At 48.6% G+C, this 121,896-nt stretch overlaps 7 protein-coding genes and 1 long non-coding RNA gene across 16 annotated transcripts; 5 read left to right on the forward strand and 3 right to left on the reverse strand.

Moving 5' to 3' along the window:
• Nucleotides 1-6,481: 6,481 nt before the first annotated feature.
• Nucleotides 6,482-21,688, reverse strand: MFSD11 (major facilitator superfamily domain containing 11). Its single transcript, XM_080356312.1, has 15 exons — nucleotides 21,627-21,688; nucleotides 20,547-20,701; nucleotides 20,155-20,325; nucleotides 18,671-18,726; nucleotides 17,546-17,653; nucleotides 17,053-17,132; nucleotides 16,858-16,954; nucleotides 14,742-14,800; nucleotides 12,614-12,755; nucleotides 12,459-12,499; nucleotides 11,670-11,735; nucleotides 9,744-9,869; nucleotides 9,144-9,318; nucleotides 7,949-8,084; nucleotides 6,482-7,021 (listed from the first exon to the last, which is right to left on the reverse strand). Exons 3-15 carry the CDS (start codon nucleotides 20,248-20,250, stop codon nucleotides 6,854-6,856), a joined length of 1,350 nt encoding a protein of 449 aa, XP_080212438.1. The 5' UTR covers nucleotides 20,251-20,325; nucleotides 20,547-20,701; nucleotides 21,627-21,688; the 3' UTR covers nucleotides 6,482-6,853.
• A 10-nt stretch (nucleotides 21,689-21,698) lies between these two features.
• Nucleotides 21,699-25,984, forward strand: SRSF2 (serine and arginine rich splicing factor 2). 4 transcript variants are annotated; one of them, XR_013923054.1, is made up of 4 exons: nucleotides 21,699-22,580; nucleotides 22,953-23,263; nucleotides 23,608-23,711; nucleotides 24,360-25,984. XR_013923054.1 is itself a non-coding variant. In XM_080356316.1 (3 exons), exons 1-2 carry the CDS (start codon nucleotides 22,219-22,221, stop codon nucleotides 23,254-23,256), a joined length of 666 nt encoding a protein of 221 aa, XP_080212442.1. In that variant the 5' UTR covers nucleotides 21,699-22,218; the 3' UTR covers nucleotides 23,257-23,263; nucleotides 24,360-25,984. The 4 variants fall into 4 exon arrangements, 1 of the variants encoding a protein (XP_080212442.1); XR_013923055.1 differs by lacking the exon at nucleotides 23,608-23,711 and having other exon boundaries at nucleotides 24,360-24,471; nucleotides 24,972-25,984; XR_013923053.1 differs by having other exon boundaries at nucleotides 22,953-23,711.
• A 224-nt stretch (nucleotides 25,985-26,208) lies between these two features.
• Nucleotides 26,209-28,241, reverse strand: METTL23 (methyltransferase 23, arginine). Of its 2 annotated transcripts, XM_080356315.1 has the most exons (5): nucleotides 27,754-28,241; nucleotides 27,565-27,669; nucleotides 27,236-27,473; nucleotides 26,805-26,889; nucleotides 26,209-26,549 (listed from the first exon to the last, which is right to left on the reverse strand). In XM_080356315.1, the coding sequence occupies exons 1-5, from the start codon at nucleotides 27,832-27,834 to the stop codon at nucleotides 26,381-26,383; spliced, it is 678 nt and encodes a 225-aa protein (XP_080212441.1). In that variant the 5' UTR covers nucleotides 27,835-28,241; the 3' UTR covers nucleotides 26,209-26,380. The 2 variants fall into 2 exon arrangements, with proteins under 2 accessions (XP_080212441.1, XP_080212440.1); XM_080356314.1 differs by having other exon boundaries at nucleotides 27,565-28,241.
• Nucleotides 28,242-28,286: 45 nt separating this feature from the next.
• JMJD6 (jumonji domain containing 6, arginine demethylase and lysine hydroxylase) lies at nucleotides 28,287-41,019 on the forward strand. Of its 2 annotated transcripts, none has more exons than XM_080356576.1 (7): nucleotides 28,287-28,681; nucleotides 29,480-29,868; nucleotides 32,810-33,096; nucleotides 34,417-34,552; nucleotides 34,663-34,801; nucleotides 35,458-35,585; nucleotides 37,195-41,019. In XM_080356576.1, the coding sequence occupies exons 1-7, from the start codon at nucleotides 28,514-28,516 to the stop codon at nucleotides 37,229-37,231; spliced, it is 1,284 nt and encodes a 427-aa protein (XP_080212702.1). In that variant the 5' UTR covers nucleotides 28,287-28,513; the 3' UTR covers nucleotides 37,232-41,019. The 2 variants fall into 2 exon arrangements, with proteins under 2 accessions (XP_080212702.1, XP_080212703.1); XM_080356577.1 differs by lacking the exon at nucleotides 37,195-41,019 and adding an exon at nucleotides 36,616-37,176.
• Nucleotides 41,020-43,673: 2,654 nt separating this feature from the next.
• Nucleotides 43,674-70,546, forward strand: MXRA7 (matrix remodeling associated 7; the record flags this gene model as incomplete). The annotated part of the gene is made up of 5 exons (XM_080356270.1): nucleotides 43,674-44,099; nucleotides 50,902-50,997; nucleotides 53,183-53,249; nucleotides 57,222-57,321; nucleotides 70,432-70,546. The coding sequence occupies 5 exons, from the start codon at nucleotides 43,674-43,676 to the stop codon at nucleotides 70,544-70,546; spliced, it is 804 nt and encodes a 267-aa protein (XP_080212396.1).
• Nucleotides 70,547-72,443: 1,897 nt separating this feature from the next.
• On the forward strand, nucleotides 72,444-97,433 carry ST6GALNAC1 (ST6 N-acetylgalactosaminide alpha-2,6-sialyltransferase 1). Of its 2 annotated transcripts, XM_080356400.1 has the most exons (12): nucleotides 72,444-72,529; nucleotides 78,584-78,684; nucleotides 83,164-83,308; nucleotides 84,542-84,577; nucleotides 88,271-88,907; nucleotides 92,449-92,617; nucleotides 92,816-92,987; nucleotides 93,369-93,507; nucleotides 93,886-93,989; nucleotides 94,570-94,659; nucleotides 95,895-95,994; nucleotides 96,388-97,433. In XM_080356400.1, exons 5-12 carry the CDS (start codon nucleotides 88,323-88,325, stop codon nucleotides 96,556-96,558), a joined length of 1,530 nt encoding a protein of 509 aa, XP_080212526.1. In that variant the 5' UTR covers nucleotides 72,444-72,529; nucleotides 78,584-78,684; nucleotides 83,164-83,308; nucleotides 84,542-84,577; nucleotides 88,271-88,322; the 3' UTR covers nucleotides 96,559-97,433. The 2 variants fall into 2 exon arrangements, with proteins under 2 accessions (XP_080212526.1, XP_080212527.1); XM_080356401.1 differs by lacking the exon at nucleotides 84,542-84,577.
• An 8,934-nt stretch (nucleotides 97,434-106,367) lies between these two features.
• Nucleotides 106,368-116,033, forward strand: ST6GALNAC2 (ST6 N-acetylgalactosaminide alpha-2,6-sialyltransferase 2). 3 transcript variants are annotated; one of them, XM_080356462.1, is made up of 10 exons: nucleotides 106,368-107,008; nucleotides 111,231-111,323; nucleotides 111,442-111,496; nucleotides 111,742-111,916; nucleotides 112,977-113,142; nucleotides 113,227-113,365; nucleotides 113,593-113,696; nucleotides 113,859-113,942; nucleotides 114,356-114,455; nucleotides 114,682-116,033. In XM_080356462.1, the coding sequence occupies exons 1-10, from the start codon at nucleotides 106,884-106,886 to the stop codon at nucleotides 114,847-114,849; spliced, it is 1,209 nt and encodes a 402-aa protein (XP_080212588.1). In that variant the 5' UTR covers nucleotides 106,368-106,883; the 3' UTR covers nucleotides 114,850-116,033. The 3 variants fall into 3 exon arrangements, with proteins under 3 accessions (XP_080212588.1, XP_080212589.1, XP_080212590.1); XM_080356463.1 differs by lacking the exon at nucleotides 113,859-113,942; XM_080356464.1 differs by lacking the exon at nucleotides 111,231-111,323.
• A 481-nt stretch (nucleotides 116,034-116,514) lies between these two features.
• Nucleotides 116,515-120,438, reverse strand: LOC308047846. Its single transcript, XR_013923069.1, has 6 exons — nucleotides 120,402-120,438; nucleotides 119,592-119,684; nucleotides 118,475-118,564; nucleotides 117,666-117,736; nucleotides 117,242-117,381; nucleotides 116,515-117,079 (listed from the first exon to the last, which is right to left on the reverse strand). It is a non-coding gene; the product is annotated as an uncharacterized lncRNA (long non-coding RNA).
• Between the last annotated feature and the right edge of the window lie 1,458 nt (nucleotides 120,439-121,896).

Raw genomic sequence — 121,896 nt, forward strand, 5'->3', positions numbered from 1 at the left:
CAAAATTTGCAGTTACGGCACAAGTGCCTGCTGTAGTGCCGAGTTCAGCGCTGTGTGCACTAGCGCTCCAGCAGAGAGCATCAGCCTGATGCCCACGCGGTGACAGCAGAGCAGGAATCCTAGCCTTGTGGGGAGGAAGAGCAGGAACCTTCATCGTGCTGCAAGGCTGCGTCACCCACACAGAAGAGAACATCACAGAATGGTTTGGGTTGAAGGGACCTTCAGGGCTCATCCAGTGCAACCCCTGCCATGAGCAGGGACATCTTCACCAGCTCAGGTTGCTCGTTCACGCTCCTGAGCACCAGCTCAGCTGCGCTTGGGTCCAACAGCCACCACCATGCTGAGAACCCACACGGTTAATCCCTCTGATCTCCGAGCAGAGTCTCACTGCCAGAGAGACAGCACTTGCACAGCTCACTCTCCTGCTAGTAAAACCTTGGAGACCAGTCGCTGCTAATTATACCGAAGAAATATGGCTTAGCAAGATTTCAGAATACTTGACAGCGGTCATTTATATCCTCGATATTTCATAGGAATATGTATAACAGGAAAAAAGTTAGTTCAAAAATTCAGTCTGCAAATTTTAGATGAGCATTCAGAGAAATGTCAGCAAGGAAAAAGGCTGAGCATTCACCGCTTCCTCCACCTGCATTTTCCTCCATCAGTCCTGCTGCTTGAGGGCACCCTGGCAGATTGTGATTCTGTCCCACTGTCGCCCCATGGGACATCCCACTCCCTGTGCCCTGGCAGAGGAGCAGAGCTCACAGCCCCCAGCATCCTCTGCTGTTGGTTGCTACATAGGAAATCACAGAATCATATAGTGCTGGACCCACAGGGATCACAGAGTCCAACTCCTGTCCCTGCATGTGACAACCCCAAAATTAACACCATGTGTCTGAGACACTTCACTGCTTTTGCACAATCATTCAGCTCTGCAGCTGTTAAACGAACGCTCTGTACCAGGGTTATACACCCACTAGCACAAAACAAATAATGATGTATGGTGGTGAGGCTCTTTTAAACAGGTTATTATCTGTGTAATTGGTTTTTTACAAGGATTAATAATCATAACAAAGTCTGCAGGTCAGGCATTCCCACAAGATGAGTGGCTCTGACAATAAGCAGTCACCACTGCATTTAGTAAGCATGCTTAATTGAAGCTAATTTCACTAAGTGACCTTAACAAACAACAATTTCCCTTTAATATGACAGAATGAATAATTTTTTTTCATTTAAGGCACAAACCTATTTTTTTCCCCCTTCATGGTCGAACTTTGAAGTGCAAACTCCTAAATGTCCTTTTATCCAAAGATTCAAAGGGCTGTGAGCAGCAAAAGCCAACCTGCGCCGTTCTTTTCTATTTGCTCACATAAAGGACTTCACAGCCAGCTGCTGAATACAAATCCTTCCTCTCAGAAACCAGAACACCACGGCCATCCAAAGATCACACCAGTGGAACCACAGGGGATTTTCATGAATCTGGAGGGAAAAAATGCAGCAGGCAAAATTTGCCTGTACTGGCCTCCTTGCGTGAGGCCCTCGTTACCTTCCCACAGCATCTTCATCTCAGCAATCAGATTTTCTCACCTACAATCCAGCCAAATGACAGCCACAAAAATCTGTTCCTTGATGCTCCCTTCGTGCCCTTTAATCACAGTATGAAGCCAGGACTAAATCACACCTTTTAGCTACACAGTCTGACCGGACAACAGCCCTCTACATCTGTATTTCATTTTAGATAAACAGGACCCAAATACACCACGAGCCTGGTAAATTCGGGGGAGTCTTTCAGATATATGACACTTGAGTTTGGAGAAACCCACCTGAAGTCATGGGAAAGGATAATGGAAGAGGAATCCACAATAAAAAACAAATCCAAACGTAACATTAGGCACATTCTCCTCTCAGCAACAGTGACAGTTTTGGTAAGACAGGTTCTCAAACACGACAGGGAAAGAAAAGGGACTGCAGCAGCCACCCCAATTTCCTGAAGACATTTCACTAATCTACACCATAACTAGAATTACATGGTTCAAAAGAGGCTGCTTAGCACTAAACCAAACATTTTCATTTCCCTACACAGGCCCTTAGAGACCCATCAGTCACAACTGCGCCTCCCTTTCCCAAAGCCCTTGGCACGACAGTTTAAAACGGTGACAAAGAGCAATTCTGACAACTTAGCAAGGATATTAACAAAAACATTGTCTGTGATTCACTTTTATTTGCATGGCTGTCACCATGGAAAGAAATATAATAAAGAGGCAGTACATTCACTTGAAATCAGTGTTTTCATTAGGATAATCATTGTGTGAGCCTGTTCTCAATTATTCCCAATTCAAACCCAGAGACACCTTTTATTAAGGTAAAAATGTTTCAATCATTTAAATTAGACTTCTGCACAGCATCAAAACATAAACAAGAGAGAAAGGATAGCTTGGAGGAGGACATGTCAACAGCTGAAATAACCAAGATAGCAGAGAAAGTATGAAACAAATAGAAATGGAGTCAATGCCAACAGCAGCAAAATGCGCAAACTCCATTAAATTAAGCACCCCCTTCACATGCCCGCTGAGAATTCTTCTCCGTTCCAGATTTGCTCTCTAATGCACTTCAAGGATCTTTTTTCTCCCCACTCTCACACTAGTGCTTCTCTGTGGTACTTACACAACTTCTGAAGTCAAACTTATCAAAGCATCATTTGGAATTTATCCACAAAATCTACAGAGTCTCAACCTGGCATCTGAACCAGTGTGGCCATAACAGAATCGCAAGGATTTTGTTAAGCAGCTAATTTCACAACTTCATCTTTAAATTCTCCCTTTTTAAAATATGTCTGTCAGCAGGGAACAAGGAAAATATTGTATTAACTACTGCTGCTATTCAATTAGCATGAGTGGGGCTACAAAACTTCCAAGGAAAATAGCGGTGTGGATAAAGTCTTTGAAAAAGCAATAGTCACGATTGTAAGGTCCCATCTTCACTAACATACCTGCACAATTCGAGCCAAAGTTGACTCTTGTGGCTACTGGCATGATGTTGAACATAGGAGTTCCTATTTATGGTGACAGCAAACAATAAATCACTGCCCTGGAAAACCATCTTGGAGGTTCTGTTCACATGCGCCTGCTCTTCACACAGAAACGAGCCGCCAGGCAACCCCTGTGGCGTTAATCACAGCACTGCCACAGGCTGCTTTCCAGGGAACCGCCTTCCCCGGCTGGAGAAAACTTCTGGAATTCAAACAAAGTCAAGTGGAGCTTTCCCAGTCTGGTTTACTGACATACAGTCCTGAACTGATGGTTTTCTACACTGGAATTACTTCTCCATGAAGTTGTACCAGCAAACTACACTAAGAAGTTGTTCCTTTTTTTTATATCCCTTACGAACTTAGCTGGATCTGCAGAAACGTATAGATTAGAATTATTTATAAAGAACATTCTATAAATGGTTCTCTTACTTCTCTCAACTTGCCAACGTAGATTGTGCCTAATGAAATGAACACTGCAGAAGTAAAAGCACGTCACTTAATTATGAACAAGGTCTACAGTTGTAGAAATTTTCTCTTTCCATACAATCATATCAAAATGAAAACTAAAAAACATATGCTGATATATGTTAAGGCTAATTTGTAGCAGCTTCTTTGGCACTCAAATGTCAAGAATATCAGTTTTCATTTCCTCTTTAGCACTTGTTTCAAAAACCTGGGGATGTGATAAGTCAAGATATTAAACTTTAGTAATCCCTCTAAAGGGAAAAACCAAAAAGCACCGCACAAGCTTCTTTTCAATAAACCCAAGCAACTTAATGTGTAACTTTGCTTATAAAGTCCCTAACATAAAACAAACCCACAATGCCACAAACATAGCAAAAGCCTTTTTTTTTTCAAATCCTGCTCAATTGAGAGCAAACTCTCAATTCAAATCAACAAGAAATTGTTCAAAGGCCAAGGAGATGAAATGAATGGGGCACAGTCTTGGGGCTGGTAAATGCTGATACAAACATTAATAGATGGAATAATAAATAGACATCAGCATTACTATTCTTTGTACTTCCGTACCAAAAATTTTGACCAAACTAACAATTGTCCATAGCTGGCTGGATTTTTCACCTCCTGACAAATCAAAGAAACATAAATAAGTGAAGAGCAACCATGTCACCACCAACTTGAGTAAATGAGAACCATCTCTTCAGATCCAACGTCAAAAGCAATATTAATATAGTTAATAGTTAAATAAAATTGGCTATCCATGATGCAGTTTTGAGAATTTCATTACTTCTTGTAAAACTTGTCACAGAGTAGTAATACTTCACTTTAATGACTCAATAAATAGCTCTGAACAGCCTTCTAACATTATCTGATAGAGTCAGACCAAACAGAACAGAAGGGAAAAAAGGCAGTGGGGGGGAAGTAAAGCATCAGATTCACAGGAGTACTGAAAATCCACCAGACCTAGTTCATTAATATCCCTGAAAGTTGGTCTCAAAGTGCTTTTTGAAACTACATAAACTTAGCAATTATCTTTAATTTCTAATAAAATCGTTCGTATAATTATTACGGGGCAGATGAACATCACAGAAGTTCATCATTAACAGGGAACAATTTAAAAAGCAACCTCGTGAGAACCGTAACCTAGCTACAATTAAACTGCATTGTTTTAAAAGCATTTATAAGTTACTCATCACCACGAGACCCAAGAATCATTTTTCTCCCCATATAATGTAAGACAAAATTGTTCCATTTGAATATTCAAGTCTTTCTTCTCTCGTTAATATGTATGGAAAAACGAGTCCCAGAAAGAGTTCAGAGAAAAAATGTCGGTAATTCCCTACCTAAAAAAAAAAAAAGTCCTTTATCTCTTTTGTTTCTTGGGAGAAAATACAAACATGTAGTAACAAGAGAATTCTAATCACTGCCAGCATCCTATCATCTATACCTTTTCTGGTGCTCAGTATATAAAAATAGCATGCTTCAAATTACAGGATAACAGGAGTGGATAAGAGAGAGGCATTAGAGTGCTGCTGGTCACATTAATCACAGATATTGATTGAATACTGAACACTTTTCCAGTTTGGCTGACAAATTGGAATGGCTTCAGTAACCCCTTGCTCCAACGTGTGTTCTGTCTCATTCTCATTTACATCACTCATTAAATCTCCCGGGAACACACCAAGCCTTGCTTTCCCAGCTGTCCTCGCAGAGTTCTTCACTTGGCAAGTGTTCAGGTGCCCTCCCATCCTCCCATTAGCACCTTCCTCATCTCACAGCAAAAAACCTGCAGAGTTTAAAAATCTCTTTCTATCTATCTGTAAAATAATCCCTCTCTGCTGTTGTGCTGTGCACAGAGAGGGCTGCACTTCACAGGAGTCGTGTCACCCACCCTGTGAGGGCAAAAGTGACAGCAAGCATCACAGGAGACACCATGCTCCCTCACCAAGTATAATCCTGCCTACACCTACAGAGTTGTGACACACAGGAGCTACTGACACATACTGAGTCGACTTTACTTCTCTTTAAAGAGAAGTCATTAACATTCTGACTGTGTATTAAAAAAAGGTTGGTGAACGGTGCTTTTCTAGAAACAGCTACATGGAGTATCTAAAAACACCTTCACAGTGTTCCATACCTGCTCTCAGCTGCATCTTGTTTGCCCGCTAGACAGAAGCATAACTGTGATACCACAAAGTCATGGAGACAGGTAGAAATCAAAGTGAGTTGTATTCGCTGCCTGTATTGTATCATCTCTAAGTTTTGGATTAAAACTTACTCTGATAGTATCCTTATTTGCACTTTCGGCAGAATAAGATTCCAGCACAATCTGCCCAAAATATACTGAATGAAACAATTTATGGCAAGTGTTTCAGCTATTTTTAGACTATGCAGTAGAATAAATACTGCAAGATCATTCCTACAGTTCACATTCTGAGCTTATTTGTACTTTAAAAAGTTATTTTAGAAAATGCATCACAAATAGTGATCAAAGTTCCATTGAACTCAAAAGAACTATTTGGAAGTCTGGGAGGGAAGCCACATCCTATGGTCCTTCATGTACAATTCCCCTGAGCAAGTTTCAGCAGTTTTCCCAGCACAGGTCAATTCTGAGATGCTGAATCAAGGTACCATTTTCCATTACTGACACTTCACAGATCACAGAATCACATCTTGAGATGGCTGAGGGGAACTTCCTCAAATTCTTGTAAAATGTTTTGTGTCACACTACAACCTGATGCACTTTCTTCAAAATAAAAATTATCTGGTAAAATTTAAGCACATGAAATAGAGCAATAAACAAATGGTGGGGAAACAACGAAGTGTGCAGTAGAGAATAAAGCAGCAACATTTCCCACCTAAATATTTCCTCATACCTAATTGTTGAAAACGTCAATGGCATGAATTGATTTCTCAGTTGTGCAGACACACTCTTCAGTATAATGTATCTTATAAAAACATCACCCATTCAATACAAGAATTCAAGTGTCTGCAGGACCAGAATATAGAAAACATAATTTAAGGGGAAAAAAACTCAACTGTAATTCTGTAGTGCATGGTAGAGTGAAATTGGGCAATCATATTCTGAAAGGTATGTCTCAGAACAGAACTGTTCAATACATATATCTCTGCATTTCCTTCCATTTCTAATACCAGATTTTTAAAGAACCACACTCAGTACATTAAAACATGAAAAAAAGCCTTTAAAATTTGGAATTTTTTTTCTCCCGTATTTCACATTCAGTTAGACTAACGGTGATTCAGTAGTAGCTTCCTCCATCTTAACCTCTGCAACACCTTCATCTTTCTACCTTCTCACATCACTTGCCAATAAATATGCCAGCGTTTTTTCTTATGGTATCGAGGTCAAATGCTGCTGTAGTCAGAGCCACGGGCAGCGAGGGCGGCTGCTGCTTCCCATTCCACCGTAAAGAAGGTGATTGTTCCAAAGAAGCCCACGACCACCATGATCAGGAGCTGCCACTGCAGAAGGAAGTAGTTGCTGTAGAAATATGCAACTGCAGCACAGATGGACTGAGAGAAAAAACACAACGTAAAGAGATTATCAGTGGAGATATCCAGGCTAGTGTTACCATAAAAAGGTTATCAAATTGACATACACAGAGCTTAACATGCAACTCTCAGTAGCACACTTCTGGAGAAGATAAAAAATCTTAAAGCTTCGTTATGCCTCAACATATGTCTTCATGCGATATACAACAGATTTAGTTTTTACTTGTTATTTAAATAGTGTTCACTGTAGAAAATGAACACCAAACACAAAAGCGTTCATAGCATCCCAAGTGCAGTTCTCTGGTATTTGAAAACAGTTTGTCTAGAAGCAACACAGTCAAGGCTTTAAATAAAACTACAGAAAACTGTTTCCAGTTTTACAGCACCACAAACTATTCCATACCAAAATAGCCAGAGGCTCTGACAAGCAGTGTTGCTTACTTGCAATCTATCCTTAAGGGTAAACTTTTAATTAGATCTCATATAAAGAATCATTACATTCCGTGTCTACCTCAAATTCTTATCTATCACTGAGAATGATCTAAAAATGGAGCAGTGCACAAGGAAAAAAACACACCTTCTGAAGCAAGCAGCTGTCACCTTTTAAAATAAGCTCAACCTGACCTCTGCTCCCTATTGCTATGACCATGCAGGAACAGTTTCAATGCTTTGCAACACCATTTTTCTACTGATAGCTCTGATCAACACAGGCCCTGACCTGGAAAGTTCAGTACCAAATAAGGTTAATGCCTGTGAGAGAAGCGATCTATCCAAAATGCAGCACTTGTATTCACATTGTATGAAGAATTTTCATTGAGTTTCCAACTAGCACAGGTACGTTTACTTTGGCATTCTAACAACTTAAGAACAGATAAACATCACTTAACTCTTGTTTTGTCTATGTACCCATGCAAAAATACCCAGTGACGTGGCACAACATCCACAAACCTGAACAAACTTAAAGATGGCAAAGGCAGGAGCGCTGTCTTCTGAATACAGGAATCCTAAAATGCTGAGGAGCTGGGTGTTGAAGCAGCTGTCCCCCAGGCCCAAGAGGAAGCTGCAGAATATGGCCACCTCTTTGCTGAAGGAGAAAATGAATCACATTTAAAAGTCAGTCGTTCAAACAGCTTACACATCTATTAACTATTTTTAGCAGGCTTATTTGGAAAGTGAGAATGGAAGAAAGTTCTCCAACTTTACATTTCAGTGGAAAAGAACTGGGAACACTTGGCTTGGCATGAAGAATAGTTTCATCAGATTTTCATTTCTTGAATATTTCTTAATATAGTTAACAAAGATGAGGAGAAAGCTGAGGTACTTTATACCTACTTTGCCTCAGTTTCTACCAGTAAGACAGGTGGCCCTCAGGACAACTGGCCTCTGGAGGTGGTTGGCAGAGATAGGAAGCCAAAGAGCCCCCTTGTATTCCAGGAGGAAATAGCTGGTGACTTCCTGAGCCATCTGGATCCTCACAAGTCTATGGGATCAAACAGGATCCATCCTAGGGTGATGAGGGAGCTAGAAGAAGAATGGCCTGCCCAGGGAGGTGGTGGACTCACCGTCCCCAGAGGTTTTTAAACTGAGATTGGACATGGCACTTAGTGCCATGATCTAGTAAATGGACTGGAATTGGACCAAGGGTTGGACTTGATGATCTCTGAGGTCTTTTCCAACCCAGCCGATTCTGTGATTCTGTGTAATGCCAAGACTTTTGTTACTGTTACCTGCAGTCAATTCTACACTGAATTAGAACTGCTAGAAGAACTCATTTTGGTGCTTGGAGCCACAAAACCCACAAAGCAGTGATTAAAAGCTGAGACACACATGGTGAGTTCATAAAAACTGCAGGAATATTGTAGACATACCAATTCATTTTGCAGAAAAATACTCCTGTTAAATAAAGAATAGTCACCACCACAGGCACAAATGCTTTTAATTGCAAGTTAGCAGCTGTGTCTGCACAAACTGACAACATATTATTTTCATACAAACTGGCAAAAACACACCTGAAAAGAAAGTTGTAATGAGGAGACAAGAAAGCTCAGTATATTTTTCCCCTAAAGCAGCTTCAAGAAATTTTCTATTAGATAAACAAACTGTCTGTATCCATCTTGAGTTACACAGGAAAAAGTTTACATACCTTGGAATCATATAGGCAACATCATCTGTTCCTTCCATAGGAGCAATAGGGGCATCATTTGGCAAGTTGAAAAATATCAGATAAAAGGCTATGAAGTGGACGATGATGCCCAGCATCACAACAGGGTTCCTGCCAAAGCGGTTACGCTTGCTCAATAAACCGAAGATTCCTCCACCTGCGTAATTGGAAAAGATTGGATAATTAAATCAGAACTGAAGAAGTAAGGACAGAAGCAACCTTAAAATACGTTACTATTTAAAAACAGAATAAAATGTGAAAACTCTCCAATAACATCATAGTCCAGTGTTTCTCTCATTCTAAGTGTTATGTATTTCTTTGCACTAACCCAAAAAGAATGCAAAAATCTTAGGATTCATAGTCAGTGTTTCACATCCTAATCCACATTCACTTTACATGGCGTAACATATAATTCACAGTGCAACAAGGAACCACATTAACAATTTCTAATATTTTATTTTTTGTTTACATAATCATTGCTGGAAGCTTGAAAGACACTATTCAGTTAAATACAAAAACTGTTTCGAGTAACTACAAAATCTTAATCCTTTTTTATCTACTAATTTGTAAATTTAGACTCACCTAAAATTTCTCCAACACCAATAAAAATACCAGAGAGACCAATAAGGCTTTTCTCTTCACTACCAAACCTATTCACAGCACCAATACATGTTCCATATACTCCAGAAAAGAACGTTAATTCCAAGCCTTTGAAAGAAATCAAACAAAATTGACAGGTGAACTATTATGAAAGTTATCAAAAAAGTCTTGAAGTCTAAAAGCTGTTTTTCCTCAAGGACCCTTTCAAATACATATTTAAATGACATGTGTATAACAAGCAATTTGGGAATTTTAAACTATGTAATAATGATATTCTCCTATGCCAGTTTACAAAAAATATATTAGAAAAAGCCCTGTATCACATGCACTTTGGTTCAATACTGTTTCTGTTGACACAATCTCTACACACAGTTTATATTTCTGCTTTTCAAGAACTTTGGAATTTCATGTGTAAGGACTTCAGTCCCCCCACCCAGGTTATGGCATTCTTAAAAAGAGACTCCCTGAAATCCCATATACAAAAAGAATTCAGATTCCTAAACTGTTACTTTTCTATACATAATGAACTAGAGCTAAGAACAACTGCTATTTGTTTAAAACTCTTCTTTCTTTCTACTGTCATTGCTGTCAAAAAGGTAACATGGCCGAGGCCAACTAGCATGACTATAAGTGTAAAAATACCAGTTACTTAATCCAAAACTAAGCAAAGTCTTACACCTAAACAAAGAAAAACAGTTCAAAAATAGAACTGTTTCTAATTCACCTACTTTGCCTTTTCTACTGTAAAAATATGGTATACCATACTCTAGTCTACATGTAGCAGCCTCCTTAACATGGAACATGAACTGCAAAGCCTCAAAAGGAGGTGAACTTTGAGCAGTCTTAATAATCAAACCATGAATTTTGGAAATAAAAGCTTTTGCTGGCCTTCCAATATTTTTTTATTTCCCTATATAAAGTAGCAATATTGACCCAGAGCCACCAGGTGGCAGCAGCTATTTTTTTTTTTCCAAGCTGGACTGATTTTTATTTCTGCTACCTCTTAAATTCAAATTTCAGATTAATCAGGCAAACCCGAGTTCCTCCTTTCCACAGAATCCCAGAATGTCAGGGCTTGGAAGGGACCTCGAAAGCTCATCCAGTGCAATCCCCCCATGGAGCAGGAACACCCAGATGAGGTTACACAGGAAGGTGTCCAGGCGGGTTGGAATGTCTGCAGAGAAGGAGACTCCACAACCTCCCTGGGCAGCCTAGTCCAGTGTTCTGCAACACTGGAGATGCTGTGAAGTAACACCTGTACTCTGATCAGCGGCTAGTACAAGATGACTTCATAGTTACTATTGCGACTTTATGGCTACTATTGCTATTTCTCTACCAGAAACTGACCGCAAACTTCAGCAGTCTTACAGCACTGTTTATGGTTTGGTCACATCTAAGTTCTTCTTCTCACCTACAAGAGCTAACAACAATTTTTCATAAGGGTGACTCAGAGCTGAGGTTCTGAAAACGCATCTGTTCTTCCTAAAACTTAAATTGATCGTGAACAGAAAAACACCTGAAGGCAAATAAGGAGCAAGAACCTCCCTCAAAAGAATCTGTTAAAGTATCCCAGTAACATTTTGAACATTATTTTCATTCAAATTCAATGCAATTGCATTAAACTATCTACAACCTATTGACAGTGTAATGCCAAATCACATAAAAACCAGCTATGTAAATTTTGCCAAACCTTCAATTTGTGTGACCCAGAGCTGAACCCAAGCTTTCCTACACCTGGCAGTATTTGCAGATTCAGGCACATCCCTCCTCCCATACAGAAGCACCCAGGACACAGGAACGTCACAAGCAAATAACTCATTCAAAGATAACTGAAATATTCAAGTAACATTTGCAGAAATACAGAATTGCAATCCTGCTGCACAATAATACACTCCTCTTGCTTCATACCTGTGTAGGCTGTTGTAACACTCAGCAGCATAATCTCTTTGGTGAAGCTCAGCTTTATGGATTTCTCTGTAAAGGCATAATAATGGGAATTAATATAACTGATAACACTGTTAACACAACCTACAATTTATTTTGCTCTTCATAAAAATAGCTTAAAATTGTGCAAACTGTGACTTTACTACAAAGTGCTAAACAAACCAACCCTGACTTGTTCTTTAAAAGAAATGCTGTGATCTGAAATCCTCTTTCATAAAAAATGCAAGAGGTGAAATATTAAAGGGAGGACACACAGTTTTCAATTAGGAGACAATTTTCTGCTCATTGTACTTTTGTACTCTCAGTTGATGGCAATTGTCTCCTAAGAGGATAAATAAATTCTCAGTGAAGATCCCCATGTTCTCAAAACAAGGTTAACAGTCACAGGCAGACCACACCAAACTTTAATAGAAACTGCAGATGGTGCAGTTCAAAATTGTTGGGTTTAACTGTTATCAGTTGGTGACAAAATAAAACAACATGCAACTTCTTTATCTTGCCACACGTCCCTGTGTGAACTGCCATCTCTGCTCTGAAAACACTTGCCAGCTGGCAGTTATTTTTCCAAGTGGCCCATCCCTGAAGGTCTGTACTGAAAACGGAATAACTGAAATGCGTTCTTAAAACCTTATCGGTTCACAAGTTCTTGTTCTAGGTCATTTGTACAAGACCACATTATCAGCAGAATTGTGGAATGCTGGAAAGGATACATCAGTATGTTTTGAAGCAACTCTCATGTGAAACAGTACGTACTGAAGGCAGCCACCGCTCTTGTCATTGTGTTTTGTGCAGACCTGGGTAAATAAATTACTTAGTCAAAATGGGGAAAGTGAACACGTGATATTCCCCTGAGGAGCAGGAGCACAAACAAGGATATGTGACAACACATGATAGCAATAACCACTTACAAGCTGTCCCCCAGGATTTCATTAGCAGAATCTTCCTCTCCTGGAGCTTTTGTGTCCTCTTGTTTCCTAATCAGAAAGAACAGAACTGTGCCCACAAGACTGATAACAGTCAGAGCAATGAAGACAGTTCTGCGATCACTCTCTGTGGAAAAACAAACAAGAACTATAACTAGACGTGCAAAATCAATTCAAACCAACTCAACTACCTTCAATAAACTAATACAGACATACTAGGTAACAAAATGCACACTCATTTTCTAACTTACCTTCTACATGGAGCAAAAGGTACCCAGTTGCTGGCAAATTCCTGTCTCAGTTTTATAATGCCAATAAAATATTGGCATATTAGAGTGTCACTCGCATTTTCTGCCATGCAAAGGCTATGACCAAGGAGGAGCCAATTAACAAAGGAAGTGCATAAATTATGAGCAGAAGAAAGTACATCTTTCAAGACTCACATAATTCAGAGCGGACAAAGCAAACTAGCTCAAAACCTTTCAGATTTCTAAAAAACGCTCTTTACCAGCATTAGAAACATTCGTGCTGTAACATCATAAACTGGTAGGCTTATAAACTTCAAAAGCCTTAAAATCACCAAAATCTCGCTGATGCAGCACCCAATGTGCAGCTGGAGGACAGTAATTGCTGCCCTACGCACCAGCTCGGCTGCACAAACCAATGTGTTGGACACAGGAAAGTCTATAATCCAGAGGTCATTCCCTTCTACAAATATTAAGCAGAATAAGCAAGCCAAGAAACAAATAATAGTTGTGAGTGAACTGAAGTGTATGATTCTGAAGATATTGCCTACGTTTGTGTTTACTTCCCCTTTAGCTTAAATGTAAACATAAAATTGCTCTACATCAATTAAAAATAACATGTTTTATTAGAGATCATAATGCAAATATGTGCTTCACCTTGAAATGCCTGTAAAAATTTCACTTAGGTAGTAAAAGGAAGAAGGAACTGATTTTTTTAGTACTGTCACATTTTCCAATACCAACATTTTTTAATGAAGAGGAGTCTCAAGACATTAAAAGACTGGGGGAAATATAAGAGCAGAACTTCATGGTTAAATGCTCTAATCTGTGGTTCAAAAGTACAATCAAGTTTAGAATACACAGAATTTCAAGCTCACCAGATCCAAAGTGTCTCCAATACTTTCAATAACACTTAAGCCTTTGCGTTAAAGATGAGGGAATGCTGAAGCTGACCTTTAAAAATTAACCTGTCCTGTGCTACCAGGCCCATGTCTGTGGGGAACCTGAAGAGACGGATCTAACAGAGACATGAAACAGACTATACGTCTCAACAGGGCAGCATTTCTGAAGTCTGATAACTATAATTTTAAAAAATTAACATCTTATTCCTGACTGACTACAGCAGATGTACCCTCATCTTTGAAATATTAAAAGAATTGGCTGTTCTAGTAGGGATTAAACTTTAACATAAGTGGGGTTTTTTTGTTGCTTTGTTTTTGTTGGGTTTTTTTGGTGTTTGTTTTGGTTTTACACACTTTTCCAGCAATGCTGCCAGTTTAAGCAGCAGCAGCAGCCACTCACTCTCAGCCCAGCTGCACATCTCAACCTCTGTCCTGCTGCTGCTTTGTGCCAGCACAACAATCATTGCGGCCATGAAGTGAAATGGGATGGTTTTCCTCTTCCTTCAGTTCATAGGTTAATCAGTCTTCAACCTGATTTAGAAGGACAGTCTACACCAGGAACTTACTTTGGAACAGGATAGCACGTATAATAAACATATAGCCATTCCAGAACAGCTTTCCCCCCAAATATTTGTATTTTGGCATAAGTCTGTCTGCACAGAGAAAATCCCAGAGCTGCCATTGGAGAAAACCTTATTCCAAATTAGTGTTCTGAAGAATTTCCTAGACAAAAGATGGTACTCAAAGAGCACTGCATGCAGGAAACGCACACATAATACAAGGGCCATGAGTACCATGGAACAATGAATTAAAAAAATACTCCAAAAGTAGAGGATATATAACAATAAATTAGAAAAAAGTCTGATTGTGTAAGTTTCTTGCCACTTTCAAGTTCATTATTTCATTTGTTTACTCATGCTACCATATTTTCAAGGATGGACTCCCATATAAACAAACAATACCCACCTGATATGTGAGTTTTTCCTTGCCAAGCAAAGTATATATAGAGGTTTCCAAAAAACAAGCTGCAGACAGAAAGGACAACAAAGATGAACAGCACTTTCTGTGGTAAGATTAAAGTTGTAACATCACGGTAACATTATCCTATGCAAAAAAATGTACTGTGCAATTGTGAAAGAAATAAAGACATCAGTCACTCCCCATGTGAACTGCTTACTCTGTATAAAACTTGAAACAGTAGAGGATCCTTCTCCATAATGCTGGCTATTCATTTTCAGTAAGCAAAACACAAGGTGGTAGCAAAAATGAGGAAATATGCATGGAAATTGCCCCCTCACTAATTTTAGAAGGGTATACGTTAGAAAGCTGACATATTGATGGAGATTTTGTTATACTTCCTTAGAAGTGTCATGCATCTTGCCTGAAGCATTGCCCCAGTAATGCTAAATTGGTTGTTAAAAGCTCAAGAGAAATTCTGTGAAATACAGTAATTCTGAATGAATGGTGATTCAAAACAGCCTGAGTCAAGTTCCCTCATATAAAGCCATGCGCTTTACTCACTGGAAAACACACAATTAACTGTGTTTGTGGAAATTACTACTCTGATAACATACTGATATGTTAATTCCTGAACCTTAAGAAACACAAGAAGTATGCCACGGGTTCAGGCTGATGTTCTATTAACCCAGTATTCCACCCCCACAACAGCATTAGCAATACCATATAGCACAGGCTCACCAGCCTCAGCACTTTCTGCAAACTTGTTATCTCCCAATATCCAGAGCCACCATGTTATGGGTGGTATAAGGTATCTCCTCTCAGGAACCATTTGTGGACCTGTTGCCAATGAACCTGTCTGATCCCATTTGTTGCTGACACCATCCAACTCTATACTCTCCTTGTGGCAGCAAGCACCAAACATTTAATCAGCTATTGTGTAAAGAAGCACTTAGTATCTGTTTCAAACCAATCCTCTTCTGGTTTCACCAAGTGACCCATACAGCAGCATGTGGAGAGCAACAGCTCACCAGCTGCCTTCACTGTCCTAGTAACCCATCAGTATAATCCTCAACGCTTTTTCTCCAAAGGAATGAATCCCAGCCTTTTCAGTCTCTGCAAGTCAGCAGCTCTACCTTCTCACACATTTTGTTTACATTACTCTCTCCCAAAAAGCACAAACCCTGTCTGCACAAAATACTCAATGGCAGCAACACCATCCACTACCTCATTCTCACTACCTTTCTTGTTGACTTGTTTGGTTTATGCAGCACTCAAAGCTTAACATCAGAAGATTATCAACAAGACCTCTTTTCTGACTGTATCTTCACTTCAACTTGTCAGCGAGCAGCAAGGTCCAGCTGCTCTCTCAGAGAAAGAGAGCTGAGAGTCAAGGGACAGAACACATGCAGCAGAGAAGGTGCCTCATCAACTAGAGCCCTGTCCCAGAGCACCCAACAAGGCAAGCAGGGCAGACCCAGAGACACTCAGCAGGGTCAACCAAGAGTCCAGACTATCATACAAGCTTGTGTTGATGAGGCAGATCTGAGGTCAGTCAGTCTACAGGCCAGTGTCAGGTGCTGTGATTGCCACACAAATCCCCAGGGACAAGGCAGAGTAAAGCCAAGGTGAGAAACCAGTCCAGATCAACAAGAGCCAGAACCAGGCATAACTGTGGCTGAGCTGTAGACCAGTGCTCCTCCAACACAGCTCCAGAGGAAATGAAGCCCCAGGCTGAGTTTAAATGAGGCTCCTGGGCCCATGGGCAGATGGGAAGGGTGCGGTAGAGGTGCCAGGTGAGGCTGTTCAGGACCATTAGGGCTCATTAGTGCACTCAAGTCCTTAAACACATTATGACAGCCCTCCCCGATCAACAAGATGTCTGTTACTTATGGAAAATGCTCCCCTAACAGAAATGTATCATTATAGCATGTTAAGAGCAGAACCTTGCTATATGTAACTTCAATTCATTCTTCTATAATGCACAATAGTAACAGAAATGTGGCTTCCAGCCTTTCAGCCCACTTCACTGACTGCAAGGTACCAGTGGAGGATTCTTTTTACAAAAAAATGTAAAAAGTAGAATGTGTATACAACCACAACAAGACTAACAAATAAAGCCTACCTGGACTGTAAGAGTGCCCAAAATACCCCACTGTTCCTTCCAATGGTGTTTTCATCAGAATTTACAGTCAAGCAATTTCCCTGTGCTGTCCAGAGAACTGAAATGTACAGAATATATTGCTCAGGAAATAAAAATATTTTAGAGGTACATTCAAACGTAGCAAAGAATAGTAAGCAGAGTAAGAACAGTGCTTACCAGCAGCTGCAATGCCAATAAAAACAGAAGCAGTGTAGAAAGTCCATGTAGTAGGTTGGATAAAAACTGCAATGTATAGGCTAGAATAGAACAGATCAGTTTATTGAACATAGACATAAAGTTGACAATGCACTTTAACAATCAGGTATCTCATTTAGCTGCTTCTAAATCAGCTATTCTGTCTCAAGTCACACTGAAAAATAGTTCATGTCACATGTGAGAAGAGATAATGTTTTTATTCCACTAAGTATGTAGAGTTTTTTTTAATATAGTCATTAATCTGAGTCAGCAAAGTCTGGAAATGCTGTGAAAAAAACACACTCTGTTTTGAGTAGGCTGAAGTACTCTGCAGTTCCACATCTACTGATGGAGGCGGTATGTCTGTAAGATGCCTTCCTCAGCAGTACAGTTTCATGTATGGCATGGTAGGCTTAGGAGGGAAAAAATGAAAGATTTCAAAGGAAGCGGGCAAAAATACTAAATTAATACTTACCTATAAAATATGCCACTAATGACCATGGAGAATTGAGGTCCTACTATCGCAACCACTGAAGGTGATATAAGGTTTGATGCGGAGAATACTCCATAAATAATGGACATGCTACATAAATAAACAACGAAGATAATTAAGTACTTAAAATATAGGATATGAGTGCAACTGATTTAAGAATGTTCAGTTGATTCCAAAGTATCAAGTACACACATAACTTAAGTAACTGCATAACTTTCACGGTCAAATATTTATTTCTTCTCTTACCTTCACCCACTGCACTCTATATGGGAATACAGGAGTGTGCAGTGTTTTCTGGATTGCTGAGGAGGGCCAAACTATTGCAGACAAGTGCGTCTCATAATTTATAACATACATTTGTCAAACTGTGCCTTAACAGCAGTAACTGAGTTTTCTGGCCAGTACTTATAGAGAATGTTCCAGAGCCTCATTCATCGATACCAGTAAGGTTTGCATTTTCTGCCAACTATAACACAGACATTTTATAGATATATTTTGTGCCAGTTGTATTTTTAGTTTAAAATTAAGACAGTAAAGCCTTCAAAGCAGCAACCAGGTTTTCCTATATGACAGACTAATTTAGCACACAGAGGTCCCTGATCACGCTTGGCGAGTTTGGCCGCACCTGCAGTGAACAAACAGAACAACTTTTCCTGGCTTTGAACCTCCCTGCTTGTCTTTCTGATGGCTCCTTTCACATTTATGTTGCAGCAGTTCCTAGAAGTTGATCTGTACCACCTATCCTACACAAATACACAGAGGTGTACAAAGGCAAACAACCAAGGCCTTAGTTAGCAGGGATTTTATATTTTAAAACTTCCACATTTTTCATATCCTAAAATAAAATGCTTAGAATGTGATAACCATATGATGTTTTTTCTCCCTACAAATATAACGTGCAAAACAGATATGTAGTTCAACTGGAAATAGTTCAGAGTAGAACAAGAGTGAATGTGAGAAGCCTGTTTTTAACTGCTTTAAGTTTATTATTAAATTGTGAAGTCAGCAGAACACTAGAGTCTCTTGAGACTCCACCTCTACCAGGTGGAATTATAACCAGCTTCACCCTGCAAGGATCAAAGTAATAAGAAGATCTGTATAAATTACCTTGTGTAGCCACTGCCATGAAAATCCGTGCTGTTTAAATTCGTGATAACAGTTTGCTGTGTGGAAAAAAATCATAGATTGTAATATGTTAGAATATATGTTGTAATCTGAGAACACTTGATGAGTTTGAAGTCAGTATCAAATGTTAGAATTAATCCTTAATAGATTCTACAAAGTACTTTAAAAAAAAGTGTTAATTACAATTCACAACACCTTTATAATGAAGGTGAAGGAGATATTTGGCAGGGAAACATCTATATTTGAAGCAGTAATCAGTACTTTAGGATTATATCATTATTTCATCAGACAGCTTAAAATATTTCACGAAACTTCTCTTTCACTAAGCACCTCTCTTAAGTAGATACGTATGGTTGGGGGGGTGAGGAAGGAGAAGTTTCAAAATACTCTTAATTTGACCTATCAGCTTCTGATAAGAGTTTCCGTTCTTTTCAGCTTCTCGTTATTTTCCTGTTCCTTTTTTTTCCCTTGAATCAGCATTAGTGATCATGAGACCATGTAATTACTGGATCGACAGGCAGATCTGATTGAAAGTAACTTGTAATAGCTCGTAATAACAAATTACATGACTGCATGATCACTAGGTGCAATCCAGTGAGGTGCTGTGAATTCGCTGCAGAACTTCTAAGATCACTGGGTGGTACTTCCAGACTCATGTGCAGTATCACGCTGCACTTTGGCTTTTACAAAACTATTCTAAATAGTTGTTTCTATAATGCAGTGAAGGGCACTTATCTGTCTGAACCCAGAAAGGATTCTTCTTGCATGGAAGAGAAGAGAAGCTGTAAGACCTGTGGGCTCAAGGGGTGTGTTGAAATCTAACTGTCCTTCAGGCATATAACTACCACTGAAAGCAACGCCAACAGCTCGGTAAATTAGAGGATCTGGGCTCAGATTGTCAGGAGCAGGATGCTAAGAATTTAAGTAGCTAGAGTGCAGTCTGCTTCTAATATTAAATTTGGATTGTATTACGCCCAATTTTGCTTCAGCATGCGAAGAGTTACAGGATGCTAAAGCAGTAAATTATTTATTGAGATGGAAGGTGACTTGGCAGTTCTAGCAATTGTGGAAGTCTGACTACTTGTCAGATGTTATCCTTACACTCCCCCTCAATGTATAGTTTGTTAGAACAGAAAAATATGTTAGATTAAGAAATACACTCTAAAAAAACTAGGGGCATGGTTAATAATAACAACTTAGGCAAATATTTTGAAAGGGGCGATACTTTCTAAGCAATCAGGAACAGTTATATATGTAGCTATGCTATCTTAAAGAAATAAACTGATTAATTATCCAGTTAATCAACTTAATCTGGTTAACACTAAACCAAGAGAAGGAGACAAAATATCAAGGTGTCTTGCACATTAAAAAGAATTCCAAGTAAAGCAACTCTTACATTAGAGAACACAGAAGAGCAGATTAATAACTGTGATAGAAATGTGCCATGCTTTGAAATTCACACCTACCGCAATATTTCCACATGTTTGAAAAGCAGTGAACATAAACATAAATGAGACTCCCAAAATAATTATGTTGAAAAGTTTTTTTGATTCAGGAGACATTTTGTGTTTTCTCGCCAAATCCTCAGTGTCAGTCCGGAAAAGCTCTATTTTCTTTTAAAAGTTTCCTCTTAACCTCTGTTAAAAACAAGCAAGCAAAAAGAATAAAATGAAAAAGAAAGCTTCAAAAATTATGATTACTGAGGGTTACTTATTAGCTGGTAGGAGACAGCCATAAACTAATAAAGAAATCTGGAAAATCTCTTAGAGAACATATAGCAAAATTAGTAACCTGAAGAGAAAAGTAACTTGAAAAAGGAAACATCTGGCACGAAAGGTAAATGCAAGAATCTCTCTACCTTTTCCCATGAAGTAACAGCTCAGACTGCAGTATGTTACTTCCCAACATCTCTTTCCCCCGAAAGCCGCAGTTTTCCAGATGCCCAGCTAGTTAATCAGCTCAGTTTCTGCCATTGTTCCAAATCAGAATTCTGGCCCAAAGCCTTTAAATCACCTGACGAGGGAAAGATGAGACATTCGTCCACAGGAGTCATTTCCACGCATGTTGGACAGGAAATAAGGAACATTTCACAGTCGAGATCAGCTGACCCAGCCTGAAACCCTTGTGCACTCTGGGAAATGCAGTTTTATGAAAGTACACTTTTCTGCTTCCCGAGATCACAGAATGGTCTGGGTTGGAAAGGACCTTTCAACATCATCTAGTGGGTGGAAATCTTCTAATCTTTAAAATAAAAAGATTTGTGCGAGTTTTTAAGAGCTATAAATCCTCTAATAATTACATATATTATTATATCTTGGTTATATGTTTATATATTTTTATGATATCACATAGCAACACTCTCGATCTACTAAATAAGACCCATCAAGATAAAGAACATCTTAGAAAGTCATGTAAGATAACCATTTAATTAACTGTATTCAAACACACACAAAGTCATTGCAAAGGGAGAATTATTCCCACCAATACACAGGCTCTGCCCAGCATTTCTGCCTTAATTCATTGTCTGAGTGACTCAGGAAAGAGTCTTCGTAATCTTCCACAGCTTTCTCTCAATGAACACCATGTGGTTTTAGCAATTACACGCTCTTAATATTTAACTTCACAGTACTAAAATAATAAATTTCAGATCAATTGATCTTTAACTTTCGAGGATCCCTGTTAAAACGTCAGCAAAATTTAAACAGAGGGTCCTAGGAAAAACAAACCCTCAGGACAAGCGCAGAGCCCTCAGCCACCTCCCCTCACAGCGCTCTCCCTCCGCCATTTTAAACCGCCGCTCCCCGCCCGCGCCACAAGCGCTTCCCGTCCTTAAAGCTTTTCCTTTTTTTTATTCAGACGGCATGAGTTTCCCGCCCCTTCTCACCCCCAACAAAGTCAGGCCTCGCGTTATTTCCGGTTTTTACTTTTTTTTTTTTACCGTTTTCAGCATACATTGTTCAAAATTTCCCCGCCTCCGCCCAGTCCTTCCGGGTCACGGCACATCCGCCTTAACGGTCGCGGGCAAGTTCTTAATCTATAGGGCGATTTTCCGTGCGACGCCCAACGCCGCCTCCGGTGAGGAATAAAAAAAGCCAAGAGCCAAAGCGGCGCTCGGCGAACCCGACACCGGGCGAGGGCCCCGCGCGTCGGGCGGCGCTTTCACTTCCGTGTCGCCGGCGGCCATTTTGTGGCGTTAAGTAGGCGCGCGCGGGCGGCGCCCCACTCATTTCCTCACGGCGGCGGGTGAGAGCGGCCGGCACCGGCGCTTCGGCTCCGCTCCAGCCTTCGGCCGCCTCTCCCCGGAGCCCAGAGGTGGGTGTCGGCTCTTCCCTCTGCGCTGAGGACTCCGCGGCTTTTCCCTATGCCCTGTAGCTCTCCGCCTTTTTGGACTTTGCTGGGCCGCCGCTCAGGGGCTCCCCCTCCGGTGTGAGGCGCTTCACCCGGCCGAGGGCCGCGCCGCTTCTTGTCCCGTTCCCGTTCTCTCGGGTTTCTTCTCAGCCGCCGCCGCCCCTCGTGGGCTCTCGCCCGCCATGAGCTACGGACGGCCCCCGCCGGACGTGGAGGGCATGACGTCCCTCAAGGTGGACAATCTGACCTACCGAACGTCCCCGGACACGCTCCGGAGGGTGTTCGAGAAATACGGCCGAGTGGGCGACGTCTACATCCCCCGGGACCGTTACACGAAGGAGAGTCGCGGCTTCGCTTTCGTGCGTTTCCACGACAAACGCGACGCCGAGGACGCGATGGACGCCATGGACGGGGCCGTGCTGGACGGCCGGGAACTGCGGGTGCAGATGGCCCGTTACGGCCGCCCCCCCGACTCCCACCACAGCCGGCGGGGGCCGCCCCCTCGCCGCTACGGGAGCAGCGGCTACGGCCGCCGCAGCCGCAGGTTGGTCCGGGACGGGCGCGGGGGGCGGCGGAGTTTGAGTTGTATCGCGGAGGGACGGGGCTGGGACACGTGGTTGTGTTTCTGGTTCCTTTTCCACGGGACTTGCGTGGTGGAGTTGGGAGGGAGAAGTAGGGGTGTAGTAGCGAAAGCACGTGGAGTTCCCCCGCAGCGGGAGGGGTTCGCCCTGTAGTAGTTTTAGCCCCCGGCCACTCACTCCGAACAATGGCGCCCTCTGAACGCTCATTTTCTTGCCCACGTGGGTCCCGTTCCGCCCTCCCTGTCCCGAAGTACTTGTTGAAGTTGGTTGCGCCGCCCATGTTCAACTTTTAAAGCGCTTTTTTTTTCTTTTTTTTTTTTCCTGCTGTGTTTTAGCCCTAGAAGACGCCGTCGCAGCCGATCTAGAAGCAGGAGCCGCTCTAGATCCCGCAGTCGGTCCCGCTACAGTCGGTCCAAATCCCGATCTCGCACACGGTCTAGGTCTCGCTCCACCTCCAAGTCCAGGTCTGCCAGGAGATCCAAGTCAAAGTCCTCGTCTGTCTCTAGATCCCGGTCCAGGTCAAGATCCCGGTCCCGATCTAGAAGCCCTCCCCCTGCCTCAAAGAGGGAATCCAACTCTAGATCCAGGTCTAAGAGCCCTCCCAAGTCTCCAGAAGAAGAAGGAGCTGTATCCTCCTAGGAACATGGTAATGTACCTCAGGACCAGCACATGTTGCATGTTACTTTATTAGAGCACTTAGGTGGGGTGTTGGGTAGCTATATTAGAGTATTAATAGCCTGAACTAAGTGAATCCTAATGGGGCACGTTGTTAGCTTTTTTTAATTTTCTTTAGCGGTGCTTTTTGGTTATTGGTTTAGGGAAATTAATACTGAAGGGATTTCTACAGAGAATTTTTTTTTTACAGGGAAAATGTTTTATTGCGAGATTTAATGGCTTGCTTTTAATAAAATATTGTATGAGACACAACCTATGATGAAAATGACTATTTCTTACTGTATTTATCCAACATCTGCATTTTCCCCTTTAAAGCTGCGGTCTCCTGTTTGCTAAAAGAATATTGGCCAGTATTGCAGATTTTAACTGATTTGGCTGATCCTCCAGGGACCAGTTTCTGTGGGCGTGTGTTGGAGCAGGTTTGTCTTTAAATGTTAAAGATACACTATCCTTTTAGAACGGAAGATCGGTTCAGTGGCCGTTATACTGACTGGAGGTAATAACTGTCCTAGAAAAGTGGCAAATTCCTTGCAACGAGAAAACCATGGAAACTAGTTTTTCCTCAAGTCGACATCTTGAAGAGGCATCTAAGGATACACCGGGTGGGGAAAGGATAGTGTGTCTTTAACTTTTCAAACTGTTTGGTCCTATTTTTAAAAGGAAAGGGCCTAAGCTAGCTCTGAAGTTAGATAATTGTAGGAAAATTAGTCATACTTTGTTTTGAATGCTAATTAGAGTTTAGTTAAGCCTTTGTGAAGAAGTATTAGCTTTATAACTTAAATAACTTTTAATAGTTTATCATTGAACAGGCTGAATTGAAGTTAATGGTGGTTTGATCTACAGCCTGATGCTTATTCTACTTTAACTAAATACTTAAACAGAACCTCATATTTGGCCTCTGAAGTAAAGCAACACATGGGGGGGAGGTGGAACACTATGGAAATTCCTAAAACTTAATTAAATTAGGCAAAGCCAGTTGAAGCACAACTAGAATTATACCTGAAGTCATCCACAACATAAAAATACAAGGTAGAAACTTGGCTGAACTTCTTTTTCTTCAAATCTAGATGCATCAGATAAATGAGAACCCACATAAAGGACGCCCTTGGGGGGAAATGATCGCTTGAGTCTTCAGTCCATTGGAGAGACCCCTGGCACGAGCAACCAGCTGTTGAAAAGGTTATTTTGTAACATTTTGTCTAACTTTTTACTTGTTTAAGTTGCACCTCAAGTGGCAGATTTTACATTTTATGTGCCATTTTGTTGCTGTTATTCAAATTTCTTGTAATTTAGTGAAGTGAACGACTACCGATTTCATTATTGGCTTGGATATTTGAGGTAAAACTTCATTTTTGTTTATATAGTTCTGACTCTTATTTGAAATTAAACTGATGGTAACTTGCTGCTTCCAGTTTCATACTGAGGAAACATGCAGCAATTATATGCTGAGTAGCTAACTCTCAAAAAGTATTCTTAATTTTGTCTATATTCCTTAAATAAAAATCTGCAAAAGTTCAATTTGCAACTTAACTGTAAGTGCTTATTTTTTACTTTGAATTCAAATAGTTACCTTCAAATTCAAATTGGTAGAACGTTTTTCAGGTGACAGTTGATATTTGAAAAGATTGTTTTATCAGACTCAATTCTAATCTCTTCTCTTATGTATTTTTGTGCACTAGGCGCAGTTGTGTAGCAGTTGAGTAATGCTGGTTAGCTGTTAAGGTGGCGTGTTGCAGTGCAGAGTGCTTGGCTGTTTCCTGTTTTCTCCTGATTGCTCCTGTGTAACGATGCCTTGTCGTGCAGAAACAAATGGCTGTCCAGTTAATTAAAATGCCTGACAACTGCACTTCCAGTCACCCGGGCCTTGCGTAAAAATAATGGAGCATACAGTGAGCACATCTAGCCGATGGTATACACACCTTATTTTTTCCAGAATGGTAAAACCGACCTGCATATATGAACTTACATATAAGAAATGTAATGTTAAGAAAACAAATGGTTCATTCCTTTGTAAGTACTGATTGGTGTATCTTTTGCTTAAGACATTCTGTACTATGCCCACTGTCTCTGTAGTTAATATTAAACATTTTTCTGTGTTAACTTTTCTCAACTTAATGTCTGAGTCAGCTTATTTTTAGCTTGAAAAAAATTCTGCAATTATACCGTCAATGTTTAACTTCTATATAGTAATTGAATGCATTCTACTGCTTAAAATTTATCAATTGGGGTTGCTTTTAAATTACTACGGGCAAATTTATCTAGTATTGTGACTAACCCAAATGTTGTATGGCAAGTATTGCACACCAGGCTATAACCACCGATCCAGACAGGTCCGTTAAACAATTGTTACGAAAATACACCCTGAGCGGTACTAATTGCATTTGCTGTGTGCTTGCCCTGACTCAACAGGCTGCTGCTCGGTGATAGTTAATCATAGTGATGATTTTTTTTCTTGATTTGGATACCAAATGACTTGTAATTTCAACTGTCATGTGTTAAGGGTTATTGTAATGCCTTGTTAACTTTATGCATGTATGTTAAATGGGAATGGAAACATCTGAATCTTTGCAGTCTGGCTTGATTGAGGATTAAAAGTACTTTTCTACAAAGTTGAGCAGTTTGTATGTTCCCAGACTGCGTGGCTAGCAGCAGTCTATGCAGATTCATTTAAAAATAAACAGGCTGGCTTTTGTGTCTGAATCTTTGGGAAATAACTTCCGTCATGGGAAACATCTCACAGGGATATTTTTTTATCTTGAAAGTGCAGTTAACTTTTCTTCATAGCTCAAGTTGTGAATTTAAGCTGGATCTTTTGGATTGGGGGTTGTTCAGCTATGTTAGTGGCTTACAGAACGGAACTGAGTGAACAATGACACGGTCTTTGGGGAGGAGCACAAATTTCTCAAAAGCCATAGCTAAACAATAGAACAGCTTTATTTTTACAATGCATGTTTTAACTGTTATGAGGATCTGCTTCCCCCAAAAAAATATGCATGAGGTTTGATGTGAACAGAGTTTTCTGCAGATCCATGCTACAGTGAACAGTTAAGTATCATCTTGTATTGGAACCAACAAGTGGAATAAACTTTTAAGTACCATCTGATTTTGCTAGTGAGATGATCATCATTTCAATTGTGTGTCTTCCTGGTAGAGAAGAGCTGCCCAAGTGTTCTTTGTCTGCACCGAAGGAGCGTAAGGGCACGTGGATGCTCTTCAGTTTCCATTTGCAAAGCAAAGCTTCAATAGACCAGTCAGCACTGAGGGGTGAGGAAATGTAATCCAATTAATACTTCTGCAGTCATTATAGGAGACTGTCACCAAGCTTAAATCTAAGAGTTTTCTAGTCAATGGTAAACTTGTAGCTCTTTGATTATTTTCTGGTTTGGCTGCTGCCTTTAGGATTTACTTGGCTAATACCAGCTTGATTTATAATCTGTGAGGAGCTTTAGTAAAGAGCTAATACAGGGAGATGAGAATTAAGATTTGAGTCTTAAACATGCAGAAAAATTTACCTTCGGACTTGATAAGTAGTCCAGAATTGAGCATGTGGATTCTTTTCCAGCAAGAAGTAAATTGTAGTTAAAACATCTTCAAAGTCTGTATAGTTTGGGAAGATTAAGCAGTTTTAGTTAGTCTCTGGATTCTAAAAAACAGGCCTCATTATACAAAATGGTAATTAAAATTTCACTACAAGACTAACTCTAGCTTTATAAGAGATCTGAGAAGCATGGCCTTAAGCAGTTAATTACTATTTTCTATTCACGCACCTTTCAGTGATACTTATGATATATTAATGCTAGAATTACCCCAAAAATAAGAAGTTTGATAGCATGGTGTCATAAAAGCTGTCAAGTGATCTCTTTTCAGTGTTCCCAGTATTCCTTGGACATAGAGTCCTTGGAGTTTGTCACAAACCAGAGATAACCTGAGAGCATTAACATACCTTTTGGGTCAAAAAAGACATCTGATCCTAAAATAATGTCGATGGGAGCAAGAGCAAGCAGCTCCGGGGACACCCGTCCCCAGGTGAGCCCCAGCACGGGGATGTGGGGCAGCCGGTTGGCCAGGCAGCTCTTCCGGCAGTTCCGCAGGCACTGGGGCAGCTCTTCGCTGTCTGACAGGGTCACCTCGGCCCCGCACTTGGCGGCCACCACACCGGGGAGGCTGACACCGGCACCGATCTGCAACCACACCGTGTCACCCAAGCAGAAACGCGGATGATGCCCCCGCGGCTGAGCAAAGGGGGGTGTTCGCGGGGCCGCTCAGCGGTACCTCCAGCACCCGCTTGCCGGGGAGGCTGCTCCGGTGCACCCAGAGGTACTGGGCCAGGACCACGGCGCAGGGCCACACGTACATGCCGTACTGCGAGTCCAGCACCTGAAACACACCGGACGCGGCGCTGGAAAGGCGGGTCCCGCTCGGCGTCCCGGTTTTAGCGGTGTCCCCCCCGCTGCGCGGTACCTCGGGGATGCGCAGCGCCAGCGCCGCCGGCCCCTCCGTGAAGCGGTACCGCCGCGCGCCGCCCCGCCGCGGCTCCCCCATGGCCAATCGCGGACGGCAACGTAGCGCAGCAGGCTGCGCGCGGACCAATCGGCGTCTTTTGCAGGGTGACGTCACGCGGAGCGCCGCCGCGGGTGCTGATGGCGGCGAGGCGATCGCGCAGCGGGAGGCCTGTCCCGGGGTCCCGTGTGTCGCGGTCAAACCGGGCGTAAAGCGGCGGCTCCCGTCCGCGCCACTGCCCCGGCGGGTCTGGACGAGGTCGTCCTCGAGGGTCGGTGCCGTGAGGGGCACTGTGCAGTCCGCTGACGCGCGGCCGGCTGGCTGCTGTCCCAGGAGCAGGCTGCGCCTGTCCTAGCAAGGGGAGAGGCGGCGGCGGGTTCCCGGGGCGACCCCACCGGCGAGCGGGTCAGCGCGATCAAGGGCGACCGGCGCGCACACTCCCTTCCTGTCGCCAGCAACACCCTCCCTCCCAAGATGGCCGCCCAGCCGCGCCGCTTCCCTGCCTCAGCCAATCAGCGCCGGAGGGCGGGCGAGGCATGGCGGAAGACGACGGCGCGGCGAGCCAATAGGAAGGGCCCGGGGGCGGGGCCGCAACGACAGCGGCGGCAAGGGGGTGAAATTTCTCGAAGGTGCGGCGGCCGTGCCGGCGCCAGTCGGGGCCGGGCTGGGGGCTGTGCCGGGCGGAGCGGGACCTGGGGCTCGCTGAGAGCAGCGGCAGCGGATGGTAACGGCCCCCAGCGCTGCCGCTAGCGCCGTCGCCATGAATCATAAGAGCAAGAAGCGGATCCGTGAGGCGAAGCGCAGCGCCCGGCCCGAGCTGAAGGACTCGCTGGACTGGACCCGCCACAACTACTGCGAGACCTTCCCCCTCAGCCCCGCCGCCTGCAAGGTGCACCCCGGCCCCAGGCTGGGGAATTGGGGGCGTGAGGGGAATAGGGAGGCCCTGAGGGCAACGGGGAGGACACGACTGAGGGGCTCATGAGGGGATTGCGGGGGGGGGGGGGGCAAACTGGGGGGGTTCTGAGGGGGACTGAGGAAGGGATGACTGAGGGGCTTCTGTGAGGACTGGGGGAATGATAACTGAGGGGGTCATGAGACGATTGGGGGGGACAACCGAGGGGGGTCTTGGGGGGGAAAGACTGATGGGGTCCGGGGGGATTTGGAGAGGCTTGAGGAGAAGGGGCGCTGGGGAAGTCTGAGGCCTCTCTTGAGGCTCCCTCGGAGCTGGTGGGGCTCCCCGAGGGTGCTGAGGGCTCTGAGGGAGGGGGTCGGGGCGAGTCAAGCAGCACCCACGTTTTTTCCTCCCTCCACGTGGCGGTCGGGGTGGGACGGCCACCCACGTAATTCCCAGGTGCCTTCCCCGGGGGCGGCGATGGGGGTGAAATGCAGCAGGGAACGTGCCAGCCCGAAAGGGCAGGGTGGCCTCTCGGCCCGGGGAGTTGCCTCGGTGGGGAGCAGAGCCAAACGGCTCCGGGCTGTGGGTGTTACTGATGGGCACGGGGAATGGGGCATGAGAAGAAGGACTACAGCCTCGGGGAGCTTAAAATAACGTGGGCAGCTTGATACCCTCGTGGTGTGTAGAGCAAAGTATGAGTGTGAAACTCCTCCACACCCACTTAGAAAGCACGGTTCTTGGACTTTAATCTATCCTAACAGCTGTTCTGTATTCCTTCTCTTGATTTCAAAGGATAATGTGGAGAGGGCAGATGCACTCCAGTTAACAGTGGAAGAATTTGTTGAGCGTTATGAAAAACCTTACAAGCCTGTAGTTCTGCTGAATGCCCAGGTGGGCTGGTCTGCACAAGAGAAGTGGACTCTGGAACGACTGAAACGCAAATATAGGAACCAGAAGTTCAAGTGTGGGGAGGACAATGACGGTTATTCTGTGAAGATGAAGATGAAATACTACATAGAGTATATGGAAACCACACGCGATGACAGCCCACTCTACATCTTTGACAGCAGTTATGGAGAGCATCCCAAGCGCAGGAAACTCCTGGAGGACTACAAAGTACCCAAATTCTTCACAGATGATCTGTTTCAGTATGCAGGGGAGAAACGAAGGCCACCTTACAGGTATAGTACAGTGACAGCAAGATAAAAGTAGGTATTTTCCATCTCGTTAGCTCATCCTAAGTAGGTATGATTGTCTTGTGTAAAACAAAGTGCTAGCTTTATGTCTGCTATTTTGAAATAAGCATACATCCCTAACCTGAGGGAGGGAAGGGCAAGGCGGATTTGTGTATCACGATTTCTGGTTCTGCCACCATGTTTCTACAAGTTTATATTTTGGTTCTTTTTTTTTTTTTTCTGTAAGTCAGTTTGCCTCAATTCTTAGATTTAAAAAAAAATACATGGTTACTGAAAGCTATGAGGATTAATTTCGTGCTACATGTGCTTTCTTGCTTTCCAATGTTATATGCTTCAGAACTAGCTCCTGGGTTTTGCACCAATGTCTTATGTATATAGTGGGATTTTGTTTAATTATGAGTCAGTCCTTTTAAGGTAAAGATCTTAAGCTAGATTAATACAAAGTGTGGAGACTATTTCTTAGCTCCTCTTCAGATGATTTTGAGAGAGAAAAATATTTCTTATATTTGTAATCTTTTCAACTCTTTTTTTTTTTCCATCTGATTGAAACAGGATTGAAATGACGCTTCATTCCTGAAATCAAATGCAACAACTTTGTATTTGGGCTGTTAGATACAAAGGGGATTTCTATCTACATTCATATAATGCTTCATAGCAGTATGAGCATAAACTGAATGCTCTCAAGTAATTAAAGTCTTTACAGCCACATTTTAATTGTCAGAGAATGCCTTGCCCTTTGAGTGACATGAGGTTGTGATTAGGGGTTTTTTTTATTGTTTGGGGTTTTTTTAATGAAATAGAAAAAGAATGGATAATGGTTCTGTTTTTCATGTGTCTCTAGTCCAGTTGTGCTTTTGTGAAGCACAAAACAAATTCTGTTTAAGCTCACTGAAGCAGGTGTTTCTACAGTGTTGTACCAGACTATTTTTGCAGTTTAGTTCTAAGAAGAACACACAATGCTGTGATTAAACACAAAAGCACACCAGGTGTAGTCTCTATCAGAAATTGAATGAACTTACAGAACTGAGAATCATTTATCCAAGTTATAGGTAAACTAGATAGGTTTGACTCACACTAGGTCGTGACTCACATTGGTATCTCTCTCCCCCATACCCTACCCACCTACAGATACATGCCAAGCTTGCTTGCGATCTTGGTATTCACAGTTCTTGTGGTTTGTTCTGTGTTATGGAAGTTTTCTATTCCCTAACATCTGGAAAATGTGGGTTTATTTGAGCCTGTTATTTTTTTTTTGAGAGAGAGAGAGATAAGTGATGCAAGAGAGCATGCTGATGCCTCCTGGAGTTAGGGGTTTAATATAGGTAGAGAAATGGGAGAAGAATATCCTGTGGTTTAAGAGCATAACTGAAAATCCATCAGGAAGTGGTACTTCCTTATCATATGATCAGAGTATGCACTTGTGCACTGTATAGATTGACTTTTGAATTGAGAGGTGATAGTGTATAGATCTTACTTTAAGAACTTGTACTGTTCAGAGCATCTTAATTGGAGTTGTTCCTTTCCAAAATAAGGGCAGTTATTTTTGGAAGCCGTTTACTGAAGCAGCTTTTTTAGCTTGGAGGGGGGTGGAGGTTTTTGTTTTTAAATTAAAGTTACAGGATATGAAGTTTTTAATGGTAAATTTGATGTCTTGTGGCAAGCTGGGTTATGTTCATTGTAAATTAAATACCTGGAGGAAGATGCTGGTAAATTATAGTGTTGCTAAATAAGGAGTTTAAAATCTTGTGCATGTGTAGATGCAGTTTATAGTCAGAAAAATGCTATTAAACAGTGTGTCTCCCTGTGTACTAGACAAATCTTCATGTATTTAATTTCTTCTGACTTCTTAGAAAAACTTTGGCTGTTATGCTTGCCGTTTAATTAGCTTTCCAAAGCTAATATGAATCTAAAGAGTGAATTGATGACAGGAGTGACAAACACCTGCTATGTTAAGTTTTATGGCTCCTTTGTGAAGTATCAAGAGCACAGCTTGATAACCATTCTTCAATTGGTGGTAGCAATTGATGCTTGGAACCCAGCTTAATTTAATCACTGACTTTTGATATTTTCTGAATACCCTCTTGCTGGGTATCACCTGCCTGTCAGCCATGCGATGGAGGGGTCTTGTTGGTGCTTTAGTTTCTACTCTCTCTGCTGCCCATTAAACAGTTATTGCCTTTTTTACCTCTTTACACCTGGTATTAAAGTCGCCTCACTCTACTTTATCTGGTACAGGTATTACTGTTCTGTTACAGGAGAAATGAACAGTTGAAGGTGCTGTTGCTGTTAAAAGTGTAGCAGATAAAATTCTCCATAGGGAGAAATAACCCTTGCAAATGGGGAATGAGAATATACACACCAAATCCTGAGCGGTCACTAGAGAATAAGCTCCAACTAGTTAAATGTTAGAATGAAAAGCCTGTTGTAAATGAACAGAAGGCATAGAGGGAGGCCAGGATTGCATAACTTTGCTTTTTTTCCGTACTTATGTTGCCTTTTATTTGTTCCTCATTGTTCTGCAGTTCTGGATCTGTTTGAACAGTGAATTTTAGAAAAACACAGGATTAAGAGAATACCCCTCTACAGTAAGAATCCTAATGTAGGCTCTTATGACTTAATCACATTGATCTTGAAATAAGTGTATATTTTCTTGAAGAGCTGTTTATACTCCATAGCTGTATTTTGTTTAAAGAAGCTATCTTGTCCCAGAGTCATTCCTGTCCCAATTCATGTTGGTTTTTAGGTTAAACCCATGTTGTATCTTTTGCTGTAGTGTGAGCCTATCAGTCTCGAGAAGATAAATTAGGGGACTGTATCTACCTTGATTTCTAATTGTACATGAAATTAACAGCTGTAATTTTCTCTCAAATATGAAGGTAGCTGTTTGCTTGTTCTATGACTAAAGAATTCTTTTCCTCCCATGCAGATGGTTTGTGATGGGCCCGCCTCGTTCTGGAACAGGAATTCACATTGATCCCTTGGGAACTAGCGCCTGGAATGCCTTAGTCCAGGGACATAAACGTTGGTGCCTCTTCCCTACCAGCACTCCCAGAGAACTGATCAAAGTCACACGAGAAGAGGGAGGGAACCAGCAGGATGAGGCCATCACTTGGTTCAATGTCATCTATCCGAGGACGCAGCTCCCCACCTGGCCCCCTGAATTCAAACCCCTGGAAATCTTACAGAAACCAGGCGAGACTGTCTTTGTGCCAGGTATGTATGGATCTCTTCAGAAAGGAAATCTGGGAGAGAAAAGCATGTTTTTAACATTTGTATGTAGTAGAGACAAAGAGAATATTTCTGTTTCTTACATGGCACATCTTGTACAAAATAAACTATTTTGAGCTGTTTCTAAAGGGATATATATTGCAAGGTGCTCTTTGAAGACTGTTCGGTTATTTTCTGAATATCTTGAAACATATATGGCCTGTAGCATAGGCTTACATGTGACACAGATGACAAAACAAATGGAACCTCAGTTGCAGCATCACAGGAATGTGATCTGAACTAAATTGTGGTAATAGAAAACCATCACGATATAAAAAAATAGAGGTGTTTTGAGTAGGTGAAAGTGTTTAAGTTTATATATACTGTAGCATGACTAAATATTGCAGCCTGGGTAGTCTGATTGCATATGAATTTTTCTTAGCTGCAAGAAAAGAACTACTTAAAGGTACTGACACTTTCCACCCACCTCTCTCTGGTTATGCTTCATCTTGCATTTGAAATCAAAAGCCGAAGAAAGATCAGGTAAAGGTGCCATTCTCTTTGAGTGGCTGCACAGTGTGGGCCCATTATCAGCAGGAGGTGAGGTGGCCTATGGATTAAGCAGGTGAATTCAGTGACAAATTCTAGCCTCTAAATTCTGCATCGTTTTTATGCAGCATGGCCTGTAGCTTCTCTCCACGTTGCTTCTCTCTAACATACAGCTGACCTCATGTTTGGAGAGTGCCTTGTGATTGCCTTGGCACTTATTAGTGACTCCTCAGTGTACCTTCTGTTAAGATTTTGTAGTTGTCGGGTTCCATTAAACTATTTCGTAGTCTTTTTATGAGGTTGTAAGTGGGTTGTAAGAACACCACTGCCTATTTTTATCCTGTGTGGGGAAACAATTTTGCATCTATTTTTAAATGAAAGGTTAGTCTGTAGTCATAAGAACCTTACTAAATCAGCGTGGAAAGTGCTCTCCAGCTTAACAGAGAGAGTCACTGTGCAGTCTGGGTTACAATGGTTCTTACTATTAAATAAACTGTCAGTAGCCAGCGTGTTGCTGTCAAGTCAAATCTTTGGTCCTGTTCATGAGCTGAATAATTTGGTGAGAGCATTGAGCAGCCTTCTGTAACAAGAATCTGTAAAGCACAGGAGCAAGTACTGAAGTAAGACTGAGGAAAGATGACATGGTGGCAAATTTGCCTGGATTTGGGAGATAATGTCCAGTTTCCACCTGTGCTATGGGAAAAAAATGTATGCAGCTATTCTTGAACTTGCTTTCTGCTATGTAACCAGAAATGATCATCGATGTTGTATTTATAGGTGGCTGGTGGCACGTAGTTCTCAATCTCGACACAACTATTGCCATCACGCAAAACTTTGCCAGCTGTACCAACTTCCCGGTGGTGTGGCACAAGACGGTAAGAGGGAGACCCAAATTGTCCCGGAAGTGGTACAGGTAAGAGATTTATTTAGTAGCTTTCTTTTCATATTCTCTATTTAAAACAAAAACATTTACACACAGTGTTACGGTTCAGAGGCTAACCTCGACATTTCAACTACATTTAGGATCCTAAAGCAGGAACATCCTGACTTGGCAGCCTTGGCTGATTCAGTTGACCTACAGGAATCTACTGGTATCGCTTCTGATAGTTCTAGCGATTCTTCCAGTTCCTCAAGCTCCAGCTCCTCAGACTCTGATTCAGAGGTAATGCTTTTTATTATAGTAGGTGATCCATATCCTGCAGTTATATTGTTTTTTCCATACCTGATCATATATGCTCATCCTAATATTAATGTCTTATGGAAGAAATTAATAGAAAGCAACTCAACAAATCCATATGGTGGAGGAGCCTGCGGCCTTAGTATATTCTATCCGCTGAAGCTTCTCTTTGTGTTGCTAAATTAATTTGGTTTGTTTGGTCTATGTTTAGATATAAATCTGTCACTCATTTAGTGAAGTCATGCTTGTGTAAAATGGCTGCAAAATGAATTTTTTAAAAAAGAGGAAGGGGAAAAGGATCCAAACCCAAGAATATCAGTTATGACAGGGCACTTTTCTAGGTGCTTAGGTGCTTCAGAAGGCACCAAGTCTGCTCTTGGAAAATTAGGTCCTTCTAGGAGCCAAAATGAACACATCCATTGTCTTGGCCCAGGACAGCTTAGTAATGAAATCTAAGAACATACTTGTTCCTAGATTTTAAATTTTTAACATTTATTTCATGTGTCTAATCTAAAACAACAAATTTTTGACTATTGATTAATCAGGGTTGCTAAGGCCAGGGTTGCTGTTATGATGAATTCCACATCACAAGCAGTTTACTGGGTTTCTCTGAATTCTGGTTTCATCTCTTCATACTTCAGTGTGACTCTGGCTCTGAGACAGAGGGGATGATGCACCGGAGGAAAAAGAGGAGAACGTGCAGCATGATGGGTAACGGTGACACAACTTCCCAGGACGACTGTGTGAGCAAAGAGCGCAGCTCCTCCAGGTGACCCGATGGCAACTGCTGGTTTTTAAACAAGCAAAAGACAATACAAGGCAGAGCTGACAGAGTTGAGATAGGGTGATTTGTCAGGACAGAGGGGTGGAGAGCAAGGAGTACCCCGCACAATGTAAAGCAGTTGGCCAGTAGCGATATCTTCCTTCCATAAATTATTTTAATTGCTGCAAACTGAAAACTAAGATTCTTGATATTTTTAATAGGTTTTTTACTTTATTTAATAAACAGTTTTCTTACTTTTCTTAGTTGTCTCTTTTAACAGAGAAAGTATTTTATTGTTTTAATGGGAGAGGTGGGATATTTTAACTCTTCAGAGAGCACAAATGATTAGTAAACAGTTAGAGATGAGGAAGGATCAGGCAAGGCTCAGGTTTCAATGCTTTATTGTCCAAATGGAAAACCTTCATGTAGTCGTATGGTTTCTCTTACTGTTGCCTGGATTGCTTCAACCCGGCCTGTTGTTTTGTCTGTTGAAGGCAAAATTCACCCCAAATGTCTGTTTACCTATTTAAAATTAAAAAAAGACCAAATTTCTAGTCAGTCTCGAGGGAGGGAACATTAATATTGCAGAACCAAGAACAGATATTTCTTAGGGTAAAATTGCTGAGGAAGGAAGCTTTCTGGACTTGCCAGGTTAAAAACAATGAAACACTGGAAATCTAGGTGTATGCTGCAGGCAGGAACTTAAACTCTTTGCTAAATGAAGCATTTTTCTCATATAGCAGAAGCTTCGCAAAGTTCGTAAGCAAACTCCTTGCAGTTTGGTTCACTGCAGCTGCTGCAGTAGCTGCCTGCCTGCGTCAGGGTGCTGTCTGGTTCCCCAGCTGTTGGATGCTTCAGGTTTGGCACAGGTGCAAACGAGTTGCCTGCTAAAGACTGTTTACAACAGTCGTTTACCCAGGGAAGTCCAGATTCCCAGTATCATGCCTGAATTCCTGCTGTAGGGTACTGCCTAAAGACCTGTTTGCACCTGTGTCACTGCTTGTCTTGCTGTGATTAACTGCTCTCCTCTTTTCAGGAGTTGCTCATACATTTGAATTACAACTACAGAGCATCATTCAACAGCTGGGAAGGACTGTACCAACTGCTTATTTTGCCCTGGAGGTTTTAACAATTTGTTTGTTATGACATTGTCAGATGCTATTTCAGCAGGCAGTTGTGACTTCAAGCAGAGAATGAGCAGCAGGACATAATAAACCTTAATGCAGACACTATTTAAAAAAAAAAAGTATAAAAATGCAGAGCACATGTGCAGATCTGTTCTGAAAATCTTGTGCAATTTGAAGTTGAAACTTTGAAATTAATACCTTGAATATTAAAAAATTAACATGTTGCCTAGAACATTTGCTTTCCGGGTTTCACTGTTTTTCCTATTGTATGTTGATGGTGTCACTCTGAGGATGGGTGGGCTTTCTGTTCCAGCTGTGGGATGGATTAGTTGAGAAGGAGCAGTTCCAAACACACAATCTTATCCAGCTTGTACAATTCTGTCAGGAGAACAAGCATACAATTAACCTGCATGCTGCTATCTTTTGGCCTGATATGGGGGGAGATGCTCTGGTTGTTGACAGGCAGTTGTATTTTTTTTTTTTGACAGGATTAGGGAATCTTGTGGTGGCCGCAGCTACCCCTGAGCGAAAACAACACCCACCGAGGGGCAGCTGCCAATTGAAGCTTCGTTAGCAGCCAGCCAGCTCTGTTCTACCCCCTTCTGCTTCTGTTTTTCACACCCCTTACGTTTTTGTCGCTCTTCCTCGATCCAGACATCCGTCTCCATTATGTGCTGTCGAAGGTTGGCTCCTTACTAACTTCTAGGGGAATGCCCCGACTCAACATTATTGTGCAATGCTTTGTCCCCTCTGCGCCCCACGTGAGTGCACTAATGACCCAGCTTTGGGTAAGGACATGCCAAGTATTTAATGGTTCACGTAACTGGCAAGGAAGACGACGGTCAGTTTTTATTAAAGAACTCTTTTTAAAACCAGCAGGTAAATGTAAAAGCCTGCCTTGCTTTGACACTGTCATATGTTTACATGTTGTCCTGTACACTTGAGGAAAGGAACATCAGCCCTTTTGGCCTGTCTGAACGTCCAGTGGATCTTGCACCGCAATTTCAGGAAGGGAGGGTGGTATGAATGCTCCAAACACTGAAGCAACATGAGTGAAGGTGACCACCAACCTGAAGCGTCTTTTGTGGTCTTAATCCACACATATACGTCTAAAGTGCAACACCTGAACCAGCAGCAGTCCATTTACTTTTGCTCTGTACCTGTTATGATGACTGGTAACAAAGATGCACTAGTACCTTGCAATAGGAAGCTTGATGGAGCAGGAGAATCCTGGAGTTTCTTGCACAGCAAAAACTGGGGGGTGGGGGGAAGTCAGCATTTGCCAGTAATTATAATCCTTTAGGTGCAGGCATGATAATTAGCATTAGGCAACAACTGACAGAGTCTGACTTTTATGTTATAACAACAGTTGCTGGGCTTTAAATATCAAGCAGTTTTAGGGCCATGGGCTCGTTCAGGCCGGTGCAGTTCACATACCTAAACAGCTTTCCTTTGAGGTTATGGGTTCAGATATTTCAGGAACTTACGGTGCCAATTTTAGAGAAATGGGAAGGGGACATACTGTTGTTTTATGCTTTTTAAAAATGCATTGTGTTGCTTAAGTCTGTGTAAGTGCGTTCGTATTATGCCAGGTGGAGCTCTCATCCCCAAGGGATCTGTTGGAGCTGCTGGGTTTTTTAGCAGGGGCTTGTGCTGGTGGTGTCAGCAAAGAGGTCTGGCTGGCTGATGGTGGCCCGCAAGGAAATTACCCTTCTCGATCTGAATAGCACAGCCAGGAGCTCACTGGGCTCAGCTGCTTCCTTGGGTGCTCTCCTGGGACCCAGGACATGGGTGTTCCATCTCACTTCAGCTGTTCTTCTTTGGGAGAGGAAACATAAAAGCAGTATCTGTGTAAAATAGATGCAATAATGCCCAGGCACTGATGACAGAATTAAAAAGCAGATTGGCAGCCTTAACTGTGACTTTCTTATACGTGTTATATTTGGTGGAACCCCGAATGTTGCTTGTCTGAATTTTCTGATCATTTTTTTATAAGACTGTCTCTTCCAGTTTAAAGACTCTCTCCCTTCTTGGAGACTGGGCCATATCCTGTTGCACAAGGGAATCATAAATATGTTTGTCAGGATCTCTGTTTCTGAATCTTCTGTGCCAGTCATTTTTTTATAGGAGCAGTGTGGCGGTGAAAAAATGGAGAGAGGGAAGGTTTATTGGTACACTCCTTAGTTGTCCAGACTCTTGAATTTCCTGTGATAGCCAGGCGTAAGCAACAACTCTGTAACTGCTGCAGATTCTTCCGCAGCATTACTTCATTTTAAAAAAAGCTTCTCCAACTCGTGTTGTTTCTGGCCAAGGTTGCCTTTTTTTCCTGCCTGGTCAAACAGCCTGGGAGCCTGCACAACCTGCATTTCTTCTCAGAGCAGGCTGCAGCTCCTGCTTTTTGGAAGAATGTGAGGGTCTGGAGAGGTGAAGGCTTGAAGTCTGAGGTCTGTCACCATGAGAGGAGTCCTTAGAGAACAGTCTGCTGCCCTCTTTGGGTGGCTGGACAGTTTGTATGTCACTAAGATAGCTGATGCTGTAGCTTCCAATGGCATTTGACATGCACGGTTCAGTTTTGCAGTCTTAAAAATCTGAAAAGCCTGATCGCTGTCCCAGGAAAGCTGCATCTCTACCAGCAGAAGCACAGTGAGAAGAGCCAGAACGCAGGGTATTCTGTGCCTCTGAACTCTTCCATGGTGTAAAAACCATTTCAGGTTGAAGCCTGTGCTTATTTGATGGCCCTCACAGAACGATGGTGTGTTTGAAATGGGCTGCAGGCATCGCGATACCAGCAACGCTCTCCTGACTTCTCCACAAGGCACTTTCAGATACGAAACAAAGGTGGGTCTGTTTAGGCTGCCTGGGAATCGGGACTCCTGGGATCTCTCGTTCTTCCGCTTGCAGGCTCTTGCCTCAGCCAAACTGGTGAGCTGCTGTTTGTTTTAATAGATGAGGAAAATACCTACCTCACAGGGGTGTTGTGAGGCTGAAGCGTAATTACTGTGTAAGATGCTTTGAAGTCATCTTCCCACAAAAAAGTGTTCCAGACATCCTAAACAACCTGAGACTTCCTAACCTGGTGTTAGCTTTTTGTAGCAGAAAATGTTGGGGATGATGTTCAGCACTCTTGGCCCCGTGGTGTTCTGTGGTGGCCTTTCCGGAATTGCTGTGTGGTACATCAATTGTAGCAGAACAAGGCTTTTTGTTTTCACCGGAGTTTTAACCGTTGGTGTTTCGTAACCTGCTTTCAACAGGTCCTGCTAGATTGGAATTGTTTTAAAATAGGACTAGAATAAAGTCTCTCTCATCAGAGAGTCAGCTTCACTGGCCTTACGGGCCAGGTGAACAAGGAATAAAGTTAAAAGCTGTGCTCCCTTGTGCCTGGGGAGGCTGGCTGGGCAGAGGGGTTTTGTGCTCTCACTTCTGCAGGCTTGTGCTTCTTGGGGCACCTCTGTCTCCTGTTCCGACCCCACTGCTTTTGTGTACGGCAGAGCCCTGGATGCAGCAGCGTGGCTCTGCTGCAGCCCCCTGCACATTGAGGGGTGCCCCGTTCCCCAGGGACAGGCTCAGAGCCACAGGCTGGGTTTAGAGCGTGGCTGTCCCCATCGTACTGTGTGTCCGTGTCACTGTCCTGCCTGCTCTGGTGAAAGGTGAAAGGATCTCTGAGCTCTGGCCATGCTTTTGAGTCTGGTAACTGATACAGGCTGGTCTGCTGTGACAGTTCAGGACTAAACGGATAAATACCCTGTCAGAACTGTGTATGTGAACAACAGCCGTGCTGATCTCAGCGCCTGTTCTCTGCACAAGTGCTCAGGGAACAGGTGAGACTGAGGAAGCACTGACATACCCTCCTACCCTCCCCGGCTGGGGGGTGCTGGCTCCAGTTTGTCTTCTCGGTTATGTTAAGCCCCTCCAAATGCCTAGAAGAAAGACAGCAACCTCTTTCATAATTAACCTGGATTCCTTCTCCCTGAGTCCCCAGCCGTCATGGGGCAGGAAGCAAGACTGGTGACTGAATCAAATCATTGTGACGGGAAGTTTTTGGTGTCCCACTCGGAAACGGGGGGAAGAAAGCTCACGGATTTGTTTGACAGTCAGACCATCAGCTCCAAGCCCTGCCGCTGCCGTTAGCTGCTTTTATCACCCTATCCAGCAGAGCTGGGATACTCTTAGTTGTCTTGTTTGGATGATTGTGGTTTTGCTTTTTATTTTAAATAAAATCAATTATTTTGCATTATCCTATTGGCTAGTCACTTTCCTTCACTGGCCAGGGGCGCTTTTATTTTCCAGGCTTTGGCTTCACTTGCAGACAGGACACACAGCACAGAGTTGCTGCAGAAGGGCTGGACCCTGAGCAGAGAGCTGACCCACCTTCTGCCCCCAAAATCTGGGGGTTCTGGGAGAGAGAGCTGCCTCTGTGGGCACTGCTGGGTATCTGAAGGTGCTGCTTATGGGTTTGGCTGGCTAGTGGAACAGTGATTGAGGAAGTGGAAAAACTTGTATATTTTGTTATTGAGCTTGTTGAAACTGGTGACTGCAGGTAAATAAGCTGCAGCAGAGTGTGGGACAGCAGCCTGGATGCTTTTCAAATATTTGTATGAATGTAAAATGAAACACCTTGAAGAGTAGATGAGTTTGTGAAGATGGCAAGTTTCACAATTTCTGCATAAGCCCGTGTCCTTCCTTTCCCAAACACTGATGTAAACACTCTTCTTGGTTAGTCACCATCCCTGGAGGCGTTTAACGGACATGGAGTTGAGGTTCTTAGGCCCATGGTTTGGTGGTAGAGTTGGTGGTGTGGGGTTAATGGTTTGACTTGATCTTAGAGGTCTTTTCCAACCGAAATGATTCTGTGGCTCTACGATTTTAACACGATGGAAGAAGAGCTGTACGGGGTGAGGCCAGAGGCCGGGCTGGCAGCGGGCTCAGCAGCAGAAGCTCGGGGAGAAGGTACCACCCCAGCGCTCCCCAGGCTGCGGGGAGCCCACCAGGCTCTGTCCCGCTCACAGGCAGATGCGCAGCGCTTTCCGTGGCGGGGGCTGTTTCCCAGCAGTTGTCCCCGCCGCTCCCCTCAATCCCCCTTTGTTAGTAAAGCTCTTCAGCTGCTCCCCAGCCCCTCGCTCGGGCCGGGGCTCTCCCGGAGCCAGTTCCCCGCCCGCAGCCGCTGCAGCGCTGGGCTCCCCCCAAGAGAGGGCAGCGTGTTCCTGCGGCTGCCCACGGCCAGGCGGGCACCCCCGGGCTCACCCTGACCTTGGGACGGGGATGCTGTACCCGGGGAGAATTGCCTCCCTATCCCCCTTTGCCAGCGGTGTCTGTGCAGACGCTGCCCCGGCCCCCCGGCAGGCAGGACCTCGAGGGGGAATTTCAGTCTGACTGTACTCCAGACCTATTCATACCCCTTTGTGCTGCTCTGGTGGTGCAGCCCTGGCTGTCACATCCCTCGCCTTTTCCCACTATTTCCATCTAGTGAGTCAACCTTTTGGAAGGTGATGCCTTCACAAAGCTAAAAGAGTGGATTTGGACAGGAAGGGAGGAAAAGAAAAAGCTATTGAAACAGCCAGCGCTGTGATGCCACCACCTCTGGGTGTTCTGGCTGAGCTCTAGAGCAGCTCTGATGATCAGAGCCCAGGAAATGCAAAGCTATGCAGGAGAAGGGGAGATAAGTACCGTGGTTGATTGTTACTAAGAATACAATTATCCATACGCTAATGATTGCCTGCCTGATAGGATTACCAATAAAGACAAACCACAGTGGGGATCATGGCTTCACTTCCTTCCTCCCACCCCAGGGATTTAATCACATCTTTGTTCGTGTTTTGTTTTTAGCCAGTCAATAAAAATCTCTGCTCCTGGAGATATCTCCAAAGACATTTCCCTGGAGGAAACTCTGGGGGTGGATTCCCATGTCTGCTCCCCTCACATGAAGCTGGGAGAAAGCTCTGTGTTGGTTTTACCCCGGCAGGAATAGCTTAGGCCTTCTAATTTCAGCCTGCTTTGTAAAAGGTTGGCTAATCCTCCCAGCAGTCTCAAGAGGCAAGAAATCCTTGGTGGCAGCAGCTGGAAGGACCTGGTATCCCCTTGGCCAGTCTCCTTGCCAGCTTGTAATGGCTTTGGGGCACATCTTGGTTTTTTGAGCCTCCTGCTTTTCAGACACCCCAGCAGCAAGGTGCTTGGGGTGAGGCTCTCACAGCCCAGATACTCTCAGTTCCCAGTTTGTGGGTGCGACAGTAACTCAAACAAACATGCCACTGGTATCACCCACAGCTGCTGGGGAAGGTGGAGTGATGCTCTGAAGCTTGACGAAGAGGTGCTGCCAGATGCTCCTCACTGAGGAGCACCAGGACAGCCTTCCCTCACCCTGCCAGCCCCTCTGCTACCCAGCCAAGTGCTAACAAGGTGCAAATGCTCATTAAGCACTACATGGCGGGCAGCTGACCCCTCAGCCTGCAGAGAGCTCCCTGCAATCCTGCTGAGCTCAGGGACTCTGTGAGTGCCTGTGTGCCCACAGCGAGCAGCCCCGGAGACGGAGGTGAGGAAGCAGAGACCCTCCCAAGTCAGACAGTTTGAACGATGCAAGTGCGTGCACAGAACAGTCTGGGAACGACTTTTCTGTATATAGGGCAGTGTCTAATGGAAGATCCTCTTGTCCTGAGCCGGACACTCATATCAGGCAGAGCTGGCCGCTTGCAGGCAGTCCTCCTCACCCTGTCCCCTTTGCCCAAATCCCACCCGTTGCTGTGAGCGGGGGCGTGTGGGCATCCCCGACGTGGCGGGGGGGGATCGCTCTGGCTGCCGGCTTGGTGCGGGAGGGGGGTGCCGAGGCTGGGGAGAGGGGGGGCCGGGGCTGTGGGCAGGGCCCGGGCAGATGACGCCGGGTAAAGCCGGCTGAGAGCCTGCCCAGCCCCGCCGCTGGCCGCGCACCCTCTGCGGCCGCGCAGTCGGGTCGGGCGGGCTCCAGCAGCCGGGCAGGATGGACGTGGCCGTGGACTGGTACCTGGTCGTCCCGCTGCTCTTCACCGTCCTGGCCATCGTCCTCGCCTCTGTCTTCGTGAGACTGCGGAGAGGCGAGGGGGAGCGGCCGGCGGAGCGGCCCCGGGAGCCGGCGGCGGCTGAGCCGGCGCGGGAGGGCGGCCCCGGCTCCGGAGGCGAAGCGGCGCCGGAGGGAGCAGGACCAGCCGAGGAGTCGGAGGACGAGAGGGGCCGGTTGCCGGTAGAGGAGGTCGGAGCGGGCGAGGAGGAGGAGAAGAAGAAGGAGGCGGCTGTTGAGCAGCGGGAGGAGGCGGCGGATCCGGGCCCCGCGGCCGAGCCCAGCCCCGCGGCGGCCGAGAGCATCATCCCCCGGCAGCCGCCCGCCGAGCCCCGGGAGCCCGGGCGCCGGGAGGATGCGGAGAGCAAGGTAAGGCCGGCTCCCTGCGGAGCTTCTCCCGGGGCCGCTGGTGTCCCCGCAGCCAATGTACCCCGTTTTTCCCCGTGTCCCTTCCCGGCTGCCTCCGTCCCCGCGGGAGGAGCTGGTGGCCGGGCGGGAGCGCAGCGGTCGGGTTTTCCTCTAAAAGAAGAGATGTCCCGGCAAAAGCCGGGGTCTGCCTTCGGATGGGGACAAGCCCGTTGTCCCCCAGCGTGGCAGCAGTGGGGGGCGTGTTTCGGGCTTCTTCCCACCACCACTCCCCAAGGAATACTCTTAAAAATAATCAAGACAGCGAAGGTTTAAGGGAAGAAAGTGCTGGTTTGTGTGAGTCTCTCCTGTCTGCACATCCAGCCCCTCCGAGCCTTTTCCTTCTCCCAAGAGCTCATCCAGGTACTGAGGGTGTTGTGTGTGTGTTTATTCTTTCTGTCTGCATCCTCTTTCTGTGAATTGCCGCAAACTGTCCCCTTGCCAGCGCAGGGTTCCCTCAGCTGTCCCTGGCCGGCTGTCCTTGCCTGCCCTAGGGGAAGGGACTGGCTTCCCCCTCCCTCCCAACCCCAGCAGGACGCTGGCCCCAAGGTCTGACCCCTGGTTGAACTGGGAGAGGGCGGGGGGGGCAGCGATGCCTATAAATGCCTGGTAAATCCTCCTCCAGCACCAGATCTTGTTTAAAAATAAAAGAGTGACCCAGTGTCCATGGGAAGAGCTTGCTCTGCTCTTGCCCGCCTCAGATGTGACTCGGTGACAACCTGAGGTGCCTGAACTCCCTGCATTGGTTGTTTTCTCCCACCCCAGCCCTTTGTCCCAGTGAGGGGAAGCAAGTAATGGGGTGGCTCAGAAATCCAGGAGTGATGCGTCGCCTGTGTGCAGGCAGCACATTTTGGGTGGGGAGCGCAGGCCTGGGACCCAGGCGCCTGCTGCCTATTATTAGCAGTATTTGTAATCCTCAGCGACTGTATCCAGGCTGCTGGGCAGTGCACAGACAGCCCTCGCCTTGGAAAGCATCACACTGACTCACTGGATGGCCTTGGGCAAGTCCCAGGGGGTTATGTACCCTCCTCCTTACCGTGATGTTCTGCAAGGCGCAGGGGTGAGCCCTGAGCCGCTCTTGGGGCTGGGACGTGGCTCTGCCTCCCTGTGCTCCTCCTCACCTCCCCGTGTAGTTTCTGAGCCTCAGAGCTCTCTCCCTCCCCTTCCCAGCACCCCTTGGCCATGGATATGGCTCTCAAGCAACCCCTTCTCTTATCCCAGCATCCTAGACGCCACATCTGTCCCTTTGCCATGTGATTTATTGGTGACTTTGAGTAGCAGGATCTTTGTTAAGCTGGAGAGCCCCTGGGCTGCCATTAGCTGACTGGGTTAGCTCAGCAGCAAAGCCGGCCACCCAGCCAGAGCTGCTGTGGGGCCCATGGCGCAGCCAGCACTCTGTGATGCAGTGCAGCACCTGGGTTTCCTGGTTTTGCTCCCTGCAAATATCCTCAAAGTTGCTTTTTCCTCCTCCTCCTCCAGTGCTGCTGAGGCCAGAGCCCAGCAGATGCTACAGGCAGGGATGGGACTGGCCTTGGGCAGAGCAGCGTGTTGCTTTGCAGGCGGCTGCTGGTGGAAACCATCCACATCAAACCCATCCTGGCCGGGCTGAGGCTGCAGCCCCGATGTGACTCAGCAGACGAGGCTCCCAGACACTCAGCTGCGGGTTCACGGCAGCGTCGGGGCTGCTGCAGGCTCAGGGCTGCTTAGTTGAATGGGTACATCAGCAAATCAGCAAGCAGGGGCCTGTGCTCAGCACTCAGAGAACTTGCTTTCATTTTATATATATATATTTTTTCCCCCCTTCTTTTCCCTCCTGTTTGCTCAGCTTGTACTGCTGGTTCAGATTCACTGCAGCCATTAACCACTTGACCAATGTGCTGATGGGTGAACCTGCTCAGGGAGGGCGGGTTTGATGGCTGGAGATACGCACCTCGCTGCCGCCTTCCTTCTCTTCTCCCTGCCCCTGCAAACCCGCATCTGCTGAGCACCCTGAGCTGGGGCAGCCCGTCATGTGCAACCGTCTGCTAAAATCCATGTGGGTTGAGGCTTCAGAACAAACCGTTGCAGCATCGTGCCCATGGTTAGTAAATGAGCAGGAAAAGGAGCCCAGGAGTCTTTGTTTCTGTTAACTGCCGGTAGTGGCCCCCATCACTGCAAAAAAGTTAATTAGTGTGTCGCTGTCTGTTCTCATCCCCATCCTCAGCTTGTTAACGGACGAGGCAGCGCTGTCAAAGCGATCCCCTAACAAAAAGCTCTTGGGTGGGAACTGCAGCGTCGCTGGGGCTGCTGAGTCTTGTTCTTGCAAGAAACGGTCAGAAAACATCAATTCTGTAATGAGTATTTCTGTTGTGGAAATGGCAGTGGCAGGACAGGGCAGGGGTTTTAATGGCGGTGCAGAGCTGCTGCTGGGTCCTGTCCTGGCCAAGCTGCTCTGGAGATGGGGAGAAGGCAGTGCCAGGCTCTGCCTGGCTGGTTTGCCAAGGGTTAACCACAGCTGGTGGCTTCAAAGGGAGAAGTGGGTGACAGTGGGGAGAGAGGGGACAGCTCTGGGGGTCATCTAGCAAGGAGAGGCCTTGCTCTTGGAGGTGCCCAGCTCATCCTGGCCAGGGAAAGTTCTGCCAAGCCTGCCTGTCCAGGACACTGTGCTGTGCTGTCACCCTCACAGCAAAGGCACTAAGGGGGTGTCACCTGCCTGTTCTGCAGAGCTCCCAGCACCTTTCCCCTGTCCCCCTCACCCCCATCTGTGCCTTCCTGGGGGCTCCCAGCACCCCTGGACACATCAGACAGCAGAAGTGCAAACCACCCAGCTCTCCGCAGAGACTCGCTTTAAATATAAGAAGTCAGCCTCTCCCTCTCTAGTACGTCCTGCCTGCTTCCCTGTGCTGCAGGGGAGCGGGTGAGTAATTAGTCTGGCTTTAATTGGCAGGTGTGCAGGCTGCCTCTGCACTGTCACAGGGCTGGGGCAGGAGCTCTGTGTCCCACAGCGTGGTGGGGAGCGACACAGGGATGTGTCACCCCTTGTCACAGCCTTGGCAGAGTCACGGGCCCCTGCCAGACCTGTAACCACTCGGATGTGCCCCGGCTGTCACCCAGTGCGGTCTGTGCTGATAACAAGTGCATCGTCTCTTGCTGCGTCTGCAAACTGGGAGGCAAGGCAGGACGTGTGTGTGTCCCTCCCCTGCATCCCAGCGTGGGGTCGGAGCATGGGGCTGGTGCTGGGGCACGGCGTGGGGCATGACTGAGTCGGGGCTTTACATTGTGTCCCCTCCAGCGGGAACGGGAGGTGGGACTGCTGCCCAGTCCCGTCTGGGCTGGGAATGGCCCCAGGAGCCTGCCCAGAGCCGGGGTGCTGCTGGAGCAGAGGCAACGAGGACTCCTTGCCTTCGGAAGTGCCCCCATGTGAATGGCTGCCGGATGAGGTTTGGAGGCGAGGGCAGCCCCTGCTTCCTGCCCAAGGATGCCGTCTGGCCCATCTGTGGCAGGAAGAGGTGTCCCGGGCTTGGTGCCTGTGGTGTTTGCTTGCCTGAGGCTGGAGGAAAAAGTGGGAGCACCACAGGAGCCATGTGGATGCAATGCTGGGGGTGCTGATGGTGCTCCAGGGATGGGTGCTGCTGAGCCAAGACTCCTCACGCTCTGGTGACATGTGCCAGCACTTTGCTCATCAGACCTGGCACCGCCTGAGCCCTCGCAGGGGGCTGGATGTTCCTGGAGCTTTGGGGGGGCTCTGGCTGCCTGTCTTTACCCACAGCAGTGACGGGGGGACTGGTGGGAGTGTCCCCTGCTGTCACCCCGGGGCTGGCGGGACACTGCCTGGGGCAGGAAAACTGCTCTTGTTCTGTAGCAGCTGCTTCTCTGGCTGCTGGGAGGATGCAGAGCTGCGGTGGTGGGGTGAAAGGGAGCTGCCGGCATCGCAGCTGCTTTGCTTTGCTGCACTCTGACCAACATTGTTATTTATTCTTTTATTTTTTTTTTTTTTAAAGACTTCTTCCTTCCCCTTTTCCTCCTGGCTTTTCTCTTTCTGGCTGTCTGTCTCCTGTCTGCTTTCTTTCCCTCTTGCAATGTCTTGCATCAGGCTTGGAGCAGAAAGTGCAGCCATAAATGGCAACGCGCAGGGCCCAGGAGTTTAATCCAAGATAATTTTCTCCCCCAGCTTTGCAGCCCAGGATCTTCCCTTTTCCCAGAGCTGGAGTGGGGCACTCGTTTGTCCCCATCCTGCCCACTGACACCAGGGCTGTCCCTAAGACAGGGGGAGGAACACACCAGCCCCACAACCTCCTCGCGTCTATTCTGAGAAGGGAAACCTGGAGGGGTTTGTGCCGGGGATGGAGGAAGTGGGAGAAAATGGTCAGAAATGAGCTGAAAACCAGGCGACATTGTGATGGGGAGCCCGGCCTCTGTCTCCCATAGGGCTGGGAAGGGGCTCGCATGGTGGCAGAGCCACAAGGGAGATTTTGGGGGGACAACACGAAGCTCCTGCCTCTGAACCATCTTCCCCTGAGTGACTTGGGTCCATCTGTGGTCGGTGCTGCCCATGCCCAAAGCGTCTCTGGAGGTCTATGTCCTCGCCCCGCGCTGGCCCGGAGCCCCTGCTGCCGCAGTCAGCCTCGCGCGGGCGTCTCGCTTGTTGGCCACGGAAGCTAAAGGGCAAAAGCTTCTTTCTGATGATCCAACAAATGCTTCAGCTCTAAAGCCAAGCGCTGCCAAAAGCCAAGACAGATGTATTGCTGCATTGTTATTTAAGGTACATGACTTGTTGGGTTTTAACCCTGCGGTGGTTGGTTCCTGGGCTTTGCAGAGCCCCTGGCGAGCTGTGCAGAGGTAAGATTTGAGTGCAAGCAGGCATGGGATGTGCTGTGGAGTGGGCTGGGTCCATCCCGCCCGTGAACAGGAGCTGGCAGGGAGTGTGGGGCACGTTCCCGTCCCCGTGTGGCCTCGGGGCCAGGCAGCTGCTGCCGAACACGTCCTGTTGCCGATGCCGGTGGCAATGTGATCTTTGTTTGCCGCAGCAGCTGGGCTGGGCGGCTCATGTCAAGTCTCCTCCAGATGCTCCCGGGTAACGATGTGCGTAGTCTCGCTGCAGTGCTTGTTGTTGCCCTTGTTTTCTTTCTGTGGGGAGGCTTTCTTGGTCAGCGTTTAACTGTGCAGAGATGCTGGCTCACGGGCTGGTGGCCATAGCATTTGTGTCCCTGCTTCTCCAGCAGCTCCTGCTGCCCTGGGCCATGCTTCCTTTGCTGCTCACCGCTCAAAACAGCCCCCCTGTATGTGCTCTGGGTTGTGCTCCATGCAGAAGAGCAGTGTCCAGGGTACCATTAGTGTCCTTTTTGGTTGTCAATTCTCCCAGTGCTGCCTCAACACCTTCCCCTTCCATTTTCCAGCTGCAGGACCCTTCTCGGCTCTCTCAGAGCACCCCATGGCCAGGACACGGCACCCCTTGGCTCAGCTGCTCTTGCCCCATGGCTGCGAGGGGAACCGGTGTAGCAGCACCCGCTACCCATGGCGGGCTGAGCCCTGAAATTTGGGGCAGGCTCCCTGGGGGTGTCTGGATGCTCTGGGTGGGGAGGGCTCTCCCCTCTTCCCCGGCTGGCAGGGGCTGTGGGTGCAGCCAGGCTCAGAGTGAGAGTTTTGTCCCTCCCGACTGTTTTTCAAGCCAGCCTGGAGGCTGCTCCCAGCCCAGCGCTGGTATTTTGCTGCAAGGCCAATGGACATGATGTCCCTGCTCCCTGCCCACGCGTATCCTCCTCCACGGCTGCTCTCCTGGCACAGAGGAAAAAGGTTCAGCTGAGATGTGTTTGGGCTGGAGAGGGCAGGGGAAGGAAAGCTTTGCATGGAGGTCAAGATCATTTGGCTTTCCAAGCCAACATGGGGCTGAGAGTGCAGGGAAGCCCCAGCTCTGGGATTGCAGTGCAGGGACAGGGGTTTCAAGGGGGTATTACCTGGTGATGGAGAAGGCAGCTGGCAGAGCAGCCCCTGTGAGTGTTTACAAACTGAGCACACAGTGTCCTTCCTCTCCTCTCCCCTCCTGCCAGCCCTGATCTGCTCCATCAGCTGAGCCTGGTGCTGTCCAAGCTGTTCCTCCTCACCGACAGCTCCTTATAATCACAGATGGTTTGGGTTGAAGGGACCTTCCCAGCTCCCCCAGTGCCACCCCTGCCATGAGCAGGGACATCTGCACCAGCTCAGGTTGCTCAGAGCCCCGTCCAGCCTGGCCTGGGATGTCTCCAGGGATGGTTCATCCACCACCTCCCTGGCCAACCTGGGCCAGTGTTTCATCACCCTCATTGTAAAAAAATTTCTTCCTCATATCCACCCTGAATCTCCCCTCCTTTCATTTAAAACCATCCCCCCTTGTCCTGTCACAGCAGGCCCTGCCAAAAAGTCTGTCCCCATCTTTCTTATCGGCCCCTTTTAAGCACAGAAAGGTACAATAAGGTCTCTCTGGAGCCTTCTCTTCTCCAGGCTGAACACCCCAACTCTCTCAGCCTGTCCTTGCCAGGGTCCCTGTCCTGTGGGCTGGGGCTGCCACCGAAGGCAGCTCCTGAGCACCAAACCCTGGCTCCAGGGCTGGGCACTGGAGGTCTCTGGTGTTCTCATACCAGCAGCTGTGCCAGGGCTTGGCACATGGATGGGTGGCAGCGTGGGCTCTGGTTCTGGGGCTGCCGGCCCCAACCAGAGATTTATCCCTACGTGCTGATGCTGTCGGGGCTGGTTTGTTGGGCACGGGGAGGGCTCGGGGGCGTTTGTGCTCAAAGCTTCTCCCTCTTTGCAGATACCAACTGTGGGTGCCTCATCTGGGTCCAGCCCTGGGCACACAGGACCAGCAGAGGATGGAGTTGGCCAGGCTGAGCTTCCCAGCAAGGCAGAGGTGCGTGGGACGGGGAGCTGGCACAGTGAACCGTGTGCTGGTGACCCTGCACAGGTGGGACATCGTCCTGGGGGAGCAGTGGCTGTGGATGGGGCAAAGCCTGTCCACTGCACTCACCAGGGTGGCGGATTGGTTGGGTTTTTAATGGTTGAGTCCATTTAAAACAGAAAGAACCAGTTCTCCAGGTGCAAATGTGCCGCTTGGATGTGCGGGGAGCGATGCCTGGCTCCTGCTGGGGGTTGGGGTCACACCAAGGCAGCCCGGGATGGCTCTGGGGGTCACACAGCCATGGCTGCAGGTGCCAGGGAGCCCAGACAGGGACATTGAGGCTGGGGCTGTGGCATGGGGCAAGGGAGGTGCTGGAATCTGCCTCTGAGCCACCCAAGCAGAAACATGTTGGGCTGCAGCGAGTGGGGGGTTCCCAGCACGGCTGTGGCACAATGCTGCTGCCTGACAGCCTGGCATCCCCAGCTGCTCCCTCTCCATGTTTCTTCTTCTGCATTGGAGCATAAATATTTTTCTTCCTTGAAGGTTTGGCACCTAAATTTCCTATTTGCTTCCACTGTTAAATGCCCAGAAATTTTCAGTACCTAATGCTTGGGCAGGGAGCAAGTTAAAATATGCCTTTTTGTGCCAACTCCTGAAGGGCTGGGTCTCCCCGGGGGCATTCCAGCTCATAGGGAGAGACAGATATGACAGGAAACCGCTGTCCTGGGGTTTGTGGCTGAGCCCCCCCTCCCTGAGGCTGCTCCTTTGGATGCTGCCCTGCTCCCAGCCATCCCCAGGGGAAGCCCGTGTGTCCGTCGGGAAGTGCCCATGTTTGGAATTGTGGCCTGAAATAGCAGTGGCTTCAGGGGGCGGGGGGGTCTCACTGGCATGTCCTTCTGGGGAGCCCAAGAGGAGGGTGGCGAGAAGAAGCCAAATGGCTCTGAATAATGCACATTCCTCACCGATGACAAACTAACCTAGTTCTGGTCAGGGCTGCATACCACGCTCCAGCAGTTTATCTGAAGCTGGGCGTTGCAAAGCCTCCGATCTGCGCAGGGTCCTGCTTGGACTGTCATTTCCCTTGGGTTTCCTTCACCCCGACTTTTCCCATGTGCTCAACAGCGTGGCAGCTTGCCAGGGTACCTCCATGCTCCTTCCCCAGTCTTTGCACACCAGGCCCATCGCTTCAAATCAGATGCACAGGACTGGCGAGGATGCAGGAGGATGGGTTCTCCAGGGTGCTGTTGAGCTCCAGGCTCAGCTCAGGAGGTTTGCAGCCGGGGTGCTTGTTGCTGCATTTCGTGGGAGGAGGGCATGTCTGTTGAGGCACTGCCATGTGTCCCTGCCCTATCTCCAGATCTGGAACGCTGTGTGTACCACAAAGGGAAGGAATCTGGGCTTGATAAAGCTTGTTGTAACTTGTGGGAGGCAACCCCAAAAATGTCTAAAATTGCTTTGCATTTAAAAAAAATTTAAAAGTGCTGTTTAATTGCTGTTCAACCTGTGCTGCAGAGATCAGCTGTGCCACCACTATGTGTGGGCAGGTGGGTCTTGGAGGAACAAGGGGCTGTGGGTCTGTGGGCAGGAGCCAGGGATGTTTCGGGGGGTTGCTGCCAGAGAGGCTCCTGGGGGTCCCAGCACGATCCCCCCAGCACTGGCTTCCACCACTGGTCCCAGCTGGCGAGTGCTTGGCTTGGCCCGTGGCTACACGGTGGCTTTTGCTGGGGACCCACCTCCTCGTGCTGGGACGGTCCATCCAAGCCTGGCCTGGGGCATACAGAAGTCCCCTCGCTTGTGGCTGGGTCCCTTGTACAACGCCAGGCTGGGTGGGGGGCATGGGGGATGCCAGCCCAGGAGGATGCTCAGGCACAAGACTCTGCCTGGAGGTGCCAGGTTAGCAGGAACTTCTTAAAAATCTTAATATTCCCTCGATTATGAGGAGGTACTTGCAGTTCATAGCATTTGGTGGGGCTGCAGTAAGCAAGGCCAAATCCCTCCCGCAGACAAGCAAGAAGAAAGTGAGTTAATGAACCTTGCTCGTTAGTGAGCATCTTTTTGGCTTATTCTGTGAAGACGACAGAGAAGGGTACCCAGCCCTTGCCTCGCCAGCTCCTGTGGGCTCTGGTGCCCTGGCCAAGAACAGGTGGTTTAGCACAGCACCTTCTCCTCACAGCTGCTTCATTTTTAACTCCTCCAGGAAGAAGATCCGGACTCAGAAAATGAGAAGCTGATGGTGAGAGAGCCAGAGGATGAGGATGAGGATGGTGAGTGTCTAGCAAGCCTGCAGCGAGCATAGGGATGGGTTTGAGGGGCTGAAGCCCCTAGTGCTTGGGGATGGGTTTCTTCCTCTTGCCAATGCAAAGGAGATTCCTACTGAAATACAAAGGGGATTCCTAACCTGGCAGCAGCCTCTGTTTGCTCCCCAAGCTGCCCTTGGGCTGTTTGTCATGGGGTAGCTTTGTGATGAAGCTGCCCCAAAAGCTCCTTCCTCACATCCAGGACGATCTCCAGGGGCTTTAGTCAGAGCCGTGTTTAACTGATTAGCCAATTAGTTGATTGGAAAATGATTAATTGTCTAACTGGGTTGACAACTGCTGTGCTCATAAGACAATGAAACAGATGGTGCCAAGCAAGAGTGTGTGTCTGAAGGGGACTCTGCTCTCCCAAGCAGCCCCTGAGATGTTGGGGTGACCCCAGGAGCCTCTGCCCGGGGTGGCCGCGGGCAGCAGGAGAGCTTGGGGTGTTCCCCCTGCCCTGCCCCACTTTCCGCTTGCCCTTTTTAAGGCGCTGTGTGGCAATCCCCTGGCTCGGAAGGATTACGCCTAATGCCACAGAAAATCAAATTTTAATCCTGGTGCCATGCCTGCAAGGTGGGGGAAGCGCCTTCAGAGATGGGGCTCCCAAAAGACGCTTCTTCCACCCCGTTAGGCTTCCTTGCAGCACTGCTGATTGGGGATGTTACCACGTGAGATTTAAGTACCTGGTTTGAGAAATGATGGACATATCCTGACATATGGGTGCTCAGTAATGCTGCTCTGCCATGTCCTGCATCCTTGGGCTCAGCCCTGTTTCAGGGATGTTCCAGCACTGCCGTGTATCACCTCAAAGCGGCTGTGGCTCAGGATCAGGTGATGATGGTCCCTGGCCCCGAGTTGTGGCTGATCCAGCATCCTCCTTCAGCACCTCCTGCAGACAACCACCAACTCCTCTCCTGAATTGTTCACACCATTTCTGAGGTGGTTTATAACAGATGAAGTCCTGGCTCAACCTGATGATGAAGAGGCGACAGCATGCAGCTGGGAATAGCAGCAGCGCCCTGGCTTTGCTGGGGAGAAACTTTCCTCCTTCCTTCACCATCTCAGTCCAACTCAAGCCGCTGAACCGCTGCCCGGCAAACCCACAGGCAGAGATTCACCTCGGGCAGGTGGGGATTGTGCAGACAGTCTGTCACCAGCCTGGGACAGCGGCCAAAGCCACCAGAGCAGCTTCTCCTGGTTTGGGGGAGCTGGCAGGGAGGCAGCAGGTATTTGCTGTGTGCACAGAACAAGCATTTCAGAGCAGAGGTTTGCTCGAGGGGCTGCTCTCACCCTGCCAGCCCAGGGTCACAGCACTGGCAACGCCAGGGCAGAGAGATGAAAGACAAATGTTTTCTTTAATATGAACTCACGGAGGCTCTGAGTAAGTAGGTCACCTCATATTTCTGTAGTCCACGCGAAAACCCGGCCTCCCCTTCTCTGTGTGTTTCCTGAAGTTTTGTTTTCAATCTGCAAAGAAAGTTCCTGAGCTCGGAAAACATCTAGTGGTTTCCAAAGCCGCACGCTGGCTCCTTCTTAACAACAACACGTAGGCAGGGAGATGTGTAGCCTCCTCACCTCCCTCTTCCCTTATTCTTTTCTGGCAGGGTGGCAATTAAACTGCCCTTTTTGGGACAGGCAAAATCCCAAATCTCAATTTACTTAGCAGAAAACCACGTAAGGGAAATGATCTTAATTATCCTTGAAATCAGGCGAGCTATACAAAGGTAACGAAGCGGCTCCTGCTCTGCACCGGGTAAGAAACAGGATGTTACACCCTCTATTTTTTTTCTCCTTTCTCCTAATATCTCCCAAAGCAGCAGCCAGCTGAGTTTTCTTTCCATGCACTTTTACAGCCACCCAAAGGGCTGATAAGCCGCGGCATTACTGTTTGTTTCCAGCTGGCCAGACTTGATTATCTGCCAGTACGGAGGGTTTTCCCACTGAGGGAAGTGGGATACGGCCAAGCTGAATGTTTGGCGCTGCAGGATAGGAGCATGGGGGTGCTTGTGTTTGGACACATGTGAAGATGCCAGGGAAAGGATTTGCTTTGTTGTTCCCCCGGGAGCCCTGATGGCATTTCGGGATTAGAGAAACGCTTTGGATCAATAACTGCGCAGTAATCCAGCAGGACTTCCCAGGGAAGATCCCCAAGATCAGGGATGCAGAGAGGTAGAGAACAAGGGAGGAAACATGGGTATCTGCATGGAGGAGGTTTCTGTTCAACTCCCAGCGCACCAGCATCGCTCCAGGCACGCTCCATATGGCGGTGGCAGTGACCTTGCAGCGGTCGGCACGCTCGGTCCCGTACCTGCCTGTGCAGCTTTGTGCAGCTTGTTTTTTTGAGATCTCAAGTTTTCCCATCTATAAAATGAGGCCCTGACTTGCCTTTTGCGTGGGGGTCCCCAAGGTCTGTGAGAGCCCTGGCAGCAGCTGAGTGCACGGGTTGGAGAAATTGCTAAATCAAGCAGTTGACTGTGGACAGAGGGAGAAAATCCATAAGGGGAGTATTGACCGGAAAATAAGGGGAAGCTGCTGATGCTGAATCCTGCTGGGTACAAGAAAGGGAGGAGACGAGCTGTGGGGTATTTTTCATTCAGGCAGGTGGAGGAAGAGAGACTGTCATGGATATGGTGCCTGCAGTAGCAGCGGTGAGGATGGGAAGGGGCTTTCTAGGTGGCTGGAGATGGGCAATAGGTTCTGTACAAGCTGGGGCTTTCTCTCCTGCTACAGAAGACAGAGTTTCTCTGCTCTTGGGATCTTGCTGGTGCTGGGAGGTATCATCCTGGTTATTTGGTTTGTGGATAATGTGCAGTTTTTCAGGGCTGTAACATCATCTTTTTGTGATCCCCTTAGAAGGATCCCCAGGGCTCTTAGGATGGGTGGAAACAGCAATGCTAGATGGTTCGATGTAAGGCAGCTGAGTGCTGCAGTCCTTGGGAGATAAAGGCTCCCAGATAAACAGCCCACAGATAACCAGTAAAGGCAACTACTCAACACAGCCATTCTTCCAGGGCTGCCCTTTGGATTGACCTCCACTCCTGTTGTTTTCTCCCATCTGTAGGAAGATAAAGCAGGGGGAGAGGTTTTTAAAAAGCAAATAGTGCTCGAACAAAATCCGATTGGAAAAGGATCGGCTTTGGCTCAGAGTCCCTGAGCTTCGGTGCTCTAATTAGCACATGGCTGAGGCTGATGAGCTGGGTAGGAGAGCACCCAGGCCTGGAGAAGGAGACCTCAGTGTCCTCTTTAGGTCTATTGGCTGGTGACAGAGGGATGTGGACCCAGCTGTGTTGGTGCTTCTGGGTCTGCCTTGGCTTGGCTTTGTTTGCAGCCCCGGGATTTGCAGGGTGGCATCTCCCTTTTTCACCAGCTTTGCCAAGGGCTGCAGGAACGCTGCTGAGCTGCATGGCCAGGACAGCTCTGCTCGTGCCACCATCCATGAGTCCTAAGGGTGGGAAAGGGCCCATGGACAAGGAGATGGAGAGAGAAGCAATGCAAGTCTGAAGAGGAGAAGCAGAAAATGCTAATCAGGGCAGGATTAGCATGTCTTGATAAGCCAAGATGGGCCTGCAAGGCTTTGAATCCAAAGAGCGCGTTAGCATATGGTTCCTGTGCTGTAGGATTTACTGGTATCTGCTGCCAAGCACGGCTGCTCACTCCCAGCAGTGCTCGCTGTCTCCAGTGCTGGGGTTCCTGCTCTCCTCCGGCCAGCAACACCTTGGCTCTCCACCACAATCCACACAGCTTCCCCGACACTGCCCAGGCTTTCTGAAGACTGGAGCTGATCACAGAAGTATCTTTTGGGGTGGCCGTACCATTTAGGGTGTGTGTGTGAGAGCAGGGATCAGTGAGAAGCTCGAGGGAACGAGCCCACTGCTGTTGGTCAATGCTCTCGGGAGGTCTCTGGCTCATACAATCTCTTGCTCCTCTTTGTCTCTCCAGCTGCAGATGAGACGTTCTCTTTTAAATACAGTCCTGGAAAGCTGAGGGGAAACCAGTACAAGTCAATGATGACCAAAGAAGAACTCGAGGAAGAACAAAGGTGAGTTTTCTTTTTCTTCTTGCCCAAGGCCACTTGGTTGGCATCCTCTCCAAGCAATCTGGCTATGTTCAAGACGTCTCTGTCCCCAAACTACCGTGGTAGCTCAACTTCTCATTGCACCGTGGTCCAGACCTCTCCCATCCAGGAAGACTTGAGAATAAAAGAGAAATAAAAGAGAAATAAAGTCACACAGATTTAAGAGATGAAGACACTGTGGCCCTGTATACTCTTGAAGCTGTTCAAGCTCCTTCTCTTGATGCTTAGACCAGATTTCCCAGCTGATGTGAGCTGGTGTAGTTCCCTTGATCCCATTAGTACCACGTCGATTTACATCTGTTGAGGACCTAATCTCTAGCTACTTTGCCTCCCTTTACCCTGTGGATGGCCTCCAAACCGAGGGCATGGGCATAGCTCAGAGATACGGGGGCAAAGCAAGTGAGCGTGGAGCTTTAGAGTTCACTGTGACAGGGCTAAGACTGGGAATGTCCGTACCAAGGGCTGGCTCCTCAGCTCTAAGTCATGGTGGGGATTTGCCAAGTTGTTGGCTTGGTAGAGAAGGAGAATTATCCACCTCACGCTTCTTGCTAAAGATTTCTCCTGAGCTTGAGCCCTGTCTGAAGAAAGGAAGAGCCTGTGTTATTACCAAAAACCAACCTTTCTAGCTCAAGATTTCCCAGCCTATACAAGGGAAATCAAAGCCAACCTTCCACCTTGAGCTGCAAAGCCCTATCCAAAGCCAATAAAGTATGATCCTGCTGCCAAACCTGGCCTTGAGGCCTCCGGGCAGCATCTCCAGGTTGCTGGTGGCTGGGCTGGCCAGGCTTTGTCTCCATGGCATCAGCAGGGCACTGCGGTACACAGTGTAAACCCAGAGACCTGCCCTTGCTGCCGTCTCCTCGCTCTGGTCCTGGGGGACATGTGGATGGTGCATGGGGCTCCATGCAGGTGCCTTCACTAGCCCAGCCTGCAGTTGTTTTCTCCACATCAAACCCAGCTTTCTTGATGAGATATCTTCTTTTTCTCCCCTGGCTTCTGGGCTCCCAGTTGTCCTCAGCTCTTGGGGTTCACCTGCCTTATAGCACTGCTAGGAGCAAAGATCTGCAAGGGCTGAGGGGTCAGTGATGGAGATGACCTCTGGTTTCCTCTGGCACTGGGCTGATTCTGCACTAATGGCATCGGGAAAATGTTATTTTCTTTCTTCATTTTGTTATATCTTTATCTGCCTAAAGCCCACAACCTGTAACACACTAAGCAGGTCTGTTAGTGTAATTTTGCACTTAGGGAGAGTGGTCATGGAATGAACCGAGTGAATGCAAGTGAAACCTGTGAGGCTCAATGGGAATTGCTTTTCAGGATCCTGCTAAGCACCAATGCAAAAATCTACTTGGAGGAGGAAATTCGAACCCTGTGCACCAGCAGCTCCATCCAAACCAGCTGAGCAACCACTGCTCTGGTTTTCAGGGCCAGGAGTCCTGTAGGGCTGGTTCCTTGGTGACAATAAATGCTCCTGCTGTCACCTGCCTGGAGATGCTGAGGGGACGTTGCCTGCAGACAGCAGTGGGATGGGGGCTTTGTACTCAGGACAGTAGAACCAGCTCCAGGGTGTGGTGGACCTTTCCTGGGCATGTGGGATCTCTTGGGTATTGCTGCTCACACCTGTTTGGAGCAGTCCTAGGACTGATGGATAGTGTCCCTAGGACTGACGAACAGCGCCTTGGGGTCCCTTGGAGGGTCTCTGCACCTTTCCACACTGAGAGCTACCAGAAGATGTGTTTTTTCCAACTGCTCCTTTATTTTCTTCTCTCCCATATTTGTCTTGTTAATTTCTTCAAGGCAGCTTTGTGAATATTTTTTGTCTTGCTTGGTGAATGTTTTTGTCTTGCTTTGTTGCTGGCTTACTCTTCCCCTCCCCTCCAAATCTCCACTGCGGCATCAGCAGCTTTTCATTTCAGCCTCGCAGATGCTGTAAGGGCTGGGCTGCTGCCAGGTAAGCGCCCGGGTGAGCTGAATGCAGCGGCTCAGCCCAGCCCTGCATCCTTCTTCCTCAGCCATCCCATCCCTCTCCCCAACTCCATGCACCCCGACCGTGCTGCCGAGCTGCTGTGACCCAGGTTTTGCCACCTTTATGTTGCAGGATTGAGCTGACTTCTGATCTCACATCTCTGTAGCGAGTACCTTAGGTCCTCGGCCACAAACATTCTTGCAAATCTTTTTGGTAAGGACGCGCTGTTTCTTAGAAGTAGTGGTATCACTGATTACATCTGCTAATGTGTTTTTATTTTGGTTTTTCTTTGCTTTTCGGTCTCATTTTCTGGGGGAGGGTTTGTTCCTGAGCTACAGTTGACTGCCTGTCCCACCTCCCTCCCCACCGGCCTCCCCCTTCCCTTCTCATAACAGATTAATGAGTTCCCTCCCCTCTGCCTCCATCTCGCCTTCCATGAGCGCTCCAGGGGGAACAGGGGCTCTCACATCTGGATGCTCTCCTCTTCCCTCTTGGACGCCTGAAGCTGGACATCCCATGACCACTTCTGTTCCCTGATTTGGAAAATTAGGGCTGCTGAGTGAGTAGGTAGTTAGTCCTAAGGTGTGTAGCCAAAGCTATGTGGCTTAGTCTTTGCTTTTAGCCCTTGTCAGCACTCCAATTTTCCCAAGATGTTCCTGTGTGAAATGGGTTGTGAACAACATCCCCAAAAATGCATGTGGGTCCTCCAGACCCTTTTCAGGCTTCTTGTTGTGGTGATCAGTAGTCCATGAGGCTTAATTTGGGGACCCCTGATTTTAGAAAGCTACAAGACTTCAGACAGGAAAGGATGGGCAGGCAGTAGACTGGTTTATTTAACCAAAACCCCACTTCTGCTCTAACCTGCATCGCTCCAGAAGTTGTGGTTGGCTTGCCTAGTATTCACTGGAGTCTTGCGGCTTCAAACTGGTGCTAAATCTGGACTAAAAGGGGAAGGAATGTGACCTTTACTGAGTGATGCAACTTCCTGGTTACTTCAGTCTTAAAAAATAAAGGGACTTCTCGGTGCGGGAGAAGGACAGTAAGTCTAGGTGGCAAACACATCTGCTGTCCTCGATCACACCTGGTGGGTCACCAGGACTTCCAGAACAGAAGCACATAGTGTTTGCACCCCTGGGGTGGAACAATAGTCTGGGCAGGAAGGGGAAGAATGCAGGGGAAGGATGCAACCCTTAGTCAAGCCAGCACAGCATAATTCCCAAATCCTTCTCTTCTCCACCTGAGGCGTTTGGCCATTGATTGCCCACTGCAGCTGCCATGGTGCAAAGCACTAGTTCAGGCTGAGAAATAGGACGTGTAGCGGTGCAGCTTGGCCCTGTTCAGATAGGGATGAGTAGTGTAGGCATGAGGCAGAGCCTGCAAGGACTGTTAGATGTTGCTGGACTGGCTGGGTGCCTTGGGCAGATGAGGGAAGAAGAGGAAGCCTCCCCAGCATGCTTTCAGGGCCTGGCTCGCATGGATGGATTGAAATGGTCTCTGCCAACTGCTTTTTGAACCTCTCTTGAGGTTGAAAGAGGTTAGTTGGGGTTTTTTGCAGTTAGAAAGGAGTATGCTCAGGACTGTGGTGATCACTGACAGCTGCAACAAGGCTCCACTCAAGACAAATGATAAAACAATCAGGAGAAACAACTGCCTTGGGACTCTGCATTCAGTTCCATGAGGCAGAGCAGGTCATGGCCAAGTCTGTAGGACTGAGAAGAAGGTAGAGATGGCTTCCTAGTTTATTTGGCTGATGGGCTCAGTTCCCACAGCCAGGTGACCCATTCCAGGGGCAAATTCTCCTCCTGCTTCCCAGTCCTCTTCTCTCATCTCCTGGCTTTAGGGAATGGCAGAGAGGAGGGACCTATCCTGCACCAAAGCAGGAATGCAGCTGTGGCTTGAGGGAGAAGCATGCTGAAACTCAGTTTTGAATGAGACAATGCTCATGACGACAACCGTGGAGCACACAAGGGCAGGAAGCAGCTGCAGGGGTTTAATGACCATGTTGACAGACCTTCATCTATTTCAAACATCTCCATTACTGGTCCTCCAAAAATAAGTGGGCGGATGGGGCCGGGGGAAGTTGCATTTCAGGAGAGCTCCCATCGGCATCTGTCCCTGTCCACTCCCTGCATTGCCACCATGTAGCCCTGGCGAGCTTGCTTGCTCCCCACTCTCCACAGCATGAGATCTGGGCCTCTGTCTCCTCCCTTCTCTTCTGCTAACCTTCACCCCAACCAGTGGCTTTGCTGTCCTGTCCAGCATGGTGCTTCTTATGGATGAGGGAAGCTGGTAAGTTTGGGCTTTCTTTGGGCTTTTATTATTTGTCTGCTTTTCATCTTCTGCAGCATGATAGTCGTCCTGGGCTGAGGGAGGAGGAGTAGCAGCAAGGGACCGCAAAGCCTGGGGCTGTGGGACTGCAGGTCAGGCTGGCCACTGCTTCACTGCGGCCACCAGCCGTGGGGATGGCAGCCACCATGGGCAAGGCTGCGTGCAGGAGGCATGTTTGCTTCCCACCTGCCTCTTGTAGGAAATGGGTGTTGTGTGTTTGGGGGTTCCTGCTGAGCTCCTCCTGCTCTGATGCTCGTTCTGCAGGTGCCAGACTCCATTGGCATGAGGAGGGAGTCTGCTGGTGGCCCAGTGCTGTTCCCTGACTCCACCAACTCCCCAGGGTAAATGTCCTGTGACCTATGAGATGTCAGTGGGGTTAAGCTCTGGCCCTATTTATAGAGCATCTGATTGAGTCATGAGTCCCCAGCAGCTTTAAAAGCTGAGCAACTCAGGATGCCTCCCTTGGAAGTCCTAGGGGACAGGGAGGCCAGGAAGCCCCTTTCCTACCTCCTCTCGTGTCCCAGAGATGAAACCTTTGCAGGTTCCCCCGTAGCCTTTTGCAGGGTGTGAGTCTCTGCCGCTGCCTGGGATGAGATTTCAGACCAGACAGTGACTCTGCTTTGAGCCCCTGGGCTTTTTGTTCTTTTGGCTCAGGTCTTGAATTGTCCCAGCTTGTGGCTGCTTCTCTGTGTCTCCCTCACCCAGCGCTCACAACTTGTCTTCCTCTGCTTCTGCTTAATCCCGTGCGGCATGGGCAGCTTGCCATTCTCTATCCGCTAACCCTTGGAGCCTGGCTCTGCCTCTTCTGTGGCTCCCGGCAGCCAGGGGACACCGAGGGCTGTGGGGAATCGGGGCATCACGCCAGGCTGGGTGTCAACTGGTAGACAGAGAGCTGGAGCACAAACACTGAGCGATGGAGGAACATGCAGACTGGCCCATCCACGGCTTTCCCCTCTGCTGCGGTGTTGGCTGGGGGGGTCAGGAGTGTTGCAAAGGATGGACACATGGCTGAGGGAGGTGATCGTGATCTGGAACCACCTTCCTGACTCTGCTCTGGCCTTTTTGGCTGTTTCTGCTGTGGATGGGAAACGTGGGAGGCATCTGTCTTGAAACAGCAGTGAGCAAGGTCAGTTTGGGGGTGACACAGTCCCCAACCCCACTGACTCCTCACTGGTCTCTGTCCTAGAGGTGATGGGGCTTGTGCTCTCTGGTCCCACAGGCTCTGGCTTTCTGGGTGTTCCTGAGCAGCAGGTTGTGTGCATCTTTCATCTTTTCTGTCCCACAGGAGGAATTTTGGATTTGTGTTGATAGAAGCTCCCCTTAGTACCTCTTACTCTCCCACTCTTCTCTTGTTCTATGCACTGACTGTCTCTCCCTGTTCTGCACTTAAGTCCTCTCTCTCTGTGTTTTGCCTCTTGGCCAAAGCAACTGGCCCACTCTTTTGGGGCCACCAGGAAAACTTAGATTTAGTATGTCATCCCTTGTGTGCTCCCTGCAATACCCTGATCTGGGCAAGACTGAGTTATGGCTGCTACCAGAAATGACATAGCAGCTGTCCCAAGGGTAGAGAAATGCGAAGCGGTGGTGATGGGACTTGTCTGGAGCCAGATTGCTATCTGCCCACCTTGCCAGGATTGCAGACTGGAGGGCTGAAGCCTCTACCAGGGGAAGAAGCTGGAAATGCTTCACACTTTTGAAAATCAGCTTTCTGAGTAAAACTGTTCCTGAAAATGGCACATGCAATTACCAGAGCTGATTACAGCAAGATGCTCCAGGATCTGCTTGGAGTGGCTCAGGACTCCTTTGGAAAGCTATAGTCTATGGGTGGGCTACAGGATGTCCTGATCTCCTGCTGTGGATTTTGTGTGTGTGAGGGGTGGACAGTGCCGGGATGCTGCCTGCTCTCAAAAATGTGCAGCCCGTGCCCTTGTGCCAGTGCCGTGGCTGAGTTGGAGAGAGGAGAATGCTTCTGAGGCTATCAGGACACCCACTTTCCATGCTTCAGGAGAAGCATGATCTTTTGAGACCTTCAGTACTTGAGCCTCCCTCACAAGCTGGGATCTGCCTTTATCAGAGCTCCTTGTTCTCCGGTTGTTCCTTGCACAGAACCATGTCCCACTGACAAATCGTCCTATCCACTGACCTGGCCCTCTGCTGGGCCCAGAGCAGAGATGTTTGGATAATCTATATCTGAAGAGAGGATATGAGCTTCCAGCAAAAGAAGAGCCTGATCTGGTTTGATTAATGTGCTGCTGGGGGAATGCAGGCTGACCAGGCTGATTTCATCCTCCAAGGTGAACGGAAAGGAGGGAAGAGCCAAAGATAAGCAGTGGCTCACAGCTCTCAGCCTCCGTCCCAAGCTAATGAAATCATTCAGGCTCCATGGCAGCAATGCCAGAGCTTCTCAGCCTGAGGGGGTTACACGGTCCCAGTGTCCCCAGTGACGGACTGCCACGTGCTCTTTGGTCTAATCCCTCTCACAGCTTGCTCCAAGAGCAGAAAAGCATATCCTTGTCATGCACATGGATCTGATGAGCATCCTCCAGTAAGTTCATGCTTGGTTTAAGATCTTGTCACCCCAGCTGTCTGCTTGGCCCTGTCCTGGAGGTGAGTATCCCTGTGAGGAGCTGCCGGCTGCGACTGAGCCTTGTCCTCCCTCCCTGACATCTTCCATCCCTCCTGCTCCACCTGCGCCATGCTGGCAGGGACCTCTCCTTCTGGGCCCCTGTGGCAACGAGCTTATGCCCTCACGCATAAAATCTGATTACGCTTGCGTGACTTGAGCGGGATGATCCGATCCTCAGCGCTGCGGATCCCGCAGAGCGATTATCCACTCCAGAGCATTTCTTTTCTTTGTCCTAATGGGCTGGCACTGAGTTACTTGAGTAACCCTGGTCCCACGTCATGCTTCACGCTCCATCTCCCGTCTGGGATCCGGGTTGCCGGCTGCACTCGTGAGCCTGCTGGAGAAGCTGCAGCCTTTTGCAGAAGAGCGAGGCAGAGATGAGGCTGTGACTTGCCTTTGTGCTGTGGCCAGCAGGAGTAGGGGACTTTCAAATGGGATTCAGGTGTTATGGGCAGTGAACCCTGTTGAATTTGGGAGGAATTAGGCTGGGGCACATCTGTGTGTGTTCGTAAGTGTGGTGTAACTTCCCTACACCTCAGTGCAGGTCTCTGTGTCCATGGGCAGCTGCCCAGCCCACTGTTCAGTGTGCCCCATTGGGCCAAGAGAGATGCTGGGGAAATAAGGACAGAGGTTCAAGCTGAGAACAAGGGGCCATTTTTTTTAGCCCTGACTCTGCTAACCACATGCTGCAAGAACTCAGGGAATGCCTGGATGTTCCCAACCATAAAATACATCCAATCATCTCACCTTCCTTTCCTGGGGCATTGGGGGAGCTTCCTATGAAAAGGAAGCTCCATGATCTGCAGAGAGTCTTGGGTTTTTTGCCTCCTTCCCTCGAACAGACACATCTGTAGGAAGATTGAGAAAGGTCGAGCTGTTCAGGCACACTGCCCTGTGAAACCAGTGCTTGGTCCTGGCTCATCTGGCTGCAGGTGGGAGGAAGAATCTGGGCTGGACAAGGGTGCCAGCTGCCCAGGACAGTGAGGCAGCAACCCCTGGAGCTAACGAAGGCTTCCAATTAGTTGGGCCTCTTCAGCTCTCATCAGTAGGTCAGGAGGGCTATAACTTCGACTTGGCTCCAGACAAGAGGATTTGCACCTCTGATTGAGTTTCAACTATCCTGCTGCAGTTGATGAAGCGAAGTGCCTCTTCCTCAGAGGCACAAGGTCTGCAAATAGCAGCTTGTTCTGCCCTGAGGTGGGAAGTTGCCTTCCCCAACACACACTGTTTTCCTCCTGGTCATTGATGTGGTTAATAATGAACCAACCTGAGGGGTGAAATGACTGAAATTATTTCTCTTCTCTCCTTGTTTCTCTTTGCAGAACTGAAGACTATATGAAGTTGTCCCTAGCCTCCTCCTAAAGGCATCCCTTGGCATCTTTAAAGGCTTGAGAGAAATACCAAAACCAACCAAACACACCCATAAGAAAAATGCATAAACCCTCAAAACTTGGGATCCCCTTTCGGTCTGAAGTTGAGTTCTTCAAAAACTTCTGTGATACCAAGTTTGAGGAGATCCTGTTGTGTGGCTCCATGGACTGGGGCTGGGCCCAAGCAGTGACATGAGTTGTGTTTGGGGGACTGGGATGTCCTAGGAGATGAACCTTCCTCCCTCTCCCCCAAACAGAACCCAAATTGGACACTAAATCTACAGCGAGTCTATTAGTTGTGTTCATTATCATGTATTAGGCCTGCCAATAAATCTGTGTTATTTTATTGAGAGGGGCGAACCATAGCTCTTCCCCCAGACCAGCCTGGACCTTATACCAGATTATCCAGTTGTTTCTTCCTGGGGTCAAACTCCTCTTCATTGCTGGGGGGTGGGAACTGCCTATGATTCCAAATGTTGCACAATGCTGCTTTATTCTGAGAGGTGGAGGGACAAAGTGGGGTCCAAGAGAGGGATGGCAGATGGTAGCTGGACTGACTCAAATTTTGCTTCTGTAGTGATTTTTGGCAGAGAGCCGATTCCGTAGGTAGACAGAAGACTTGAGAAGTGACGAAGATTGATAGTTTAGCCGTTCTGCTTGTGGTGGAGGTTTAGGAGACCACACTTTGGCTGCTGTTAATATCTGGATTCTCACTTTTCCCTACTCTGGTTCCCAAGAGGAGAGACCCAAGGAGGTAGCTATGGCATCAGGGGTTCCCTCTGGCTCAGGATGAGATTTTGGGGGTCCTGGAAGAACCACCCTCCCCATTCCACTGCCTGCTTGCTGTTGCGGTGCCCTCTCCTCTTGCTAGCTGTGTGGCTTGTCCACTGGAGCCGGAGCTCAGCGTTGCTCCTCAGCTCTGTCACGTCTAGACGACAAATCCGGCTGGGTGCGTATACCTGCTTCACACAGAGCAGGTTTCAAATCCAACCCAGCTGGTTTGGGAGGGTGAGAAGAGGGCCTGTGTCCCCTAACGATGGTGTAAAAACACCAGGCTGGGTGGGGATGTGTCCTTCGAAGTTTCTCACTGCAGGACAACTGCCTCTTGGCTAATGCTGCAAACATATCAGAAACCCAACAGGCTGCTTTTGTTTTGTTTTGTTTTTCCTTTTTGATCCCTATGCAGACAATACTTGAAACCTTGTACACAGTTGTCCTTTCCAGCGCCCGGGGTTGGCAAACTCTTCATAAAAGGGCTCATTTAAAGAACAGCAGGAGGCTTCAACTTTACAAGAGGCTGGTCTGTCCCTTCCCAGCCGACAACTGCAAGCGTGTTCGGTAGTTTGCATAAAAATTTAGGCACATCTGGACCCCTGCTTCAACGTCCCGCTGGTACAGCCGCTGTCTCCCCTCGGTGCTGGCTGGCTGACTGTGTCCCGAGCACCCAACTATGCAAAGAATGCCTTATATACATTGTGTTTAAGTTACATGGCAATATGTACATCGAGCAAAGTCTATAGTTGAGTCCAGATTTTTTGCTAGTGGCAGCAAGTCAAGCTATTTCTTCAACTCAAATGGCTGTCTGGGTATTTTTTACTTTTGTTTGTTTAGGTTGTTTGTTTTGTATCTGATGGTGGCTCTTATACAAAGGACTGTAATTCTAGTGGCTTGAATCTGTAAAAATTGCCTTTGTTTGGTCCAATAAATCTTTGAATAGTTTGTTTGTTTTGTCCTTGTCCTCCCTGCCTCCAGCAGCTTGTAACATCTTCCTCAAGAGATTTGTGTTGAAAATCTGGATTTTGGGTTAGAGGTACATTCTGCCCTCCTATGCCTTTTGTCCCATAAATGGTTCCACTGGTTTCCTCAACAATAGAGTCAGACCAGTGGCAAAAGGCAGGGATTTTCCCTTATTTCTGTGGGAGCAATGTGGTGTTGCAGCAGGATCCTGGTGGAGTTTGGCTGCGGAGCCATTAGCAACATTCCCAGTGCAGAGCACTGCCCAGGGTTTCAGCTGCCATGAACATGCTCACTGCCCCAAACCTTCGGTTAATCATCAAATTATTGGCCTGAAATGTCTGCAAAAGAGCCTACGGGAGTTAAGTATGCAAATGCAATTGCCTATCAAGAAGAATTAGGCTGCTTTGAAAATCCTTAATTAATCTATTTTGTCAGAAATAAGTAAAATCCTGTTTGACCTCCTGAATCCAAGTAGTTTTGAGGACAGCGCTGATGGGAAGAAAGAATGATTTTACATGTGAATGGGGTAGGTTGGATCTGAAATAATAATTAAAAATACAACCTGGAGCAGTACAAAGCTGCTTTACAAGGTCACCTTTGATAGGAGAAGCTCCTTTTTAAAATCAGCTTCGTGTTTTTGATGCCTTACTCTTCCTTCCCAGGCACTTTTCTCTCTTTATCTTTGTTTTGCTCTCTCTTTGCTGTAGATTATGTAGCGCAGAGGAGGAACAGCAGTAACAGCTTTGTTTATTGTTATTATTATTTCTGTTTTTCAAATGCATGGTCATGCTGTTTAAAGTCGAGGGGAGAGACAAAACACATTGATGTTGCACTTAAAAAAAATTATGAGTGAATATTGTCTCTGATCTTGATTTTGGAGGTTTGGAGACAAGGAAAGGGGCCTTTGGGGAGCTGAAGGTTTCAGCAGCGTTAATGCCTGTGGAATAAGGAGCAAGGGATGCGGCCCTGTGTGGAGCATTCCCAGCTGGTATGCATTTCAGACACGTGATGCAAAGCTCTGTATTGAATTTCTCCACACCAGACTGGAAATGTGCCCTCTGGTGCCCGGCGGTGATCTAAAATAAAATATTGATCGCTAAGGACTGCGCTTCCCTTCCTCTCGTCTGGAAAGGGTGGCTGGATGCTATTCGTGTAAGCACAAAACATCACAGAAGAGACAGACAAACCCAGGCGCTTGTCAGCCTGTGGCCAGAGCTTTTGTAACCGAAACATCCCACATCGTTGTCAGGATGCGTTTGGCCTTAGGACCAATTGCATTTTAATTGCAATAGAAAAGAGCTGGCAAATGAACTTTCTTTTGCCAGGATCTGCCTTGTTTTTTCCTGCCCTGCCTGCTGCAGTGGTGCTGAGAGGACATTCTGCTCCTGCTTCTGCAGGGGCTTAGTCCAGCAGAGGGGAAAATGCAGAGAGAGCCCCACTCGGCAGGAGCTCAGCCTGCAAAGGCTCCTCTGCTTGTTCCTATCTCCTTCCACTGATCTTGTTCACAGCATGGTTGTTTCTGATGTCTTGATGCTGTCGTCTCTTCCTTCAAGCAAAGGTTGTGTCCTGTTTTTTTCCTGTTGATAGGTATTTCTACTCCTCCTGTTACTGGAACAGCTAATAGCTTGTCCACACAGGACTTGCAGGAAGTTAACGAATGGTGCACATTTAAATGGATTAATTACAGTGTATTAAAGCCCTATGCACAGCCCTGGCTGTGATGGGGACAGAGGACTCTTGACAAGGTGACAATGTGGAAGCAAAAGCCACAGTCTGTCTTTCTAGCTCAGGGCGAGTCTAAAGATGCTAAACAAGCAGGAGGAGCTGGGATTGCAGCAGATCTGTGCTCTGAGCTGCTGGGCTGTCGCTGAATTCTGGCCACACAGTCAAGCAGGGGCAAAATGAGCCTTGAAGTAATAGAAACTTTCTCCCTCGTTACAGCCATAAAGCACCACAACTTTTCCTCTCACACAGGACAGTGGGGTGTGAGGTGTGAGACAACACTGCAATCTGATCCCAGTCGGGCAGGAGTCTGGCAACAAGAACGTACCAGCACACAGCCAGTCCTGGCCAGAGCCAAGATGCACATTCAGTTTCCCCTAAAAGAGGATTTTGTGGACAGTTGCATCAGTTCTTGAGCTACTTGTGAAGAAATGACACTCCTGTGCTGATCAGCCTTCTGGGTGATGATCAGTAGATGTATGGCCAATATAAGCCCTCCTATAAAGCTTCCCCAAATAAAGCCCTGTGACAGATACCAATCTTAATGCTGCAGCACATATGACAATGGTTAACTGCTTCAGGTTAGAGAAAAAACAGAATATCATCTGCTATGGGCAGAAGGGAGTTAATAATCTACTCTGGGATTTTCTAGGGAGGGAAATTTGAGCTCAATGGTCCCTGGTCAGCCAGTGCCCACACAGGGATCACCTCAGTGCTGGACTGGCCGCATGAACCCATCTCATCATTTGACATTGCAGACGAACTCTCAAATCCAAGCAAATTTCTATTTGTGCTCTTATCTTCCAGTGGCAGATTAAAGTCATGTCCACACTGGTGGTCTGGTCTCTATTTTAAGTTAGGGTATGCATTTAAAATGCAATAGCTATTCCTGAGTTACTCTGTGTCTACATAAGCTCATTACAGAATGAAAAGACACTGTGCTGATGAAGCTTAATCCAGTTTCATTATGGAGTCTGCTAAACTGGGACATGTTGGTCTTAAGAAATTTCACATGTCAAGTTGTCTTGAAGCTTCGAGCCTAAATAACTCCCAAGGAACTCCAAAGCCCATGTTAAACCAGTCTGGTTTATCTCCACATTTAAAGAAGCACTGCGAGATGAGCAGGATGGTTGGATAGATGGGAAGGTGGAGGAAGGAAAGGCAGGGGCTCTCTCTTTCTTATCTCACACAGGCAGATTTCCCGCAGCCAGTAAGGCTTGTGAAGTGACTCGCCTTTGCATTTATGTTTTATTTGACCTTGGTGTTGTTGCTCAAAGTGCCTTCTGGGGACTGGCTATTCCTACCTCTCCTTTTCTTCTCGACAGGGTTCAGAGAGAGCAGCTGGCTGCCATCTTCAGGCTCATGAAGGAAAAAAGTGACACATTTGGAGAGATGTCTGAAGGAGACATGAAGGAGCAGCTTAGACTGTATGATATATAACCTCGCAGCCAGTGGAGACTATGCCCAAAAGTCATCTTGGCCCTTACGCAGGACACTGGAGGCTGTAGTGCTATAAAGGTGTTTCAGTAGTTATTTTACAGTTCCATTTAGTTTTGCAAACACATATAGGCCTGTGATATGCATTTCAAAAGACTTGTAATTTCTCACCCTCTTTATCATTTTTCCTTTAAGAGCTATCATGATACTTTCATCTCATACAGAGATTTTTACCTCCTTCTGGCTGGGTCATATATCTCAGTCATACAAAGCAGTGAAACTCACTTCTTTTTTTCTGGTTGTGCTTTATAAAAATGAAATTTCAAAGCTAGTCTTTAGCAGTTTGATATCTGAAGAAAGCCAAAGATGATAGACATAAAATGGTTGGAAACAATAGAATCATAGAATAACTCAGATTAGAAGGGACCTAAGGAGGTCTGTAGTCCAACCTCCTCCTCAAAGCAGCATCAGCTATGAGACCAAGCCAGGTTACTCAGGGCTTTATCCTGTTGGGTCTTGAACACCCCCGAGGATGGAGACTGCACAGTGTCTCTGGGCAGAGGGGCTTCCAGTCCTACCTGTAGAAAACTAAGAGCCAAAGGCAAGGTGTTAAAGTGCTGGTTAGAGGGGAGCTGCCGTTCTCATCTCTGGGGAAGGAACACTACATCCTCCTTCACGCTGGCTGTTTGCAGCAAATCCGAGCCGGTTCCAGCTGACCCCGCCGTGCGCATCTTCACGCCTGAAGAAACAGCAGCTGACTTCACCCTGGAAACAAACATCTCGTTGCCTCTTGGACACTGGTAAAAGTAAAGAAAAGTGGCTGGCATCTTTACAGGAATGGTTGTGCCCAATTCACATCCTGTTCTAAAACAAAAATGATGTGGGAAATGACTTACCTAGGAAAGCTCTGTGTATTTATCAAGTATTTTCAATAGTTTTGCCCAGCTCTTGGTGCTTTTGATAGAGTAAATCCATGAGCATTCCTGATTTTAACTGGATGTCTTCTGGTGTATTTATCTCACCTATGAAATCCTGTTAAATACTTTATTATCAGGAAAGACTTTCCCTGTTTTAATAACAGGGAAAAGGTACATTTTCCCTGTGTGCGGTTGCAAGGCCATAATAAAGAACTCTGTGGACACGTCCGCACAGATCTGAGGACGGCAGCGGGGGGTGGTGTTCAGAGGCTGCCGCAGCGATGGGCTCCATCCTGACCTGGCCGGCCAGCTTTTAATTTCCTTTTCCCTCCAGGCTCATCAATATTTATACCGGAAATTTCTCCGGTTGCTATGGCAGGATCTCCCCTCTGGGTATTGTCCTTTCAATAACACCGGCTGCTCCTGCCAGCGGCCCTATGGCTATGTGGGGATACATGGCAAGGGCCATTAGGAAAACTCTTCTCCTCTAGACAAGCTCTGGAGACGCAAACACGGGCGGGGGGATTCCGGATCAGCGCTGGCGCAGAGGGGCCTCTTGTGGCCCTCCATAACACGGAGGCCCGGCCTCCTGTGATCCCCTGCGGGGTGAGATCCCCCCGGGATCGCTCCCGCAGCCGGGAGCAGCTCCAGCCCATGGCTGCTGCAGACGCCTCGGCAACACGAGGGGACGGCAGCCCCGGATCGGCGGCTCCCCGTGACCGAGCGGTCCTGGACAGGGCCCGGCGAAGCGGCCCGTTGCCATGGCAACCAGCCCCGGGCCCTGCGATTGGACACACGTGTCCCTATTTGGTACTTGTAAAGCAACGCGGAACGCGACTGGGTTGTCCCTCGCCGGCCCCCGTAGCCCGCTCAGGCAGCGGCGGAGCAGGGCGGGGCGTTGTCACGCAGTGCGCGTGCGCGAGGCGGGGCCGTTCCCCGCCTCACAGTTAAGATGGCGGCGGTACCGGCTGAGCTGGAGGGTGCTGGTGGGCCCGAGGCTGCTGCGGGCGGCCCGGCCTCGGCTGAGAGCCCGAGATCCGCCTCATCGGTGCAGGGGGCCTGACTCGCGGTGGGTGCGTGGCAGCGCTCCTGGCCGCTCGGAGAGGGTGTCTGTGAGGCGGAATGCTGTGTGTGGGGCCAGCGGGGTTAGAGCCGCCCTGCCGGCCCTTCGGCAGCACCCGCCGGTGTGAGGCGTCCGGGGTGAGGCGTCCGGGGTGACCCGCCGGTGCGCTGATGGTTCTCACCGGGTGTTTGGTCTGAACCAGAGTTCATTGGAGTCGTCGGGATGTTCGTGTCAGTGGGTTTGGAGTGGGAGTGCAGGGAGATGAGGTGACCATAGTTTAAGGTATTCTTTAGTAAACCCACATTGGATCATGATCTCGGGACCTGCTTATGCTGGCACCTTGGGAAGTGAATCTTCTGTCCCTCTCCAGGTGCCCAAATCCATGGGAAGCGTCTGCTACTCCCCTCACTGGCCTTGGCGAGAGCAGTTCATCTTTGCCAAGATACATTGTAGCCATGTTTTTTCTGATGCTCTTACCTGTATTCCCGACATTTCACTAAGCATGCTTTAGTGTAATCCTGTATTATGACTCTTGATCCTGCAGATAAGGAGTAGCTTATTGTCTTGATCTAATCTTGAGTGGATCAGAGAATGAGAACATTTTGTTTCACCTCTCCAGTGTTCTTGAGTGTTTTGTTTCTCATTCAAGCTCAGGCAGTCTTTGAGCATCAGAGATCGATGTTCAAATAAATCTGGAATGCTTTAGTTGAGTTCTAGTAAGTAGGGGTGGTGAAGGCAGGGGAAAGAGAAGGCAGAATTCCCCTCCTCTGGTTCTAGGTAACTCTGAAAGGGGTTTCAGGTTTGGAGACCTTCTCTCCAGATCTTTTAAATAAGCTCTTTTTGCATAGGTTGCCTCTGGAATTGGTAAACCTTATGCTCTACGATGCAATAGCATCTGTTTTGTGCTCTACAGCTGGTGTGAGTTACATAAATTTGACTTAGCCCAGCGCGTTAGCAGCGTAGACAAAGTGGATGGATGTGCCAGCAATACGAGGAATTGAGCCAGTGAACTTGTCAAGTGTGAGTGCAGTGAGGAGGTGGGTTTCCAGTGTCCTCTCCTTTGAAGGAAATGAGAATAGTTACAGGTGGGAAAGATTATCACCCCATACCCACCATGAACCCTCTGCTTTTTGCACCTACAGGGTTGTTTTCCATCCTTTGTGCTGTTAAGGGGATTTTTGCAGACTATGTCAAATATTTTGAATAAATTCCTCTGGGGCATTTCTTAGAATGAATCAAAGACAAAAGTCCTCATTAATATCTGCCAAAGGAGAACAAGTAGGCGTTTCCAGGCCAACTTTGGAATTATCCTAACAATAAAAGAATATGCTCCTGTTTTTAGTTATTTTTCCCCCCCGGTCTCTCATGTCTCTTAATCACTGTATCCAGGCTATGTGCATTTAACAGGGAATTAAATCTACTGTCTCTGAATTTATAATAGACTGGGTTTATTCCCATAAGGACGGTGGGAAACAAGTTCAAAAATCATGTTGGAGATAACAATCCAGTTTTGAGAATTTTATTTCCTCTAAAGACTGAAATAAACAGTTCTGAAGTTTGCAGTAACTGGTGGCTGTAAGGTATTTATATAGTAATCAAGCAGTGAATGTGTGGCATAATCCTTCCTGTACTTTTGTTGGTGAATCACATTTTGATATCAAGACTGTATAGAAAGTGGTCAAAGAGACCAATCTCTATAAATCCCTTGCTGTTGTAGCCTTTTCCACCTGCATTTCCCTGGAAGTTGTCTGACCAACATAACATCAGAGGTGGTAGGAAATGCACGGTGGTGTCCACTACTTTCTGTTTGCAGCAAATGAATGGTATTTTGTTTTATTCTCCTTTCTCCATGATATAACTAAAGCTTTTCTCACAAAGGTGAGTTTTTAATAGGGATTTTGACATGTTCCAGGAATGCGATCTTTCTTGTGAGTCTTCTCTGTCAAGTGAAACAGCAGAGATTCTGATCTATGAGTGTGTAGTCAGAGTGAGTTACGGAAGCAGCACTAGATGGTAAGAATTCTTAAACAACATGAGAATGGAGTGCTAGTACCAGGGATGTGCTTTAAAGGTGAACCTGTCAGTGTGAAGTTAGTGCTTGGATGTAATGATCTTAAAGGTCTTTTTCCAGCCAAAATGATTCTATGATTCTATATGAATTTGGATTTCTACTAGGATGGCAACAGAGCAAAACATGGAAGTCCCTGTCTTTTTTTTAACTTGGAATAGATCTATTGCATGTCAAATGGATCCAATCTCTGGATCATAGCCAACAACTCTGGAATAGCCCAGGGACTCTCCTTTTCTGAAGGGGGAAAAACCCTTGTCTCAAACGCTTTAATTCCCAAAGTAGGTCAGGAACGCTGCTGTTGAGATCTGTACAAGTAGCGAGTGAGTCATGGTGTGGTCAGCTGTCGGGAATGCTGTGTACCGCTTGTGTTTGCTAACTGCTACATTGCGTTGGGAGCAATAAACTGACGAAGAGGTATTACATGGTGTGTTTCATCTTCATTTGTCTCAAAGGGGATAGTTGATTTTGTTTCCTGTGAGAGGGTAGCGTCAAACCTACTGTGGGGATTGCGACTGTTTTCAAGTGTTATGCCAACTTGTTAGGGATGCCACTACAGAAAGAGATGAAGCAGCCAGCTGACATCATCCTGATGAATCATAAGGAGTCTGAACGCATTTCCAAAACTGGCAGTGTGACCTGGGCTGAACACGGCCGGGGTTACGTCCCTTCTTGGTGTGGTGATGTGTGGGCTCGCTGCAGTGTGTCTGGCTGTGAGGTTGTTCCCAGTGCTAAACCCAAGGGTGAGATATGATGAGTCCTTAGCTCCCTTGGGGTCAGTTTCCCCCCCAAGTTAAGAGATTGCAGCCCTGGTGCGAGGAAGGGTGATGCCTGGAGAGAGCACTGCTGAGCAGTACAAAGTGTGTGTTTGGAGCTGTTTTTTTACCACTCTCCCCCAAACAACTCACTTTTTCCTACCCAAGGCTAATAATATAAGTGCAACCCTAAAGTGCTCACAATTGAAAGAAAGTTCATATACTGTATGTTCTGTAAATAAATGTAGGCAAACATGAGGTGGTGGGAGAGGAGAAGCAAGTGCTCTTTACCCGCTGGATGGTGCTGTTGTTTTATACAAACAGCAGCAGGGTCCCGTGTAGCTCTAACTGAAGGCCTCAAGTACTGTTTTACTTCATAGAGAATTAAGAAGGGTATGCACAGCCCTCTTCTCCTTAGCAAATCTCGGGAATCCTGCATGTTGTGATCCGTCTGTTATCTAGCATTCCTGAGACCGGCTAATCTTAGCTAATGATGACAGGTGGGAAAACTCCTATTTTCTGAGCAATTCTTCCTGATGAGAACCAGAGTTTTTCTAAACAGAAATCTTGTTTAAAACTTCCCTTAATCCCCCAGCCACAAGACTTAAGCTTTGTTTCACCTGCAGCATGAGTATTTGTTGACTCGGTCAAGTGTGGTAAGCTAGCTAGGAGCTGCTAGAGGAAAATGTTGTTTTCAGAGTCTGTGGTTATATTATACTTCATTGAGAGGGGAAGAGAATACACATTCCTCTGATGAAACCACCTTTCCAGAGGCCAAGACTTAAGCTTGAATTCTGTTTGCCTGCCATAGCATCAGATAAGATCTCAAATAGGTATTTGTGACTAATGTGACCTTGTTCTAATGTCTCTGTAATTTTTTTGTTGCATTGTTCTATAACTCTCTTAAAGATGTAACTGCGATCCTTATGAAGGAGTGGACTTTGTGAGTCATTGCCTCTGTAATTTGTCTTCCTTGTCAACACTGTTAGAGCCTTTTATTGGAAAGGAAACAAAGAATAGTAGCCTGTGTGGTGTGAGAAATTGTTTTGCAGACTGCCTATGACTCTTTTGTTGGAGTTCTGCTACTAATTATTAATGGCAGTAGAAATTAACTCAAGATGCTGGTTTTAAGGAAATTAGAGGGTGGGAAAGGAAGTGGTAGAAGTGTTGAGTTTGTAGTAGAGTGAAGAGGCCACATTGATCCAGTAACTCTTCCGAAAGGTGATATACTTGGAATTTTTCGTCTTCCGGCATCACAGGACTGGCATTCAGCTTCTTTCACTTTCCAGATAACCCAAATTCTGGTAGCAGAGGAGAACTTTGCACAGAAAACTCCAGTCAGCTGACAGTAGGTGTTTCCAATGACCATTGCTAGTTTGTGAAGGAGAAACCCTTGTGTGATGGCCCTGGTTGAGCACAGAGCGCTGTGCTCTGTGTCACTGGGAAGGTTTTTGGTGGTACCCGTGGTCCTGCAGCAGCCCTGTCTGGGCTTATTGAGAGCTGAGCTGCTGCGATTCCTGCATGGGGGCGACTAACTGGGGTCCAGAGACTGGCTGCTACAAACTGGGTGGGGAAAAGCAGAGGTCAGAAGAGATAGTACCTTATTTTGAGGATGCCAGTGGTTCATATGTGAAGCAAGTTTTCACTTGGGATGAATAAAAGCACCAGATTCATGCCTTAATTTCTCATTTTATTGTAAGCTGCTTGAACTTGGTAGTGATCCCCTGTTGAATCCACAGAGCTGTGGGAGCGTGACCTGCTCTCTCTGGCTCCTTTGTGCCAGCCCCTCCTGTAGGCTTTTGTGTTAAATGGTTTCTTAATAACAGGTGTGGGTTATCCTTGTTTGTACGTGGATATTCTGTACCCAGAAATGATTGGCATCGTGCGCAACAGTTTGGTAATATGTACACTGAGAAGCCCATGACAATGGTGTTGATGTCCCTGCTCACTTTTCTGCAGGAGACGAGGCAGACGCCTTCTTGCTGGTTGTATCAGAACATAGTGGGCTCTGTCCTGCTTTCTACAGTTGTAGCGGCTGACTCAGCTTAGAAAAAGTGACTGTTTTGGTGTCTGGGGGGGGGCACGCGCATGCAGGCACTTCAGGTTAGGATATGGGAGCCCAAGACTGATCCACGACGTTATCCAAAGGTGAGACAGCATGTGATGATGGTAACGGGCAGGGTTCTGTCTCCTCAGCCTAGAGGATCACCAGCACATGGTGGGACAGCAGAGCTCTGATCTAAGACCCCCTCGTACAAACCTTTCTCTCTCTAAACAAATCTATCAAAGGACAAGACAGTGCGTTAGCTGCCTGTCTTATGTTCTTAGTTCTTTTTCCTCCTTTGTGAGCACAAAATAGCCATGCATCTAACCCAGAGTCCCCAGCACAAGATCAAGCAACTGTAGGAGACATTTCTGTTGACTTTCCAGGCGGGTGGTGCACTTCAAAGTTTGTAGCAGATAAACCTGCACTTGGGGTATATATAGTGAATGGCCTTTTTCGTCAAGCATGTGCTATTTATGTGTAAATAGAACTACAGTTTTCTGGTTTACTTGAAGTTGCAATGCCAGACGTTGTCAAATGCTGATATTAAGAGAAGGGAGAGGCTGGCTGAACGCAGTGTTCTGCACGAAACAGTAAGCCTTGTAAAAAAACTGTCTTATGATTCCATTGCTATCTCTAGGCTGTAAAATGTTTTACAGGATAACGTAAAACCCAAACACTAACCACATGACAAGATGGGAAGTTTTTTTTCCTGCATAGATTAGATAGCAAAGCATACGAAATTCCAAAAGTGAAATGCCACCTATTTAAAGAGAAAGACAGATAATGTGTGTTATGTAGATGTGAGTTACAAGTGAGATAAAGCTAACTCTCTAATCAAATTGTATTTTAGCAAGGATCTGAACTTCTATTCATGAAACAGTGTCATTATTTTAATGTGTTTGTGTGCCACTTGACATATCCAGATTTCTTTAATAGATCAGCCTCATGAACAACAGTGAAATACTTTGGCAGTAACAAAACAAATAGCCCATCTCAGACCTGTGAGCTGCTGGAGCATTGTGGCTTCAGCCATTGGGGTTCTGAGGATGTTGTGGTGGAGCTACCAAGGTCTAGATGAAGCTGAAAACAAAGATATACATGTAGCTTTGAGCAAAAGCAGGACTTTGGAACCACTCTGTTTAAATTCTCGTGTGATTAACTGCCTTTTACCGCTCTCGTATTTATTTCAGAGACCTTCTGTCTAGAAAACTGTGTCGTTCTGTAGCAGAGCTCCTCATATTCCTCTCAGCAATGACTGCCCCTCAGTATCAGCTGAAGAAAATGCAGCAAGGTAATTTGCAAGTGTTTTAGAATAAATTACATAATGTTTATAAACCCAAGACCTTGTTATTTGCTCTTGGATTCTCAGAGCACTTTACTATATGATTTCACAGGACAACACGTGTAGTTAAGCAACCAGAAAAGTAATTTTTGACAGTCTTTGTTTTTCTATGGAGCTCTTTGTCCTCTTGATTGTTTTGTACATTTAATCTTAAGATGTTAATTATTTCAGTTAACTGTGTACTTATGATTAGAAAATCAAAGGATAAATATGAACTCAAACATTGATGGAGCTGAAAGGTGGGGTGGAGCAGAGGCGGTGCCCTGGACGAAGGTCAGTGGAGTATGACACAGTGGCAGACATTACTTATTGAGAGGGAGGGAACCCTCGAGTGCTGAAAGGTAGACAACCCCCAACCACCATCTGCTTGGAGTCACAGGATTGGTTTAGATATCACTGAAGCTGCGTGATATGAGCTTTTAAGATGTCTCTTCCAGCTTTTGCTGCTATGGCTCTGCAGTGTAAGTCATTCTAGATGAATGGATGGTGTCAGTGAGTGCAAAACGCCACTATAGAGGAGAGCAGTGAGGACAGGCTAGAGGAGATGAGCACAAGGGCTGGACACCACCTGAATTTGACGTCATCCTGCTAACAACACAGCTTAGACAGTTCCTGTTGTGGGCCTGAGTGGGGGTGGGCTAGATGACCTTTATTAAAGGTCCATTCCAACCCAAACTATTCTGTGATTCTCATTTGATAACTAAAAATGGGCACACAAGGCTGGAGGTGCAAGCGGCAGAGTTAGGAGCAGACACAGTGTATGTCCTGCCTGGCTTTTCCATACCACACTTTCTACTAGAGTGGCACCCATCATTAGGAGTACAGGAGATAAATAATGTCATTGCACAGTGTTATTAGAAACAGACTCGCTGATCCTCTCAGGCCCAGCTGAGACTTGCAACAAGAGTTTCTTTCTTGGAGATCTAAGGCCTGTGAGACAAACCCCAATTGAACAGATGCTGAGCAGCTCCCGGGGAACAGGGAGAGAATAGCATGCTTTTCCTTAGTGTGAGGAAATCACATTTCCATCACAACAGCACAATGTGCTGCTCTGCTGCTCAGCAATTAATTGCCTGGGGTTTTCGCAGTATGAGGTTGATAGGTGTTGGGCAACTGGGCTGACAAAGAATCACCTTCTCTCCAGGGCTGGCAAAAGCCTCTGTCAGATCAACAGGAGGAGAGTGGATATAAGTAGCACAGGGCCCCCTTGGTATCTAAAGAAAGCAGATTGGTTAAATAGAAGACAATAGACAAAAGAGAGAGAAGGGAAGAGCAGCATGTGACTTCCAGCAGTAAATCCATCTCGCCTCTCACAGAACCCTGTGACTGTGCTACTCCTGCAGCTAAAACTGTGACTGCCTTTCTCCAATGCATCTGTCAGTCCAGAGCAGAGAGGACAGCACTGTGAGGCCACATTTTTCCAAGCGTAAATCAGGGACATGATGATTTATACCACTCAAGAAGCAGGCTTACATCTTGCATTCCTGTAGCACTTTTCACCCCAAAGGATGCCAAATGGCACATTTGTCCTACCACATGTCAAGAGGGTTGATTTCTGGTGTTAAATCAGTGGGAAGAGTACGGGAAAGACCTTCAGCAAGAAATATATCACTTCTGGCTCTAAAATTAGTAGACAGTTACAGATGTGATTCTGTAATTCGTACCTGTGCAGGGTCTGATTTTAGCAGCCAGATGTCAAGTGCTGAGATGATATGTCTGCATTTGTTGCCAGGGCTTTGAAGAGGGATTTGGTCTTTGTGATTCTTGTATTTCTCAGGAGCAGCGGAGGATCCTGTAACGCTCCTGGTACTGGCAGCTGTCAGGGACAGGAGCTGGAGAGGCTGCTTTTCTGATTCGGAGGCAGCTAGCCATGAGTTTAATAAATTACCTCCTCACCTGTGTGCAGTACTGCCCTGCTCCTTAGGGGAACAGCTCTCTGAAAGATTCCTAGTCAAGGAATAGAGTATTTTCTTCCTTTCCATCGAACAGATTTTAAAGGGGAAAAAAAACAAACCCTACAACCCAAATCAGCCCTGAAGTGGTGTCAGTTTTGTGTCTCTGTCAGGTGATATGCAAGGCTTCCTGCTGGGATGGCACAGACAAAAGGCTGTGGAGGGAGGCATCTGGATAAAGCAGCCCTGCTTCTTTCCAGCCTGTGTAGCTCCAGCTGATGTTTCCAGCCATTGCCGCTATGAGTGTGTTTTTCTGTGTGTAGGGGTGGCAGATTGTTTTGTTTTTTAATTCTATCAAATGAAGCGGCTCATCAGTCTTCCCAGCTTTGTGTATCTGAGCAAAGGATGCCAGGACCAGAGCCATTGTGGTGATGCAGCTTGAGCAGGATAGGGTGAATAGTGAAGAGCTCAAGAAGCAAAAAAGCAACATGATGAAAGACTTGCTCTGTTTCACTCAGTGCAGACAGGTTTAGCACCTGTAGCTGTGGCCATGGGAATGTGCAAAAAGAACTAAAGTTCCAGTGGCCAGAGGCTGTAATATGGCCAAATTCAGAGCAATTTATACCTCATCTCCCAGTGACTGCTCCATGCAAGGACTTTCTCTGGTGCATAGGAGAGGGAGGAAATATTCCAGTTTAGACCTGTATCATCTGCTGTTACAACATAAATTCAAGGCAATTTCTTTACTGGGGCATTATCTGGGTGGGGCTGGATAACAAGATGACAAAATAACTCTAATAAAACACTGTCAAGTTTTCCATTCTCAGCAACTCTGCTGAGTGGACACTTGAAGAGACATGTGCTAGTGTTCCACCACGAAGGCCACTGTCTTTTTCTCCTGGGGCATTTCAGCCCATGGAGAACACAGACCTGTTGGCTCACTAAGCTGTTCCCCACCTCCTGGTGCAGTTCTGAGGGTTTGCTCCGTGACAAAACTGTGAGTATTCTTGCAAGTGCAGCAGTAGACCTGAGTTTTTCCCTGATAAGTGCAGGTTGTCTCTGGGTGTTTGTTCAGTGTTTTTGACCGAAGGTTTGGTGCAGAAGAGAAGGGTCTTGCTGGAAAATGGCCAGTGAGTCTGGAATTAAGGCAAGCTTGGGAGTTGTTGGGCTATTGGTTTTGTTTGGTGAAAGCAAGACAAATAGCTCTGCAGAGTTTGCTCTTGCAGTCCTGTGCTTCTGAAGATGACTGCTGAGCTGGGAGGGGAAAATAAGAACCTGACATCTCCAAGCCAAGCCTGTACTAGCTTAGCCTTTGCTAACCCACAGACATGACCACTGAGCAGTCACATCCTGCAGGCAACATCATTCTTTTTCTCTCTCAGTTACAACTCGCTCAGTTCTTATATCACCAAGTAATACTGTGAACAGGTCCAGACATCCCCAGCTTCATTGGCAGGTCTTTATTCCACAGGCTTCCAGTCAGCTACTGGTTTTGCTATGTTGTGGACATCACTAAAAGGCAGGTTAGTCCTATGGTGAAACTTGATCAGTTTTGTAGAATTCTGTCTTTAAAGCACATCTTGTGATGCCCTTTTCTGTCACCCAGAGCCATGGGAAAGCGGAAAGGCACAGGCAGGTAAGCAAGACTTGATACACAGCCCTCTGGAGAACACACATAGATACATTGTTGGCATAGTTCAGAGTGTAACTGACACCCACAATACACACAGCCTAAGATCTAACGGAGATAAAGTCTGTTTATGAAAAAAAATAAAGGCAAATCTGCCTTTTATCCATCCAGGATGTAACTAAGGATGTAGTTAAACGGATGTGGAATTAAATGGATTGTTAGTGATGGAAAAGGGCAAACAGATAGCCATCTTCACTTGATGGTCCCAGGTGGAGTTTGATTTAAAAAAAGAAAAAGAAGCTTTAATAGCACTATAGAATAGAAGAACTTCTGTTTTGGGCATTGATGTTGGTAGCTGGACACAGTAATCATGGAGCAGCAACGCTGGGCTCAGAGTCTCTGCAACCTGAGAAAAACGGCATCTCCTGGGGTTGCTGGTAGGACTGCTAGAGGAACATGCAAAACCTCTTGTTTGGAAGAGGAGGCTGGCATCTGGGCTGTGGCCCTTCTGAACCTGCCAGCCCCTGTGTTAGGTGCAGTTTTTGCTTATTGTCTCCTTGTCTGTGGGCCTGTATATCCCAGGAATCACACTTCTTACAGAACTTTACAATTGAACAGAGCTGCTCTTGGCCACAGAGATAGTGTGAGTGCGAGCTTCTGAAATTTGTGGTGTTGCCAACAAAAGTTTTTTATATCTGAGCCTAATTTGTGATAAGAGCTGTACAAAAGCAACCTATGTTGTAAGAAGCAATGTAGTAGACTGCCCTTGAACTGTCAGGGTTAATATTTAACAGCTCCCTATGAGTTAAAATAGCCCTTTGCTGTAGCATGTAAAACTCTTACCTCTGGTACAGTAAGCATTTCTCTGGCTGTGGTGTTCATCTCTGCTAATCTTTCCCTCTACAGGTGGGGAGATGTATTTGGCACTTCCAAAGATCTCCAGACAGACTGATTTTCATGAAGAGGAGAGGATGAGATACGGATTGTGGAACTTGAGATGGGAAGAGAGCTTGTCAAGTGCTACCTAGCAATGAGAAGCATCATATCCCAGGTCTGAATATGCTCATGGCTCAAATCAAGTGTAGTGCAAACCCCTAGGTTTGCAGCAGGGATTTGTTACCCTTGGAGCATTTTGTATGCATGTGGCATTAGTGAAGCTTTGTTTTAACTGGTGCTGTTGATGAGCAAAGCCTGGTTGTATTGTACAAAACCCAAATGACCAGGGTCCCACTAAGCACAGTAGTGTAGGAGGCAGTTGTCTGTCTGTCCATGATGGCATGAATCACGGATACAAGAAATTTGAAACATATTTTGGTGTTATATGTAATAAAAATTCAGATACATTAGATGCTTCCTTGAAATCAACTGAATTTCAAGGTGCTGTACTGTGGGAGTGTCCAGTGTGATTTAGTTCTTTTAAATTCTACAACTAGTCACAAATTATCCATCTCTGTCCTTATTTAGCAATGAACTGACATAACTATCGTTTTCCAGTTGCCCTAAAGTCCGGTCAGCTTGTTTAGAGAGGGAGGGGACTGTCAAACTCTAAGCTTTGTCTTCTAATGCTTCACCCAAGCACTAATCTGCCTTTAAACACAAACTTCTGTGGTAGATTTGCAAGGAGTCTCTCTTGTTTCAAAGCAATCACAAGGTGAAATGGATGCATATCTAACCATCAGCTTTTGGGGACAGGGATTGCTTCTGGATTGGAGTTACAAGAAAGTACTGCATGAAGAAGAAATTAAAGATCTGTTTATGGTTGTGCCTAGAATTTTGCTTTAGCTGTTGGGCAGGTGGTGGTCTGAAAGCTAATTTATTTGACTGTAACTATGGCTGTTATTTCCATCGTTCACACAAATGTTCCCAGTGATGTACCAGATCTCACAGCCAACTAGCCTCATGAAGGAAAATACAGGAAACTTCCAGTGTTTGCAGTAAAAGGTGTTGCTTTGCCCACTCTGTGTTGCAGCAAGCTTAGGGTGATAGATGGGAGCAGTGCAAATCTGTTGTTTTGTCTGACAAATTGGATCCGTGTGGTTCTGTTGGGAGAGAGGGTGTGCTGTTCTTCTGGGGAAATCCAGAGAGGAGACCTGCCCACTCGTTCAATACACCTTTGGAAGTCACTTCCTGACACTGCTGCACCTCTGGGCAGCAGCCTCAGAGCTTCTGTTGCTCCCAGGCATCTCACCATGGGGTTTTGCAGGAGAAGGCTTCCTAAAATTCCCAAAGTTTTCATTTGGCTCATTATTTTAACAAACTTTTGCGTCTTTGTTGGTTATTTCAGCTCCTTGCTTGGCTTGTCAGAGTCAAGGCTTTTCAGGTAGGAGACCTGCTTCCCTGTGGTGTGTGCTGCCTGGATAGGGCATTTCTGCTCATGTTCTTTCTCTATGTCATTTTACCCTGAAACTTTCACTTCTTCTGTGAGTTAGATAATCACTTTGCTTTAGCAGACCTTGTTGTGTGCAAACAGAGTGTGTTGTTGGAAGATCTACAGTCACTAACTTGCTTCTACTGGATTGCTAGTTTCCAATGTTTCCTTGTGTAGCTGTTTAAAAAAGAAGCTTGTGCTTTGCTAGTACTGTTTTCGTACTTTGGCACTATGTAGTATTTGCTTTTTTTGGTGGCTCCCAGAAGGACCTCTCTCAGCCCTAGTCTACATTGCACTGCTGGGCATTGAACTGCATGTGATACCTTAGAATTTATAGTGAGTTCAATGTCTGGTTCCTAATACAAATATTCTGCATTCATTCTGAGGTAGTTTCAGATAACAGAAATGTCCGTATTTTTGCACCTTAAGTATAATAAAACACCGCTACTCATGAGCTATATGTGCTTAAAACACCGCTACACCTGAGCTATATGTGTTTATCTGTGTGTCAGTTCTATTTCTGTAACCTTTATATGCAACATAAAATACACAAAGCAGCATTTTAATGGATTTACCCTCTATTTGTGCTAGGGCTTTGTAAATGGAGAGGAAAATGACAGTAAATATCATTGAGCTTCTGCAGTTGTTTGCCAGCTGGACTCTGGAGCCTGAAACTTGATGACTTATTTTGACCAGTTGTCTGGATTTAAAATGCTGCTCAGGAGACCAGGGTCCTGTGTAGGCATGAGTGCCTGGCCATGTGGGTCTGACTGCAGGAAGCAAGCTTTGGGATGTAAAGGGTGCTCTGTTTTACATTTTGGTCTCTGGATGTTTGGCACAGTATTTGAAATTAAAGTGTAACAGAGCTGGGATGGAATCTATGCCCTTCAAGACAACAAGTACAGAAAGTCTGGAGTGGGGCGGGTTTGTCATACTGTCCTGTTTCATTTGTTCTCTGGCCTTTAATTTCAAAATTTTAAATGTCATCTTAAAAATACAATAGAAAATCATCCAGGGATTTGAGGTCTGCCTAAGCTACCTTACCAAATTTCTCTTAGAGTGTATATATAAAGTCTTTCCTCTTGTTAATTCAGTAAACAGTGACACAAGTTTATACAGGAAACACTCTGATAGAAAACCTGGGCTGGCTAATGATTATGAGGAGAGGTAGAGGAAGGGTTGATAGGCCATTTATGACAACCTCTTTTTCTCAGACATAGCACTGGAAAAGTTCCAGTATTTATCTGATACAAAATGATTTTTTAAAAGCCTCCTTAGGTGATCATTTCCTAATCACAGTATGTTTGGGATTGGAAGGGACCTCAAAAGATCATCTAGTCCAATCCCCCTACTGGAGCAGGAACACCTGGGTGAGGTCGCACAGGAACATGTCCGGGTGGGTTTTGAATGTCTCCAGAGAAGGAGATTCCACAACCCGCCTGGGCAGCCTGGGCCAGGCTCTGCCACCCTCACTGAGAAGAAGTTTCTTCTCAAATTTAAGTGGAACCTCTTGTGTTCCAGCTTGATCCCATTACCCCTTGTCCTGTCATTGTTTGCCACCGAGAAGAGCCTGGCTCCATCCTCATGGCACTCACCCTTTATATATTTATAAACATTAATAAGGTTACCCCTCAGTCTCCTCTTCTCCAAACTAAAGAGCCCCAGCTCCCTCAGCCTTTCTTCATAAGGGAGGTGCTCCACTCCCTTAATCATCTTCGTTGCCCTACACTGGACCCTCTCCAGCAGTTCCCTGTCCTTCTGGAACTGAGGGGCCCAGAACTGGACACAATATTCCAGATGTGGTCTCACCAGGGCGGAGTAGATGGGAAGGAGGACCTCTCTTGATCTACTAACCACCCCGCTTGTAATACACCCCAGGATGCCATTGGCCTTCCTGGCCACAAGGGCTCAGTGCTGGCTTATGGTCATCCTGCTGTCCACCAGGACCCCCAGGTCCCTTTCCCCTACACTGCTCTCTAATATGTAATTTCCCCACCTATACTGGAACCTGAGGTTGTTCCTGCCCAGATGCAGGACTCTACACTTTCCCTTGTTAAATTTCATCAGGTTATTCCCCACTCTCCAGCCTGTCCAGGTCTCACTGGATGGCAGCACAGCCTCTGGCGTGTCAGCCACTCCTCCCAGTGTCATCAGCAAACTTGCTGATAGTGCACTCTATTCCCTTGTCTAAATCATTAATGAATATATTGAATAATATTGGCCCCAGTACTGACCCCTGAGGCACTGCACTAGATACTGGCCTCCAACTAGACTCCGCACCATTGACTACCACTCTCTGGCTTCTCTCCTTAAGCCAGTTTGCAACCCACCTCACTACTCTATTGTCTAGACCACACCTCCTCAACTTAGCTGTGAGGATGCTGTGGGAGACTGTGTCAAAGGCTTTACTCTTTAATGAATGCCATACCATTCTGAAGCTTCAGCAAAAACTGAACCGTTATCTATGGCCTGTTATCTGCACAGGTGCTTTCCCACCCCCCCCCACCTCATTTATCACCTTGGAAGCAATCCTCAACTCTCCAAAATGAATGTGTCATGCAAAGGGTGAATGTGAGTGTGAAATTAGACTATCACAATTATGCTGGTTCATCCTGAAGAGCTTTGCTATACATGAAAGCTCAGCTGCAGAAATTTTTTACCTTCCTTTTTCTTGTTCCACCCTCCAGCCATGTGCAGATAAAAATGAATGTTTGGGACAAAACCCAACCATTTTGCCTTTGTTCTTTTCGTTTGTTTTGTTTTTTATGGATTTCAACCCAGTCTCGTTGCAGGTGGCTCCTCTGCTGTGTTAGCAGCTGTATCCTCCTATGATACCCTTGTACCTGCCTGTGCCTCTGAATTGGGCAACAGAGCAGCTGCAATATTAGAGATGATGGCTGAAAATGCAGAAATTTTACATTTTTAAGCCTCATAGTGTCTTTTAATAGCTTCAGAATGCCTTTTTTAAGATGTATACCTGGTGAGCGTTGTGTAATGCCACCACATTAGCTGGCTAAGGGGGAGGAGGAGAGGAAAAAGTGCTATGTGGCCCCAAATGCTTAAGAAGTGATGTGTTGTAAAGGAGTTTCAGTTCTTATTAGACTTCCCTTACTGAATTCTGGAGGTTGTTCATGTTCTGTCACTGAAGCACTCGGCTCTGCTGAGCAAGAAGAGAGCCAGGTGGCTACTCTTATGGTGTGTGCCGTGTCCTGAACTTGGGATCTCCAAAGCTGTCCCCCTGCAGTGCTCTGGGGACATTGCCAGGGGTCCTGCCCAGTGCAGGCCAAAGCTGTTCTGTGTCGCTTTGCAGTTCTGCCAGTGTGGATGTTTCATGAACCGAGTGCTGAAGAGGAGCGTGTAGCCTCTGGGATTTGCATAGTGGGGAGATAAATAGACAGAATGGTGCAAGAATTTGAATAGCGCTTTGGAGACAAAGTTGTAAATGAACTCGAATTCACACAGCATCTTGCAGAAACTCGGTGACAGTTGCAACAGCAAGTCCTCAGAGTGTGGTGTTCATGTGCAGTGCTTGCTCTGAAGCACAGAGAGGGGCTCAGAGTCAAGAGCACTATAAATGGGCTGGAATGTGTCCAGTGTTAAGTGGGAAGTGTATGTGATGTCTGTTTTTCCTTTGATTGCATTCAGGCCATTGGGCGTTTTCCAGCGTGCCTTGGATACTCCAGAAGTTGACACCCGAATGCAACAGGCCTCAAACCATTCTGGTAATGGGAACTCAAGGAGCTTTTTAAAGGTGACTTTGGGGAAAGATGTCACCAGGCTCAAACGAGATATGGTTGAGAGGACACCAAGATGGGACAGAAAGGAGGAGCAGAAGAAGACAATGAAATCAGTTGCCAAGGTGGAGGAAGCCAAAGGGAACACTACTGTGAAACTATCCCCTGGTTTGGAGGGAATCAAGAAGACAACAGTCAAAATGGCCCCTAGGGTGCAGGGAAACAAGGAGAAAACAACAGTGAGACCAGCCCCAAGGGTGGAAGAAGCCAAGGAAAAGACAATAGTGAAACCACTTCCCAGGGAGGAGGGAGCCAAGGAGAAGGCAACAGCGAAACCACCTTCTAGGGTGGAGGGACCTCATGAAAACAACATATCCAAAGCCCAAATGAAGCCAAAAGACCCTCTTGCATCAGTGAAAACTGTAAGACCTGTTCCTCAGGCTGCTGCGGTGACAGAAAAGAAGCAACTGAAGGCTGCCAACTTCAAGTCTGAGCCACGGTGGGATTTTGAGGACAAGTATCTGCTGGACAACTCATCTCCACCATTGGTAGGTGTGATGGCCTTAAGTGTTCACCAAGAATGATGCCTCCTTGTTGACCTCCTTGTCTACTGCCCCCTTTGCAGTCAAAGATGATCTCCAAACTGGTAGGTCAACTCACTGGTAAATGCAGATGCTGCTGGGACACAGAGAGGGTGAGACCTTTGTGTATGACTCTGTTACCCTGCCCAGTCCTCCGCTGTGCTCCAGTATAGGAATGTGCTGCAGTTGCGCACATGTCCATGGGTGCCTTTGACAGGCCTTTTTGGAGCTCAGGTGCATCACAATCTGGGACAGGTCTCTCTCCTAGATGTGCTGCAAGGTGGTCCTGCTCTTAGGTGACTTGATATGTTGTATAGTGGACTCAGGGACACGATACAGTGTATATGTATCCTGTGGTGGCACCCTAAGGTAAGGCGGGTCACACGTGTTCTTGTGATGCCTACAGATGGGTGTTGGGTGACTGACACTAAGTGGCAACCTACATCCAGGTTTCCCGTTTCTCACTCGATCACTTGGGAAATGGAGCATCTGAATTCCTATGAAGACTCAGGTTTACAATCTCCAGATTTGCCTTGATCTTTGTTTTATGCAGCCCAGGTAAAGAAAGCAAGAAAGGTCATGGGGAAGGAACAGGAGTAGGAATATCTCTGTGTGCCTGTTCACCAAAAGTCAAAACGAAGTCAAAGAAAAAGGGTTAGATGAGGTTTGATAGACAGGTGCCTGCCTGCTTTGGACACAGTAAGGTGTGAACTGTTGACATCTTTAAGGTTTTCTTGGTGAAAATTCAACTATGTGTATGTGTGCCCCATTGGAGAGGTGATGGTTAAAAAGTAACTTGTTTTTACTGTTGTGATTTATTGTCAACAAGAAGAGACTCTTGCCCAGGAATGCCAGTTCACCTTTTATACCCTGTCTGTAGACACACCCGTAATGAGCAAGCAGATGCTTCACCCATTTAGAGCTCTGTGACTCCAATGGTACCAGCATGTTGAATTGCTGTCTAGGATTTTGTTGCTATGCATTGAACTGTCATCACAGCAGACTAAACAATTAGTAACATATCCGGCATTCAACATGTTCTTGTTTTGTTCCTCTGTGTTAAATAGGAACAACTGTAGGCCTGGTCTGCACAGGTGAAGTATTTTGGTAGAGGTGAAGGTGGGAATCTCAAATGATACAGTTGTACCTGTCTAGGCAGTAGCACTTGCACAGCTACAGCTTCAAAGTTATTCTTACAGATCCTGCTTGTTGGGAGTGTTATTCCATATGTTAGTTCTCATCACCTCTGCCTGTGTAGGTCATGTTACTGATGTGATCTTGTAAAACTGGAAGACTGGTGCCCACCTTCAGGTTGTCTTAGCAGCCATAGAACTGAAAGCCTGTCTTTTTTTGTTTTGCACAGAACTCTTGTTCTGGCCATATTTTTTGACCTTTTCTTTGAAGCTATGAGGGTTTGGAACTAATTTGAGCATCTCATCATTACACAGGTCCTGGAACAGGGCCTTTAGGAAAGTTGTAAACTATAGCAAAATTCTCAGCAAGCAGATGGGGCAGGTTGTGGTGCACAATACTGTCCCTGTCCCACATCTTATGCTGGTAACTCTGCAGAGCTTACCCAAAGCATTTTTCCCCGGCACCCCTGTTGCTGGAAGGCTTGGACAGGCAAGTGACCCTCTCTAGTGTGAGGAAAGTCTTTATACATGGGTGTAAGTGGCATTTACACACTGCTCGTGTGCCCAGGGAGGACGGAGCATGCAGGCAGACAACAGGAGCCTCCGTCTGTTCTATCTCAGTGGTCTCAAATGAGCCATTTGCCTATTTAAAGTCTCAGTGCCATGGTCTTCCACCATTGTCATGTGGCATTAGGGAGAGTGTTGCTCCAGGGGACTGTCAGGGCTGCAGGCACCACGTCATTCTGCTCAGACCTCTCCTGGTGGAACAGGGGCTACTCTTGAAAAATTTAATCCCATTCCTTAAGCCCAGGATGCCCTGGGAGACATGGAGAGAGCAGTGGCAGATGAACTGGGCTGATAAAAAACCCTAGGATGAGTTTTGTGTCTCCCTTGGGGTATTTTGATGTTGCTCCTTTTGGCAGTGCAAGCCATTCTGTTGCTGGTGGGTTGTCCTCTTCAGTGTGGCATTGAGCGGCTTGAGAGGAGCAGCTGGCCCCAAAGATACCTGTTATCTGAAGATCTGTGACTGTTAATTGTGGAACTTGGTGGTTATACCCTTGATGTCATGCACTGGCCCAGCCTTCCTGAGTCACAGCAGAATGGCCTGGCAGATGGTCCGGTCTGTGGTGCAGGATGTGGATCCTCCTTCCTCGGCTCCTCCTGGTCTCGAGACGCCCAGAATACAAATGGAAGTGGGTGAATTACATGGATAAGGGTACATATGCCACATGAGATGGTACCTCACCCTTCCTGCCCAGTGGTACTGTGTAGACACAGTGGGATTAGGTCACCAGGATCCTGCACGTCGACTGCCAGATGCTCCCATCTTTCTAGGTGCTCTTCCCTGAGCATGTAGCATTTATGGGGTTGTTGTGACCCAAGTGCAGGGCCTGGCACTTGGCCTTGTTGAACCTGGCCTCAACACATTGGTCCACATCCTTCAATGATGCCAACATGAAAATCTCCACAATGTTGTTCTCTTTGCACTCCTGTTGTGACAGGCGGAATGAGGCCCATCTCCTCAGCCTGCGACTCTATTGTCACCCTCACCTGCAGTGGAGAGCCCAGCTCAGCAGAGCACATATCAAGGCTTTGGTAATGCAGTTGGGTCATTGCTGGGGATTTGAGCTGGACTTATGAGTCCACTTGGTCTCCTGTTTTGTCTTTCAGTAGGTATTGCAGTAGGTATTTGGGGAAGATGTCTAAGAAGGTAGAGCTGAAATTGACTCAGTGGAAAATCCAAAGCAGTGGAGTTGTTTGTTCTGTTTGCACAGAGCATAACTCTTGCCAGCCACAATGAGACCCCTCTTGTTAGGAAGAATAAGCTGGCTTGTATTCCTTTCTCAGCAACTTGCTTATCTGTGATTCATTTATGACGTTGAACAAGTTGTTTGCATGCTTTTTCTTATCTTTAAAGGGAGTGATAACACAGTTTTCATGTAACATGTTCCTCAGTGTGTTTGCTTGTGTGCACTCTGAGGCCAGGACCTTGCAGGGAGTGTTGCTGATGGGGGCTGCTAGCCTTATTCGGTATGTTTAGGTTGGACGTATTACTGATGCTAGTTTGCGTCAGTTAATGAGGTCCAAAGCCAGTAAAACACGAGCATTGCAGGTCTGTTGTGCTGAAAAGAAAAGTCTCAGATACCTGGAGTCACTCTGGCATACTTGTAGGTGACTTTCCACCAGCTAGTTGTTGATGTAGTGCTGAGATTGTGCCTCATGTTTGCAGTGAAGGAGACACCAAGGGGAACAGATGATGTACCATTGGAGTTTGTAGACATCTTCCCAATACTCGTACACAAGCACTTGCACTCCTCAGGTTTATCAGCTCCGTGCTAATCAGTCCTTATTGCTTCCTTTTTGTTTTTTTCAAGACCTGCTCTGAATCACTGAAGGCCAAAGCTGCCAAGTCTGAGTGGCTGCGAGATCTTTTCCTACCCAACATCATGCTCTTCACAGACAAGAGATATTTCAGTGACAGTGAATGGGACCGCCTGGAGCATTTTGCACCTCCCTATGGCTTCATGGAGCTGAATTATTCATGTGAGTCCCTCAGGGCATGTCAGGATGGGGGACCATCAAACTCCCAACAGGAACCTTATACCAAGTAGGTGGAGGTTTGCAGCATCTCCCTGTCAAAGGCATCAGGCTGGGTGGATCTCCTGGTGGCAACTCTGGTGGTTTCACTGTGTCCATCCCAAAGGCTCTTGATACTAATTCCCCACCATGTTTGCTTCACAGTGGTGAAGGAGGTCATGTCCCTACTGCCCCCAAACCCTCACCAGCAGCTGCTCCTGGCCAACAGCAACAGCAGCATGCCAACGTGCATCAGCTGTGCCGTTGTGGGCAATGGAGGAATATTGAATAACTCTGGGATGGGCCAGGAGATTGACTCCCATGACTATGTCTTCCGGTAAGGCACGCTTCCTACTGATAAGATACACACAGCTAGCACTGTGTCTGGCTAGCAGATGATTATGGCTGGATAACTTCACCTCTTCTAGTGTTGCACTGGCTCCCAAGTGCCAGAATGACTGGTGGCAGGAGGAGCTGAAAAACCAAAAAGGAACTGGAAAGTTCCTAAATACACAGGAAGAGCCTGGGTTCAGAGATGAGCCATAAAGAGCCATCTCCAAAGCATGGGCTCTCCTGCAGATCATGAGGTGTAGCTAAAAATGGGACTAATTCTTCCTTCCTCCAGACTGAGGCTGTCTTTTCCTGTTATAAATACAGAGGTGAGGGTTTTCAGTGGTCACCTGCTAATCTTGCTCCTCTATTTGATTTCCTTGGCCAGGGTGAGTGGCGCTCTAACCAAAGGATATGAAAAAGATGTGGGAACAAAAACCTCCTTTTATGGATTTACAGCCTATTCCCTGGTGGCCTCTTTGTATATCTTGGGAAACAGAGGGTTCAGCAAAGTCCCACAGGGAAAAGTAAGTCAAGTCCATGCTGTATGCGTGTGCGAATTTGGTGGGATGCTGTTGTCTGTGGCCTTCAGTTCTGATCTCGCCATGTGTGAGGAGCAAAGGGGCTGAGCTAATGCTTTAGTATTAGCCGTAGTGAGGTAACCTGCACTGGCTTGGCTCAGTGAATATTTGCAGGGGCAAGTGGCATCAGTTCTACTGCAGCCTGTTGGCACGTAGAAATAGCTGCACATCAGATGTTATCTCCATTCTGCTTCTGTAGGATAGTTAAAATCTGCAGACAGAAGATGTGTCCGAGAAACTCTGAGCCTAGCTGCCTGCTTGCATTTTGTTTTTAAAGGATGAGTCTCTTTTGTGCTGTTCATTAATGCTCACTTGTTTTCTTAGAATATCAAATACATTCACTTCATGGAGGGAGCTAGAGACTATGAGTGGCTGAAGGCTCTTCTGCTGAACAAGAACGTCAGGAAAGGATTCTTGGACGAGTATGGGTAAGACAAACTGGCCTCACCTCTATACCCTGCAGAGTGGAGCTCTGTTTTGTGCCCTTTTCTTTTCCATGGTGCTCAGCCCTGCTGAGGTGCAGGTGAGGGTAGAGCCAGGGTAAAGCCTCCCTTACCTGGCAGATTTATCTGGAAAAATATCTTATTTCCTCCACAGCTCTGAGTGCTGCTGTAACCAGTACACCTCCTTCCCAGAAATAGCTGATTTGAATTACATGTGGCTAGAGCTTGGAGAAAGCTTTGTGATCCTTAGGGATGGACACATGCTGTTGCCTGGTCTTGTGCCTACATGGTGCCTGCTCATGGATGAAGGCCTGGTTCCACCAGTTCTTGTCTATGCACACGCATGGTTTTGATATTCCTGTCTCCTGTTGTTGTGTCTCCTCCCTGATCTCTTCCTCTGCAATGCACACGGGTTGTGGAGGCTTTCTCATGATCTGGGAAATGCTGCAGAATAACTTAAGTTGTTTGTGGTCCTTCTTGCATCACCAAGTGCATCAGGGCCAATGCTTTCCAGCAGTGATGAAATATAGGAGCTTGTCCTAAGTCTCCCAATTCCTGTCTTTAGGCCGAGGCCCCGGGAGAAATTTGATAAAGATTTCACGACAGACAAATACCTGGTGATTCACCCAGATTTCCTCAGATACATGAAAAACAGGTGAGCTGGGGGTTTTGTGCTTTAACAGGCTTATTTTTTCTGGCCAGCACCATCTCTGTCTCTGGGCTCTTTCCTCGCAGCTCCACTCCCTTGTAACTGCAGTTTAACCGCAGAAGCAGATTGGAGGTAAGCTTCACTAGGGTTCAGTCAATCAAAATGCTCTGTGGTGCTGCAGCAGGGTGGTAATGGTGGGTAGATGTCCAGCATCTGTGAGCTGGAGAAGCAGCAGCTGTTGGCCAGTTTGGCTTTCTGCATCCAGATGGGGCCCTGGACAAATGGTAGGTTTACATGTGGGAGGAGTGTTGCTGAAGTGCCAGGAGAGTTGATTGAAGTTCAGGACCAACCTTTCTTGTTCCCCATTGCTTTGCACCTTGGAGGAAGGCTCTATAACAGCCATTCTCTGCTGAGATCCCTTCTTGACTTGGGAGGTTGGTTGTGCCCTCAAACACAGTATTAGGTACTTTTTCAGTATCCCATTTACCTGGCCTGGCTGCTTGTCTTTGCCTCTCTAATCCTTTTCACAAGCCTGCTGGACACTGTTGCTCTAAGATCTGCCAATTGTGGGCCACACGTGACCAAGAGATGTAGGAAGAAGAGCTCCTGTTGTGTCCTGCTTTGGCTGCCTTTACCCTTTGGTGTCCTTGAGAGCTGTATTGTACCTTCTCTGAGAGAAGGCAAATGCAGTGCCAGATGGCTTGTACCTCCCGCCTCGTTCTGCTGTCTCCCCTCTGATTTGGGTCCTTTCCAAGGGCTTGAATGCTATTTTTTCCTGGTGTGGGCTCCTACCTTCCTAACAACTGCTGGCATCAAACACTGCAGGTCCTAGCAGGTTTTGTGACTCCTCTGCACCTTTCCCTGTGTCTTGTTTCACTCTTGAATGTGGGTGAGGGGGGGGTGCGGAACTGGATCTACCAGGGAGCTTCAAAGACAAAGAACAGATTTAAGAGTGGGCTTTAATGTATTAGATCCTTTAATCCACCCCTCTTTATTCTACCTGCCTCAAGACCTACCGCTTCCATAAAGCTGGGGCAAAGCTGGGCTTAGGTTGCACTGCAGGCATTGGAGCGTTCTGAGCTGGGCTTGTGCTTTACTGAGCATGCAGCGGTACCCACACATGTGGCCACAAACCCCTGCAAGGAGGAGAGATGCCACATGGACCACAGGGGGACAAAGCATGCCCAGCTTGAACCAACACACCCAGCAAGTGCTCTGTGCTTTCTTCTCTCCTGCTGCAGGTTTCTAAAATCTAAATCTCTGGAAAAGACCTACTGGCGGCTGTACAGGCCCACAACGGGGGCGTTCCTGCTGCTGACTGCCCTCCACCTCTGTGACCGGGTAAGGGCATGGTGGTTCTTGCACACAGCACTGGCTGGAAGCAGGGACAAGGTAACAGGGCAGAGCAGGGATGTCTTCAACCCTGCCTAAAATCTGCCTTGAGGGTTTATGGGTTCTTATCAGCCACAAGGGAGCAGATTGAAGAGAAACAACCCCAAAATAGTTCATGTAGAGGTTGTGAAGCTTGCTGTGGCCTGGGAACCATCCTCCAGCAGGCTCAGTGGAGCCAGTGTTCCCAGTCTGGTCCTTCTGGAGCCCACACAGGGTCACTTTGAGAAGCCCTGACTGGTATCTGTGTCCTGTGCTCCTTCCCCATTTAAGAACTGTGTCCTGTGTTTCACTGAGCTCCCTCTGTCCTTGTCACCTCCCCAGTGATTCCTCTGTCTTTCCCAGGTGAGCGCCTATGGCTACATCACAGAGGGTCATGAGAAGTACTCAGATCACTACTATGACAAGGACTGGAAACGTCTGATTTTCTACACTAACCATGACTTCAACCTAGAGAAGCAGCTATGGAAAAAGCTTCATGATGAGAATATCATGAAGCTTTACCAGAGATCCTGATTCTGTGGCAGAGGCCGTTGCCTGGGAACTTTCAACAACACCTCACTGGGCACAGGAGAGGACCTCTGGAGCCAAGGTTAGCTCTGGACTTCCAGGCACATTTTTATAACAATGAAGATATTTCCCTCCTTCAGTACTTCTGTTCTCTTACAATGTTTCTACAAATATGCAAATGCTACAGACCAGGAGAAGAACAGTAAGAAAATGCAGCAAGCCAGCAACATTGTCCTGTCTGGCTATGCTGCAAGACTGTTGCGGATGGTTGTAGGCACTGGTATCAGGAGAGATGAATCCAGAATGGATCTGGGTAGCATATGGTCCAGTGTCCTGCATCTTCATCCAGGTTTCCTTGCTTTGCAAGGAGATGCTCCTTCTACTCTGGGTGGATCCTCCCTGTTAGTGGTGCCCATCTCGAAGCTGGGTGTTTTCCCTAAGCAAGCTGCTTCTGCAGCCAGGGGATGGAGGTGGACACATAGGTCCTGTCTTGGGTTGTTTCTGGAAGTCCTGTTCTCACTCTGGTCCCTGCAGATAAAAAAGGATGGACTGGACACTTCTAAGTGACTAATTTGACAGAGGATGAGTCTCACTTCTGCTTCCTAGTGTGACGCGTCCAAAGGACCACCACCAGCACCTCAAGGGCAGGCAGATGCTCTCCACAGTGCAGCAGGAACCCCAAACTTGCTGCCTTCTGCTCTGGGGCTCTCCTGGCTGCAGGACGTGTGAATCTTGTGTCACAGTCCTGATGTGCCAAGTCCCTGCTCAGCTGGACTTGGGCTGTGACAGGAGCGCTGTGTTTGCCCCTTGCCAGAGGAGGTAGGGGAGCTCTCCATGTCCAGGGATGGATGCTGTCCGTCCTTGCTGTGGCCTGGAGTGCCTGTTCCCCATCGCATGGAGAGGAATGTGGTTGCAGCCAGTGCCCCTGCAGCCTATTCACCTTCTGAAAGGGGTTTTGCAAGCAAAATAAATGACACTACTTTGGCCAAGCTGATTCTTCATTGCCGCTCTGTGAGTTGTGGTTCTTCAGTGTGGGTCCAAAGCAGTTGCTTAAAGGCTGAGATAGCAGCTGATGAAGCCCGGAAAGGGCAGGACTGAGTGTTGCAGGTGTTCTCCAGCTTGTGTGGATGCACCTTAGTGTCCCCACTTGCTCATCTTGCTATGTCAGGATGGGGATCAGAGCTGGGCAAACTCCTCCCTGAGGAAGTGAGTAAATACCTGAGTTTGTCCTTGACCAAGCATTGTCCTTGTCCCTGATATCTCCGAGGATATCAGATGCTGGAGACAAACATGTAAAGGGCTGGATGTTTCCCCCATGACACTGTGCAGGTCCAGTGGACCCCCTGGGCTCATCAGGCTCTGGACCAGGGCCCAGCTGCACACTGACTGGTCCCACTGGACCTGCTCCAGCTGTGGGCAGTTTTCCTTTTGTGCAGTATTTCTGTTGGGGCAGCGGTGTCTCCAGGATCCCCCCGGGCTCTAAGGGAGGCATTTCAGCATGGATTGTCAGCAGGGTTTGCCAGACCTGGTGTCCTTTGTCCCTTTTTTCCTTGTGCTGCAGAGTGGCTGAGCAGTTTCTCATCTCACTAAGCTTGTTTGCAAAAGACAAACTCCCACCCCCCCACCATTGATAATCTAAATGAAGAATTCAGCTTATCTGCAAGAGGGAGAAGCTTGTGTTGGCTGCTCTGCCTGTACAAAACCCCCAGTGTCTGTGGGAGCAGGGAGTTAAAGTGTGCTATACCTCTGGGAATGCTGTATGGGAATTCTGTATGGAATGCTGTGTGTAACCCTGTGTGAACACCAGGCCTGTGGGGAACCATGAGCTTTGGAGCAGACCTGAAATCTGTCCTGAGCAGCAAATGGTCTCACTGAGAAGAGGAGCCCGATGGGTCTGGTCACCCTCCAGAACCCACCAAGGACAAACTCCCACAGCACCCTCTGTACCCCGCGGGGTGTCTCAGCCCCTCAGGGTGGCTCTGCATGGCTTGTGTCCCCACGCCCCACGGGCTCTCCCTGCCCCACACTGGGCTCTCGGTGGGCAGCGAGGTTGTTCTTTCTGTTCCTTGCCATACACAGGGCTGTGCCGAATTGCTGCAGGTTGCTTAGTGACCGGTTCCCCACGGGTATTCTTCCTGCCTCAATAGGGCTTTTCTCTTCCTGAGAAGTTGGAAGAAGTTTCTCTTAGACCCTTCCCTTCCCCCTCCTCCTCTTTTGTGTCACTCTGGGAAGCAGAATGGGGCTGAGTCTTGCTGACTGAAGGCACGGTGGTGGGTGAGGAGGTTTTGGAGATGGGCTGGCAGCCCCGACGCTGTGCATTTCCCCCAGCACTCAGCTCTTCTGTGCAGCTCAGGCTTCCCAGAATCAAGGGAAGGAAACTTCCCAGGGGCTTTCCCTGCCAGCAGAGACTCTTCCCTCTGGGCTTCCATCTCAAGGCTGCTGGCACAGTTTGATGTTTTCAGGGATAACCTGGGCTGGAGAAGGATCTTTGCTGTGGCCTGGAGTTTCCCAGCAAGCTAAAAACCAGATCTGCTCTTGCCCCAAAAAAGCAGCTGTGAGCTGATGGTGAGTCCCACAGCTGGGTGTGTGTCCTGGGGAGAAAGTGGCAATGCTGGGCTGTGCCGGAGTGGAGAGCAGGCGGTGCCGTGGTGCAGGGCCACTCCAGATGTCCCCATGCAGGTCCTCGTGGCTGGCAGGCCAGCAGCATTGTCCCAGTGCCACCAGGTGGCAGCTTCTGTTCAAGGACTTGTCACCATCGTGCCATGTCTGGCACAGCCAGGTTTGGCACTGGCCACGTCCAAGTGCTGAGCACAGCTCTGCAGCTGCCCACGTTGCACCAGTTGTCCTCCGGTGTCCCTTGCTTTGTAACACTTGCCAGCCCAGAGGGTTTATGGCCCAGGAGCTCCTTGGGGTACACAGGGACATGAAGAGAAGAGGTTTGGGACATGCAGATGCCACCCTCACAGCTGCAAAGTGTGTGCAGAGATGTGGCTGTGGCTTGTCCAACGTGGTGCGGTGCTGGAGGCAGCACAAGTGGAGGGACCAACGGTGAGGTCGGGTCTGGCATCCTGAGAGATGCCTCGGACACCGAATCATAGAATGTCCTGAGTTGGAAGGGACCCACAAGGATCATGGAGTCCAACTTCTGTTCTTGCATGGGACAACCCCAAAAATTCACTCCATGACAGCGACTCCTCCTCATGCATGGACATGATACCCAGTGCCAGTGACCAGCAGCATCTGTCTCCTCTGCCAATGGGAGCTCCAGGGTCTGCCAGATTTAAACAGACGTGTCTTATTTGAGGAAGAAATACACAACTGTGCATGTCCAGAAGCTGCTGTAGCATCAGCCCAGCTTTCTGGGAAGCTGTTGGTGAGTACCATGACCTGTTACTGCAGCTGTGCCCAACTCCTCCCTGGATTCCCCAGGAGTTAACAACCTCTAAATATTCCCTGCCAGGCTGCAGGACACAAATCCACTTGTTGCCGAAGAGCTCTTGCAGTGTAACCTTCCTGGCAGGGCTTCAAATCTGTTGTTCGGTTTCCACCTCTTCCCCTTTTTGCGGTGTGTCTGCTCGCCTGTCTTAGCAGAAGCAGGGACCGTGTCCTGCTGTGTGTCTGCAGGCACGTAGCTCCTCAACTGGGGCTGGGGACAATGCAGAGCCCATCTCCTCTCTCTCCTGGTCAGCCCAACCTGGCTCTCTGGAGCCTTTCAGGAGCAGAAAGGACCGGGGGTGCCTGCTCTCCTGTCTCTCTTCTTCCCAGGCAATAAACCGAGGCTGCAGAGCTGGACACCAGCACACGGTTTCCCAGCACAGAGCAGATGCTCCCTCTGGATGTGCCACTCTCAAGCAGCCCTGGCTGATTGGGCACTGTAGTATGTTTGTGCCGGCTCCAGGTCAGCACAAAACCCCCTATTCTGGTGACTCACCAGGTGCTGTTGATGTTTCTCAGGTGCAGGGAGGTGCTCTCCTTGGTGCACAGGGGTGGGGGGCTCCCGCTCCTCACCTCTGCTGTATGACCCTAAGCTCTCTTCTCCCTGTTTTGGGAACATGGCAACAGGGAAATCCAGTCAGACCAGAAAAACTATTGATAATAGGGGAGGGAGAGCAAGATAAAAGGAGCAGCCCTGGCTTTGTTGTGCAAAAAGCACCAGATGACCTCCCAGCTCCTGCCCTGCAGTGAGTTCTCATCTCCAGGTACAAGCACTCCTGGGGTGCAGCAGGTCTGGGTTCCCACGCCAAGAGGTTGTGGGGGCCCGGCTCTGCCAGACCAAGCAGCAGGACCCTGGGTGCTGCAGGGCTTTCCCAGCCTGGCCTAACTCAGCTCTTGGGGTGGGAAATGACACTTGCTGGGTCCTGTGGACATCCCAAGGCTCCCTCTATCCCTCCCATGGCAGTGTCAGGACTGCACAAGCAGACAAGGGGCTGGTACCCACTCACACTGTGACAGTGTCCCCTCTCCCCTGCTGTGTGCTCTGGGGACAGAGGAGATCTAAGGGTTGTCTGTCCTGCTGAGCAGAGGGCAGGATCAGTCCATGGCTGCTCCCCCTCGTCCAGAGCAGCCAAGAGAGGAAGGCAACTGTTTGTTGAGTGTCACCCTAATTTCTCAAAGGTGTTTCCCAGCTCTGCACCCCTCTGGGACATAACCCCGAGCCTCGCAGGTTGCTTTGTGCCTGATGGTTGGCGATGGCCTTCGGACTGTGTGTTCAGCTTATCTCAGACGCGGTCGATGGTCCAGGGCTGACCAAGGGCTCTGCTGTGCGCCTGCGTCTGTGATAAGAGCCAGGCTGGGCCCCAGCAATGCTGACTGCCACCACATGTGAGGTCCCAACTGGCCACCCTGGGCTGTGGCTTGTCCCCAGCAACCTTCTTGTTGGAGGGAACTACAGGATGGGTTTGCCAAATGGGCCACATTCTGCCAGATCGGCAAAAAGATCATAGGATGTCCTGAGCTGTAAGGAACCCACAAGGATCATAGAGTCCAACTCCTGTCCCTGCATATGACAAACCCAAAATTCATGCCATGTGTCCAAATGTTTCCTGAACACTGTCAGGCTTGGGGCTGTGACACCTCCCAGGGGAGCCTGTTCCAGTGTCCAGCACCCTCTGGGTGAAGAACCTTTTCCTAGTGTCCAACCTGTACCCCTGGCAAATCTTCCTGCCATTCCCTTGCGTCCTGTCAGTGGTCACCAGAGAGAAGAGATCACAATGGAGCCCATCAGCTCTGTTTCGGTGCACAGCTGCATCCACAAACCTCTCTCCTGCCCCACAGCGTGAGGTTGTGCCATGGAGCGGGACACCCCATTTCCTTGGGCAACCTTTGGGGTGACAGATGGAAAGGCAGAGCCTGGAGCTGCAGTTGCCACAGGGGTGATGCTGAACGTCTCTGGTCCCACACTGTGCTGCTGTCACTGGTGTCCCCATGTCCGAGCATCCTCTCTGTGGTCACTTCTGCGTTTGCATCCAGACTCTGGTTGCAGTAACACCTAAAAATCAGAGCAGAGACCCTCAGGGAGCACCCACCGTGTGGTGCAGGCAGCGTTAGTGCGGGCAGGCGCTTTCCCTGCCCCCGGTTCTGCCGAGAACGCAGCGAGAGGAGATTTGGCCGGGTACCCCCTCGCTGCTCTCCCCACCCCCCCGGGAAGGGGCCGTGCGTCAGCCTCCCAGACATCTGCCGGCAGCTTTGTCATTCTGCGATGGCAGTGCCTCCGCAGGCAGCCATATGGCCCCGCGTTCTCCAGCGGGGCTCACGCAGCCCCGCATTCCTCCGTCCAGACTCTGCGTTTTAGGGACGTTTCCTCTGAGCAGACTTTTGGCACTTCCTTAAATGCGCTTCTGACCTGTGCTGAACAAACTGGGATGTGTAAATCCTCCAGGAGATTTTTGGAGATCTCTTTCAACCAGCTGGACAGTTCATCATGGCAAAGACCTCAAGACTCTCCTCCACCAAGCGGTGGCCAACAGCCAGCTCATGCAAAATGTGCTTATTTTTGTCTTGTGTTCTGTAGCCATGTGGATGGCTTGGGCTTTGTTTCCAAGAAGTAATCACTGGAATAAAAAGCCCAGGCTAAAAATGATACTTGCCGGTTTTCATTATGATTTCTTTTGTGTTCTTTTCTTCATCTTTATTTGGCAACTATAATCCTGAAAGGTTTTTGCACTTGCGTAACTGCTGAAGAAGCACCGCTTAATTTGGGGGCATGGGCCAAAACGCATTGTAGCACAAAACAAATAGAGCAGATGAAGAACTGTGCATCTCATTTTCACCCCTTTGAAAAGAAAAAAAAAAACAACGGAAGAAAACCATGTATCATGGAAACAGAAAGATGGGAGCAATGTGAGGAAACCAGCTCCTTGTCCCTCTGGGCAAAGGCACTGAAGCTGCCACTCACCAGCTTTTGCATAATTGGGCCATAAATGTCTCTGGATGGCAAATTCCTGACTTTTCCCAGGCCGCTCGCTCCGGACCATCAGTTGTCCACCTCCAGGGCCAAGCCTTGCTGTGTCCCTTGTGACTTACTAGAGCAGTTGGTAATAATTAGCCATGATTAACAGAGGGCCAGAGTCAAGAGCACATGTGCTGGGCCGCAGGGAGTGAATTCGTTGGGTCAGAGCGAACAAGGGCGATCTCAGCACCACACCGGGCAGGGACAGGGGGAACAAGGTGACAGGCTGCAGGCTGGGGGACTTTTGAGCAGGACTGCAGAGTCTTGTTCTCCCTCCGCTGGCCCTAAGCCTTCTAGACGATGCTGATACCCCAAAGCTTTACTGATAGAGGCAAAAAGCATCAAATTGTTACACCAGTGCACCAACATTTCTCTGTGTGGCTGTTTGCTGTTGGGATATGTGTTAACTCCCTGCCTTCCTTTTGTAGTTTTAGTTCCGACTGGGCTTTAGACCTGGTTTCATCCCTGCATGTCCCAGCGGTGAAGGTTTGTCCTGACCTTCCTCCTTCTTGCCCGGTCTCTTCTTCCTCAATGTGCCCTGTGCCCAGTCTGTCCTGCCCACCACAGCCCCCCAGCCCCTGCGCAGCCGCAGGGCTTGTTCCCTGGAAATGTTCCTTGAAATCAGCCCAGCCACCATCCTCTCACAGCGACCTGGGGACAATGTCTGCTTTCCTAGGGGGACGAGGCCAGCGCTGCCAGCCTTGGGTCACAGTCCTGCTCCCGTGTTCGCACCAGGACGTTGTCACCAATGCCACCTGGGCACTCGGTGGATGCCGGCACGGTGCCATCCCTGCACAGCCGAAATTTCCAGGGGATCAGGGCAAGAAAATGGAGACTGAAGCAAACTCATACAAAGTGATTTTTGTATTTATCTCCCTTTGAACAAGCACTGTTGTTGGAAACACGTCCAGGCAGGCTGGAGTAGAAGTGAGGGGTGGTTGGATCTGGGGGGACAAGAAGCGTTGGGGGAAAGTGCAGCCATGAATACACCAGCCCGGGGGTGCGCGGGTGAGACTGGGGAGCAGGGATGGGGTTTGGGCCCAAGTTTCTGGGTCTGGATAATGACAGTGGGTGTTTGGGGAGGGGCTGGAGGTGGGTGACACCCCAGGACAACATGTCATGGGTGCTCAGGGAGCCTTGGTTGTAGGGCTAAGGGTTTGGGTGGAGCAGTGCTCACCATGCTGCTGCTCCCCAAGTCGGGGGGCTTCCTAAAAATCCATTCCCCCCCACCCCCAAATCACTACAGATCAACTGTAAACGCTTGTTTTCCTTGCTGAGTCCCTTCCCCCGCTGTAACAAACATTTTGGTATGCACATCCTTTAGTTCAAAGGGCTGTTTTCTTTGACTAGAAGAGTTTAACTAAAGTGATACTGAAACATCCTTTCAAAAAAGAAACTAAGCCATTTGCTTCTGCAAATATCAAAACTCTTCATCCAGATTTTCCCCCAAGCTCCCTAAACCCGTTTTCCATTCCCCCAGCCCAAACTATTTCTTGAAGTCGACACAAAGCCCTGAAACGGTTTGTTTTTTGCTGCAAAACCACATTGTGGGGGAGCGATAAATTCAAGCAGAAAACGGGGCAGGGAACAGGAGGCAGCACCCCCCCAACTGTGTGTGTCCCCCCTTTTCTCCTTTTTTGCACCAGGGGTTTTGCCGGTGAGTGGCTGGCTGGGGGATGAGCTGGTGGGGCTGCTCTCGGGCACCCCATGGCCAGAGCTCGGCTTCACCTGGGAGTCTAGATTTAGCTGATAGACTTAATCAGCAACAGCCAGCTCTGCCCCTGTGGGGTTGGAGCTGCCGATAGGGAGATCACGTGCTTTAACCGAACAAGAGAGCAACTATGTGAGAGAGTAACTACAATGTACTAAATTCTGCCCAGGAGTGGATGATGAGCGAGTTGAGAGTGTATGGGTCAGGATCAAGGGGCAGGCTGGCAGGGGTGACAGGTGTGGGCGTCTGTTACAGGCCACCAGATCAGGCTGAGGAAGTTGATGAAGCCTTCTATGGGCAGCTGAGAGTGGCCTCACAGTCACAGGCCCTGGTTGTTGTGGGTGATTTTAACTTCCCTGGTGTTTGCTGGAAGGACCATTCAGCCAGCCAGCCACAGCCCAGGAGGTTCCTCCAGTGCGTTGATGAGAACTTCCTCATGCAGATGGTGGAGGAGCCAACTAGGAGAGGTGCACTGCTGGATCTCATCCTCACTAACAAGGAGGGTCTGGTCGAAGCAGTAAAGGTTGAGGGCTGCCTGGGTTGCAGTGACCACGAGATGGTGGAGTTCAGCATCTTGTGTGGCAGGAGCAGAATAGCGAGTAGAATTGCAGCCCTGGACTTGAGCAGGGCAAACTTTGGCCTTTTCAAGCAATTGCTGGGGGAAATCCCATGGGCAAGACTGCTTGAAGGAAAAGGGGCCCAAGAGAGCTGGATTGCATTCAGAGATTGCTTCTTCTACGCTCAGGATCAGAGCATCCCCACACGTAGGAAATCAAGTAAGGGAGCCAGGAGGCCTGCGTGGTTGAATAGGGATTCGTTGCGTATGCTCAAGCAGAAGAGGAGAGTTTACAGATCATGGAAGCAGGGGCTGGCCACTTGGGAGGAATATAAGGCTGCTGTTAGAGGATGTAGGAAGGCAGCTAGGATAGCCAAGGCCTCCTTAGAATGACAGCTGGCGAGAGGGGTCAAGGACAGCAAAAAGAACTTTTTCAAATACATAGCGGATAAAACTAATACCAGAGGCAAGGTAGGCCCACTGAGGAATGGGATGGGTGCCCTGGTGGCAGAAGATACAGAGAAGGCAGAATTACTGAATGCCTTCTTTGTCTCTGTCTACTCTGCTGGAGGCTGTCCTGAGGAGCCCTGTACCCCTGAGACCCCAGATGAAGCCAAGTCAATGGAGGAGTTTGCTTTAGTCGATGAGGACTGGGTTAGGCAGCAGTTAAATAGTCTGGACATCCATAAATCCATGGATCCGGATGGGATGCACCCATGGGTGCTGAGGGAGCTGGCTGAGGTCATTGCTGGACCGCTCTCCATCATCTTTGCCAAGTCTTGGGAAATGGGAGAGGTGCCCGAGGATTGGAGGAAAGCAAATGTCACTCCAGTCTTCAGAAAGGGCAAGAAGGAGGACCCGGGTAATTACAGAGCGGTCAGCCTCACCTCTGTCCCTGGTAAAGTAATGGAACAGCTTATCCTTGGTGCCATCTCAAGCCACATCAATGATAAGAGGGTTATTAGGGGCAGTCAGCATGGCTTTACCAAGGGTAAGTCATGCTTGACCAACCTCATTGACTTTTATGAGAATGTAACAAGGTGGATGGATGATGGAAGAGCGGTGGATGTGGTCTACCTTGACTTCAGTGAAGCCTTTGACACAGCAGGGGGATTGGACTAGATGATCTTTTGAGATCCCTTCCAATCCCAAACATACTGTGATACTGTGAAGAAAGTTAAGAGAAGGGGGAACCCTCATGTTTTGTGAGCTGTAGGTGGGTGGCATGAAAAGTAGCCAAAAAAAACCAAAAAAAAAACCAAACAAAAAAATCCCGTATTTCACTGCTGGTCCGAGTAAATGTTTAATCCCCAGCTCGGAGGGAGAAAAAAAAAAAAGAAAGGCAGCTCAAAAGTGCGCTTTTTTTTTCTCAGCAAGTCTGAACCAGTCAGCCCGGTGCCTCCGCCCCCGGCTCACACCCGCCCGCCGCGCCGGAGGAAAATCCAGCGCGCTCCGAGGTGCAGCGGGACCCGGCGGTGCCCGCACCCCGGCACTGCGAGCGGAGCGGGGCCGGGGGGTTCGCGGGGTGTCTGCAGGAGCGGCCGTGTGGCCGGTGCAGGCAGTGCGGGACGGTCTCGTACGCGGTGCAGGCAGCGCTGGCTCCCGCCCTGCCCGGGATGGGGTCCCCGCACTGGAAGCGGCTCTGCCTCCTGCTGCTGGCCGGGTTAACATCCTCCCTGCTGCTCTACGGGCACTACTACGCGACGGTGGAGTCGCCCACGGGCCGGAGGATCATAGCCAGGTACGGGGCGGGGGGGGGGCAGGGGTTGTAAATCCTGCATGAGGTACCGCGCACTGCGGTGGGGAAGGGGAATTGGGGTGCCGCTGAGGACCCCTTAGTGGAGGTTATCCCAGCTGTGTTGTTGGCTGGTTTGAGAAATGTGCTTGCAGCCCCCTGCCATCCCGGTCGTGCCTGGAGCGGGACCCCGGCGCCGTGGGGGGGTGCAGGGGTCTCTCTGTGTGTGTGTGTGTGTGTGTGTGTGTGTGTGTTCAAAGTCCAAAGAAACTATCGCTGGATGCAGGGACAGCTCAGCCCCTGCTCAAACCCTCATCCGGACCCTCTGCCAGCCCCGTGTGTCCCCTCTGGGCTGATTTAGGATGGGAGCCGGCTGATTGTCCTGGGGAAGGGTTGGCCCCCATGGAGCTGCACTGATTCCCCCACTGCAAGGGCAGGACACTGCTCCCTGTTTCCCCCCGCTTGCAAACTCCCAGAGGCTGCAGCAATTCCCAAACTCCAGCAATTTGCAGCTCCCCCTTTGTGGCTGCATCTGCCTTCCCTGTACCCTCCCCAAGTCCCTTCCCCATTCTCCCTGTGCCAGGTGGCTGGGGGTGCTGGGGCCTCCCAGGGAACCCTGGTGAGTTCTAGGGAATGCGGCTGAGCAGGCAGGGTGTGAGGGAGCCTGCACAGCACTTGGTCTGCAGAAACAGCCACCCTCCGATCCTGCGAGCAGCAGGCGATGCCCAGAGAGCGCTATGGGTGTCCCTTGCCTCTGCACTGGGTGCTCTTGGGTGCCGTCGGTGCAACAGAGCCCAGCTGCTGCCTGGGACTGGAGGATGCTGTGGGCACCGGAGCTGGTCCTGCACGGGGTGAGCTGAGAGTAGCCAGATTTGCACTGGGAGTTGCTGGGGATGCTGCCGGCTGGGCTGCCTGGGGGTCCAGATCCTCTGTCTTTCCCAGCTGGCAGCCATGGACTCCCCTTGCCCCCTCCTGCCCTGCCCAGAGTAGAGATCTCTCCTGCCGTGCTGCCAGAGCAGATGTGTCCCCAGCAGCCCGGGCAAAGGTTGGCTGTAGCCACTCTTAGCCGTGCTGGGGGGGCAGCAGTGCTGGCGTCAGCCTGTACCGCACAGGGCAGGTGGTGTCTGGGGTGTGGAGCAGCTCCCTGCAAAGAGCTTGATGTCTATGAGAGGGGAAACTGAGGCAGCAAGACATGCCCAGGGACTGTGCTGGAGCTGGGGATGAAAACCAGCTGTATCCTGCTGCAAGGTCCATGGCCCATCCTAGGGGCAGGGTGTGGAGGGACCCAGGCTCTCCCTACCAAACGGCAGGTGGCAGGGAACTCAGCCACTGTCTGGACCTGCCCCAGGTTCCCCCACCACAGAGCCAGCCTGGCTTCCTGTCCTGGGACTGCTTGTCCAGCCCCAGAGCAGAGTCCGGGGTGAGATAACGGGGAGCTGACCTGCACTCCAGAGCTCTCCTTGACTTTTCCTCTTGGCTTTAACCCAACTGCTAAAGCTAGAGCCAAACCAGAGCGAGTCCTGTTTGCTCCGATTCCCTGAGTTCACAAACACGCTGCTTGTCCAGCCTGAGCTGCACGCCTGGTGGGATCAGCACTGCTGATGGATGTGGGGCTGAGTCCAGAGGTGAAACCAGGGTGGCTGGTGTTTCACACGGCTGACGCGCCATCGCAGAGCACATGCTTCTCACTTTGCCTGCTGCCGGAGCTGAAAGGGACGATCAGGGGTGCTCATGCATCGGTGCAGGTGGCTGCGTTTCAGGGGGGAGGTTTGTGTGAGCAGTGTCTCCATGCAGACTTACCAGGGATGAAGTGGATTAGAAGGAATCTGACCCCGTGATTGATGCCAGCTGCTGCCAGCACCAAATCACCTGAGGGCCAGATGCCCACAGCAATGCCGAGTCCCCCTCCAGGTCAGCACAAAGCTGGTGGCAGTGGTGAGACCCCTGTGGAGATGGGCAAAATGTCTCTGTCCCTGCAGGGACCCAGATCCTGGGAGTCCCCGGGGTTTGGCCCTGTCCCACTCCTGCCTGGCCACCTTTCTGAAACCCCATTGTGAGCTGCTGGCAACGTCCATGGCTTTATTCTTGTGTCAGGCAGGATGGGCGCAGAGCTCTGCCCAGCCTCACTGTGCCGCTTGGGCTCTGCGCCACGGAAAGATGCTTTCTGGACCTTGGCCCTTCGTGGTGGGATGGAGCAAATGCCTTCCGAGAGCAGGTTCACCTCGGTGCTTCGGACCGTTCAAATGTCTCTGTAAGGCTGTTTGCTGAAGATAAGGCCGGAGTGTGTGCTCACAACACTAGTACACGGCGTTATCTTCCGGAAACGAGGGGTGGCCATGGACCAGCAACGTCATACTTGTGAATGCCACGGCAGTGAGAGAGCTGACCCAGGCTGGGTTGGTTCGGTTGCCACAGCTGGTGCCCGGGCAGCCATGGGCCACTCCTTCCCCAGAGCCCCATTGTGCATCGGCCGGTCCCGGGGTGGGTTGTCATCTTCTGAGTCAACCAAGCATCACGAGGTGCTTCGCCACATCCTGGCAGATGACGTCAAAGCATTTGGCTCCCCGATGTGCAGCTGAGCTGCTGTCCGGTGGGGGGAGCCCAGCCACCCCACACCCTTCCCAGCACCCACAGCTGGCATGTGAGCATAGAGAGGCGCTGGCATGGGGTTTGGCTTCATCAGGTCAGCACAAGTCCTGGAGGAGGTGAGGAGCAAGTGCCACACACTGTGTCTGGCCATCGGTGGAGGTGGGTCCCAGCTCCTGGAGCAGGGGCCAACCCACTGGACTGTCTGCACCCACCTCCTCCAGCTGAGCCCCCCCGGCACCCTGCAGCATCCCCGGACGAGCAGAAAGCAGCACAGCCCCCTCCATCAGCCAGTGCCCAGGGCTCTGCCTTGTCCTGCAGGCTCTGGGATGGGCCAGGGAAGTGAAGGGTCTGTCCCAAGAAATGAGAGTGGGAGAGCTTGGAGGGGCAAGGATGTGCAGCTGGGGCTTGTGAGCCTGACAGGAAAGGGCTGTGGGGGGCAGCGAGGCTGGGAGAGGGTGGTTGTGTGGCTCCCAGGCAGCAGATCCCCTGCCCAGAGCTGGGGCAGGGTGAGGAGGGCGCTGGGACTAAAGCTCATGTGGCTCCAAGTCCGCATCCACACCTGGGGACATTCTCCAGCCCTCGGTGCCAGCACCCAGGTGATGTCCCTGCATATCATGCCATACCCTGTGGTGGCATGGAGCAGGGTTTTGGGGGCACATGGGTCTGGATCCACACCTGGGCAGGGCTGTCAGTGCGGCTGGTGTCTATTTGGGCTGTGGTGGGACTGGGCAGAGGCACGAGGGGACATGTCTCCCATGGCAGGGGACGGCAGGGCGGGCTCAGCAGAAACTCAATCCCACTATGCCAGGCAGCATTGCGCCGGGGGGGTGGCAGAGCTCCGTTCCACACCTGCCTCTACCTGTCCCTGTGCTCCTGAGCCGAGCTCCTGTAACAAGGGGCCCTTGTCTCCTCCACAACCCCCCCATTCTGGGCTGAGCACCTGCCGGCTGGGCTGGCGGTGGTGCCGGGGGGATCTGAAGGGCCTTTCTGTGCAGGATGAATGGGAGCCTGTTCCCCGCCGGTGGGCTCCCACCTCCCGCTCACCAGGCTGCGACCCGGCCCCAGCCCTGTCCCCCTGGGAGGTCAGCTCTGCTCTGCCCACTCAGGGCACCCCGAGATGCTCAGGAGGGACCCCCTGCCCCATCCCCAGCACTAAAGGGGGGATTGGGACATGCCCCAGCCAGCCCCATGGAAAAGGGGGTCTCGTACACCCCGAGAGCCCTCAGATCCCAGTTGGTGATTGCTTTTCCAGTACTGCAACTAAACATGTTCTGGCTCATCCCAGCCCCTTGCACCTCCTCCTGCTTGGGCTTGGGAAGGGTGGGATTGTGGGAAGGGCTGCGGAGGTCTTGGCGGTGTCCCCCTAAGTCTGCAGGCTGGTCTGGGTGCAGATTTTGGTACCTGGAGGTCCTGGAGGTGGGACCCGCTGGCAGACAGTGGCTGCTTTCTGCATAAACCTGGTATTTTACAGCCCTGTGGCTCTTGGCTTGCAGAACCACCCGCAGATGGGGTTGGGTGGGTGCAGGCAGTGGCCAAGGGGAGCTGGGTGGAGGTGATGTGGTCCTGCCCCATGGCCCTCAGGGATGGGGGTGACTTCATGTCACCTCCCCGGCTGAGCCCCATTGGCTTCTCCCCCCAGCCTGCTGCAGCCAGAGCCGCTGGTCCTGGCTTCGCTGGGGACATCGCACCAGGTCAGCAGCCGCAGATGGACCCTGGAAGGCGGCTCAGAGAGGTGAGAGGGGAAGGTGTGTGTGGTGGTTCCAGCACGAGCTGGGCCCCTCTGCCCACTGCAGGGCTCCCCAGTGCCCAAGTGATGGATCTTTAACTCTGCTCTGTTTTCTCCTTTCTAGTGAGTCCTTCAAGCCTTCTGCTGAGCTGGAGGAGCCCAAGCCCAGCAGGAAGCAGGTAATGATGAGCGCAGTGTGGTTCAAGTCCCCAGTGCTGCCTCCTCGGTGGGTTTGGTCAGTTCAGGGTCTGTATTGGGAAGCTGAGGAGCAGCAACCTCATCTGGAAAGGGTTGTGTGTGTGTGCGTGTGTGTGTGTGTGTGTGTGTGTGTGTGGAGAAGCAACCTCCTCCATCCATGAGTGTGGGTCTCCCTGAACCTCCCTGGTGTGGCTGGAACTGAACCAAGCTCTTCCTCCCCCCGCAGCCCAGCAGGTGCCTCCGCTCAGTGATGGCCAGAGCAAAGGCCGACCCCAAGTTTGGGGAGGTCTTCCGCTTCGACATCCCCGTGCTGATGTGGGACCAGCACTTCACACTGGAGACCTGGGAGAGGCTGAAGACACGACATGTCCCCTACGGCTGGCAGGGCTTGTCCCACACAGGTACAGACCTGGCTGGCATGGGGGTGGCAGCAAATGGGGCAAAACAGGGTGACAAGAGGGTGTGGGGCGGCTCGAGGGGACCAGGGAGCCCAGCAGAAGGGACTGAGGACAAGGGCAGGCGGAGAAGCTCTGGAGAGGAGCTGGGGACCTTGATCTCTCCCCACTCTGCCTCTTAGGGCACGAGGTGGAGGGGATGGCTTTGCAAATGCCACTTGCTGCATCTTGTGACATTTTCCCTACATAAAAGCCCCAGTGTGTGCATGATTATTAACTGGGGCCAGAGGAGCTCAGACAACCCGCTCCATTGTTGCAGATGGAGATTGTTTCCCTTCCCACCCCAAACCCACTCTCTGCTCCCCCCCGGCAGCCGCCAGCCTCAGTCCCTGGGCTGGGAAGTGCTGGGGATGGTGGGGAAAAGCAAACTGGTAGCAGATGCAAAGAGACATTGTTAAGAGGGGATGTGGCCAGTGCGGGCAGGAACATCCGCAGAGCTGGAGATGTCCGGCTGTGTCCCCATGCCTTCCATGGCCCCAGGCCGCTGCTGTTTGGAGGGGGAATCACAGAAGGGTTTGAGTTGAAGGGACCTTCCCAGCTCCTCCAGTGCCCCCCCTGCCATGAGCAGGGACATCTGCACCAGCTCAGGTTGCTCAGAGCCCCGTCCAGCCTGGCCTGGGATGTCTCCAGGGATGGTTCATCCACCACCTCTCTGGCCAACCTGGGCCAGGCTCTCACCACCCTCAGGGGCAACAGTTTCTTCCTCATGTCCAGCCTGAATGTCCCTCCTTTAGTTTAAAACCATCACCCTTTGTCCTATCACAACAGGCCCTGCTAAAAAGCCTGGGGTGCTGCGAGGGGGCTGATGCCAAACCTGGGAGAGGAGGGTCTTGCTGGTGTCCCCCCACCCCACTTGCAGACCCCTCTCCCGCATGGGGACAGCATGAGCTCTCTGGTGCGCTACTCCTGGATGTGCTCTTGCACAAGCGTGTCCGTGCTGTTGCACACTCACACGGGCTGACACGGGCCTTCTCCCTGCTGACTGGTCGCATCCTGCTCGTTTCAGCGGTGGGCAGCACCCTCCGGCTCCTCAACGCCTCTGCCAACCAGCACCTCTTCGACAGGGACACCTTCCCCAGGGGCTGCGTCCGCTGCGCCGTGGTGGGCAATGGTGGCATCCTCAACGGCTCACGGCAGGGCAAGGCCATCGATGCCCACGACCTGGTCTTCAGGTGGGGACATGTCCTGGGCAGGATGGGGATGTGGGTGCTGTGGAGCGACTGGCCCCAGACACATGTCCTGTGCTTTTTCTGCAGGATCAATGGTGCTGTGATCAAGGGCTTTGAGGAGGATGTCGGGACCAAGATCTCCTTCTATGGCTTCACAGTGAACACCATGAAGAACTCCCTCATCGCCTATGCGGAGTACGGCTTCACTCAGGTGCCCCAGGGCAAGGTGAGACCTTGAGGGTTTGTCAGGAGGGTGATCTCCAATTGTCTCCTGAGCTGAGTTTGTGCCCCAGGGCAAGGTGAGACCTTGCGGGTTTGTCAGGAGGGTGATCTCCAATTGTCTCCTGAGCTGGGTTTGTGCCCCAGACCTTCTCGCCATCTCAGGAGCCTTCAGCCCTTGCATCACTGTCTTGGGTAGTGCCCCAAAGCCTCCGCTCTGTGTCCCCACTGCAGGACCTGAGGTACATCTTCATCCCCTCGGACATCCGTGACTACGTGATGCTGAGGTCGGCCATCCAGGGCAGCCCTGTCCCCGAGGGCTCGGACAAGGGGGACAAGTGAGTAGCCCCCCAGGATCCCTCCCAGCACCTTTGGTGACACACCGGAGAGAGCAGGACTTGCCCAGCCTCACCCTACACCTGTCTCTGGTGGGAATAAACCCCATGTAGCTCCTAGAGCCCCATGACACAGATTCTGCCCTTCTCCTCACCCCACCACAGGCCACAGAAGTATTTTGGACCAGAGGCATCTGCAGAGAAGTTCAAACTGCTGCATCCTGATTTCCTGCAGTACCTGACAGCGAGGTGAGGATGAGGAGGACTGTGGCTGCTCTGCAGATAAAGCAGAAAGATTTGTCCCCTGACATTAGGATGAGAGGAAATGGCCTCACGTTGCACGAGGGAAGGTTTAGATTGGATCTGGGGAACAATTTATTCCCAAAAGGGGTTGTTGGGCATTGGAACAGGCTGCCCAGGGCAGTGGTGTTGTCACCATCTCTGGAAGGGTTGAACAGACACGGAGATGAGATTCTCAGGGACATAGGTTAGTGCCAGTGTTGGGTTAACAGTTGGACTCAATTATCTTGAGGGTCTTTTCCAACCCAAATGGTTGATTCCCATTCCCTGCAGCACAGCTCACATCCCCTCTGGCAGGGAGACTCCCACAGCCGTGGTGCTGTGCCAGCCATGACCCCCCTGTCCTGGCGTGTCCCCCACAGGTTCCTGCGCTCGGAGCTGCTGAACACCCAGTACAGGTCACTCTACATGCCCAGCACTGGCGCCCTCATGCTCCTCACTGCGCTCCACACCTGCGACCAGGTAAGAAGACACAGGGCCACCTCCCCGTGGGGGACAAGGGGATCTCCCTTTGGCTGCTGGGAGCTTGTGACTACCTGCTGTAAGGCTCCTGGTGGGGACCAGTGTGTCCTGGTGGCCGTCCCACATCTGCCACCACCTGTCCCCAGTGGGGTGGTGGTGCATGGAGCACCTTAGGCTGAGCCTTAACCCCATCCTTTGTCTTTCTGTCCCACCTCCCTCCCCGCAGGTCAGTGCCTACGGGTTCATCACCACCAACTACAAGCAGTTCTCAGACCATTACTATGATGAAGAGAAGAAACCGCTGGTGTTCTACGCCAACCATGACATGATGCTGGAGGCAGCGCTGTGGAGGAGCCTGCACCAAGCAGGGATCATCACCCTCTACCAGCGGTGAGGCTGAGCGGTGGCCCACAGGGCAAGTCCAAGGACTCCCGTGGCTTTTGTCTTTCCTGAAGGCCACCTCCTCCCTCCCGAGGGCTCTCCTCAGCTCTCTGGCCAGCCCAAGGTGCAGACCAGTTGCACTGTAGCTAGTGGTGGTGGTGAGCAGTGAGCTGAAGCTGATGCAGGGAGATGCTGCATTTCCTTGAGGAGCTCTGGCACCTTGTTTCACGGTTCAACGTGATTGAATGTCGCCTTTGGGGTACTAAGAAGCACCAAGGCATGTGGCTGTGACCTCCTAGTCCCACGGACATGGCTGGGAAGTGCAGGGTGATGCTGCAAGGGATGCTGGAGATGGTGTGGCTGGAGGATGCCCTTCAACTTGCTGTTGAACTCCAGCTCAGATGCTCGTCACTGTGGTGGGACCACGACAGGCAGGATGGATCCTTGGACTGGGGGGAACGGAGACAAGATCATCCAGCTAATGGGAGGTGGTGTGGTTGGAGAACACCTCCCTCCCAGATCGCAGAAATCTTTTACTCCAGCCAGCTCTGTGGTGACACGTGCCACTCTCCAGATGGATCTTTTTGCCTCCGTCATCAGCGGGAATGACAGCAGCTCGGCTGCGCTTTCCTGTGACAGACGCACAGCACGCCCTGTTGTTGTTCCCTTCTCTAGGTCATGGTTCTTTCAAATAGGGGTCTTAAAAGCCATCAGCCAAGAGCAGGGTGACAGTAGGGGACACCAGGAGCGCGGCTGGCCGTGGAGCAGCCCGGAGCTGGTCTCAGGCCAAGTGTGGGTGGTTGTGGGTTTGTCAGGTTTTTCTTGCTCAGGGAACCACATGGTGCACTGTAAGCGCTCTGAGAAAGTTCCACGCCAGGCAGGTTAGGGAACCTACAAGTTCGTTGGGTGAGTCTTAAGTGATGGTCGCTATTTTTTATTTTCTTCCCCCCTAAAAATAACCTGAAGGAGGTGCTGAAGGTCTGGAACCCTTCAGTCATCCCACATTGAGGAAGACCCACGGGGAGGCTGCTCCAGCAGGTGGCCAGAGGGTTGGTTGGGCACGGCAGTGTAATCGGAGACACTTTCCCACTTTGTGTAATTACATAAATGTTGAATGATTGTTTTCTTCTATGCCTGTGCGTTTTGGCAAACGGGGTGGAGGTAAGAACCCCCTTACCTCCTGCAGCAGAGGAGCTGCCTCACGTACCAGTGATTCTTGAACTGGGGACCAGCCCCAGTTGGGGGTTAAATGGGGGAGATCCTGGTGTCCAGCGCTGTCCCCCAGCCTTTTTCCTCTGGAGATGGGAGCCAGGGAGCCCCCAAACCCCCTCGAGCTTCCTGCAAGCTTCTCTCAGGCAGCTCCAACGAGTATTACTGAAGATCAGTCTATAAACCCTTTTCTGATGTAATCTCTAGCTTGGAGCCCATCTTGTGTTCCCAGGTCTCAAACTAACCTTTTACTCTATCAGAGCGACCTGACAATGGACCCAAGGCAGCCTGTTTGGCCTGTTTTTTTATTCACCAGTGCTCAGCAGAACCTCTTTCATAGAACAAGGCTGATCCTCACCATCACCTGATGAAAAAATCCACCAAGACTCAGGACAGCCCACGCAGGTGACCTTGAATACAGCAACTGGCAGCACCCTGATGCATAGGGCACATAAAACTGGTTTTCCAAAGGAGCGCGTTCCCAGCACAGCATCCTGCCAGGAATCCCATCCAGCTTATGGGCAGAGCTGTTTGCACACATCAGGAACTCCTGCACACGCCCTCCTTTCTCATTGCAAAAAGGGAGGTTTTCTGGCCAAGGGTGTAGCCAAGCCCGGGAATTAAACACGCTCCAGTCTAAGGGCTTTGCCAGACAATGAACCTGATGGCTGCATCTTGCTGGTTCTCCCTGAGCTTCTCAGCAGACCACAAAAACCATTTCTGTCACCAGTCCTAGCTGAGCTGTAAGTCGTTTTGTCACACTGTTACTGTGAATTGCTTTTCTTCAGCACTGGAGTCTCTGGCTATTGGGGAGGAGGAGGTGTAGCTGTGAAGGGTAAGCTCACAACTGCTTAAATTTCAGAAAGCATTTTAACCCCAAATCCTTCCTACCTCTTCAAAACCATTTCTGTTCCAAGTAGATAACCTTTACGAACAAAAAACTTCAATTCCCAAGATTTTCCATAGCTTATTTTATTCAGGAACAGAAGACAGCAGGGAACCACCTTTTCCTCCAGCCAGCTGTAGATCAGGTCCTAGTGGAAAAAAGGCAGCATGAGACCAAAGCAACTGTCAGCTGAAAGTTCCTGATTTGCACTATTTAATCAAGAGCACAAGTCACAGGAGACAAAAACTGCTCCCCTTCCAAGCCAAGTGCATCAGTACCCAAATCCTCTCAGGTTTTACTGGGAACTTACCAACAATAGGGTTGCAGCAACCCCTGAGCACCGAGGAGGAGCCTGCGGTTATGCACACGAGGCCATTTTACACTGTTCTGACTGAAGCATCGGTGGCTGTTTGCAAGAGCCTCTCCAGAACCATCTTCCTTCTGCTGCTTCTAGAGTTGGGAGACACCACAAAGCAATGCTGTAACTACTTTCCTAAAACACAATGGTTCTGAAACTGCTCCTGCCTCTCTCTGTTCTCAAAGCACTGAGTAGCTTTTACATTTCCTATTTATCACCAGGCTGCCTTTTCATCTTTTCCCCCTTATTCCTCGGAAGCCAAAAGCGCCACGTGCTCTTCCCAGTGACTGGTCCTACTTGGAACACTTTGTATTGACCGAGCAACCAACCTGGCTGCTGGTTTGTAGCACCATTCCCTCCCCTTCTGCACACTAACCTTGATTTCTTAAGGAAATCCACTGTCGTCAAGTCTTCCGCTTAGGCTTGTCAGTGAATGTTATAGATCTTCTGCAAACAAACACAAATTCTGTTAAATAAAGCGTGAAATTATTTAGTAGAACGCAGCTGTCAGCTACCTGGAGACAAAGTGCCATTCCAGTGTGTGTATTCAGTGACTGTACATCAGGTGAGACAAAAACTGCGTTTCTTATCTGCCCTTCAACCTGCCGCTGTGCCTCACTGTTTGGACAAACTTAAAAGCTCTTCATATATCAAAACTCTGCCATGACAACAGCGGGCAGCGCTTCTAGGCCCTGGGCTGAGCCTTGCCCTGTCTGGGCTGTGGCTGGCTGCTGAGCAGCCTGTACGTGCAGGACAGTGCTCACGCTGCAGTCACACATGGCAGGGGCAGGAGGAAAGGGACACACGCTGCTTTTGCCCTACAGGTGACACTCATGTCACCTGAGTCTTTGCAGGGGATAGGAGACCCGCTCAGGGAAAGCCTCAGTGGACAGTTGTTTCTCCCTCACAGCTGAGATGTCAGACAGGGATAACAGCACATCACAGGCTATATTTTTCTCCTGCCCTTGGCTATATAAACTCCCTGAGTTCTACAAAATTACACCCAGCAAAACCACCCAGACACCGACATGCCGATGAGCAGTGTTCTTCCCAACGACCAGGATTTTTCCTGGTAAGCATTCAAAGACTGGGTATTCTGCTCAGATGAGTCATGCTGTCTACAGATCTGACATACAATTAATAAACTCAAAATGAGCAGTATGCAATCCTGAAGTATTCTCTTACCAGTCTGCAGCCCAACTCAGCAGCTGCCATCTTGCCAAAGCCATCTTTGGGGAAAGACAGAACCCCAGGATTCTGCAGGATGATTTCCTCCTAAATACAAGTTGCATTGAACACTGTTAGCAATAGTATTTTAAATAAAGTTTCTCCTCCATCCATTTCTTCTCCACCCCATTCTGAAAAAAACAGCACTGAGCAAGGAGTAAAGACAAGAATTTTTCCGTTCAGAGGCAGGCAATTTTTGTCTCACAGATTTAGCACAGCAAAAACCTGTGCCTTGGAGACAAAGAACCACATTTGCCAGTGACTCGTATCACTCAGAGACAATAAACTTTGGGAGGTGGATGCTGTTTAAATCCTTGCTTAGGAAAAAAAACCCACCAGCTCTGAGACTTTGGTGGTTTAGACTGATTTTAGCTGTTTCAAGCAGACATATTCCTTCTCATCATACAAAAACATCTTAAGCCAACTCCCTCCTTACACGCAAGAATAATACACTCATGTGGGATGTAAATTGTCTGAGAAATGCACTCAAGCAGACCTAAGCCACAGACATCCCTTCCAGGGAAGGATTCTTCAGGATGCGTCCTTTCTAGGATGACCCTTTGCCATATGTGAACTGCATCTCCTCACCCCCAGCAACCTGATGCAAGTTTGAAACTGCCCCAGTGCACCTCTGGGAAGGCACACAGACCAATTATTCTTTCACTACACCTATTTCTGTGACAAATAGTTATGAGATGAGCTGTGTCAAGTGTCTCCATAATGGGCTGTCACCCAATCCCTCCCTACTTCTAATCCCTTCTACTCTTGCTCATTTTGACCACGCTGACAAGCAGGTGCTCTGTTGGACACCAACAACAGTAAAATTCCCATTCACTCTGTGCTGCCTTTCAGCTTGTGCTCCATGGCAGAAAAGGGCTGCACACTCAGGTGGCAGCTGCAACAAAGCTACAGCCTTGATTAGCTTCATTACATTAATCAAACCTTTTATATCTCCTCCCAGTAGCCCCAGGGACACAGAAGGATATCATCTGACACAGCAGAATGAATCTTAGTTCCACAGCCCAGCAACAGGAGAACACTAGACTATGAGAAGACAGATGCTGATGTTTCTCACCATCATGCAGCTGGTGCAGGTTTACTGTCTGTTCAGTGAAGGAATCAGCTTGCCAGGCAGGTGAGTGTTTTTACCCTTGCTCGACGCCATGCTCTGAAGGAGAGAAAGGGGACAGAGAGTTAGTTCATGTAACAAACTGTTACTTTACTTTTGCATCTTTAATGCTGAGCCTCAGAGTCATGCTTCCACACAGGAAAGATAAATTTCAGACAGGGATAACTTTTATCATCACTAGCTCAGCTTCCAGAGCAGCCAACACCTGGGCCACACGGGGCTGGCCCAAAACCTCGAGCCTGTTCTTTGGAAGTGTGGTTACTGTGCTCCTCGCCCGGGTGGGCGACACGGGGTGGGTACCGACACGGGGTGGGTACCACTCGCTCTGCTGCCCCCTCTCTGTGTGGGTTCCGGGCGGGATGTGATGGGTAACGAACGGGGTTCAGCCCGCTGGACCTGGCTGCTTGCAGGGTGCTCAAAGCCAGGCCCCAGTCAGTACTGCTGCAGTCAATACCCTCCCACAGGCGCTGCTGGGGAAGAATCAGCACAAGCATAGCCAAAATCTGCGAGCCGAGCACGTCCGCGGTGCCCGGGGAGGGCCGGAGCCGCGGGGCCCAGCGCAGCCCGGCCTTGCCTCCTCCACCCGCCATGGCGGGCACCGTTCCGTCCCCACGGGCCGACATCGAGGCCTCGCCGCACCCCCAGAAGCAGCCGCGACGGCGCGCAAGAGCTTCCCGCTCTCCCTCCCGCTGTCTCCGCGCCCCTCGGGGCCGCCCTACCCGCGGATGGCTGCTGATGGCTGGATGCCCTACTCACCGCCGCGACTCCGCCGCCATGCTGCCCCAGCGCCGGGAGGGAGGGACGGGGCGAGCTGCGCGTGCCCGCCAGGCCTCGCGCGAGGCGCGGGGGCCGATGGGAAGTGTAGTCCGACAGGCCCGTGCGCGGGGCGGCTCCTCCGCTCCGTCCGGCGCCTGCCAGGGCGGAGATGCCAAATGAATGTGCAGCGCTAAGTGTGTGTGATTTAGTTCTGCCGTGAGGCCTGGCTCCGGGAGGGGTGATGGGAGTGGCTGAGGGACCTGGGGGTTCAGCTGGAGAACAGGAGCTGAGGTGAGACCTTCTGATCTCTGAACTGCCTGAAAGGAGCTTGGAGCCAGGGGGGTCGGGCTCTGCTCCCCAGGAACAAGCGATGGGGTCAGAGGGAACGGCCTCAAGTTGCACCAGGGGAGGTTGAGGTTGGATCTGGGGAACAATTTCTTCCCCAAAGGGCTGTGGGGCATTGGAACAGGCTGCCCAGGGCAGTGCTGGAGTCACCGTCCCTGGAGGGTTGGACAGAGATGAGGTTCTCAGGACATGGGGCAGTGCCAGGGGTGGGTTAACGGTTGGACTCGATGATCTTTAGAGTCTTTTCCAACCAAAATGAGTCTGTGATTCCAGAGGCCGCTGCTGTGGCCATCACCTCTCCTGAGAGCTCAGCACCCAATGCAGGGCAGCCAAGGAGGCAGGCTGGGTCTGCCCCTGTGATACAGGCACGTGGGGCTGGGCCTGGGCGCCATACGTGGAGCTTTTGCACTGTCATGCTGCTTGTTAATTACATTTATTCATTCTTCATGTGCTCTCTTTACTAGGGAGATGCACATGATTGTACTTAGCACGCTAAATGCTTCAAAAGGCTGAACAAGCATTAGCTCATGTAGGAAGGGGCCCACTTCAAAAAGACTAATTAGCTGGAGACTGGGGATTAGTCAGAGATTAGTTAGTAAATGTATGTGCTGCGCTTTGAATATGTGATGCTGCCAGTATTTGCTGTGATTGTTCTTCACTGTTAAAAACTGGTGTGAAATCTACAGGATCCTGTTTAGCTTATGAACCATAAAGGAGTATAAATAGAACCAAGGGGAGGAAAAATGGGAATAGCTAATATCTGCTTCCTTGCCCCAAAGCTTTATCCACCCTTGTGAACAGCTCCAGTGACTGGAAATGAAAAGCAGACAAACCTGAGGCTGGAAGTGAAGTCTGAGAACAGTTGAAAGCCCCGTATTTAACAAGTGTCAGCTCTGCGATGTGTGAGTGGGGGAGGTTCACCGTCCCTTGGGCTGTGCAAATCGAGGATGTGCTCCTGGGAAGCTGCCCCATTCTCACAGTGATACCAAGAGGCAGTGTCCCACATGGGTGGTGTATGGCCATTGCCATCTGTTGTTCAACCTGGCTGCCTGTGGAACCACCACCTCCTTTTGTCCTGAAGAGCCAAGTTCCATGAGCTGGAGGGAGGCGCTGGCGTGTCTGCTCCCAATTCCCTAATGCTTTGTGCTGG

This window comes from Nesoenas mayeri (assembly GCF_963082525.1).
Source record: "Nesoenas mayeri genome assembly, chromosome: 19".
Classification (NCBI taxonomy): Eukaryota; Metazoa; Chordata; class Aves; order Columbiformes; family Columbidae; genus Nesoenas; species Nesoenas mayeri.

Bases quoted from the DNA above. Each gene is read 5' to 3' on its own strand.
- MFSD11 (XM_080356312.1), bottom strand. From the start codon at position 20,250: ATGTCTCCTGAATCAAAAAAACTTTTCAACATAATTATTTTGGGAGTC. The intron at 17,654-18,670 runs GTAATTTATACA...TTATTTATGTAG, and splicing joins CATGGCAGTGGCTACACAAG to CATGTCCATTATTTATGGAG. The intron at 14,801-16,857 runs GTAGGCTTTATT...TTCTGTCTGCAG, and splicing joins TGGGCACTCTTACAGTCCAG to CTTGTTTTTTGGAAACCTCT.
- SRSF2 (XM_080356316.1), top strand. From the start codon at position 22,219: ATGAGCTACGGACGGCCCCCGCCGGACGTGGAGGGCATGACGTCCCTC. The intron at 22,581-22,952 runs GTTGGTCCGGGA...GCTGTGTTTTAG, and splicing joins TACGGCCGCCGCAGCCGCAG to CCCTAGAAGACGCCGTCGCA.
- METTL23 (XM_080356314.1), bottom strand. From the start codon at position 27,834: ATGGGGGAGCCGCGGCGGGGCGGCGCGCGGCGGTACCGCTTCACGGAG. The intron at 26,890-27,235 runs GTATGTTAATGC...CAAACTATACAG, and splicing joins TGTCTTTTTTGACCCAAAAG to ACTTTGAAGATGTTTTAACT. The intron at 26,550-26,804 runs GTAAATTTTTCT...CTCACCCCTCAG, and splicing joins ACTACTTATCAAGTCCGAAG to TGCTGACTGGTCTATTGAAG.
- JMJD6 (XM_080356576.1), top strand. From the start codon at position 28,514: ATGGTAACGGCCCCCAGCGCTGCCGCTAGCGCCGTCGCCATGAATCAT. The intron at 29,869-32,809 runs GTATAGTACAGT...CCTCCCATGCAG, and splicing joins AAACGAAGGCCACCTTACAG to ATGGTTTGTGATGGGCCCGC. The intron at 35,586-37,194 runs GTGACCCGATGG...TTTTTTTGACAG, and splicing joins AAAGAGCGCAGCTCCTCCAG to GATTAGGGAATCTTGTGGTG.
- ST6GALNAC1 (XM_080356400.1), top strand. From the start codon at position 88,323: ATGCAACAGGCCTCAAACCATTCTGGTAATGGGAACTCAAGGAGCTTT. The intron at 88,908-92,448 runs GTAGGTGTGATG...GTTTTTTTCAAG, and splicing joins ACAACTCATCTCCACCATTG to ACCTGCTCTGAATCACTGAA. The intron at 92,618-92,815 runs GTGAGTCCCTCA...TTTGCTTCACAG, and splicing joins CATGGAGCTGAATTATTCAT to TGGTGAAGGAGGTCATGTCC.
- ST6GALNAC2 (XM_080356462.1), top strand. From the start codon at position 106,884: ATGGGGTCCCCGCACTGGAAGCGGCTCTGCCTCCTGCTGCTGGCCGGG. The intron at 113,697-113,858 runs GTGAGTAGCCCC...ACCCCACCACAG, and splicing joins GGCTCGGACAAGGGGGACAA to GCCACAGAAGTATTTTGGAC. The intron at 114,456-114,681 runs GTAAGAAGACAC...CCCTCCCCGCAG, and splicing joins CGCTCCACACCTGCGACCAG to GTCAGTGCCTACGGGTTCAT.